Source organism: Saccopteryx bilineata, chromosome X (assembly GCF_036850765.1).
Source record: "Saccopteryx bilineata isolate mSacBil1 chromosome X, mSacBil1_pri_phased_curated, whole genome shotgun sequence".
Lineage (NCBI taxonomy): Eukaryota > Metazoa > Chordata > Mammalia > Chiroptera > Emballonuridae > Saccopteryx > Saccopteryx bilineata.
This window is the reverse complement of record NC_089502.1, coordinates 125,743,523-125,887,701: the sequence shown is the minus strand read 5'-3', so window position 1 is coordinate 125,887,701 and position 144,179 is coordinate 125,743,523.

The following is a 144,179-nucleotide window of genomic DNA, read 5'->3' as shown; positions in this document are numbered from 1 at the left end:
GGAAAGCCACTTTAAACTTTAGGACTTTTGACAACTTAGCTCTACTAGATACAAAGTAGTATCATGTGACATCTTAATTTTAATTGCCTTAATGCAATTAATGATTGCAATGTTTGAAGTCCTTGGAGGTCTAAATCTGTTCTGTGCCATTTCTGCTGATTCTCGCATTGCAGCTTGTTTCCTTGTGTTTTCAGTGATATGTGTTTATGAGGTCATACACCATTGAGAGCAATGATAGGAATCTCAAGGACCAAAATATGGATTCAGAGGCCAAAACAAAGTTGGTATGTTTTCTCTCTTTGAGGATGTTTGCTTACCGTGGAGCCTCAGGTTCTACTCATTTATCTAATGAGAGACCCAAAGGTGAAACTTTTACTCTCAGTACCGTATAGCCATGCATTTACAGTTTATTTCAGCTCACTGCCCTCTCTCTCCGTTTACACTTCCCTCCCCATTGAAAACTCCTTTCCTTTTTTTTTTCCAACTTAGCAATGCATTAAATAATATGTTGTTGTAAAATGTTGTAAACAATTGTAAAAGGGAAAAAAGTCTATGAATACATAATAAATTAATTAAAGACCATTCCTCTCTTTTTATATTAGAAGGAAATAGAGAAGGAGAAGCAGAAATACAGTAATAGAATTTACATTAAAGTGTTTCAAAATGGTTCCAGTTCTTAGGGAATAACTCATGTATCTCTTTGGCCAAAAGGTGGCAGCAGCGATTATCTGATTGTGAGGCTTTATTCCTTACAGTGAAGTTTCTTCTTTTCTGTTGATGCTAATAGGCAGCAACAATTTTGTCATTTCCCCCAGAAGTTACTGCTGTTGTTCATGCTTGCCAAAGTCAGTGTTTCAGCCGCTGGTGCCTGCTGATGCTTCCATCATGTTGGCTAATGCCTAGTTTTGAGAGTGATTATGTCTGAGATGAGAATATTACCTCCTGTCATTGCCAAAGCCACTAACACGCCAATATCATCTTTCAGAAGACTTCACTTCTTCAAGAAAATCAAAAACTGTTAAAACAATGCATCTGTTTCTTTTGTTAATTTCACTTTAGTTTTTATTTCTGTTCTGATTACTAAGACTTATGCTAGGAATTAGTCAAGAGTTCAAGGGGTTGGAAAGGAACTTGAGGAAACAATCTAAGTGGGATATTAACACCTCCTTGTAATATCTCTTATTACCTGGAGCTTATTAAGTATGCCTTTTTTTTCTCTTTTCATTGTGTTGTCTCTCCAAAAAGCTATTTGGTAAACCTACTTATCCTTTAAATATGCATCCTTTCTCATTCTTTAGGTATGAGAAAACCTAAGTAATTAACGCTTTGACTCAAGTATCATCCTGTGTACACATAAAGGCCCTTCTAGTGTGTACATATATGCCAGTACATATGCAGTATATTACAAGGTTTTTCAGGAATGTTTACCAAAGTCCATTAGTTGGCATTGTATTGCAAGTTCATTACTCTCATTTATACTGTGAAAGGCATTAATGCCCATAAATAAACAAACAACAAAACCAAAATACAGTGAATTCCAAAGATCTTTGAAATTCCATGAAATGAATAATCTATTATTTCAAACTTTCTTCTAAAATCTCAGTTTTGTTTTATAAAATTACCATGAACATATATATAGAAAGCACCATACTATGTGATAATACAGCATAATATAATTATGATGGGTACTTGTATATCCACAGTCCATAAAGTTGCAGCAAAGCTAAATTACCTATATTAAAAATTATGAATAATTAAGATATTTTACTCTTTATTAATTAAATCAATTCAATAACTTTTTCATCCTTCTTTTCCAAGTGCGAGGAGGGGAGACAGAGAGAAAGACTCCCTCATGTACCCCGACCAGGATCCACCTGGCAATCCCCATATGGGATTGATGCTCTGCCCATCTGGGGCCATGCTCGTAACTGAGCTATTTTTAACGTTGAGGCAGAGGCTCCATGGAACCATCCTCAGCATCCAGGGCAGATGCAATCAAACCAATTGAGCCATGGCTATGGGAGGGGAAGAGGGAGAGAGAGAAAGAGAAGAGAGGGAGGGGGAGAGAAGTAGATGTGTGCCCTGACCAGGAATCAAACATCCACATGCCAGGCTGATGCTCTACTGCTAAGCCAACCAGCCAGGGCCAAAACAAATAAATAACTTTAAATTTTTCATTTTTTGAGATAATAAAATTAGCTCTTCTATTTTAATGAAAATAAGCATCATATATGTATAGAATAACTAACATTTCGCATCCTGAAATACACAAATGTTATTATCTTTCAATATATTGAGTTAATGTAGATTTGACAAATAAATGGTTTTTACTGCTTCAGTAAACAGCAGAATCATGGAAGAAGTATTATCTTTTAAGGAAGCAAGTTAGTAGTAATTAAAACTGTACATTAAATAATACAGTTCCTTTTAAGAGAAGGTCTCCATTTGTAATGCTCTTAAGACACTAATGTATAATTTTACTTCCTTTGGGATTTTTAAATAAGGAAGGATAAATAGTATACACATATATTGAATACAATAGCAGCTACTCAACAAGAAGACAGGGGCATTAAGACAGTCATTATTTTTGTGACATCACCTTTACAAATGAAAATCTCATTTTGTTAACCTTGTGGTTTTAAAATGTCCATTCTCCCTTTGGCTTACTTTTCTTTCTATCACCACCAAGATCTGCACCTGTGGTGGGGCTCCACTGCCTTAGGCTCCAAGGCTCACCCAACGGCCCTCTATTGGCCTGCCTAGGCCATGTCATAGACCACCACAAAGGCCAAGCACAGGCCCGACCCTCCTGCACTACTCACTTCCAGGGCTGGTTGATTCAGCAGATGAGTTGTTACATACTCCTTAGCAGATCCTGACTTCTGTGGCCACTGTCTTGCTTCACTTTTTTTTTTTTTTAATTTAGTGAGAGCAGAGGAGACAGAGACAGACTCGCACTTGTGCCCCGATCGGGATCCATCTGGCAAGCCCTCTAGGGGCGATGCTCTGCTCATCTGGGCCCTTGCTCTGTTGCAACTGGAGCCATTATTTAGCACTTGAGGTAGAGGCCATGGAGCCATCTTCAGCACCCAAGGCCAACTTGTTCTAATTGAGCCATGGCTGCAGGAGGGTAGGAGAAGAAAGAGAGAGAGAGAGAGAGAGAGAGAGAGAAGCAAGAGGGGGAGGATGGAGAAGCAGATGGTCACTTCTCCTATGTGCCCTGACCAGGAATCAAACCCAGGACATCCACACGCTGAGTTGATGCTCTACCAGTGAGCCAGCAAGCCAGAGCCCTGCTTCACATTCTTTTAATATGGCTTATTTTTTATCTTAATGTAGTAGATGGATAATAAATAATAATCTACATGTATATTTATGTTTTATTTTAAATTAATAGTGTTAATTTAAGGAGCATATTCTAATATAAAAACTTATTAAAATCAGGAGATTAATTTTTTTAAATGACCTTTGTAACTTTCTTCTGTATTATATGGCACCAGTCTATGGGCTGTTACTTGGGATAGAGGGTAGACAAACATCCAGTAAGCTATGTATATCTTTGGCATTTCCACTATGTCTACTAAGGCATTTATATCCTCATCCATTTTTTCCCCAAATTGGTTTTATGCTCCATTGAATTACATATTAATAATCATGTTGTTAGGACTTCTCATGTGTAGACTATTTTCTCTCTCCCTTTAAAGGTTAATAATTGAGTCAAGTAGGTTTTGAATATTCAGGTATCTGGCTAAGAGTTATTATTTCTTCCTATCATTCCCAGCTAATTGAATTAACCTCCTTGTATTAAGTTCTGAGGAGATCTTCGAACTCTCTACACCCTTACTTGTAAATACAATAAAAATTGGAGGGTCTGTGGAATGCATTTTTGGTTGTTAAAGCTCTGTCTGGGATAGCAGTTAATAACATTATAACCTACAAAGAATTGTGAAGAGTGAGACAAATGCACTGGAATCGTTAATATCACAAACCTCTCTGGGCAAAAGATAAATGGTTGCAACAGTGATATAATTTTTTCCTGTCTCTTCAGACAAAATACTTTATAAGCCAAACCACACCTTCTGCAACTCAGAACACTGTGGTGGAAGGGAAAATGAATTGGTGGAAGGGAAAAGGTCAGGTCCAGTTTCAAAAATCATTTCGAAAGCTTTTTCTTTGAGATTTACTTGATCTGAGAACTAGCTTGTTCTATGCAGAATAGAAGCTACTTGCCAATAAGATATCCTAATATCCTGGTTACCAAATGGTCTCCATTTTTGATATACCTGATTTCTGGAGTCTGGAATTTATAACTGAGGGTGGGGCACAATGGGGACAGTAGGAGGGTACCAGGTTCTAATTACAGAGTTTCTCCTTGGCCATTTTCAACATGATTTCTACTGAGACTAATAGACAGTGAGAGGAAGCTGCTCTTGTTATTATTATAACTCTGTGGGCTTATTCTGTGTGCCTAACAGAAATTCTAGGAATGAGAGAATATGTCAATCTGCAAAATATTCCTTGAAAATGATCCCCTCGGTTTTCTTAAAGTGTCACATTAGGATGCACATTTGTCCTCTGTATCCATAGGTTTCCCTCCATGCACTTGACTTTTTTTTAATCGTGGATTAAATATACATAAAATTTGCCATTTCAACCATTCTTAAGTGTATAAGTCAATGGCATTAAATTCACTCACAATGTTGTGCACCCATCACCTCTATCCATTTCCAAAATATTTCAGCATCCCGAATGAAACTCCATAATTATTAAACAATAATTACTATTCCCTCCTCCTGCCAGCCCCTGGTAACCATCATTCAGTTTCAGCCCATATGAATTTGCCTATCCTAGAGACCTCATACAAGTAAAATCATACTATCATTGTCTTTTTGTATCTAGTTTATTTCACTTAGCATATTAATTTCATCCATCATATCAGAACTTAATTCCCTTTTAAGGCTGAATAATATTACATTGCACACACATAGATAGATAGATAGATAGATAGATAGATAGATAGATAGATAGATGGATGATAGACAGACATACATGCCTATGTATATATAACAATATATACACATACATATAGTATGTGTGTGTGTGTGTGTGTGTATATATATATATATATATATATATATATATATATACACATACATACATACATACCCCATATTTTGTTTATCCATTCATCTGTTGATGGACACTGATTGTTTCCCTTTTGGCTATTGTGTATAATGCTGCCATTAACATTGTGTACACACATCTGTTTGACTTCCTCCTTTCAGGTCTTCTGGGTATAGACCTAGAAGTGTAATTTCTGGACAATATGGCAATTTCATGTTTAACTTTTCGAGCAGCTACCATACTGCTTTCTCTAGTGGCTGCACCATTTTACATTTCCATCAGCAACTCATCAGGGTTTCAATTTCTTCACATCCTCAACAACACTTGTTAATTTTAATTATGTTTAAAATAGTCATCTTAATGTAGTTGAAGTGATATACACACAGTTTTTTACCTCTCTCACAGCTTATAGGGGCCATGGAGTTCTAATGCTAAGGCATACACTTCTCTTTTCTTCCTCAATCTGCCTCAAGAAACATCTACTATTTCTTGAATACGCACTTTATTAATACTTGATAATTGAACATTACTTAAATTTGGTCACATTTCCTTCATATTACCTTGAGGATAGTGAGGTAACTCAGGATAATTATCAAACATGGATTTGAGTAGGAAAATGTGTGCTATTCCAACAGGCAGCTAAGAGAGAATTTAAGAACTATGAGGAAAATTATGGAGAGAAAGCTAAAAAAGAAACCTAGAAAAAGTATCCAACTAACACTATGCCTCTATAACTAATATTTTAAAGTCACAACTACTAAAAGAATAAATGTGATATTAACTTTATGCTTAGTACTATATAATAAAATTAGTTTAGATCTTTCTTTTTCCATAGATTAACACAACAATCTTCATTTTACTTGTATTAGGATCCCTGTTCATTGGAATAAGGCCTCAGCTGAAGCCAAAATAGATGTTTTAGAACCTGGCTAGAGAGGAAGCTGAGAGATTAGGAGGTGTGCAGTCCACATTGCCCCATGGTGGCATGACATGCAAAGGTTAACATCGAAGGAAGCTGTCAGATCTAGCAACTTGCTGTTTCTAAATAGATTATATCAATGGAAGTTACTTTTCCTTGATGTTTCCCAGTGGCCCTCCCTAAGATGGATATAGATAGGATAAAGGAAACCTGGAAGGATATGGGGCATTTATCAAAACACAAAAATCAGATAATAGAATACAACTAGGGGATGTAACCAGTGAAGTGAATTCTCCCCAAATCTCCTCAAACCTGAGTTTTCTGACCAGTATTAGCAACTGTGATTAAAAGCATTCTTATGTATAAAAATAAAGGTGATATATTTAAAAGTGTGCTGTAAATGTTCAAGTTCTGTAAAAATATAAGGTATTTTAGTATATTTTAGAAGATGATTTTTATATGTAAAGTATTCTTAAAAAACATATCAAGCTTTTTAAATGTCACAAAGGTGTAAGTTATTATAACAAAAAGGAATGATCACCTTTGTAAGGAAATTGAGCAATTTACTTTACGATAAGTCTTCCATTTTTAAAATATATAAGGGGACATATAACTGAAAAAATTAGTTAGATAGCATTAACTGATTTGATGAGATTTTCTATCTTTAGAAATTAACTTATATGGATCTACATTAACTATGATCATGCATTCTAATGATAAGATATTGATTCCTTCTATTAAAATAATGTTTAACCTAATATTTAAATTATTTATTTATATATAAAACAGTATCTATTCTGCTCAAAGTGAAACAAAGCCTACCAAATTGATTAGGCATCCTCTCCCAAACTGACCTCACTTTAATTTTCCAGGTAATTTAAAGTAAAGTCAGTTTGGATATAGTATGTTGCCATAAAATGCTAATTGCATTCGGATACTGGTGATTGTTTCTCAAAGTGTCTTTCCCTGTGGGATAGGAAAAGGAAGCAATTGATTTTCTTTTGGCTTTGCTACTCAATAACAATTGGAAAACAGGTGAGGAGCTAATGAAGTTACAGATGCTTTAACCTTGTCGTTCTGGGTATTCACTGAGGAGACTGAGCAGCTCAGAGCAGTGAATCTTGCATTTCTAATAGCTAGTCTCTTCAAAAGAATATACATAAACACTTTATCAGTTAAAAGCCACCAACTGACCTTTCTTTGCACTACCTGAACTATCGGAACATTAATTACAAAACTTCCGGAAAGACTGTATTTTGTATATTTCATCTTCCCATCGCATTCTAAGGAACTGAGAATTCAGTCTGATAAAATATCTAGAAAAATAAAAGCCCAATATAAACATGAGAATAGAAGATAGATAAGTTGGAGATTCTAGAGCATGAAAGTGAGTAGATGTGGTCGTGGCAACTTGTGCTTTCTTCAGATTGCTTTATTTTTTTCAGTGAAATGGAATAGTTTCATCAGCTGAGGATGATAATGGAAAAGGAGGTACTGGGAATGTGAAGAGAAGGAAAGAATTATACACTAGTTCTCTAAGAGAGCAGGGACTAGGGAAATAGAATGTGATTGCTGGAGAGCCTGAGGATCACATAAAGTGAGTGACAATGAATATAAGTGGACCTGAGTGCCATGGTATGTGGTTTGCTACAGCTGTATTTAATTATGTGGGTGCCATCAAGGACTTGGCAGAAAAGTGGATTTAATCAGCTATAGTGTGTCCACGAAAGGCTGACTTCCTGTGAGAAGGGCAAGAGATTTGAGGATTTATGTTAAGGAAGAACAAATAATGATGGAGCATGGAATTGAAGTTGGGCTTCAGAAGAAAGTAAGGGCGAGAGGGACATGAGAAACAGAACAAAATCACACAGAATTAATAAACTGAAGGAACAGTGGTAGTTCAGTTGAGAGAGAAACTTGAAACACAGCAGGTGGTAATTGGAGGGTGGGAGGCTTGAACTAGGATACCGAGGTTATATTTACCAGTAGTAACAAATTCTGCGGTCATTAGCTTATGATTAAGATATGATGGAAGACAAAATCATTGGATAAAAAAAGGGAAGGGACTGAGAGTTGAATATCTGAACAGTCATCGAAATGGATGTTCAAATCAGATATCATTTATAACAAAAGTAGTATACCTGAAAGTGCCAATGAACCAGGAGCTAACGTAGTAAAATAACAGGCGGGAGCCAAAGGAGCTATGGATGGCACAAAAAGGAGTGGTAAGTACTATATATATCCTCATGACATGAGATTCAACAGGAAGAGAGAAGGAGAATGGTCAAGAAGCGGCACTGAAGAGAAACTTCAGTTGCAGACAAAATGATAAGGGGAGTGTAGGAAGAAAACAGCCACCACTTACGAGGGCAGCAGGGAAACGGTATTCAAGGGAAAAATTCTTAGTTTCAGTTTGAGCAAGAAGGAGGAAATGCTTTTCTTTTTATTGTGGCATAATTGAAATATAACATTATATTAGTTTTAAGTGTATAACATAATAATTTGATATTTGTATACACCGAGGCAAATCACCACAGCAAATCTAGTTACTAACCATCAGCATACATAGTTACAATTTTTTTTTTTTTCGTTTCCTGTGATGGGGACTTCAGTAACTTTCAAATATGCAATTCAGTATTAGTAACTGCAATTACCAGGTACTACATTCCATCCCCATGACTTATTCATTTTATAACTGGAAGGTTGTACCTTTTGACCCTGTTCTCCCACTTTAACCCCCTTCCCCCTTCTGTCTGGTAACCACTAACCTGTTCTCTTTATCTATGACCTTGGTGTGTGTGTGTTTATTTTGGTTTTTTATATTCCACTATAAGTGAGATCATACAGTATTTATCTTTCTCTAACTTATTTCACTTACCATAGTGCCCTGAAGGCCTAGCCCTCTTGTCACAAATGGCAAGATTTGCTTTTTTTAAATAGATGGATTGTAGTTCATTACATACAGTGGTATTTGGGTTAGAGATCAGGGAGCACAGACATACAGTTACCAATTCAAAGTAGAGAAAATCAAGGGTAGGGTCCAGACTTGGCTGACCACTCACCTGCTCATTCTTTTGTAACTCTAGCCTGTCTGTTTCAACCCATGGGCTCAGGGTAATTTATTCTTTGTGACCAGTTCTGAGTCTGGGAAGGAATTTAATGTAATAAGACTAATTTCCACTTGAATTTTACAAAAAATAATATTTTTCTACAAAGTCGTGTATTTTTTACAGCTCGCATGTAAAGATAGTTACTCAGATCTAGTCTCTAAATTCCAAGCATTTATCTATTTTTATCTTTGCTACAAGACAATGTGTCTGAGTTCCAGCTTATGGTCCTATTCTCTTAGCCTCATGTCTCTAGGTTCTGCTATTCCATTTCTTAAATCCTGAGTTTAATGACCCTAGGCTGCTTTTTCATGACTCTAGTAACATTTTTTTATTCATTCTCTGATCCTCATATTTTTCAGTACTTCTGAGACACTTTATCTCATTCCTCTTTCCCCCCCCCCAATGTTTAACCCTACTCATAGCCTCTAGCTCTCCTGGTGAGTGGTGAGCTCTGTTGTCTAACTAGTTCAGTCTGCAAATAATAAAAAGCAATAAAGGTTTTCTAGTTTTCAAAGATATATTGATATCTCCCCATTGTGCACATACAGGAATTTATTTTCCTAAATGAAGTTGTTTAATCTAATATATTTAAATTGCTTATGGATATATTGACCACCATAAAGAACAAGGCAGAGTTTCATGTGGGTAATTGCTGGAGTGGAATCAGCTACTGGTGTAATGTACCTGATATTGACATAGATTGCTTTTATAATTGAATAAAATCTTATTCCATCTTCCCTATATGCTTCTAAGAATATAATATGTGTTTTAGAGCTGACGTATATACCAGAAGTTCATTTCTAAAGTTATTTCATATTGTGCTTCAAGTTATGCCTACTAGTCTCATATAATTTTGATTGGACATCATATTCAGTTCCCTTGAAGTGGGTAAACAGTGAGCATAAGGGGAAAATTTAATACTACATAAAAAATAGGTAAAGCTGATATAAGAAAAATCAGAACTTTTGGAAGAGAAAATCACTTTCCCTAAATTGAATGTGGCAAAAAAAATAACTCCTGTATTTTATTTCCCCCATACATGATGATCTGAATTGAATTGAATCTATTTCTACCATGTGACTTCAATTTGTTCTTCCTTTCACTCACCTTTTCCTGCCTCTTTTCAAACATCTCCCACCTATCTGAGGATTTTTTCAAAATTAATCAAAAACAATAATTCTGGAAAATAAACTCAATTCTAAACAAAGAAGGGGTGTATATATATGGGTGGGCCAAAGTTTATTCTTATATTACTATCTATTAATTCTCGTATTATTTATTATTATTATTAACCTACTTTTGTCCACCTGTGTACAAATGTCCACATGCGTATTGCTTATAAATTTTCTTTGGCAGCTTTTCTGCTCACTCTCAGAAGGTCAATGTGTATCAGTAAACATATCTACTGTTACTAACTAGCACAGATCTACTACTGACTCTAAAGAGATTTTCATTCACCATGTTCACTGTACTAAAATAGCTGTTCTTATTTGGAGCAGCATATGGCTTCTTTAGTTTTCATCACTGTACTGATTTAATTATTTTCTTGAGCACTCATAAGTTCTAATTACTAGGGGATCCATAATATTGCCTCTCTCTCCACTATATTTTAGTATCTATCCATTTTTGTTTGATTTAAGATAACACATGTTTTACCTCTGGTAGGATGGCTATCCCATTAAAGCCAATGGACAAAGAGTAAGAGAGTATTTTGCTTCACATATAGCTCTAGAATGTGTTTAGTTGTAGAAATGTACCAGATAAACAGTAGATGAGTTAAAAAATGAAATTTGAAAACTATCAGTCAGGATTTATCTGCAGAAGGTAGAAGTCACTGAAGATAAAATGAGAACACACACACACGTGTGTGTGTATTTTTTTTTAATAGGAGATTCAATGGCTCATAGCATCCTTGGGAGGCTTTAGTAACAGAACAGGACCTGAGTGTGGTAGACTGAATTATTGTTGCCAATTCTCTGCTTCCTCCACGTTATAAGGTTGTCTATCCACGCTCTCTGTCATGTGACATTGAAGTGCCTCCCAGTAAAACAAGGAGACTATATGTCACTACCACATTTACTTTGATTAAGTGAATGTGACATTATGCCATTTCTGAGTAGATGTTTTAAGAAGATTCTTGCTTCCCCACCCACTCTCTTGTGCTTTTGCTGTCCATTGTGAGAAAAGCAAGCCCTAGGGAGATGCTGCTACTTCATCCTGGATCTCAGAACATCTATGAAGCATAGCTGAACCTGATCTGCAGCCTGAAATAGAGCCACCAGAGCCAGCTCACAGATCCACGGAAGACAATGTTGTAGACAACTGAAATTTTGAGCAAGAGTTGACTATTAAATTGTAGTTTTGAGAATGGATCTAAAAGTCACACCACAGAAATGAGTCACCAAGGGAAAGCTCTCAGAATCTACTACATAATATTTCACTCTGGCCTGACCTGTGGTGGCGCAGTGGATAAAGCATCGACCTGGAAATGCTGAGGTCGCCGGTTCGAAACCCTGGGCTTGCCTGGTCAAGGCACATATGGGAGTTGATGCTTCCAGCTCCTCCCCCCTTCTCTCTCTCTGTCTCTCTCCCCTCTCTCTCCCTCTCTGTCTCTCTCTCTCCCCTTCTCTCTCCTCTCTATAATGAATTAAAAAAATAAAAAAAAGAAAGTGTTTATTAAAAAAAAAAATGCCTGATCTGTGGTGGCACAGTGGATAAAGCGTCGACCTGGAAATGCTGAGGTCGCCGGTTCGAAACCTTGGGCTTGCCTGGTCAAGGCACATATGGGAGTTGATGCTTCCAGCTCCTCCCCCACTTCTCTCTCTCTGTCTCTATTCTCTCTCTTGCTCTCTCTCTCTCTGTCTCTTCCTCTCCTCTCTAAAATGAATAAATAAAAAAATTAAAAAAAAATAATAATATTTCACTCTGCCCAGCTGATAAGAAGTCATTTACATGTACACAATCAGCTACAGGGGACTGGGAGGGTATTTGCCCCGCTAATTTCATAAAACTGTAAAATAAAGAAAGATCCTAAACATCAATTCATTATAATTCAATAAAAGACTTTATTTTAAAAATCTATTAAGAAAAGTTTGATTTATTATGTTTTATTAAAAAGGCAAAACACATGAATGAGAAATTGAAAAGAAGAACTATAATCAACAAATTTTAATAGTGATGAAAGAAATATAAAATGTAAATAAAAGCATATCATTTTTTTTCAAATGCTGGGGAAATATATATCTATATCTAATTATATCACACCAGAATTTCAATAATGAAATTATGAATGATCATGTGTATAAACATAAAGCAGCTTACAAAGATTAAAGAATATTTGCAAAGGAATCTTTAAAATGAAACATTGCCAATGGAATGGTATTTAATTGAATAAAGAACACTTCCTTTAGTGCAGTATGGCAATACTATATATCAATGCAATATACAAACAATGCAATACTATATATCACCAGTTCTAACACTACTCAGAGCCTTAACCTAATAGTTACATTTTTAGGAATTTTTCTTAAAGGCAAAAGCAGAATTGTGAGTGTGAGTGCTTATGGAACAATGGTCACTATAAGGCAAATTGTAACACTGAATATTTTGAAATCCAACAAGAGAGGACTGGTAAAATAAATTATTCTTCATCTATTGAATTGAATATTATCAGAAAGCAGCAAAATAAAATAATGAATAATGCATGCTTTGTAAACCATAATACCAATATTTGAATCTGTGCTCAACTATATATTATTGGTAAGCCCAGGAGCAAGTTATTTATTCCTTTAAGATTTAGTTTTCTTATCTCTAAATGGAAGATACTGTTACCCACCTCAAATTGTTACTGAGCAGATTATTGAAAGGTGCCTGCAATCTACTTAGATTAGAACCTGGCACTCAGTATATTGTGGTTATTATTATCACGATAAAATGCTTACCATAATAATTTCAGAAAAATATTTTGTGTAATATTAAAAAAATACATAATGTGTGCAAAATCTACGCATTCATCAGGACATGTAGTATAATTCTAATTTTTTTGGAAAAATATACAGAAAAAAAGTGCATAGAAGAGAAGAGATGAGATGGAAATGAAATAATTTTTATTTTTATACTTTATCATTTATATAATTTCATTAGTTTTCCAAAATGACTATTTTTTCTTTCATTTATAGAAAAAGAGTTATAATTTATTAGTGTCAGCAAACTGGTTATACAGGCAGTTACCAGGCAATAATCTTTCTATTTTATTGAAAGAAATATTATTTCTCATGAAACAGATCAAAACAATGTATGTTCAAGAATCTTTAAAACAATAGACTAAATATCTTGTTCATTAAGAGAAGATTCAAGGAGCAAGTTTTTTTATGTCTGCTTTTACTCTTCACTTACAATGCAACATACCATGTTAATATATTGAAAAAAGAATAGACAACGCAAAAACTAATATTCCAAAGAGACTTGAGAAAGACAAGGTAAAATTTGCAGAAGGGAAATTAAAATCAGAAAAGCATAGAAGAAAGTGTGCCTCAGTATATGTGATGCCAAATTTATTTGGAGAGAGACAGATGATCATTGGGGTAAATCTACTGACACTAAGCAAGGCAAAAAGTGCCACAATCATGTTGAGATATTTCTGAGAAATGAGGCAAACTCTGCTCAAAATTTACAGAAACAATCAGCTCATGAAATCAGTTGCAACCCTGCCCCTGACCCCCACCACATGCACAGACATATTTAAGTTCTTATTCTTTGACTCATGGCTCTAAACCAGGCCTGTATAAACCTATCAGATATAAACTTTATATTTTTATCCTCTTCAAGGGCAGAATGGACATTCTTTCCCCAATGTGGACAACACATTCTTAGTGCTTCTGTTATTTCCTGGAACTACTGGTTCCAGAGAAAGATCAGAACAATTACCCACTCTATTCTTTCAGGGATCACCAAATTTTGAAATGGGCAATAGATTTAATGATTATTATATAATTCTATCATGTTTCTTCCTGTAAAGATTGCCACCCTGAACTTGCTTTCCAACATTTAAAGTTATAATCACTTTTTTTCCCCTAAATATCACGTTTTCTCTTTTTTTTTTCTCCTAGAACCCACTTAACTGGCAGCATTGATTCCTTTTTATTTTCTGGATTTCAGTTCACATTTTGTGAGTGAATAAAACACATATAATCACTAGGCTAACATTATGAATGCAGTGAAATATGTCTTCTAGAAGGCAGATTTTAATTATGATCGTATTTCAAGGATATTAGTAACATGGTAACATTTACATTCACTCTTCAATAAAATAATAGTGACTTCACGATTTTTTGCTGATGTCTGTTTTATTGTTCTCCTTGAAAGATGTGCTAAAAATATTCAAATGCTACTGATAACTCCTATCAAAAATAATTATATTACTTTCTTGAAAATTACTATTAATATTTAATCCATAGTAGATGAGTTACTATGATTATGATCATTTTTTAAAATTCATAACCACTTACCAGGCACACATGAAAAAGCAGTCCCATATGCATTCTCCAAGGCAGGCTCATCAAGCATTGAATCAAAGCTTTTCCTCCTCCTTCTAAATTAACTGAATTTAATATCACCAGAGATCTGAAAAAACAGGTTTCAACTAAAGCTAAAATGTCAGTTTCTCTGCAAATGATCATTTGCATGTTATACTGTTGAAAATAGTACCCATAGTACTGAAAGCACTACCATCTTCAAATTTGCCCACTCTTTATCACTATGGAGACTTTTGATCACAACTTAATGACAATTTTGATAACAGTCAACTGATAAAGAAGCAAGAGTTCTTCTAAGTACTCCTGACTCACTTAATTCCCTGCTCAACCTTCTGAGTAGGTAATATTGATGTTTCCACCATATAGTCAAGGAAAAGGAGACTCTGAGCTTAACTAAATGGCCCAAGATCACCCAGGTGATGATGGGGGAGGGTATATCAAATGCTTCCTTCTATATAAAATCTATACTCATGTTTCTACATACTTTACATGCAATAGACAAGATTAAAGTTTTACAGAAACAGAGAGAGAGCTAAATAGAGTGACCGACCCACTGTCTTGGGTTGCCCAGGACTGAAGAGCTTTACTGGGATGTTTACCTTCCAGTGCTAAAACCTGACAGGTCCTGAACACATTGGGATAAAGAGGTCACCCTAAAATAAGTTAATAAATGTAAAGTCATCAAAATAATGTTTGACTCATAGTAAGTACATACTATTTTTGTGGATTAATAATCAACCCAAGAAACAGATCTCAAAACTTTAAAGCAACATTTTTTAGCATCCAGTTTTGTGGATCAGCAATTTAGGTTGGTGAGCTGGGCAGTTCTGAGGTCTTATTAGGGCTCATTCATGTGACTGAAGTTAGCTTGTCTCACTCACAGGTATGATGCTGACTGCTGGCTCTATAGTTTGTGCTGGCTATTGCCTGGGATGGTAGGGATGACGGAATATTGCAACAGTCATAGGAGTCTACAAAGCAGTAACAGAGTGTTCTCAATAGTCTCACAGTTCTCTCATAACCCTTAGTCAATTCACTTTCACAACTTCTTATCTCAGTAAATATCACTCTTTGTTCTATCTCTCAGATGATGGCCTTATTACTAATTTAGCTAATAAAAACATAGACAATCAGAACAAAATCTCATTCTTCTTCTATGAAACTGCTCACTATAAATGGACTTAGTATTGGTAGAATGCAATATGCCTACGCATCTAATGCCAACCCCTTTTCCTGTTGTATTGAATGTACTAACACTCCCTTACTAAAATGTTGGCTCTAGCCATAGATTGGAAAACATAATATTATTACAGTGGTGAGTCTCCCCAAATTTATCTATAGGTTTAACATAATCTTTATTAAATTCTTAGCAGGATTTTTTGGGGAGTACAAATTGACAAACTGATCCTAAAACTTATATGGAAATGCAAAGATCCAGAATAAGTAAAATAGTTTTAAAAAGAAAAACAAAGTTAGAAGACATACTTCTCTATTTCAAACTTATGATAAAGCCACAGTAATTGAGTCATGTGGTACTGGCATAAGGACAAGCATATAGATTCATGGCCAGATTAATGGCTAACATTTTATTGACAAAAGGGCCAACATAATATAATTCAGAAAAGATGGTCTTTTCAACAATCTTAATATAAGACAATGGGATCTCCACATTATAAGGCAATTATAATAATAATTGAATATTCACATGTGAAAGATGAATTTAGACTCTTACTTTATAACATACATAAAAATTAACTGAAAATGGATAATTTATCAAAATATAAGAGCCCAAACTATAAAACTTCTAGAAAACAATATAAGAAAACAAATTAAGCAAAGAGTTCTTAAATATGACACCAAAAGCAAGATCCACACACACAAAAATAAATAAATAAATAAATAAATAAATAAATAAATAAATAAAATTTAAAAAATGATTGATAAATTGGGCCTTTTCTGGTGGCTCAGTGGATAGAGTGCTGGCCCGGCATATGGACTTCCTGGGTTCAATTCCCAGTCAGGGTACACAAGAGAAGAGACCATCTCCTTCTCTATCCTTCCTCTTCCCCTTCTCTCCATGTTCCTCTCCTGCAACCAGTGGCTTGATTGGTTTTGAGCATGGCCCCGGGTGCTGAGGATAGCTCAACAGCACATCAGCCTCAGGTGCTAAAAATAGCTTGGTACTGGAGCATCAGCCCCAGATAGAGTTACCAGGTGGATATGGTCAGGGCACATGTGGGAGTTTGCCTCACTATCTCCCCTCCTCTCACCTAAAAAAAGTAAATATATAAATAAAATAAAAGTACTTATTAACTCTGGGGAAAAATTAATAAATTGGACCATTGTGTTTCAAACCATACCATTAAGAAAACTCAAAATTTTGGCAAGAATGTGGAGACACTAGAACCCTACTACGTAGTTGTTGAGAATGTAAAATAATATAGCCATTTTGAAAACAGTTTGGTATTTCTTTAAAATTTTATCAGAAATTTACCATATAACCTAGTAATTCTAGCCATAGGTATTTATCAAAGATAAATGAAAACACATTATTCTCACTGAGACTTGCACATAAATGATCATGTAACATTATTCAAAATGACCCCAAACTAGACACAATCCAAATACCCATCAATTGGTGAGTGAATAAACAAAATGTGGTATCTCATATAATGGAACACTACCAGTCAGAAGAAACACATTGTTGAAGCATGTTACAACATGTAAGAATCTTAAAACCATGATTAGTTAAAAAGCCAGATTCAAAATGCTGTATTTCACATAAATCCATTATAAGGAATATCTAGAAAACTCAAATGTGTACAAACAGAAAACAGATTATCGGTTGTTTGGGACTGAAGGTTACAATGAAGATTGTTGACTGAAAATAGAAATGAAGGCTCTTTCCAGAGTGATGAAAAGTCTAAAACTGTATTATGGTAATGGCTGCATAAGTCCATAAATTTTCTAAAAATCATTGAATTGTACACTTAACTACAGGTGAGTATTATATCATGTAAATTACATCTCAGTAAAACTGAGATTAAGCAAAAGAAGGAGGAAGATAATTTTTTACCCTGATCAGTCAGCCATAGAGAACTCAAGCGTAGCCAAGGGGAAAAATGAGGAGCTGGAAAGACAAGAAAGAGGGAAGGACCCTAGGATGATAGCTGGATTCTGAGGCCAGAGGCTAAAATCTGGCCAGTGGAAAAAATCTCAGTGGCAAGTATGGCCAAGAAATTTTAAGAATGTTTAAATAATGTTGGATTTCCACATTTGCTACTGTGATATGAAAATATAAATAATGCAGCACAAATTTTCCTTTTTCTCACATTATTACATCCTTTAATTCTGTAACTAGCCACATCTTTCCCCTTTCTCATGGGTGATGAATATCTCATTCACTCTGTTTCTAACTGAGTACTGAAAATAATGCCACAATGGTGTTCTCTGTCCAAGAAGAAAAAAAACCCATAATTTTAATGAAATATCTCTATCCTAGAGGTAAGAACTTTGTACTCTGATTCTGTGAAGTTCAGATGATGGTTCCAATTTACAAACTGGAGTTTAGAAAAACCTCCATTTATGGATTGTTACTTTCTATGGGGAATTAGTTTCTGATTTTTCTGTCATGTTCCTGAAACACATGGCAACTAAGACAAAGGTGACTAACCTTCTGGTCATAAGAGGTGAGGAAGTACTCTGGTAGGAGAGCCCATGGATTTGCTCTTGAATCCATCAGTGCTAATCCAGTTTCTATCTTTGTTTGCTCAACTTCTTGTTATTACTGATCATACTTACAGAACAGACTAGAAGTGCACTGTGCTTTGCCTAACATAACAGTAGTAGAACAATTCGCGATGAATTTCCCAAAAGAGATGAGTTTCTTGTCTCAGAAAATGATGTCGACACAATGGTTTAGTACAACGTACTTAAGGTTCATATAGACTGGTGTTGAAGTCTATGCTCCATTATTGATTTATTGCATATCTTTGGAAAAGGCCCTTAAATCTTGTTGAAGCTCATTTCACTCATATGCAAAAATGGGGATAATTATGATTTATTGCATAAGAAGCTACCAGGAGGCTCAAATTAAAAGATATATATTATAGTGCATTGCATACAGTGGACAAATGAATTTACAGAGATATTTTTTAATTGAAGAAAATTTTCAAAATTTATTAGGGAGGTACTAGTGTGGATGCCATAGAATATGAGACTCAAGGAGGCAGTGGGCAGTCGAGGCTTATATGCCATTCTGGACAAAGAAGAGTGGGGCAGGGGTCTGGGATTTTAAAGAGAAAGCAAGTAATTTACAGGTGGATGAGACTGGGAAAGCATGTAGTAAGCAAATTTTGCTGGGCCACCAGAAACAGTTGGACACAAACGGGAGTTCAACAAACTAGCTTGGCTAGATTCCTTCCTGTCTGCCTCACTTAGTTTATATCATGATGCTAAGGCAATGTTCCCTTCTTTAAGCAGATTTTTGAACCTGAATTCCTTCAGGCAGGTAAAGGAAGAGAGTCAAGAGTTTTTTCTTAATCTTTTGTTTCTTATTAAGAGCTTAAGATCAATATCCCAAAAGGCATATTTTGGGGTGGCAAAACCTAGTTTCCCCTCAAAGGTAGTGCTACTTCTGTTTTAAAATTAAATGTCTTTGGGTAAATATTCAGTCAAATCCAAGGCCCTTTTCTTCCCCTTTTTTTCCTGTCTTCCCATTAGTTCTGGTTACCACAGATAATTTTATTATCTATTATTTCATTCACCAATTTTTCTTATTGGTAAATCAACATATGTAATTCACAACTTAACTCACCTCCTTACAGATTTTCTTTTCAGTAGTCCTTTACTATCTATCTATCTATCTATCTATCCATCCATATATCCCTATCTATTAATAGACTATCTTGCTAAAATAATTTAACAGTTATTTTAATATATTTAAAATATAAATATTTCCACCTAATGGTACAATGTTTACAGAGATTCCTCATATGAGGTATTACTATCAAGTAATAAGGTAGATTTCAAATAAGAAAACAGATTTCAGCATGTATTTGGGGAATTGATCTTATCATTTTAGGGACATAGTTTGCATAACATGAAAAGATAATCCTGCTACTCGAAGTCCTACTGGGGAACTATAAAGCAATTTTAATGTATTTTTTATAGTCTAAACGTATAAAATTCTACATTTATAGATGCCTCAATTTTAAATTCTCTAATTTATACAAGGGATTTGTGTGATAAAATTATATCAGGCTATATTTCATAAACCAAAGTGTTATACGTTTGGAATTTATTTTCACAATTATGTAATCCATACTGAGAAATCTTTGGGGAGTGAATCTGTTTCAAATTTATGCAAGTGTGGAAGTAAGCTAGCAAATTTGTTTGCTGCTTTTGGAATAATTGATAGTCTCTATTTGGCAACTAGTAAACTATTCACATGCTTTCTCTCCAGGTCTCTCTAACCCAAAGTCCTCTCTCTGTTCTGGGATTTCCAGAAAAGTTTGGTTACCGAACAGACCACTCTTTTATATTAGGCTGAGAATTCCAGAAGCAGACCCTGAGGCAAAGACTCAGGTAAAAGTGATTTGCTAGAAAGTATTTCTAGGAAAAGTGTTAGAGTGAGGGAGAAGGGCTGGAATGGGGAGGGGTGTAAGTAAGGGAACCATATCAAGCAAAGCCCCATGGAGGGTAACGTTAACTCCCACAGAGGACTTTTAGAGACCATGTTGATCACACTGGAGCATTGTGTCCATCATGGAACAAGAGATTTGGAGCATTTCTATTCCCATACTTGTCCATTATTGGCTAAACATTCCCTGGCAATGAAAATGAAAGGATAGTAAATTCCCAGGCACTTCTGGCTCTCCATGTACCCAAGCAAAGCAGGCTTGGAAGCTGGAGGACAGTCCTTAGAACAAAGAGATACAGGGGCTGGTTGTTGTTGGGACTAAAAGCACATAAGCACTGGGTGTATTAAAAAGCGGTGACAAGCACAAAACAAAAATGATACTATAATTCTAGGGGATATGTGCAAAGCACTGGCAACATCTGCTACTGTACTTCAATTCTTTGCTAAAAATAGTTCAGGTGTTTTGGAGAGTACCAATGTACATAGCCCCAGGTAATCAGGGGCTAGAATACAATTGGTCACAGACAAATACTCTATGGCAATTCTCTTTCCTTTGCCTTTGACTGATCTAAATGTGAGCATGTACCTCTTATCTGGTAAATGGAAAAATCTGTAGCCCGCTGGGGATGGTGTTTCTCTCTGAAACAAAGTGTAATCTTTCCTCCCTTGTTTTCTCCTTTAATGTTTCCACTTAAGACTATGCTGCTTGGAGCTCCTTGGAACCATAAAATTTCTATCCATTAAGAAATGAAAGAGTATGGGTCCCATAAGACACTGACGAACCAGAGTCAACCCAGAGACTGCCAAGAGCTGAACTTCTGGTCAAATGAACAAAAAATGCCATTTTGACGTCAGTCAGACGTCAACGGTGATCAATGAGCAATTGTATCTCTGGCTCAGGCAGAGACTTCCCTACAAAAGAAAGCTTGAATTGTACAAAGATGTGAATATTCAGGCCCTTCCATAGTCTTTTCTAAAACGATCTAAGAAGGGCACATGTGTGATGGAGATGCTGGTTCTTCTTTCCCGCCTCCCCTTTCACAACCTTCTTTGGTCCTTGTAAAAGAAAGAAAACCTCTACTCCATCCTTGAACATTGCCACTGGTGATAAAAACCTCTAGGAGAGCAAACACAGAGACAACTGGCCTATAATTTAATCATCGTGATTTTGGGAAAGTGAATGACTCTAATTACTAGATAACAAATAATTTTGTGAGGCAAATGGTTTCCACTTCATTGGTTTCCAAGGATTTAAGGGGAATCAAGTTGTCAGCTAAGAGATCATTAAAATACTATTGCTGGTGGATCATTTGGTTATTTTTGCATGTAACTTAGGAGTTCAACCAGTTCAGTTGCTAAAACAAAATATCTGTTTCTTTTCTTCTTGTGAAGAGGGTTTGTTAACACTATTATAAAATATTAAAATGAGGATAAAAATCAACCCTGGCTCAGTCTAGCAGTAAGTAATATCTATTCAGGATTACATGAATTATAAACAAGAAAAGAAAATTCCTAATCATCTCAGTAAGGAAAAAATTTTTCAATAAATTAATTTTTGTTTAGTAATAATTTCTCATAATTCTGTCATGTTTATATACTTTTTGTCAATTGTGTATTAATTAAAACTATGATGATGTCTCTATCCAAAAAATTAATATTAGAGCTTTATAACAAATTTTAAAACATAATACTTCAAAATATAAACATATTAGTCAATGAAATATGATAGGGTAATAAATAAAAGAATTATAAGCAGAAAACACATCACAGAGCAGATAGCTTGGTTGGTTAGAGCATTATACTGAAGTACAAAGGTTGCTGGTTCAATTCCTGGTCAGGGCACCAGGAACGGATCAATGTTCATGTCTATCTCTCTCTCTCTCTTCCTCTTTCATTAAAATCAATAAGTAAAAATTTTAAAAATATACCACAGGATAATCTGATGGGAGAAATGAGGTAGAAATATTAATTCCAACTTAAAAACTAATAAGGTAGTATTTCCAACGATTAAGAAAGGACTATTTATGTCTAAGCAGATGATAATAGCTATCAAGATAATACATTATTTATAATTCATAGGAAATACCTAAAATGTGATATATCAATGTCACTACTCATAATTCACTATAAATAGTCTCCTTTGATATTATTTTAATATTGCAATCTGAAAATGATTACTTAAAAAGAAATGTACGTGGGAGTACATAATTTTACAAAATAGTTTTTGTAATTTGAGAGCTAAGGTTTAAGACAAAAACAACTCTATTATGTTCTCGATTATAAGGAGAATCTTTAAAAAGCCTAAATTATGGAAAACTAGGGTAGGATGGTAGTTGTCAGGGGCTGGGGGTGGATGAATGGGGTGATGTCAGTTAAAGGTATGAACTCTCAACTACTAGATAAATAATACCTGGAATCAAATGCACAGAATGGTGACTATAATGATCAATACTGTATTATATACTTGAAAGTTGTTAAGAAAGTAGATCTTAAATGTTAACACACATACACACAATTTGCAGTTATATGAGGTGTGGGAGTGTTAACTAACTTTATTGTGGTAATTACTTTGCAATAAATACATGTGTGTATTGATCACATTGTACATCTTAAACTTACATATGTTGTATTTCAACAATATCTCAATAAACTGTAGGAAAAAAAAAAGACAACTAACCAGAACTTTTCATGCTTGCTGAAGGAAGAATCTGTCACTAATTCAAAAAGCTTTACTCTTCAGTGCCTCCTAAGTGATCCTCAAGCATTTAATATAGAAAATATTTGACTGGAAACAGCCCAAGGGTTCGTTAGTGGACGACTGGAATAAAAAGTTGCAATACATATAAACAATGGAATACTACACAGCCATAAAAAAGAAGAAAATTTTATCTCTTGCGACAGCATGGATGGACCTGGAGATTATTATGCTAAGTGAAATAAACCAGGCAGAGAAATAAAATAATCATATGGTCTCATTTATATGTGGAATCTAATGAACACAGTGAACCGAGGAACAGAATAGAGACAGAGGCGGGACCTCAGGGAGCAGAGGGAAAGCTGTCAGAGGGAAGTGGGTGATGGGATGTGATCAGAGAAGGCAAAGCGGTTAGTGAAACTATATATATAAATACATAACACAGAGATATAGATAACAAGATAGCAAATCCTAGAAGGAAGGGGGGGAGTTTCAAGGAGGGGGACAAAGGGGGTATAAAAAGGGATACAGGAATGGGGGTGAGGGAGTTACATTGAGTGGGACACTTGAATCCATGTAAACACAATAAATTAAAATTAATAAAAATATATAAATAAACATAAAAAAGAAAATATTTGATTATTTTATAGTCAGATTGTAAATGATGTTACTGTTCCATTTGGTAAGACTGTGAAGTAATCTATACTATCAAAAATACTGGTTAAATTTTAAATTGGTACCAACATGTTTTACTTCATTGTTTTAGTAAATTTAAAATCTACGCAAAAACAAATGTTTTCTTTTACCTTTTCAGTATGTGTATTTTTTTATTGTAGTTCTCTGATTATTTTATTATAACCATTAATTATATAATATTATTTTTTATTTAAACTGTGTTTTCTTTCTTCATGCTTTTAAAACTAGAAAATATGTATTTTTGATTCCTGATCCTTTCATTAAAAATCTAGATTATGCAAGTAACTTGAGACATAAATCAATATATAAAAAAATAGAAAAAAACTTTAAAAGGAAGTCGGCCTGTCATAAAAGACCTTATAAATAGAATTAAGTTTATATTGCTAAATATAATAAAAATTCTATAACTTCTCAATAGAAAACATATATACTGTACAGAAATAAAATTCGGCACTAACAAACTGAATTAAGCCATCAGATAATTTGAATAAAAATAGGCTGAGAGAAGTAACCAAATAATTCTTTGTAGTGTTCACTCGTTATTTGTATATGTTACAAGTATTTTCTTCTAGTCATTTTCTTGTATTTTAATTTCATTAATTTTATTTTTTGTGCATTGTTATTTATACATTTTTTAAAATCTGTTTAACTTCATGAAATCCATATTCCTTTCCCCTTCCTTCCTTCCTTCCTTCCTTCCTTCCTTCCTTCCTTCCTTCCTTCCTTCCTTCCTCTTTCCTTCCTTTCCTTTCCCTTCTTTCTTTCTTTCTTTCTTTCTTTCTTTCTTTCTTTCTTTCTTTCTTTCTTTCTTCTTTCTTTCTTTCTTTCTTTCTTTCACCTTCCTTCCTTCCTTCTCTCTTCTTTCTCTCTCTCTCTTTCTTTCTTTCTTTCTTTCTCTTTCTTTCCTTCCTTCTTTCTCTCTTCTTTCTTTCTCTCTTCTTTTCTTTCTTTCTTTCTTTCTTTCTTTCTTTCTTTCTTTCTTTCTTTCTTTCTTTCTTCCCTTCCCTTCCTTTCCTTTCCCTTCCTCTCCTTTCTCTTCCCTTCCTTTCTTTCACTCCCTTCCTTCCTTTCTTCTGCCCTTCTTTCCTTCTCTCTCTCTCTCTCTCTCTCTCTCTCTCTCTCTTTCTCTGTCATCACTACCAGTGTCTCTCTCTCATTTCTTTATATCTGGGTTGTGATTTCCTGAAGGAGGAAAACTTTTTATACAATATTATAAAAATACAGCTTTTCTATAACATCTACATTACTTGTTGATACGTTTTTAAATTTAGTTAAATGATCTTTTTTTCTTCAAACATTATTTTTTAATATTTTTCATGAGAAAGAGAGAGAAGGAGAGCAAGTATGAGTGAGGAACCGGCAGGAAGGGAGAGAGATGAGAAGCATCAATTCTTCATTGTGGTTTCTTAGTTGTTCATTGATTGCTTTCACATATGTGCCTTGATTGGGGAGCTCCAGCTGAGTGAGTGACCCCTTGCTCAAGCCAGTGACCTTGGACTCAAGCCAATGACCATGAAGTCATGTCTATGATCCCACACTCAAGCCAATGGTCCCATGTTCAAGCTGACAATCTCAGGGTTTTGAACTTGGGTCTTCTGCATCCCAGGATGATGCTCTATATACTGTTTCACCACCTGGTCAGGCTTCTTCAAACATTATTCAATGTGTTTTTAATATAGCATTTCCTATTTATTTGAAAAGTGTCTTTATCATAAATTGAGTACTTATCTATACATAAGTGTTCTTTTCTGAATTCTCTCTTCTGCTTCATCAATCTTTGCTTCTTCCTTCACCGATTCTACCTTGTTTCAATCACTTGTTTCACTTCATATTTCAGTTTAAAATAATGTTATTACCCTTTATTGTTCTTTTGAAAGTATTTCTTGATACTTCTCATGTTTTTTCCCTACTGTCGTATGAACTTCAGGTTAAGCTTGTTGAATTCTTTCTATCATAGAATCATCTGGATACTTTGTATTGGGATGACACTAAATCATGGCTGAACATAGAGAGAATAAATATCTCTATAAAGTCTCTAACTTTAATCAGAACAATTAAAATTTCAATAGCAGAAACAAGATGGAACAAATACAAAATCAATGGATTAATCATTCACATTATCTCCAATTATGAGCATTGTTAATTTCTACCTCCTGTTATGGCCATTGCAGGATGAAGCAATATGGATATTTTAGAGTAAAATTACATGGAGACTGACTTTATTTCAGTGTAACTAAGAAGAAACAAAAACAAACACAATAAATCCATGGAAATATACCAAAAATTATAAGGACATAAGCTATTGACTTGAGCCAGGGTAACTTCATGCCAGAGTAAAATAAAATTAAGAAGAATCTTTTAAACTGTCTTCTTTGAGTGCCTACAGCATTCTTGGCTCTTGAATGAAGCCTCAATATGTCCATGTTTTTAACTTTTTCTATTTAAATTCTTGTCGACTGCCATTTCCAAAAGTATCCATTCTCTCCCTCTATCTCTCTCAAATACAAGGTCAATATTTTCTTGTATATTTTAAGTAAACATTTTGTTTTTCAGATCATAGTAGAGTCACATGCAGTTGTAAGAAAAAATACAGAAAGAGTCTGTGTATCTTCCACCCAGTTTCCCTCAATGGTAGCATCTTGCAGAAAGATAGCAAAATATTAAAATCAGGAAATTGACAGTGATACATACACTGATCTTGTTCAAATTTCCCCAGTTTTATTTGTACTCATGTGTGTGTATGTGTGCATCTCTTGTCTTTGTTTTCGATTCCAGATTTAATTAGCTAGTGTACATCAGTCATATGAGTATTTTATCTTAATTGCAAAATGGCAATTTGTTTACCAGTTTTGCTGTAGAGGTGATAGACTGCATGGCCCAGGATAATTTGTAAGAATTTAAATGCATTTAATATATATTAATAATATTAATGTATTATGGAAATTAGACCACAGACTATGAGTTCGTGTCATGTGAACGCAAATGTATCAGGAAAGGTATTTCTGTTTGTGAGAAAGGGGTTGGTGTCTCATCTGTTTATTGTAATTTATTAGTATGCACTCTAGGTGGTTGGCTTTTTAAATGAGTTTTTGCTTTCACATTATTCCAGTGAGACATTTATAATTAATGTTACAGAAAAATTACACTGGAGCAATATTTAGTCAATCTTTGTCAATAGGACACAAAAGCATAAATCTAACACTAGATGGGGGGAAAACAATACAAGATTGCTTTAGAATAAACAGGGCAAATGTTGATTCATTTATTTACAACTACATTTTTTCTTTTACTAATTTCTTTTGGGTGGTATGCCTATCTTTGTATAAATTCACTGTTTCATCTTACCATAACTATTATTCATCTATATACTGCCATTTATACTTCAAAATAAAGTCATTGCTTAAGAGGACAAGCTCTCATATTTATTCCTTACTTTAAATCATTCTGTGGGTTTTATCTTTCTTAATTATGCTTAGCTTATCATGGTAAGAAATGATGTTTTGTCTCAAAAATATTCAAATGGAATTCAAAGAGGTCCTCTTCAAGACCAAATAGAACTGGAAAACATGAAAGCTTCATAACTAAGAAAGACATGTTCTTTCTTTTCTTTCTTATACTATATTTTTAACCCAAGAGTTCTGGGCTTTATGAAATATTTGGAATCCCTTAAATCGTAGCATATTTCTGAGAAATAATTTATTCTGATTTTTAGCTTCAAATTGATAAAATAAGACAAAGATCACAAAAAATATAGATAGATAGTTCTGTTGGTATGGTTGCTATGCTCAGAGTTAAGCAGAGAAGTCCATGCTACCTGCGGCTCAAAGTATCTTCTCTAGCTTGACCTTTGCCAAGCTTGAAGAACTGATTATTTTTTGCTGCTATGAAATTTGGAAGATACCAGTAGAGAAACAGTCATCCTCATCCTCATCAGCATCCTCATCATGTTGATTATATACACCATAAAGTCTGATGTGGAGCAAAGGTAAGTGAAGGAGGCAGCCATCAATAAATGATGGTTCATATTTTTTTGAATATAGCTATTCCATCCAGAAATGTGTCCATAAAGTCACACATTTTATGTTATGCTATTGTACACTTCTTGCTAATTGCTATTAAATTGGTATGAAAAGACACACTTTATGAACATCTATAAAGAAGAGGATAATAATAATATTACTTCATATTGCTTAAAATATGAAGATGGTTTTGCTAGACTGAGAAAGGAGAAAGAGAAAAGAATTACAGGTAGTAGAAACAGCACAAATAAGTGTAATTGTGCATATTAAACATGATTCAAAGCATACCCAGAGCAGAGTACTGTGCTATGAAATTATTATGAAAAATAATTTGATGTTAAATAATGATGGGCTTTGGTGCTCAGAAACATGATTTGAAATATTAAGATCTTTAAGGACATTTTGAAAGTTCCCATTTCCTACTTAGTACTCTTGTTTATGCTTTTGAATTCTTCCTCTTCTTAGCTTTTTGAACACAATCTTGGACTTATTTTCCCCTGAATGTTCCCTTCTGTCATTGCCACCAATACTCTATGCAATGATAAGTTCAGATCAGTTTCTTTAAAAATCTTATATTAGGAAATTGTATTCACAAAGGAGACTATGGTTATGGTAAAACTCAGGTTGAGCAAATGCCTGGCTAGGTGTAACATAGAGGATTTGGAGTTCCCATACCCTACCTTTGAGTACTGAACTTCTGAAGGGGGGTTTCCCTCTTGTTGTAATGAAATATCTCCCTCTGTAGCTCATAACCAGGGACCATACCTACTATTACTGACTAAGATGACTGGAAAAATTGACTGGCTAGTGAGTAATAATGGGACTATAACAAACACCTGATAATGAACAATAGAAATCCATTTAATTCCAGATGCATTCTCAGCAGGAGAGAGAGAGAAGAATAAAAGTGCCATCCTCAACTCCTCAACTGGCTGACAAAAATGACTGGCATTTCTCAAGGAGTAATTCATCTGTTGATCTGAGTAAATTATGAGTGCTAGAAAGTAAAAATCCATTGTTCCCTTGTCCCCATACATATACAGAAAAGCAAAAATAATAATGGAGAAGAGAAAACTGGTATATTCCAGTTTTCATACAATATTAAAAACTTTGAGGTTGAGAGAATAGAGTGAGAGGTAAGACTCTCAGGGTGAAGATACAGAGTTCAGTTACCAAAGCAATGATCTCAACTTATCCCCAGTGTCTGTCTCTTAACATCGGTGCCTCCAATAAAGCTTCATTTCTTTTCTGCACGAGGAAAGTACTGTACTTTACTTCAGATGAATGGGTAGAATAAAGAATAGGACAGATTCTATATACTCCTAAGCCCACATAATCATCTAAGTATGAGTATGCCATTCAACAAATGTTTATCAACCACCTATTCTGAGCAAGTTACTTTTCTGGAGTTGATGCCACAGTTGCAAACATGACAAAGTTTTTGTCTTCATAAAACTTATATTTGAATAGAATATGAGAAGGATAATGAAATAAACAGAATATACAGTGTTTAAATGTAATTACTCATGTCAAGTAGTAGTGACTAGTACCAGGAAGTAATTTCAGGAAGCAAGATGCAATAGCTATAAATAGGTGTTATACTGCCCCAAAATTCAAGTGAACCCTATTCAGGAAACTACTTGTAGGACTTGTCAGGAAAAAGAAATACACTTGATATGAGTTACAAATTTCTTTAACAGAAACAAGGCATCTACCTAGATTGAGAATAGGAAATATTTCTATGTGGCATAGCTTTCTCCTCTCATTCCATAAAGAGGCAACTGGGACACTTTCTGAGCAAGCAGGGTCTTATTAGAGTTGAGGAGCTTACCTTTCTTAAGGAGTATTGTTAATAAATTTTATGTAAGGGATTTATTCATTATTTGGAAAGAACTCACATTAATAATCCAAGAGCTTCTGTTCACAAGCTTATGTATTTTAGGCTTTTTGAATTCCTAGCCTGAACTTGGAGTTAGCAGGGATACAATTTCAGTCAAAGGGAGAACACTGAATCAGTGCAAAAGTGCTCCCCCCAAAATATCTGTGGGCTAAGAGCTTTAATATTTTGTAAAGGTAAATTTCCCACAGGCAACTCTTAACCTATTTAGTTGTGATACTCTTAGTTAGGATCTCCCAATGATGAGTTGTTTCTTGACTTAGCAGGTACATGACTCTTTTCCTTTTTGCCTTGGGGGAGGTTCTTGTTTAACTTTTCCATATCTCCCAACCCATTTGCTGAAATTCCTATTTTAGCTTTCCTAGGGCCAGAGTCTGCAACAAAGGGACTAGGGATTGAGACCTGGCTACAGGACAAAAAGATTGGCACAAACAAAAGGTGCATCTTTATTAGACACTATCATACTCTGTTGTACATTTCTCTCTTTCTTTAATTCTTCATCTATTTTTTAAGGAAAACATGTACATAATGTCTAACAGAGTCACATATGGTATTAGAACTGTGAAGGTCATTTATATCCTTTTGAAAGTCATGCTTAGATGGTAAAATAATTTCATGTAGGTAAGCCCAAAGGGTAAACAATCATTATAAATAATTATACAAAGTGTCAGGAAACAATAAACACTAAAAAATAATGAGCATTTATTTTCTGTACAGAAACAATGGAATAACAAACTTCAGTGGTCACAGAAAACCAAAGATGAGATATGTATTACAAGTATGCATTAACAATTTTAAAACAAGCTTTCCTCCTGATAGATAGGGTGAACTGTTTCTCAGATATAGATGAAAAGGCCAATTTAAAAATAATATACTTTAAAGCCCTGGGTGGTTAGCTCAGTTGGTTATAGTATTGTCCCAAAACACTAAGGTTGTGCGTTCAATCCTTTACAGGGTACACACTGAAAGTAACTAATGAGTGCTTCCCTATCTTTCTCTTATTTTTTCTATCTCTCTAAAATAAAAAACAAACTGTTTTTTACAAAAAATTACATACTTCATATTAATGATAAATTTCCAGTACTTTGCCAACCTGCCAGAACCAAGGCTTGCAGCCTGACGCATAAGCCAGCTCCTCCCATGGGGATGGAGCGAAAGCCGGGAATTAGGCAGAGACCCACAGCTGAACAAAGGTGCTCACCCTGCCCTCAGGGCCAAGGCTCTCTGCCTGGCACAGTGCATAACTCCACCTGCAGGGATGGGGCAAAGGCCGAGGCCACCGAGGCTTGTACACCCGAGCACCTGATCACAACCCCTCCCATGAGGAGAGGCGGAAATCACAGTAACAACCCCAGTGGGCAGGCACCAGCAACCCCTGTACCAAAATGATCTAGGCAGCTTCAGCAGAGGGGGTGGCAGGCCTGCAGACAGACCACACCTAGGGAATACAAGGGCTACACCCAGTGGACTCCAGTGGCCAAAACCTTCTTTTACACAGACAAAATGGGAAGGCAGAGAAATGCAACACAAATGAATCAAGAGAAATTCCCAGAAAAGGACCTGAATGAGTCAAATATAACCAAATTACCAGATGCAGTTTAAAATAACAATTTTTAGGGTGCTCAAAGATCTTATAACAACAATAGATAGTCATTATGAACACCTAAATAAAGAGATAGCAAATATAAAAAAGGACATTGAAATAATAAAAAAGAATCAGTCAGAAATGTCAAATACAATATCAGAAATAAAGAACACAATGGAAGGAATTAAGAGCAGAATGGATGAAGCTGAGAATTGAATCAGCGAGTTAGAGGACAAGATAAATGAAGGCACGAAAGCAGAGCAAAAAAAGACTCAAAAAATCTGAAGAAACTCTAAGAGAGTTCTGTGACAACATGAAGAGAAATAACATCCACATCAAAGGGGTTCCTGAAGAAGAAGAGAAAGAACAAGGGATAGAGACTTTGTTCAAATATATCATAGCTGAAAACTTCCCTAATTTAAGGCAGGAAAACATCTCACAAGTTCAAGAAGCACAGAGAACTCTATTAAAGAGAAATCTAAGGAAATCTACAACAAGACACATCATAATTAAAATACCAAAGCTAAGTGATAAAGAGAAAATATTAAAAACTGCTAGAGAAAAAAAGGATCCCCCATAAGGATAAATTCTGACTTCTCAACAGAAACACTTGAGGCCAGAAGGGAATGGCAAAAAATATTCAAAGTAATGCAGAACAAGAGCCTACAACCAAGACAACTTTATCCATCAAGGCTATCATTTAAAATTGAAGGAGAAATAAAAAGCTTTCCAGACAAAAAAAAAAAACAAAAAAAAAACCTTGGGAAATTCACTACAACCAAACCAAGGCTGCAAGAAATGCTAAGGGGCCTGTTGTAAACAGATCAAAGGAGAAAAAGAATATAGCAAAAGAGGAATACAATTTTAAAGAATAAAATGGCAATAAACAATTACATACCAATAATAACCTTAAATGTAAATGGATTAAATGATCCAATCAAAAGACATAAGGTAGCTGTGTGGATAAGAAAACAGGACCCATACATATGCTGTCTACAAGAGACACACCTTAAAATAAAAGATGCACATAGACTACAGATAAAAGAATGAAAAAAAAAAGTACACATTACATTTTATAGAATACTTCTAAAACAATACAGGCAGTCCTGGGATACAAGCAAGATAGGTTCTGTAGGTTTGAAAATGTTTAAGCATGTATATGCACAGAAAGGTAAAAATAAATACTATGTTAAAACAAACATCTGGCTGAGTTGCATTTAATAGGTAAATGTACCGGTTCCAACTTACATGGAAATTCAACTTAAGAATAGACATATAGAACCTATCTCATTTGTCACAGGGACTGCCTGCTTTTAACGTTCACCTAATCATAAGGAAACAAAAAAGAGTGCTAAGGATTTTCTAGATTAAAAGAAGTTAGAGACGTGACAACCAAATGCAGTAGGTGATACTTGATTAAATCCTGGATTAGCCTGTAACAAAAATTTGTGAGATGACATTTAGAAAAATGTGGGGAAATGCTTTTAAATAATCACTCTTTTTCCCCCATTACTTTCCCCCCATTGATTTGAGAGAGAAAGAGAGGGTGGAGGGAAGGGAGAGGGGGTTCAGAGAGAGAGAGAGAGAGAGAAAAGAATGGATATGTTGCTCCACTTAGTTGTACACTCATTAACTCTTCTCACATGTGCCCTTATGGGGGATCGAACCTATGACCTTGATCTGTTGGACAATACTCTATTTACTGAGCTGCCTGGCCAGGGCCTAAATAGTCATCTTCAGATAAAATATTTTATTATAATATTTTGGCTTTTTCAGATATTCTTAGCTTTATTGCTACAAAATGCAGACTTAAAATAAATCTACCATTTTCCATACAATAACTAGATTATAAAGTGGAAAAAAGTTTTATTTTATCTTTAAATGTTAATGAAAAAATTGACCATGCACAGCATTCCATACTAATAAAAAATAGAAAGGGTTTGAGAAAGAAAAGGAGATCTAATATAGCAGGTTTTCAGAAGCAAAAGCAACACTGTGTGGACAAAGTGAAAGGTAAGATATTTGCAATGATTGAGCTCATTATTTTATGCTCCGTGAAGACAGGCATCTTTTTGTGTTTCATTCACCCCTTTTTCCTACCTTTCTATAATAGTGCTGCCACAAATTAGGTGTTAAGTAATAAATATTTGAAAGAACACAAGGTGTACTAATTGCCCTTATATACACTACTTAATTTAAAGTTATGTAACAAATCAGAGCTAAAGAGCAATCTCTACAGAGGGCATGTGAAGAGAGAATGTGCATGAGCAGATAACTTGTCCAATATATACTGGAGCAATGGCATGAGTCTAGCTCCACTCAACTCACAGCCATACATCAGGTCCCCAGTCCCTCTAAACATCATCTAGTCCTTTCCTTCCAAATAATAAGAAAGGGTTACAGAAGTAAGAATATGTCTTTATTATGGGAGTATAGCTCATTAATTGCAGACCCAAAACAGTGCCCTATACTCTACCCTAGTCTATGTAAGAAATACAATTCTATATTAGTCTTTGCTAATGAGGGAAATTACATGTCATAGAGAAAACTGCTTGCTGGCATTAGAGTTAAACGTTCTTGAGTTCAAATCTCAATTCTGTTCTTACTTACACATTGTTGTCAGTAAGTATATATTTGTTAGGTGAAAATTTCATGTTATTAGTCCAGCCTACAGTTTTATCACCCTAAACGTGCTGGATCTCCTCATGTTATTACTCCAGGACCCAAGGTAAAGGATGATCCTTGTGAACTGTATTCATTATCACCAAGGCAGAGGTTGAGATGAGCTGAAGTGTCTCACTTTATAATATACCACCTAGCCCACTCTCATTAAGTGCAACTAGTCATATGGTTATTCATCTTCAAGCTGATGGAGAAGGATAGTTTTCAAATGGCTTTGGGAAAAGAGGGAAGCAGATTCCAGCAATCATTTGCAATATTGCAACACAAGGGTTATCTGATATGAAATTAAAGAAGATATAGTCGAAAATAGATTGGAGAAAATACAGAGAAATAGTACTTTACAGTAAGAATATTTTATACTTAGTAACTTTCTAAAGTGCCTTTCTTTATTCAGATATTTTTTAACAATAAGAGTAAACAAGCATTGATTAGTTTTTGCTTTACCTCAGGAGTTTACTCCAACGCTAATAGACTTTATTTTGAAATAAATAATCATTTACAGAAGAAGAGGTAATATGACAGCCATGATTCTTTCAATCCTCACAACAAAACTATTAAGTCAGTATGCCCAGCTAAATATAATGAGAGCTAGATTAATGCAATGACCTCCTCTCTTATCTGCTTCTACTCTGTCATACCTACAGTCTACCATTCACACAACAGAGAGAGATCTTCTAAAAATATCAGTAAGATCAGGTCACTCCTATGCTCAATACATTCCACAGGTTGTCCAATTCAGAATAAAAAACCAAGGTCACAGTGTGGTCCACAAGCCACAGCAGAGTCTGCTTCCTGAACCCCACAGTAATCTCTACTTTCATCTCCGATTTTTATGTTATTGCTCTCTCACCCTCACTTACTCTGCTTCTGCCACCTTCGGTCTCCTTGCTGTTCCTCAAACAGCATGCTCTTCTCAGTGCCTTTGTACTGCTATTATTTCCACATGAAATGAACTTTGCCTACACCAGTGGTTCGCAAATGTTAGCTGCATTAGAAGTGCAGGGAGGTCTTGTTAAAATAAATATTCCAGGGGTCCAATCCAGACTTTCTGATTTATTAGGTCTAAGGTGGGATGCAATGATTTGCATTCCCACCAAGTTGCCAAGTCACACTGATGTTGCTGGTTCAGGGATTTGGGTAATTATAGTACTGCTCTATACATACACATGTTTCACTACCTTATTGTTGTCAAATATATTCCCTGTATTATTACCCTTACCAAGAGACATTCTCTGACATCCTATGTTAACAAAAAAGAATACATACTCCTCATCACTCCTCATCAGCCTTTATTATCTTGTTTTCTTTTTGTTTTTCTTCATAGAATTTACCATCTGCTGTCCTATAATTTATTAATTTTCTTGTATTTTCTTTTGTTCTCATTCACACCCATCAGAATACAAACTCCATGAAAGGAGATTTTTTGTCTATTTTGTACACTACTGTATCCCAAAGCCTACATTAACATCTGGCAAATAGGTGCTAAATAAATATCAGTTGAATTAATGACTTAGCAGAAATTTGAGAGAGAGACAGTTCCCAATGAACACTAGAAGTAACTTTGGCTCCTCACCCCCAAGAACTAATAAAGACAGGGTAATGCTCACAATGATGAGAGGGGAAAATGGAAGATTACTATCATTTGTAAATTTTATTAAAAGCCTTTGAGTAGAATCAATTATTTGGAGGGACCAGAGAAAAGAAACTGTGATCTCCATTGTTTACAGATTTTGGCAAAGGTTTTACAGGGAGCCCATTTAATTTTGATGATTAGAAAAGTGGCCATAATTGTTAAAGAGATTGAATAAAAGAAGCTCCTATTTTCTAAATAACCTAAAAGTGTCAAAATCATTCCCTGAGTTTGGGGAGGAATTATAGCAGGGAAGGGGAAAAATAATTTTCTACCTTCCGCATCCATGACTGAGTTGTTAAAATTTATATTTTGTTCACAAAACTATTAATATAATTCCATCCCTGTCATACTTGCAAAATAAGCACTGGAGCTATGATCACCACCTTGATAGGTATAACAAAATTTCCAAATATAACCCATTCCAAACAAGGCAAAGATAATCACACAATTCTCAATATAGGCCATCATTTTACATTATAGTTTTCAATAAAAATGTTTAGTTTAGAATAATTTTAAGTTTATATAAAATTTTCAAAAACAGTATGGAGAGTCCAAATTTTCATGGTTTTTGCTGTATTGATTAAGTATTTTGTAGAATATGCTTCAATTTTGTTTTCTTGTATGTATTTCTCATGGTTATACTGGAGTTATCAGTTTGGGAAGTAAGACCACAAAGCTAAAGTATCTTTCTTTTATTTTTTAAAAGATTTTATTTATTGATTCTTTAGAGGGAGAGAGAAAAGGAGGGGAGGATTGGGGAGCATCAACTCATAGTAGTTATTTCTCGTATATGCCTTGCCTGGGTAAGCCCGGAGTTTGGAACCGACAACCTCAGTATTCCAGGTTGACACTTTATCCACTGCACCACCACAGGTCAGGTGCAAAATAACATTCTAATCACATTGTATTAAGGGTTCATGTGCTCCTTATTCCTTACCATTGTTGATGCTACCTTTGATCACCTGGCTGAGGTAGTGTTTTTTCTCTTCGGGAAAAGAAATCACTATGCACAGCCCATACTTAAGGGGTTGGAAGTTATGTGCCACATCCTTGAGAGGGAAAAATTGATAAAGATTATTTGGAATTTTTCTGCATGGAATATTTATCTATTCACTTTCATTAAGTTATTCATTCTATCATTTATTTTAGCATGGTCATATGGATTTTTAAAATACGTTTGAGTTATAATCCAATATAACATGGTTTATTTTTTTATTCAAATTATTCCTGCTTTGACCACTGGAAGCTCTTCCAGTTGGCTCCTGTACTACTTTGACATAACTCCATTGTTGTGAATATTGTTTTAGCATTTTTTTATTTTTAATGGCACTACTAGGTGCTCCAGGTTCATCTTTAATTTCCCCTGCCCCATCCTAGAATTGGCCACTTTTCCAAGGAGCTTTAGCTCCTTTTTTGAAGGATGATATTAGAAATTAAGAGCTGGGCATTGAGTATGGTCATTGCTTCCAGGTTGTCTTTATTTCTAGGCCCTCTCAGCTGACAGAGCAAGAAAACACATGTGTACTAAAGTGTTTGTATAATATATATACATTTCTATAAATGTTTCTGTAGGTAACCATTTGTATCTAGAGTAAACTTGAGTTCATACTAATGTCTCCAACTTTAATCCAGTATCAAATGAATTATTTAAGCCTTTCCATCTGTAACCCCTCTCTCCAACAGTGAAAGATCAGGCTACCCCATTCACCATCCATTTACATAATTGTTCAATTCAACTATACATGTACAGTGGTTTCATATTTTTTACTGCAGGAAAAAACAACTCTAGCAACTAAAGTGCTTATGCTCAGTTCCTTTTGCCTTTATAGTCATCATCATTTTCAAAGCTACTTAGGTCAGCAACTTCCACTCCCTACTTCTTCAATGAGGTGATACCATATATTTGTAGTACAGATTCTTTCATCACAGTACATATTGACCTCTTAAATTATTTCTTTTAAAAATTCCATACATTAGGTTCATTTTTGCGCTAGAATATTCTATAGGATTTGTCAAAAGCACATATCCATGTATAGACCACTACAGTATCATACAAAATAGCTTCACCACCCTAAAACATCCCCTGTGCTTTTCACCTATTCAACTGTTCCCTTCTCAAACTCCTGGTGGAAAGTACTGTACTGTTAACCATCTTTATGGAGTTGACAGCTTTGCCTTTCCAAAATATAATATAAATGGAATCATTCATGTGGGGAAAACAGCTGTATTAGGCTAGCTCACTTGCACTTTGCATGAGTCACGTGTATGTAGCCTATGTAAGGCTATGGGTGCTTTCCCTCAGGGCAGTGTTTGGCGGATTGCCTGCCCACCACTGCAAGGGACCATTCTACTGTTCATTCACCTGCTGCCATGAGAAGCGGTTTTCCCCTGCCTGTTTGCTCATCTGTCATTGCGAGACTATTAAACGGGAATGGCCCAACACTTCACAGCTCTGCAGTTCCTCTACATTCCGCCCAAATCTAATGTGAACCAACCTGGCCTTAGTTACCAGCATTACAATACTGTATATAAGTTTTTCAACTTTCTTTTTCTACTTAGTAATATGTCTTTAAGATTCATCCATATCTTTGCTTGCATTGCTAACTCACACCGTTTTATTAAGTATTGTTCTACTATGTGGATGTACTACATTTCATTTATCCATTCTAATTTTGAAGGGCATTTTGCATGTTTCAAGTTTTTGTTGCTTATGTATAAAGCTACTATACACATTCATGTGCAGGTGTTACGGTGGCTATAAGTTTTCAAATCAGTTAGGTAAATATCTAGGAATCTGATTGCTGGATTATATGGAAAGACTATTTTTTGCTTTGTAAGAAACTGCCAAACTGTCTTCCACAGTGGCCGTATCCACATTACAGTGGATTAAAAAGAGAAAAAAAAATCTGGATGTTTAGCATTTGCAGGTAGTATCATAATCATGGAAATGGGTTCATTAATAACAGTGGATTGAATAAAGCATATTTCAGGCACATTCTGTGGGATATTTCTAGAGCATTACCAACACACTCAATCCTAATGTGTCCACTCATGAATCAGTTTTTGATGTTGAGACAACTCGGCCTGTAGCCAGATGGTGTGAAATGACTTTGCATATAAGCACAGCAAAAGTTCTAGAGCCCAGTGTTCATTATTTGCCAGCTTCTAAGGAAGTGGTGAGTTTGAAGGGAGGGCCTTGAAACTCCCCATTCTGCATTGCAGTGATGACAGCAGAAGATATCAGTCTTTTTCACACAGAATTAGCTCCGCCAGCATTCAGCTCACTCAGGAGAGAAATGAAAATTGGTGTTTCTCAGATGTGAGTGAAATAAATATAAGGGATGTTAAGCCTTTACCTGAATTATAAAACCTTAGGTAATTCAGAAATACAAACTAGAGCCATGTCTTCATTTGTCCATTTTTCCATCCTTTGTACCTCACTTGGATTTTTATGGATTAAAGCCACAGTACTGAAACATTAGTGTGCATAAAAAGCACCTGTAAGGTCAATTAAAACACAAATTGCTGGGATCCAATCCCAGAATTTATACTTCAGTAGGTTTTGGTTAGAGCCTGAGAATTTTCTATAATTTCACAGGTGATGCTGACATGGTGATCCAGGGTCAAGTTTTCAGTCTTCTAATATTTTAATAAAAAGTTTGCTTTTATATAGCTTAAAATCTCACATTTTGAAATTTGTAAATGATCCCCGTTTAAAACCATGGGCTTGCCTGGTCAAGGCACATACAAGAAGCAACTATGAGTTGATGATTCCCACTCTTTCTCCCCTTTCTCTATCTCTCTGTAACTTCTTGTCTCTCTCTTAAAAAACTCAATAAAAATTAAAAAAGAAATTTGTCAATAAAATGATATTTTGCCTAAACAAGTTAGTGACCATTATTGTTTTTTGCTAAGTAAAAAAACAAGTATATGAATTCACTGGATTGCAATTAATAAAGGTAGGCAAAGAAATTATCTTGTCATTCATTTTTTTTATACAACCAACACTACCAAATAATTCCATCATCTGCCATGGAATGTGCTTATTAGAGTAAATTAGTAAATAATACTTGTGTTAACTACAATACTGATTATCTCTGACAGTTCTCCAATTTATGAGAACAAAGCCACAGCCCAGGTGCTACGTGAAACATAGAGGAAAAAGTTGATGATATATTTTGACCCCTCCTTTTTTAATTAAGTGAGAGACAGGGAGAGAGACAGACAGACTCCCACATAGGCCCAAATGAGATCCACCCATCAAGACCCCTACATGTCAATGCTCTGCCTATCTGTGGCCACCATTCCATTGCTCTGCAACTGAGCTATTTTTAGTGCCTGAGGAAAAGCTATGGAGCCATCTTCAGCACCTGGGGCCAACTTGCTTGAATCTTTCAAGCCATGGCTATAGGAGGAGAAGAGAGAAAGGGGGGTGGAGAGAGAAGGGGGAGGGATGGAGAAGCAGATGTTAACTCCTCTTTTTCTATGTTCCTATTTACTGACATTGCCAGGTATGTCTAGCCTGCACCTTTCCTCAAGAGCTTAGACATCATAGTCTTTTCTTTGTATGTACTCAGACTTTCTTTCATATCGTCTTTTGTATATTTAGTAATGATATCTTTTCTTTCTGTGAAAGCATTATGTGTGTCTTTTCTTCACCTCTAAAATTTCCATTTTGCTCTGCTGTGAAAAGCTAAATAATCTTCTGTCATTGAAATTTTATCTTATCTCTTTTCCTTTTCAAAGCTGAACACATATTGTACAAAACTGAGGTCATACTATTTAAATTATTCTTTGACTAGAGTTTTTAAAAAATCAACATTTCTTAGAAATCTTTACACTTACTTTAAATTAGATTTTTTTTCATTTTGATAAATGCATATAATTTCATTTTCTTTACAGAAAAGTTAAACTTGCTCAAAGTAATTTAATTAGTTCAGAATGATACAAAATAAAAAATTAAAGTTTCCCTAACCTCTGCTATAAATTTTCTCAAAGGCAATTTTTGTTCTTTTTCTTGCATTTGTTTTATTATATTTTCTACCTGTAAAGTGTATGATTAAAAATTAAAGCTTCTGAATTAAAATTGAATTACACTATATATATTATTTTACCGTGTCTATATTTTACTTAAGATATGTTGCAGGCCTTTACATTTTAGTCCATGAAATTGTTCTTAATTTTTCTTAAGTTGTAGCTAATATTCTATTAAATACATATGATGTGATTTATTAAGTAATAGATGTTTGTTTTCTGTGATTTTTAAATAAATAAATAAATTTCTCTTAGATCTTGTGTAAACTTTTCCATAGTCTAAATTCCTTCCAATAGGAATATTAGATTGATATTGTTAAAATAATCAGCATTATTAATAAATAACTTAAGAAGTTATTACATTGAACCTGTCACTAGGGAAACTCTAGGTATAAGAAGACATTTTTTTTCTTCTGGAATCTAAATTAAACAGATTTAAACATATTAAATACAGAAAGAAATAATAAAAACAAAAGAGAGAGGTCAAGTTCTCTATAAGAAAAATGAAGCCATTGGGTTTGGATTCCTAAAAATTCATGTGTAAATAAATTCATGATTTAAAAATTCAAGATATTTTGTGGAAATGAAGGAGTATAGAGAATTAGGATGGGTGATAGAGCATGAACAGCAGTCTGTAGTTCATAATTAATATATTAATATTCACTAAAGTGAAAAACTAAAGAAAATATAGTAAGTAGAACATCAATGACATTTTACGCTTAGAACTAGAGGCAGTTAGTGTACAATTAATTTTATATTAATTGCTAGAAACTTGTTAGTATATTCAAGGGAAAAATGCTTGAAAATATATTTCTTCTTCTTGTAGGTCTCTGCTTAAGTGATATCCTACCACACACTCTTCCAATACCTCATCTCAATTTCTATAACCCTATTAATTTTATTACTCAGATTTCTTGATCTTCAACTCCTGGGTCTGTCATTTCTCCCAGAGATAAAAAGAGTGACTCAAATGTGTGAGATGGATAAATCTTTGGATGACCTTTACTCAACCTTCTCCAAAAGTCCTTCTCAAAACTCATAGGATTATACTGAAATTGGTGCAGCTGTTCTTTACAATCTCATAGGATAAGAAAACTAGAAACCACATGATGTAGTGTTGGTTAAGCTCAGTTTATGACTTTGGAAATACAGTCTCTGGTCATCTTTTGGACTATCGTATTTGACAGGTTGGTTCTCCACCTAAGCCTTTTCTTAGGCTCACAAGATTTCCTGTGGCTTCCACATTTTGGGGTATCTGTCCCAAAGAGCAGTTCCTCTTCACAAATCACTTTTTAACAGGGAATTTTTTGCCTTTCCCTCAAGTGCCCTTGGTCAAGATTGCTAGGCATGCCCATTTATAGTTGCAACAACAACTGACAAAAGAAGTATCCAACATGGTTAGCCTCTATTTTTGGGTGTGAATTCTATCTTTAGAAAAACGTCGTGGCCTTGGCTGATTGGCTCAGTAGTAGAGCATTGACCTGGCATGTGGAAGTCCTGAGTTTGATTCCTGATCAGGGTACTCAAGAGAGGTGACCACCTGCTTTTCCACCTCTTCCCCTCCCCCTTCTCTCTTCCGCTCTCACAGCAGCCATAGCTTGATTGATTCAAGCACATAAGCCCTGGGCACTGGGGATAGCTTGATGGAGCCTCTACCTCAGGTGCTAAAAATAGCTCCATTGTGAGCATGGCCCTAGATGGACAGAGTGTTGGCTCCAGATGGGAGTTGCCAGGTGGATCCCAGTCTGGGCGCATGCAAGGATGTTTCTGTGTCTCTCCTACTCTTGCTTAGAAAATAAAAACAAACAAACAAAAAAAAGGTTGTAACACACACATACACACAAAGAAACAAACAAACAAAACAAAACAAATAAAGGTTGTGGTCGGGAATGAGAATGTATGACTAAGAGACAATGTCTGACATGGTAGTGAAATGAAAGTACAATAGTTTATTCAGTGATAATTTATCACAACTTCCTGTGACATTTTGCATGTTCTTATCTTTTCTGAATGTTTTCTTGGCTCTCACTATGAACTTAAGACCATCAATTACTTTCTGTAACCTATTGTTTTCACTATTTTTTATTGGTCTAAAGTCCATGATCAGCCATTATGATATTTTTCTCTTCTTCACCCAAAAGTCTTGCTCATTTTTGAACTATCAGAGCTGCCTGAATGAAGGCAATTGAGTTAGATTAACTCCAAGAACATGTATAATTTTACATATTTAAGAATATAGGTATTACAAATGAAAATTAAAATGTTTCATTTTGGGGTGGGGCGGTAAAGTCATTTATTCTCTTGTTAATATTTCAGAGCTGTTCTATAATAGTTGTTTTATATAATCAAAGGTAATATTTGTAATTATTATATAAAAACAAGATATATAGAGGGTATCCTATTGGAATAAATTATACATACCCAAGACCAAAATTAAAAAATAAGATGAGTTAATGATAATTTATTTAATATACAGTTTACTCTTGTTAAAAAGGTAAAATAGCCTTTGCCAGGTAGCTCAGTTGGTTAGAGCATCTTCCCAAAATGCCAATGCTGTGGGTTCGATCCTTGGTCAAGGCACATTCAAAAATCAACCAATGAATGCATAAATAAGTGGAAGAAAAATTGATGATTCCCTTTCTCTCTCTCTCTCTCTCTCTCTCTCTCTCTCTAAAATCAATCAATAAAAATCTATATTAAAAATATTAAAATATTAAGCATAAAGAGTAAAACTGATTAGGAAATGGAAACAGTTTTCTTAATACACAAATTTTAGTTGAGAGGGTGTCAGTTAAGGTCCTAATATTAACCTGACCAGGCAGTGGTGCAGTGGATAGAGTATTGGACTTGGATGCGGAGGACCCAGGTTCGAGACCCTGAGGTCACCACTTTGAGCGCAGGCTCATTTGGTTTGAGCAAAGCTCACCAGCTTGGACCCAAGGTCACTGGCTTGAGCAAGGGGTTACTCAGTCTGCTGAAGGCCCACAGTCAAGGCACATATGAGAAAGCAATCAATGAACAACTAAGGTGTCACAATAAAAAAAACTGATGATTGATGCTTCTCATCTCTCTCTGTTCCTGTATGTCTGTCTCTATCTATCCCTCTCTCTGACTCTCTTTCTGTCTCTGAAAAAAAAAAAAAGATCCTAATATTATATTCACATTTTATTTCCCTAATAATATTTCAGAAATAGTTATCTGTTACCTTTACCTGTTGTTTATTTGTGATTAGAATTTGGAGAATACTCTCTAATATTAAGTTTCTCTGATAGGCAAGTAAAAATCATTTAATATACACATTAGAATTAGAATTCATTTAGAATTAGTAGGATTTAAAGAATGCATGTTCTCTATATTTCTGAAATTATCACCTTGCTCTCTCCATTGAAATAGTATACACAAAATACGCTCATGTTTACACAAAGACTATTTCAGTTGTTTGTATATAAGTAGGCATGTTTACTTTAAACTTAAATTTAATTATGCTTAAATTTAGACATTTGAAATTGTGGTTCACATGGCATAAAGGATCCAGAATTTTAACTATGAAGTCTAGATTACAATCCTGACCTCTCAGTGTGGTAGTATGTGGGAGACTAAAGTAGCAAAGCTCTTACAGTTGAGGCTTAGAAAAAGGCTAAGTTCTCCCCCCTACTCTTCCATATTGGCTATAAAGCTGAGTATTTGCACTCATCCCAACCCCCTATCTCACTTGCTTGGTTAAGTTGCTAAAGGCTAGGTTTTTCTCCACACATCCGTGTTAGCTGTGATGCAGGAATGTTTGTACTCATCCTATCCTCCATGTCCCTTGGAAAGACTTGCGGCCATTTTCTTTTTATTCTTTGCTTTGTGAAGTTAAGATGTTATGCAGAGTAGAGGGCTTTCTAAACTTGGGAGAATTCTTGGGTTGCCTTGGAAATGTGATTTTGTTTTAATAATCTCTGATTTGCTAATGACTTTACTTTGCCTTATAAATAACACAGGTGTGGGGGTGGAGATGCCCTTTTTGCAACCTATCTTCTGTGTTGCAAAGAGTCCTCCCGAGCCCATCCTTTTTTGTCTTTAAGCCTATTTTCTTCATTTCGTGCCATTCTCACTCAGGAACTGGAATTACTAGCTGTGCTGGTTCGCGGCAGTAGTACTAGATTGTGTTGGATACTTTTAATTACATGGAGCTCTCTGACCTGCTGCTTTTTCTTCTGATACAATCATTTCCTTAATTTGGAGATTTGAAATAATTGAATTATGATCAAGTAATAATTCTTCCCATTCTCAAACAGAAGGCCAGAAGGCCTTAATTATTTAATTCTACTTTAAAATTTATACAAATATATTAAATGTAACACTCTAATTTAATAAACAGATTACATTTATATGGTTTTGTTTACCCTCAAATATACTTATAATGATTTCAATTTTGTATAGAAAAATGCATATTCTTAAAGTGTTCTTTCGGTAATTGCTCTATATTCTAATGCACTATCAAACTATCACAATCAAATGTGGGGTGGTAATTAGAGAGTTTAAAACTATATTTCTAATTTATATTGTGTCCAATAAGCATTACTGAGCAATTATTATATTCAGAGTGTTACAGATCATCTATTGAGGGATTGTATTTTTAAGTAGTAGCTCTATGAAAATAAAAAATAAAGAAAACGGGACCTGGCCGGTTGGCTCAGCGGTAGAGTGTTGGCCTAGCGTGCGGAGGACCCGGGTTCGATTCCCGGCCAGGGCACACAGGAGAAGCACCCATTTGCTTCTCCACCCCTCCACCACGCCTTCCTCTCTGTCTCTCTCTTCCCCTCCCGCAGCCGAGGCTCCATTGGAGCAAAGATGGCCCGGGCGCTGGGGATGGCTTTGTGGCCTCTGCCTCAGGCGCTAGAGTGGCTCTGGTCGCAACATGGCAACGCCCAGGATGGGCAGAGCATCGCCCCCTGGTGGGCAGAGCATCGCCCCATGGTGGGCGTGCCGGGTGGATCCCGGTCGGGCGCATGCGGGAGTCTGTCTGACTGTCTCTCCCTGTTTCCAGCTTCAGAAAAATGAAAAAAAAAAAAAAGAAAGAAAATGGTATTCCAGAAACCTCAGTGAAAAATAACAAAAACACTGATTTAGTTGTCTGAGTGCTTGTAGATCCATTGTTTTGGTATACCATGTAGGATAACCATTTCACCTTACGTTTCTCATGGTCCTCATGTATAAAACATTGGTAGTGGATTAGATGGCACTTAATGTTTTCAGCTCTAAAATAGTATAGTATAGTTCAATAGAAAAGCATTGAAGGTTTTGATTGGGGAGAGTAATACAAAAAAGAAATGGCCAACATACAGTCTGGATGCAGGAGGAAGTTGAATCTGGAGGCAAAGAGAGCAATTAGTACAACAGCATACTATGTCATGCTTAAAGAACTGTTCTTTCAGCTTATTATATATGAATATATGTACATATGTTATATACATATATATGTACATAACATTATATTGAATACACTGTATTGAATACACAGTGTATTCAATATAATGTTACAGTATGTTTTCTCTTTGAGGCTCTTTGTAATATGAGAAACAACGTTCATATATAAGTTTGTCTCTTCAGTTTCACAATTTTTTTCTTTTTTTATTTATTCATTTTAGAGAGGAGAGGGAGAGACAGAGAGAGAGAAAGAGAGAGAGAGAGAGAGAGGAGAGACAGAGAAAGAGAAGGGGGGAGGAGCTGGAAGCATCAACTCCCATATGTGCCTTGACCAGGCAAGCCCAGGGTTTCGAACTGGCGACCTCAGCATTTCCAGGTCGATGCTTTATCCACTGCGCCACCACAGGTCAGGCTCAGTTTCACAATTTTAAACAAGTGGACCTTATCTTTAATTGTGAAATACCTTTGTTTTATTTTTTAATAGCCTAGCCTACTTTCTATTCAACTGGTACTTCCATTTGAATTTTAGATTATTGTTATTTTGCCTACCAAACTTCCTCGAAATCACCATATATTTCCAAATACAGTCCCATTTTTTCTACTTCTTAATTTCTCTAATTAATTCTATTTCTTTGAACTAGTTTCTTTGTTTTGTTACCTTTATTCATTTTAGATAATCAAATACCTTCTGTCTCTTATCATTTTTGTTAAAGATGTGTTATATTTAAACTCAATCAACCCTTCACTGTTTATCATGATTCTTTACAGAAAAAGAAAATATTCCAGTTATTCCCTAGAAGAAGGTTGAACATTTTGTGAATGCAAAACACAGAGAACACAGAAATAGCAGTACCTCATAAGTTTCCAATGTGTCGTGTAAACTGTTCTGTTACATTGGTGAATAATGTATCCACTATTGCTACAGCAGCAATGAGGAAAATTTTTTTTTTCTGTAAAGGACTAAATATGAAGTATTTTAGGTTTTGTGGGCTATACAGCTGCTGTTGCAATTAATCAACTCTGCCATTGTGCCATTGACCTTTGGACAACACAAAGGTTAGGGGTGCTAATGCCCCTGCACCCTGTGCTGTCAAAATCTGTTGAAACTTTTGACTCTTCAAATACTTAACTACCAGTAGCCCACTGTTGATAGGAAGCCTTACTAATAATATAAACATTCAATTAACACATATTTTGTATGTGATAGGTTTTATATACTGTACTCTTAAAATAAAGTAAGCTAGAGAAACAAAAATTATTAAGAACATAAGAAGAAAAAGAAAGTACATTTATTGCCCTGGCCGGTTGGCTCAGTGGTAGAGCGTCGGCCTGGCGTGCAGAAGTCCCAGGTTCGATTCCCGGCCAGGGCACACAGGAGAAGCGCCCATTTGCTTCTCCTTCCTCTCTGTCTCTCTCTTCCCCTTCCGCAGCCGAGGCTCCATTGGAGCAAAGATGGCCCGGGCGCTGGGGATGGCTCCTTGGTCTCTGCCCCAGGTGCCAGAGTGGCTCTGGTCGCAACAGAGCGACCCCCCGGAGGGGCAGAGCATCGCCCCCTGGTGGGCAGAGCGTCACCCCCTGGTGGGCGTGCTGGGTGGATCCCGGTTGGGCGCATGCGGGAGTCTGACTGTCTTTCCCGGTTTCCAGCTTCAGAGAAATACAAAAAAAAAGAAAAGAAAAAGAAAGTACATTTATTGTATTTATTTTAAAAATCTGCATGAAAGTAGACTTGTATAGTTCAAACCCATGTTGTTCAAGGGTCAACTGTAGCATGAAAGCAGGCTGAATTTGGTCCACAGGTTATAGTTTGCTGATTCCTGTTCTACAATGTCAAATATTTATTAAATGTTTCTGTAAATGTTATTTCCTGCTTTAAAATAAAATAAAACAATGTTTACCCATTAGATAATTTTTACATTGTGAACCCGAAAATTGTATCGTTGGCACCTACAATTTAGCACTCTCATATATCAGACATTCTTGCAAGACATGAAGTCATAACATGACTTACAGAACATTTATTATAAATTTTCACAAGATGACAGTTTTACTTTCTTAATGATTGAAATGATAAATGTCACTGCATAGTTTTAGGATCAAGAAAATAAATTTGTTTGGAGTTGTAAGGCTGAAAGTCCACAACTGATTGTTACTGCTTTCCCCTCTGGCATAAATGGAAATGAGGAAGCCTTTAGATCACTTACATGTGTGTTTCAACAAAAGCCTGGGCACAATGACAAAAACAGAGGTAGAATCTGTGTTAGAGATATAGGAGAATCTCACTGAAAATAAAATTGCAGAAAATATAACGGAGCCTCATGAGGAATAGATAATCATCAAACACATATTTTCCCAATTTCTCTCTTCGCTCTTTCTTAGAACTTTCCATCCATGCCTCTTTATTACGTCTGTTCCATCATCCTTTCTGAAGGCTGCTCATATATGAAAAGTTTTTAATGTTTGTTCCTTCATAACTTTGACATGTACACATATTTTGGCTTGCCTTATTCCGAATCTTACTTTACCAGATCTCTCAGTTCATATGTTCAATGTCTTCCTACTACAATGACTGTCCTTTAATCAGAGATTCTGATTGCCTGCTGCCTGACAAGAGAATGCTTGCCTTTGAGTTAGCTTCTCTGCATTCAAGAGCTATAGTCAGAAAGGTTAGGGTCAAGTGACTTGATGTCAAAATTGAAGCCATTCAAAGCTGAAATAAAGTTTCTGAGTAAGAGCTGAGGGCAAAGGAGGAAAAGAAACTGCTATGTTGGCTATAGCATGAGAAATAAGAACCCCATGGATGAGGGAGTTATTATTCTTGAAATTATAGATGAGAATTCTTTTCATGGTAAGGTTCATAAGAAAGAAAGATTCTTGATATTAGTCAATAGCAGAGAGGTCAGTGTGCTGGGTGGATAAGCACACAATCTTTAAATTTTCCCAGAATGATCACAGATTGAGAGCATAAGAGGGAAGTTATGACCCAGGGTCAAAATCTTGATGTGAGGGGACCATGAGGTGGTTAGTAGGTGTTCAGAAGGAATGGGATTTGTTCTGAAACGACAGAATAATAATGGTGGGGAAGAGACACTGAGAAGAGAGCACTGTGAACTGTGAAAAAATAAGTAGCCTAGGCTTCAGAGTTTTAGCACAGAGAGTACCATGAAGGAGACCTAATTACATCTTCCAGCCATAATAAAGTAGTTTCAGTCCTCTATAACCCTTTTCTTTTCTTTGCCTTTGTACATTTAGGCGAACCATCTCATTTCCTGCAATTTTTTTTCCAATTTACTCATCTTAAGCTCTGGTAAAATCACTAATCTCTTATAAAATATTTTGTGCCTATGAAAAAAGGATTAAGTTCTCAAACAAAACAGAACCAGACTCATAGATACAAAGAAGTGACTGATGGTTTTCAGAAGGGAGGGGCGTTGGGGGACTGGGTGAAAAAAGCAAAAGGATTGAAAAGTATAGATTGAAAGTTACAGACTTGTCACGGGGATGTAAAATATAGTATAAGGAATAATATTGTAATAACTATGTGTGATGTCTAATGGGTACAGAAATATTGGGGGAACACTTTGTAAAGTATATTATTGTCTAAACACTATGCTGTACATCCAAAATTAATACAAAATAATATTGAATGTAAAAAAGAATAAATTAAATAATAAAAAATAGGATTAAGTTCTCACTCTTCCACATGCCACTGTATGTACTATATGTGTGTGTGTGTGCAGTTATTACATTATTCTTTAATTGAATATCACACTTATCTATTTTACAGTATACTACAAGCTTGTGGAGACGGTTTTACTCATCTTCATATAGGAATAACCTTGCAGGCACATAGTGGGTACTCAAGAATAATTATAAAACCTCACAAATTTAATTGGAATGAAGTAATTATCACCAAGCTAAAGAAGAGTATAACATTAGTGTCAATGGCTCTAATGAGGTAGAGACAACCTCTACGTCTCAGTGGAATTCAGGAGGTAGACTCCATTTGGCCAGTAGATAATTACATTCTTAAAGGACACCCAAGGAATACTTTGAAAGGTGGTAGAAGAGTGGTGGCTAAGGTTCCAGAGAGAAATCAGAGCCATAAAAACAGCAGGTGACAAAAAAAGGCTCAGGCTGAATCTCTGGTTGGTACTTTGGAATTCAAAGTAATGAAAGAGGGGTGCTGGGTGACATCATCAGGGCAGCATTGATATAACTGTTCTTAGGAGTATTTAGCATGGGATCTGAACTGGGTACTAGAGTGCAATCCCTCGTGAAAGGATAATGTTGGTGTTTGGTTTAGAACTGTGACCCCATTAGTCCACTGTTGTGTCATCCACTTCTGTGTGCTTTTACTTCCCCAGCCAAAGTCCTCCGTGACATAAGACTGAGGGAGCCCTCTATAAGACTTGACCAAAATTGCACCCTTGTTTTTGCTTCCTCTTATTGCCTGTCCTGCTTTCACTTCTGCTTTACCTTTTCCCCCTGCGCACTCTTTCGTAATAAATTACTTGGACAATAATCCTTATCTCAAGGTCTGTTTCTGAGTTAACACAATCTAAGACATCTTCCCCTCCCCCTATTAAAGTTATTGGGGTATCTAGAGAGGATAGTTTGCCAGGGAAAAGAGACAGCCAGCAACAATTCAAATTGGACCAAAAATGAACTCAGAGGTAACAGGCAATTTATGTAAATTAAATAAGTACTCAAACTTTCTGTTCAGTCACAGAACAATATGATGTTGAATTCTTGTATGCTGTACCCTCAAATCAGGTAATTAAACTACGTTTTTATCAGAACTTGTGTTTTCAAATTCTAGTTACAATTATAGCAATTGAGAAGCAGACAAATTGAAGTTGACAAGAACGTCAAAGACATTACTAATGATAAATTAATACAACATTTTGAAAGCTGACAAAAATCCTCATAATTAAAATAAAGGCAACAATGGAGTGCTAATTTTCAAATCCAAAGACAATGTATTACTTTTTCATGACTTTTACCATAAAACAATATTCAGTTTTCCTTACACTTGATGTAGTCCCCACAAATATCAGAAACCACAATCTTTTAAGTCCTCTTTTCCTTTTCTCTGACTTAGTTTTCTACTGGATTTCTTTACCTTTCCTTTTTTTAAAATAGCGTGTCTCCCAGATTCCAGTTTGAATCTCTTTCTCTCCAACCTTCTTTTCTGAGGCAATATCATAGATGATAATGATTTCCTTTCTCATCTATAAGCTAATCACCCATAAGTCTTTATTTCTAGACACAATGTTTGTTCTAGATGCCAGAAATATATACATTGCTATTTCTTCACTACCTTTACCTGTTAGAATTGAATACAGAAGTCTGTATTTAACATGTTAAATACTAAACTCATTGTTTAGCTCTTATTCTTCTTGGATTCTATAAGCTGTTTATTGAACTCACCACTGTCCTTGTCAATCAATTCAGAACTCTCAGAGCAATTCTAGACCTGTACAGCTTTCTCAGTGCAACACAGATCCTTGTCAGAGCCCCCTCCCCCTCCTTTAACAGCTATCAAATTCTTTTCCTGTCTGTATGCAATAGTCACAGCCTAGGTAATCAATCATATATCACCAGTAGCAGAGATATCCAATAGAAGTATAATGGGAGACACATTCATAGCTTTCAAATTTTTAGCAGCCCATTAATAAATTAAGAAGAAACAGGTAAAATTACTTTTAGTAGTATATTTTAGTTAACGTAATATATTCAAAATATTATTTTCAAAATATTGTCCATATCAAACATTAGTAGGGTATTTTATATTCTTGAAAAAATTTGTTCCATTGACACCAATATATATTTTACACTGGTCAGCACATACATCTCAGTTCTGACTAACATATTTCAACTTCTTAGTATTCAAATATGTCTGGTAATAGCTATCATATGGGAAGTATATATCCGAACTATTGGTATAGCTTGTTTCCCTCCACACACATCCTCCACGATACTGTTAGTTAGAGTGATATTTCCAATATGTAAATCTGATTTTTATACCTCTCTGTTTCATGTCTAGCCATCACTTGTATGATAAAGCCAAACCTCTTTTTCACATCTCCCAAAATCTTCTATGTTCCTACAGCTTCCTACCCTTCATTCCTCGTGGTGCCTGGAATTTATTAATCTTCAAACTAATAAGATCATATTTGTACTCAGTTCTTCAAATTCTTTTGTTGTTTCCCTTTGCTGAGAGCTTTTATCTTTTTTTGCCTTCCTTAAAACCTTCTATTTGACCTACTCATTTTTAAAATGTATATTCTGTGAAACCTTCTATGAATTCCACCTGTACTCCTATGCCAAACATGATTATGCACTCTGCTTCTCCATAGTACCTTGATCATTGTTGGAAAAGACCACTTACAAAACTATACAAAAATATTTTTTGTATTTATCTATTAATTAGGCTTTAAAACTTTTGGGGGCTGAGAGGGTGCCTTATTTATCTTTATAACTCCAGGGTCCACAATAGAAGATCAACAAATCTGTGCAGAATAAAGAAAATAAAAAAATCAAGCACTTTCCCCTGAGGAATACCTTACCAATTATGAAATTATTACATTCACAAGCCTGCTATATACCATCTCTCAATTTGTATATTGCATAGGGCTTCCACATTAAGAGGGCACAATTCACATCACAGCTTTATTATGAATTAAATGAGAATGAGGATTCAGAGAGTCATAGTGTCCCACCAGAATTCTGGAGTAGCAGAGAGAATGAGTCCACTCCTACATATACTGTCATCTGTACAGGGTATTTCACACATTCAGAAAGCACACACAGTACCAACTAACATACACACATGTACACACAGCTATATTCTACCCAAACACTGCTCTGGGCATCCCCTGATGTACCTATTCTTGTCTGCCAGGAGCTGTTGAGGACATAAAGCCTACCACCACCTGTTTCAGAGTTGAAATAGTATCTTAGTTGGGGTTAGAGAGGGCAGTATAGGTGAGTGTAAAGTATGAATGCCATCTGTTGTACATGCAGTTCATCTTTCCAAGGATGTGTGAACAGGAAAGAGTCAAGGATCCAGTGAGATATTCACCCAGCAATGTCCACACATTTTTAAAATTCATACCAAACCCTATAATACTCAGTCATCTTGATGACATATTTAGTGATCTCAGAATGCAAAAGTGTATCCATTGCTACAGTTATATCATATAATAATCAGCCACAAGACTTCAGTGTCAAACAAAAATAAACATGAGTTTAGCTCATGATCTGCTTGATCTGGACTGGGATCAACATATCTGGACTGAACTTGTCCATCTGTCTGTGGCAAGCTGTAAGTTGGCAGGTAGCTCTGCAGATCTTTGTTGGGATCATCCACATTTCCAGAGATTGGTTGGCTGTTGAGTTATCATAATGTAGCCTTGGTTCAAACAATTGAGCCCATTCAGTTTCCTGACATGTGTCTCTTCCTGCAGCAAGCTAGCCTAGGCAAGGCTTTCTCATGCTGATGACAGAGGACAAAAACAGCAAGCAGAGAAACACAAAAGCCTTTCAAAGTTCTTGCATCAGTTTTGCAAATATGCTATTAATCAAAGCAAAACACACTGCCAAGACAGAGCTGGAGAGCACTCCAGAGCATGGCTAGAAGGAGGAATGAATAAATGCAGCCATTAATGCAATAATTCCAATGCAGAGGAGAGGATATATAACCAGATCAATGTGATGGTTAGAAAACAATTTACCAAAAAGATACCTTAGTGGTTCATTTATATTTTGTGGAATACGTATTTTATTTTGAATGTTGAAACTTATATCATATTAGTCCTTCAAGGTGTAAATATGATTCTGTTTGTTTGTTTGTTTGTTTGTTTGTTTTAATTATAGCAGCAATGCCCAGCCAGAGTGATTGGTCTTATGAACCTTGGAACAGAGGAAGTAAGGGTCGGGCACCAAAGTTGAGAAGCCATGGAGAGGTAAGTTGATGCAGCCTTACTTGTGAGTCTATGTGAACAGGGGTTCAGAGATTAATGATGGGATATCTCACTCAACCCTTTACTATCTACTCTTACATGCCTCTCAGCTCTTCTTTAGTAAACTCTGCAATTTTCCTTTTTACTGCTCTGACAACACTTAGCCATTCCTAAGATGAAGAAATATTCATATTTCCTGAATTCTGGTGTGTCAATGGAATATAAACCCACAGAACAAAAACATAACCCAAAAAAATTTCTATAATTTTCAGAGTAATATATTGGGAGAAAATATATCCAGGCTCTATAGGAATTCATCTTGAACTTAACTTCACATTTTTGCTTTGTAACAGTGTACATTCTGTGACTGAACATTGAGCTAAATTTCACTGATAGCATTCTAACTGGGAATGGGAAAACAAATGACTTTGTGGTTTTTTTCTCCTTGTGGTTATCAGCAGGCAAACACTCTCCTGGTCCCATTGACTGCTATATTGGTGGAGATGTTAATGATCTAAATCCAACAGATGCTTGGAAGCAGAGTGCAAGTTAAAATATGCAACAAACAGAAATAAGAAAAAGTGGGCTGTTTCACACACAGAGAAAACTCTTCCTGTAATTAGAGATAATTACCAATGTTAGAAGATGAAAAGCATCTTTTTTTTTTTGGTTCTTGAAAAGCTAAATATAAACTGCAAACAGACACCAGCAGGTACACTAAATTTACAAGAAGCATAATTCCTTGCGAGAAGTAGTAAAGCTTTCACCTTCTTAGTATTTCATATACACTTTTCAAAATATACCTTAAAAATCATTTGCTACTTATAGTTTCTAGCAGCATGATTTATTTTTCAGGGGGAAACACTGATTCTATGTAGTCAAAAAGAAAATAAAAATAAAAAAGAATCATGGTATACTTCTACAAAATGAAAACAACTTTTCTCTATAAATGTGTTCTTAATAGATTGCTTTACATGAGAGTTTAAGTCCTAAAACAAAATTTACATTTCAGTATTATAGTAGAAACATTAAAATATCAAAAAGGGGTACTTTCATTTCTTATTCTTGTTTAAGCCCTGTCTTAGTTTACATTATTTAATTTTCACAGAAATTTTAACTGTTTTGACTCAACATTCTAATTTGATGTCTAGTATATACAACTCTTACTGTCCTAATAACTGACATTTCAATAAGTTAGGTTTTAGGTGTTATAGAAACTAGTAATGGAAAACATTGTCTACTAAATATGTATCTTCAGTTTCCTTACTGCTGGAATGCAGTTTTTTTTTGTTTTTTCATTTGTTTTGTACCCATAGCAAGGCTTATGAGATTATTTTTAGAAAAGAGTCAGGACTTCCCCTGGACCTATTCTTCTCAAAGTGCATGGTCTCTATGGGGAGGCATTCAAACCTAAAAGAAAATTAGAGTATTCAATGAAAAGGACAAATCAGTACTATAAGGTCATTAATATCCTACAAGTAATTGTTTTAACAAGACTATAGGGAACTCTATAAACACATTCATATTCTCCTCAAGTATAATTTATGCTCTCCCCACTTTCTTAAGAAAACTTCTTAGTGAAATATTCAAAGTCAACTTTCCCAATATGGTCGTGGCCTACAGTTTTGCACTCATGCTTAGTTATTATTTCCACTCATCCTCTAGTGACATTGTATTATTCACTTCCCATTAAGAATATTATTCAGTTTCCTACCTCCAAAAAGTTTCTATGAATGTGTCTTTTCCTCTTCTCCCTATGTGTTTCTCTCTGTCTTTCTTTCTTTGCACCCCAATTCCTTTCATCTGTTTTAGATTTCCTTAAGAATCAACTCACAGACAACTCTTTGGGGCAGCCCCACAGGCGCATTTAAGGATAGCCTTATCTTTCTTCCCAGAGCACTTTGAATAAACCATAATCATATAAAATTTCACCTTGATTTGTGTGTGCATTCAATTATCTATATATCCATTTCTCCATCTATATGTTAGGATGTTTATGCTATTTCCCACTTGGCTAGGCTCCGACAAATGGTCTTATACACACCTTGTTCACAAGTGTTCAGAAAATGTCCCACAATTTATGATCATATTGAGAATTTAAATACTAGTTTAGAGCAGAGATCAGTAAACTGTAGCTGAAGGGCAGACCACCTGTTTCTGTAAAGGAAATTTTGTTGGAACACAGCCATGTCCATTCATTTATGTGCTTTTCTTGCTGCAGAAGCCATATGGTCTGTAAGCCTAAAATATTTATTCTCTGGCCCTTTACTAGAAAATTTTGCTGGCTCCTGGTTTGGAGCTGTCTTGACTAGTACAATCACAGGAATAAATAATATATAATTGGGGATACAATGCGTCAACTTAGTCTAAGCACTATTTATTGTACCAAGTGGCAATTTACACATTATGATGGTCAGTTTTATGTATCAGCTTGGCAAATATATGATACTGTGTTATTCAATCAACCAAACATTGATGTAGGTGCTGTGAAATTATTTTGTAGCAGCAATGAAAGTCCATAATTGGTTGATGTTAAGTAATGGAGATTATCTTAGATAATCTAGGTGGGCCTGATTCAATCTATTAAAAGGCCTTATGAGCGAAGTTGAGGTTTATAGGAAAAAAATTCCAACTGTTAGAGTAGGTAGCTAATCAGACATGAGCCAGAAGAGGAGGACAGAAAGGGGTAGAGAACATCAATGTTAAACATAACCATCAACAAATAACCAGAAGGCTGACCACAGTTCGCAAGCCTCTGATATGGGCCAGGCAATTACACACACAGCACACAGGGGAGCATGCACAATGGGACACACAAACAAGGCAGTGACCAAAATAAGACCGTCCCCTGGGGATGCTAGATGTAAAAGGGCAAAATGATAGAAAAGAGCACGTGTATAGTCTCAAAATGCATACAGTGCAGGTGTAAGACCAGGATCCTGCTAGGGGCAGAGATGTGCACATGCAATGGGCAGGAAGAGCAGGTCGGGGAGGAGGAGGCAGGAAACAGAGGAAGTGCCCAGTTAAAATCATTAAAACCTAACTATGTGATCAAGCAGGGCATTCAGATCCATCTCCTTCAAGTGTAGTTTCTCTTTGTTAAATAAACCACTACCTGCTTTGCTATTCCCGTCTTTCACTTGAATTCATACTCTTGAGAAGACAAGAGCCGAGAAACCACAACAATACTGAAGAATCCCTGGACACAACCTGCCTTTCCCGATGGCCTGTTCTACAAAGTTCAGACTTAACTAGTCAGCCTCCATAGTTGTATACGCCAATTGCTTGCAATAAATCTCTTAAAATATATCTTTTATTGGTTATGTTTATTTGGTTGTATCCTGACTGATATGTGTATCTTTGTGACCTGGAGAAGTTAAAGCTCGCTCTAATTAAGGAATCTGCTTTTTATCACAAGAAAGGTGTATTAAAGCATGTTTCAAACTTTTTATAGAAATTTGGAGTAGTATTATCGTAATATTGCCTTGACCTGATAGAAGTAGAAAGACATTAAAAATTTTTAACTAGGTCACCTATTTAAATCTAATGTACAAATCTCACTTACTTCATTTGAATATGGGCAAAGTTAATTTATTATTAACCAAAAATTATTTATGTCATAACTCCCATATATTTCCCTAACTCTGTAACTTCTAAAAGATAGCACTTTTCATCACTGAGCAAAGGTTACTTCCTAATTTGTTATACTACCAGAAAGTTCAGTTGGGGGGAAAGTCAACCCAAATCAAAAAAGGGAAAAATATGCAAAAAACAAAATATCATTTTTGTTTGTGTAGACTTCTGTTTGGGTGCATCAGTATTGTATTTATTTTTATGTAAAAGATGGCTCCTTTGGCCTGGCTGGTTGGCTCAGCATTAGAGAGTTGGCTGGGCATGTGGAAGTCCCAGGTTTGATTCTCGGCCAGGGCACACAAGAGAAGTGCCCATCTGCTTCTCTACTCTTTCCCCTCTCCTCTCTTTCTGTCTCTCTCTTCCCCTCCCGCAGCCGAGGCACCATTGAAGCAAAGTTGGCCTGGGTGCTGAGGATAACTCCATGGTGTGGACAAGTCCTGCCAGGGGTGAGGATGACAAAGACACAAAGACCTGACTCCGGGAACCAGGTTCAGTGATGCAGATCCACTTTATTCAGGAAGTAAGCTAGCTTATATACATGGGTTCAGCCAATAGGATGTTACAGCGTGTTCCTCAAAGCCAATGGCTGAAAAGATCAGGGAGCTGCATGGTTGGCACTGAGTCACTTCCTTATAGTGGGTGAGCTCCCTTCCTGGGTGTGCCCAGGAGGATTCTGGGAGCTGGAGTATTCTCACAGCATTGCATCAGCCACAGCTGCTAGGAATGCACTCTGTGCTCCACCCACACCATGGCCTCTGCCTTAGGCACTAGAATGGCTCTGGTGGCAACAGAGTAATGCCCCAGATGGGTAGAGCATCGCCCTCTGGTAGGCATGCCGGGTGGATCCCAGTTGGGTACATGCGGGAGTCTGTCTGACTGCTGCCCCACTTCTAACATCAGAAAAATACAAAAAGAAAAATACTGCTCCTTTGACTTGACTTATCAAATAACCATTGAGGGGAAAGACCTGAAATATTGTCCTTTGAGGACTTCTGCTTTTCAAAAAAACTTCCCCTCATCCTCTGATCCTTCACATAATTCAATATTCACAATATTTATAAGACCTTTTTCCCTCCTGCCAGAATCCAAAATATAACATTGCAAGAATATTGGGCCATGATATTAGACCAAAGGTCTATTTGACAACTGAACTGACAGTTCCCAAACAGAATATTTTAGTTTATCTTTTTAGTGGGCAAAATAAATTTGAATCTACGATTGTATTTTAAAAGTATATCCAGTGTATTTAAATTAATTAAATCATTCTTGTGCAACATCATTGAATCTGATATCAGATTTCCTGGGATGTCTGCTTGAATTTATAAAGTTATTACCTGTATGACTGGGCCACTTACTTAACATTCATGAGACTCACTCTCTTATGTGTGAATAAAGAATGATAATAACTTCTGCTTTCTGCTGACCAGGCAGTGGCACAGTGGATAGCGTGTTGAACTGGAACACAGAGGACCCAGGATGAAAACCTCGAGGTTGACAGCTTGAGCACAGGCTCATCTGGCTTGAGCATAGGCTCATCAGCTTGAGCGCGGAGTTGCTGGCATGAGTATGGGATCGTAGACATGATCACTAGCCCAAAGGTCACTGGCTTGAAGCCCAAGGTTACTGGCTTCAGCCCAAGGTCACTGGCTTGAGCAAGGGGTCACTTGCTCTGCTGCAGCCCCCCAGTGAAGGAACATATGAGAAAACAATCAATGAATACTAAGGAGACTAAGGGAGCCACAATGAAGAATTGATGCTTCTTATCTCTCTCCCTTCCTGCCTATCTGTCCCTATCTATCCCTCTCTCTTTCTCTCTCTCTGTCTCCATCACACACACACACACACACACACACATACACACACACACAGAATAACAATAACTTTTCATTTCTCTCACAGTGTTATTTTCAGAATAAAAAAAATAATCAGAGTCAAGTTGCTTTAAGAACTCTAATGCAAAGGTGATATTATTTTGAGGGGCAGTGTCAAAGAACCTTTTCAAAATATGATGAAAACTATGCGTGTTTTCCTTAGAGAAATGCACATATTACAACAAACCTGAAATTTTGCTCATAAATACAGTATATTCACAATCTACTGGAACCCTACCTTTGAGCCAATCTATAAAATTTTATTTAGAACCCTTCATCTAAAGTGCTGTGTTGATTTAATTTTAATATTATTTTATACTGATGTACGGTGTTATAAGCAATCTGAAATAAATGTTGCATGTTTATGAATCTCCCATTATTTTTAATTATATTCCTGAGAAATATGTTTACCACATTATTCTACTCCTAACTGTCAATTTCTTTCCCACCACATAGCCTTTGGGTTAGTACTAAGTGTAGTGCTCTCTAAAGTGCAATAAGCAATTAGAGAGTTTAAGAAAAATTGAAGACAAAGGTCCTATGTGAGAGCTTTCCTTTAAACTTTAAAAACTAAAGGGGAGAGAAGCAACACAACACATGAGACACAGATTTACAGCAGCTTTCCACAGCTTTTTGTTTTGGGGATAAAAATCATTCTTATTTGGAAGTTGCCAAACTCCCTTTGGTTGTTTCAAGTCAAGGTCCTCTTTTAGTCTAAATGCATACCATTAAGCTTAAACTTAACAAAGCCTCCCATAATTATTAGCATGAGCAAAATGCTTCCCTTGGTGATATTTGTCTATCTGTACTTATATCACTGAAACAGGATTTCTATTTAGACATTCAATGCTACAGTCAACATTCACACTTATGCAGAATATTCTGTGTCAAACATTCAAAAGAAAAAAAAAATGTGATCAGATATATCCAATCTCTTTTAGGTCTTTGCTATGATTAGTATCCACTGGCTAAGTTTTGTACTTATAATAACAGTGATGGTCTTTTCCAGATCACCTGTTTTGCTGATCAGGAATAGCTTAAATTAATGTTTTTCAACCACTGGTCTGTGGACTGGTCCACCAGAAATTTCGTGCCAGTCCGTGAAAAAGTTAATCACCCTCATGTTGCATGAAAATTATGGACCCAATGATCTTAGTTGAATTGGCTTATGCTCAGGGTGATTGCTACTAACCAAACTGTATCATCAATGAAAATACTACTGAGGTTGCCTTAGCTATCTTTGGAACTTGTAGGCTCATTGGAACAACTCTTTGAACCATGCAGAGCATTTACAAGTCATGTGCAACAGACAAAAAGCATTTGGACAAATTTATGTACTATTTAATGCCTCAGATATGTGGCGCTTGGAAATCAAGCACCAGCTAGTACCATGTTGCACTGCTATGTGCAATAAAATAAAACTTTTTTTCATTGTGTTTCCATTTCTGGCCGACTAGGTCACCAGTCCCCAAGTGTAAAAGGGTTGAAAACCACTGGCTTAAATCCCTCCTATTTCTACAAACAAATCAATTAAAAATTTTTCAATTCTCTAAAATGTAAGATTTTAACTATAGAAGAATTTTAAAACATATCATTTTACCTTATTTTTTCTCCTCACTTTTATTACTTAGAATTGCTGGGGCTCAGGTCTGACTGCCCCAAAATATCCCACAGTGACATACTGATTACTCTGAATGATAAGCAGCCAGTGCAAGAAGGGCATGCTGACCCTTTCTTGTCTCCCTGAGCAGGAATTAAATATACCTGTGAAAGATGCCTCCTTTCTCCATGGGGGCTGAGGGAGAACTCTTAACCATTCCAGTTAAAAAATCTAGGACCAAAAAGCCTATGTAAACAAACCTTGTTATTTCTTTGCTAATTTACTACCCAGCCCAAACATTGCTTAGTTTTCTCACTAATAAGCATACAGTTCTAAATTTCTTTGTCTTGTCAACTATTCACAAACTTATTGTTTCTTTATCTAAAACATAAAAATCAAGCTGGCCCATAATTTCTCTGAGCATCATTTATGACCTCCCATGTACATATATTAAATTGGTTTTTCTCCTGTTCATAAGGTCTTGCGTCAATTTTATCATCAGTCCAGCCATAAGACATCAAGATGGGTGGTGGGAAGGAATTCTTGTCCTTCTCAACAGAAGGAAAAAATAACAAAATAGGAAGAAAAAAGTATCACAAAATATTTTTTAAATCATAAATCATGGTTTAGAAAAGACAGAATAATAGTTTAGTGTTATTATTTTCTTACAATTCATCTGAATCAGCCTATATTCTTTTGTTAAATTATACAGTCTGAATATTTTGACATGGTGGTAGGTTTATGTTACCAAGAAATAGACCTGGTACTCTAATAGATGCTGATGAAGCTTAAGGAAGTGCAATTCAGATTCTGGTATTAAAATATTCATGCAGGCCTGACCTGTGGTGGCGCAGTGGATAAAGCGTCGACCTGGAAATGCTGAGGTCGCCGGTTCGAAACCCTGGGCTTGCCTGGTCAAGGCACATATGGGAGTTGATGCTTCCAGCTCCTCCCCCCTGTCTCTCTCTCTCCTCTCTCTCTTCTCTATAAAAATGAATAATCTAAAAACAATTAAATTAAAAAAAATGAAATAAAATATTCATGCAGGTTCTTAGATATTACTAACTAAAACCACTTATTTCCTTCACCCACCTAATCTAGGAAAATTTCAGCAAAGTACAGATACTTTTTCAAGCAATGAAGTTTCCATTTATAAGGTATGTATCAGGACATAATTTCTTCATTTTTTTGTGACAGAGACAGAGAGAGAAACAGAGAGAGGGACAGATAGAGACAGACAGCCAGACAGACAGGAAGGGAGAGAGATGAGAAGCATCAATTCTTCGTTATGACACCTTAGTTGTTCACTGATTGCTTTCACATATGTGCCTTGACTGGGGGGTTACAGAAGACCCAGTGACCCCTTGCTCAAGCCAGTGACCTTGGGCTCAAGCCAGCGACCTTGGGTTCAAACTGGTGAGCTGTGCTCAAACAAGATGAGCCCGCACTTAAGCCGGTGACCTCGGGGTTTCAAATCTGGGTCCTCCGCATCCCAGTCTGATGCTCTATCCACTGCGCCACCACTAGGTCAAGTGAGATATAATTTTTTATTCTTCCCTTCTAGATCTATAAGAAACAAAAATACAAGGTATAATGTTGAGAAACAAAATTTGTTTTCATCAGATTAATCAGTTTTTTTCCCTTAAACTCCTCTTTTTTTAAATGACTACTAATCACTTCTGAAAGGTGCTTGGGAAACATTCAGTATGTGGCATAGCAGCAGCATGCATGGTTTGCAATCTCAAGAAGGCTGGTTGAAATAGCTCAGTTGGTTAGAGCACTGTCTTGATATGCAAAGGTTTTCTTTTGATCCCGGGTCAGATAACATGCAAGAATTAACCAATGAATGTGCAGATAGATGGAACACAAATTAATGTTGTTCTCTTTCTCTCTCTCTCTCCCTCTATCAAAAAAATCAATTAGAAAAAACAACAACAACAACAACAAAAAACCAGAAATCCCACATCATATGTGTAGGGGTCTTGTTTAAATTGTGATTTTATTGTATTAACATGGATGGAGAAAGCAATTTCTATGTTCCAAAATGAAGTAGAAATTAAACAACTTCAGTGAGTACTACGCAAATTTCAAGAAGAATGCATTTCAGGCAACATCAAAGTTGAAGTCATTTTAAATTCTTTTAAGTATATGACCTGAATATGAGAAGTAGTAACAAAAGAAAACTTTTCCAGAGTTAAGCTTACACAAAGCCTTATTATGATGTAAATTACCCTAATTTTGTTTCTTAAAATAAACACATTTAATTATCATTTACCCACAATTTCCTCAAATTATAGTTAAACTTTCATAGCTATTCTCTGTAGATCATATATTCCTTAATTAATTCAATTTTTCTCTTTCTTAGCTTCCAAGCTTCTTAAGCAATTCAACAATTGTGCAATTATTAGTATAATCTACAAATATAAAGGCCATATGTAATAAAGAATTGATTGATCCAATTTCATGCAATTTGAACAAGACGACTGAATTTTTTCACTTGACTGCTTTTGCAGTCTAATATATGTAAATCTCCTTTATCATGATTCTGTAGATGTTACTGTTAGAGATGAGATGAAAATCACACTTAAAGCAAACATGTAAAGATAACGACTTCACCGTCTACAACTTTGCTAATTTTTCCCATTTAAATTATATTCCTTCCATAGAATGGGTAAGGAACTGTCCACATAGGCTTGAAGTAGCTCTTCTATCCTTCAAAAGAGCTCACTGACCATTCCTCTAATCCTAAAATTTCTTTACTAGAGTGAGATTAAAGCATGCTGAATGCACAAATATGACCTTATGTATAGAATGATTTTGGTATACAGATATTCTGTTATAGTGGATATAGTTAGAAGTGGATATGGTTATAAGTGGATATGGTTAAAATAGAACATTTTAACTACAAAGATCAGAGAAATCAAGAAAAATAAAAAGGGAAGATAAGTCACTGGTTTACAAGGTTTACAAATTTGCCAGCAATTAGTTTTTATAAGTTTAAAAATACATAATGACTATAAGTTGTCATTATATATTTTTATAAAGCCAGGAAGTTGAAGACCACTTGTCAAACAACAACAAAACTAAAGGTTGGTCAGATGTTTTTGCAGCTATTGCAGAAAAGATATTTCCCATTAAATATGTATGACAAAGAGGAAGAATTAGGGCATCAGTAAAGATACAGCATTTTTGATGGGCCATATCTGGCCACACTTGACCTTTCTGTAGGAATTAATTGCAGTAGCCAAGGGTTCACATATATTCCATTGTGATAAAATGTAGTTAATTTGCTAATTCAACTGGACACACATGTCTGAAAAATGAAGGTTATCCTCGATATAGCTGATTGTCAGCACTATCCATAAATAGGCTGCAATTTTTCATAACTATAACTGAATTAAATGAGTAAAAAATAAATGGTAAGGAGTTCAGAGCAGAAATACTGACCTTGACGCTTTCAAAATGCCATTTAGCCTGACCTGTGGTGGCGCAGTGGATAAAGCTTTGACCTGGAACTCTGAGGTCGCTGGTTCAAAACCCTGGGCTTGCTTGGTCAAGGCACATATGGGAGTTGATGCTTTCTGCTCCTCCCTTCTCTCTCTCTCTCTCTCTTTCTCTCTCTCTCCTCTCTAAAATGAATAAATAAAGTTTAAAAAAAGATCTTTGTTTAAAAAAAATGCCATTTATATATAAATTTTAACAAATGCAACTTAAGATTTATTAATTATATGCTTGAGCTTTTTTTTTCAAGTTTTCTTGTCTTGTTTGTCTCTAATTTACAAATACTTTTAATTAAATGCATTTATTTTCTTCTTGAATGAAGTCAAGCAATTTAATAAAGATATCATTACCTCTGCATCCTCTCCAACTCCCACAGAGATTGGAAGTGTAAAATGCAAAATGAATTCTATGGTCATGAAACAAGTAGTTTAATTGAAGTACATTTATTTTGGTCTGCCTTCACAACTAAAAGTTATTTTAGTTAACAGATGGGGGAAAGTCTGGAGGTCTTAAACCTAATACTACTTTAATAAACTCAACATAAGGTTCCTATTACTCTAACATAAAGCAACTTACAGCAAATGAGGATACAAAGTAAATATTACTTAGGGCTCATTATGAAGTGTTAAATCCATCACCACAGCATGTGGTTCAGGACCTACAAGTTTAATCTACTGAGGACCATAATATGGATGTGTAAATATGTGCTCCCTTAGAATCTAAAGTGTATTTCACTTGTTAAAACCTGAACATTATAAGTACTTCTAACTGGCATCCTGTAAAGGAATGATTAAGATTAATCACAATTCTTTGTTTTTCAATAAGAATATTTGTTGTGACTTCATCCAGGACTGAAAGACTGGACTAAATTAATGTCCACCATTAGCGAGGACAATAAAAGCTTTCGTGAAATATGTTTATGTTTTTAATTTTATTTATCTTCAGTCTTCATAACTATCAACCTATAAAACCCTGTATATTTTTTCCAACTAGGAAAATGTAAACTTATTAGTTCCTAACAGATTCATTAATTATTGAAGTCAATAAATATGATATATGCACTAATATTTTGAAAAACTTTCATATAATAAATGTTATTAAAATTTCATTTCAAATAATCACATTCAAATAATAAAAGTTATTTATTAATTTGTAATTATCATATCCCTGGCGTGTGTTTCTGTGAGTGGGTGTGTTGATAGACAGACATATAATCAGAACAAATCTCTTTTAGATATTCTGATGACTATAAATTAAGAGAGCCAAACATATAGCATGTCTTTTTCCTCTCACTAACTGTTCATTGAAATAGAAAATATTTCAAATTAATATTTATATATCAATTTCAGAATGACTTCTAGTTTGGTCTAAATTACCTGCAGAGAAAATGTTTCAGTTCTCCTTTGCTTCTATCATGGAAATCAACCATGCTTTTACAATAGGTCTGAAAAGAAAAATAAGTATTTTGTACCTGTAGACATAAAAGAAAGGAAATCTGCAACACTAAAAGATTGAAGTCCCCTTTCTGTTATCCCCGGATTCAGTTTAGAATATATTCATGATGTAGACATTCCTTGGGGTTGACGCACTTTGGCCTAAGGACTTGGCTGCTGCTATGGTTCCATTTTTGATTAATGATGTATTCTTATGAGGAGTGTCAGTAGGTGAAGAGTGTTGCAGCCACTCATAACAAATCAGGCTAATCTCGGATAAATTTTCAAAGCCTACAAGGAGAAATCAACCCTCTCATACTTCCCCACCCATCCTTACCATGACCTTGGAACAAAGTTGTTCTTTCTCCCCCATAGCTGTTACATTGAAGATGGTGGCTCATATCTCATTAGTTTAATTACCTTCCCTCCTCACCAAAATCATAATCATATTCTGTAGGACATTTCTGAAATAGAGTTTTCTTCCTGCTTTTCCATAATTCACTTCAAATAAGGTTAGATGATCAGAAATATACCCTTACAACATTCCTATAGCTAATATCATTAGAATGAAATTGGAATTACATAATTTTAAAGTATATTTGTCCCTAAGAGTTTGTGTAATCTTACATCACTGTTTTCCACATAAACAAAACAAAGCTCTGAGAGTCTAAATGACTTGCTAGACTGTTGCTCATTCTAAGCACCCAGTTACGTCTCACTGATATTGTACCATATTAATAATTTAGTCACTGTTGGTCCAGCATTCTGTTACATGTATCGTAAAGCATGCTAATTGATACAACCATTACTTTAGTACAAAGTATATAGGGCTTGCCAGAGCTACACTATGAGATAAACTAACCCGTCAAGACTCAACCAAACTATCTAACTATTAAAGATTATTTTAATTTTAGTTTGCATTTTATCATTAGAGTTTTATGTGTTTGTGCAAAAGCTGTCTAATCAAACTGATTTCTACTTATCTAATAGCTAACATGGGATGCATAAGGTCCTAGAAACTGCTATGCTTTCCAATATAAAGCATGTTTTATCACCACTATTACCTTCATTTGCATGAGTATTCTTAAGTTCTAAGAGACAGGAAAGTGTGACAGAATGCAAATATATCTAATAATGTATATTTCATTTATTGGCACTATGAAATAAAAAAGGGCAGCATGGAAAGTAAAACTTAAAACATCAGTGATGCAATTAATAGTAATGCAATTAATAATAATATAAAAATGTTTAAAATAAATCTTAAACATAGAACCAAATATTCTCACAGAAGGAGACTTAGCAACTTTTCTAAATTTTTAGGAAGTTAAATTATCTGGGTCCTACAGTAGTTCTAAATTTTTTTTTTATCATATAATGTTGGTCAAAAGGTTTAAACTTTTAGTTATGAGATGAAAGAGGAAATAAAAGGTATTCGAATTAGAAAAAAAGAAGTAAACTTGTCATTATTTGCAGATGACATGATACTGTATACAGAAAACCATAAAGATTCCACCAAAAAAAAACAAAAAACTACCACAATTGATAAATGAATTCAATAGAGTAGCAGGATACAAAATAAATATCCAGAAATCAGTTGCATTTTTTTTTTTTCGATTACACACCAAAGCTTCATTTTTTAGCTTGGCCAACCGGCGGCAACTCCAACAGAAATCTGAGGGAGAGGCACTGGCCCTTTGTTTTACCTAGTTTTTATAGTTTTGTAAGTGGGAAGTACAGAAGCAAAAATTGTAATTAGGAGCCCTTTAGCACTATTGGTTATAGTCATATGTCCTTTTTTTGTCATATTTTTTTAATTAAATTTAATGCAGTGACATTGATAAATCAGGGTACATATGTTGAGAGAAAATATCTCTAGATTATTTTGACATTTGATTGTGCTGTATACCCCTCCCCCAAAGTTAAATTGTCTTCTGTCACCTTCTATCTGGTTTTCTTTGTGCCCCTCCCCTCCCCTAACCCCTCTCTCCTTCTTCACCCCCTCCCCCCTCCCCCAACCTTCCGCCCCTGTTGCCATCACATTCTTGTTCATGTCTCTGAGTCTCATTTTTATGTCCCTTCTATGTATGGATTCATCTTAGTTTTTTTTTCTGATTTACTTATTTCACTCCGTATAATGTTGTCAAGGTCCATCCATGTTATTGTAAATGATCCGATGTCATCATTTCTTATGGCTGAGTAGTATTCCATAGTATATATGTACCAAAGCTTTTTAATCCACTCATCCTCTGACGGACACTTGGGCTGTTTCCAGATCTTCGCTATTGTGAACAATGCTGCCACAAACATGCGGGTGCATTTCTCCTTTTTGAACCCTTCTATGGTGTCCTTGGGGTATATTCCTAAAAGTGGGATAGCTGGGTCAAAAGGCAGTTCGATTTTCAGTTTTTTGAGGAATCTCCATACTGTTTTCCACAGTGGCTGCACCAGTCTGCATTCCCACCAGCAGTGCAGGAGGGTTCCCTTTTCTCCACATCCTCGCCAGCACTTATTCTGTGTTGTTTTGTTGATAAGCGCCATTCTGACTGGTGTGAGGTGATATCTCATTGTGGTTTTAATTTGCATTTCTCTAATGATTAGTGATGTTGAGCATTTTTTCATATGCCTATTGGCCATCTGTATGTCCTCTTTGGAGAAGTGTCTATTCATCTCTTTTGCCCATTTTTGGATTGGGTTGTTTGTCTTCCTGGTGTTGAGTTTTACAAGTTCTTTATAAATTTTGGTTATTAACCCCTTATCAGACGTATTGTCAAATATGTTCTCCCATTGTGTAGTTTGTCTTTTTATTCTGTTCTTGTTGTCTTTAGCTGTGCAAAAGCTTTTTAGTTTGATATAGTCCCATTTGTTTATCCTGTCTTTTATTTCACTTCCCCGTGGAGATAAATCAGCAAATATATTGCTCCGAGGGATGTCCGAGAGCTTATTGCCTATGTTTTCTTCTAAGATGCTTATGGTTTCACGGCCTACATTTAAGTCTTTTATCCATTTTGAGTTTATTTTTGTGAGTGGTGTAAGCTGGTGATCTAGTTTCATTTTTTTGCAGGTAGCTGTCCAATTTTCCCAACACCATTTGTTAAAGAGGCTGTCTTTACTCCATTGTATTTCCTTACCTCCTTTGTCAAATATCAGTTGTCCATAGAACTGTGGGTTTATTTCTGGGTTCTCTGTTCTGTTCCATTGATCTATATGCCTGTTCTTATGCCAGTACCAGGCCGTTTTGAGTACAACGGCCTTGTAGTATAACTTGATATCAGGAAGTGTGATACCTCCCACTTTATTCTTCTTTTTTAAGATTGCTGAGGCTATTCGTGTCCTCTTTTGGTTCCATATAAATTTTTGGAATATGTGTTCTATATCTTTGAAGTATGTCATTGGTATTTTAATTGGTACTGCATTGAATTCATAGATTGCTTTGGGTAATATAGACATATTAATGATGTTTATTCTTCCTAACCATGAGCACGGTATATGCTTCCACTTGTTTGTATCTTCCTTGATTTCTTTTATCAACGCTTTGTAATTTTCCGAGTACAAGTCTTTAGTCTCCTTGGTTAAGTTTACTCCTAGGTACTTTATTTTTTTGGTTGTAATTGTGAAGGGGATTGTTTCCTTAATTTCTCTTTCTGACTGTTCATTGTTGGTGTATAAAAATGCCTCTGATTTCTGAGTATTGATTTTATATCCTGCCACTTTGCTGAATTTATTTATCAGGTCCAGTAGTTTTTTGACTGAGACTTTAGGGTTTTCTATATACAATATCATATCATCTGCAAATAATGATAGTTTTACTTCTTCTTTTCCAACTTGAATGCCTTTTATTTCTTCTTCTTGTCTGATTGCTGTGGCTAGGACTTCCAGGACTATGTTAAATAAGAGTGGTGATAGGGAACACCCCTGCCTTGTTCCTGATCTTAAGGGTATTGCTTTTAATTTTTTCCCATTGAGTATGATGTTGGCTGTGGGTTTCTCATAGATGGCTTTTATTATGTTGAGGTATGTTCCCTGTATTCCCACTTTGCTGAGAGTTTTGATCATGAATGGGTGCTGGATTTTATCAAATGCTTTTTCTGCATCTATTGAAATCATCATATGGTTTTTCTCCTTCTTTTTGTTTATGTGATGAATCACATTGATTGATTTACGAATATTGTACCAGGCTTGCCTCCCCAGTATAAATCCCACTTGATCATGGTGTATGATTTTTTCCATATATTGTTGGATCCGGTTTGCTAATATTTTGTTGAGGATTTTAGCATCTATATTCATCAGAGATATTGGCCTATAATTTTCTTTCTTTGTGTTGTCTTTGCCTGGTTTTGGAATCAGAATTATGCTCGCCTCATAAAAAGAGCTTGGAAGTCTTCCTTCCTCTTGAATTTTTTGAAATAGTTTGAGAAGGATAGGAGTTAGTTCTTCTTTGAATATTTGGTAGAATTCCGTTGTGAAGCCATCAGGCCCTGGACTTTTCTTTGTTGGGAGTTTTTTGATAACTGTTTCAATCTCATTTGGTGTAATTGGTCTGTTTAGGTTTTCTGATTCTTCCAGATTGATTTTTGGAAGATTGTATGTTTCAAGAAATTTGTCCATTTCATCTAGGTTGTCTAGTTTTTTGGCATACAGTTCTTCATAGTATTTTCTTACAATATTTTGTATTTTTGTTGTGTCAGTTGTTATTTCTCCTCTCTCATTTCTAATTTTATTTATTTGAGTCCTCTCTCTCTTTTTCTTGGTGAGTCTACTTAAAGGTTCATCAATCTTGTTTACCTTTTCAAAGAACCAGCTCCTAGTTTCATTGATCCTTTGTATTGTTTCTTTAGCCTCTATGTCATTTATTTCAGCTCTGACCTTTATTATTTCCTTCCTTCTACTACATTTGGGCTTTACTTGTTCTTTTTCTAATTGTTTTAGATGCAGGGTTAAGTTGTTTATTTGAGCTTTTTCTAGCTTCTGAAAGTGTGCCTGTAGTGCTATGAACTTCCCTCTCAGCACTGCTTTTGCTGTGTCCCATAAATTTTGAGTTGTTGTATGCTCATTGTCGTTCATTTCTAGGAATTTTTTTATTTCTTCTTTGATCTCATTCTTAATCCATTCATTATTTAACAACCTGCTATTTAGTTTCCATGTGTTTGAGAATTTTTGAGCTTTTCTGCTGTGATTCATTTCTAGTTTCATGCCATTGTGATCGGAGAAAGTGCTTGATATGATTTCAGTCTTCTTAAATTTGTTGAGAGCACTTTTGTGCCCTAACATGTGGTCTATCCTAGAGAATGTACCATGAGCACTTGAAAAGAATGTATATTCTGCTGCTTTAGGGTGAAAGGATCTGAAGATATCTATTAAATCGAGTTGATCTAGTGTTTCCAATAAGTCTGCTGTTTCTTTGTTAATTTTCTTTCTTGAGGATCTATCTAGTGATATTAGTGGGGTATTGAAATCCCCTACTATTATAGTATTGCTGTTGATCTCGCCCTTTAAATCCATCAAAGTCTGCTTTATATATTTGGGTGCTCCTATATTAGGTGCATAGATATTTATAATAGTTATATCTTCCTGTTGGATTACTCCCTTTATCATTATGTAGTGGCCTTCTTTATCTCTTACTATATCCTTTGTTTTAAAGTCCAATTTGTCTGATATAAGTATTGCTACCCCAGCTTTTTTTTTCATTTCCGTTTGCATGAAATGTTTTTTTCCATCCTTTTACCTTCAATCCTTCAATCTATGTGTGTCTTTTGTTCTAAGGTGTGTCTCTTGTAGACAACATATGTATGGGTCCTGTTTTCTTATCCACACAGCTACCCTATGTCTTTTGATTGGATCATTTAATCCATTTACATTTAAGGTTATTATTGATATGTAGTTGTTTATTGCCATTTTCTTCTTTAAAGGTGTATTCCTTTTTTTGCTATATTTTTTTCCAACTTTGATCTGTTTACAACAGGCCCCTTAACATTTCTTGCAGCGTTGGTTTGGTTGTAATGAATTCCTTGAGTTGTTTTTTGTCTGGGAAGCTTTTTATTTCTCCTTCGATTTTAAACGATAGCCTTGCTGGATAAAGTAGTCTTGGTTATATGTTCTTGTTCTGCATTATTTTGAATATTTCTTGCCATTCCCTTCTGGCCTCAAGTGTTTCTGTTGAGAAGTTGGATGTCATCCTTATGGGGGCTCCTTTGTAGGTGATAACTTTTTTTTCTCTTGCAGCTTTTAATATTTTCTCTTTATCGCTTAGCTTTGGTATTTTAATTATGATGTGTCTTGGTGTAGGTTTCTTTGGGTTTCTCTTTAATGGAGTTCTCTGTGCTTCTTGGACTTGTGAGAGTTTCTCTTGCATTAATTTAGGGAAGTTTTCAGTTATGATATGATTGAACAAAGTCTCTATCCCTTGTTCTTTTTCTTCTTCTTCAGGAACCCCTATGATGCGGATGTTATTTCTCTTCATGTTGTCACAGAGCTCTCTAAGTGTTTCCTCTGGCTTTTTGAGTCTCTTTTCTCTTTTCTTCTCTGCTTTCATGCTTTCATTCTAGTTGTCCTCCATCTCGCTGATTCGATCCTCAGCTGTATCCATCCTGTTTTTAATTCCTTCCATTGTGGTCTTCATTTCTGATATTGTATTTGTCATCTCTAACTGATTCTTTTTTAATATTTCAATATCCTTTTTTATACTTGCTATTTCTTTATTTAGGTTTTCAAACTGCCCCTCCATTGTTGTTCTAAGATCCCTGAGCATCCTTACAATCATTATTTTGAACTCTGCATCTGGAAGTTTGATTATTTCCATATCACTCAGCTCATCTCTCAAAGGTTTCTCTTGTGGTTTCATTTGGGTTGCACTCCTTTGTCTTCTCATAATGGTGTTTTATTTGTAGAGTTGTTTGAGTCTAGGCTTGGTGTTGTCTGCCTCAAGTTTTCAGTTGTGTTATTTCTAGGTCTTCTTGGGTTGGTATCAGCTATTATTTGTAATCCACTTTCGGATTTGGGCAGCTTTGAAGTCTTGATTTGTTTGTTTTCTTAACAGGTGATAGTCTTGTTAACTGATCTCAGCAGGGGGCTTCCTTGAAACTGTAACCAGGAATGCTGTGGGTGTAACCTGAGATGCTGAAGGTCTCTTCCACCAACTAATCTCACTGGGGGCAGGGTTTTTTCTCAGCTTCAGTAGGGGGAGGTGTATCTCAGATCTCCATGGAGACCTGAGTTACTGCCCCTCCTCCCCACTTCTTGTTTTCAGCTGTGTCTTGTTGCGCTGATTGGAGCTGGATAGATGTCCAGAGATCTCTGATCCGGAAGCACTTCAGCTCTGTTTTGTGAAAGGTTCAGTCCCTCCCCCAGCTATGGCCGCCTCCAGCATGAATGAGTCAGCTTTTTTATTTCGTTTCTTGCATACCTTATCCCCTCACAGTCTGTCCCTCTCCACGACCTTTCCACTTGGGAGATAAGCTGGTCTTTTCAACCCACCTTGCTCCCTGGTCGCCAGGTAAGTGGCTGTGAGCAGTAGTTTCTGCTCTTTTTCCTCTGTGAAGTCCTCTCTGGGCTCTCAGCCTCACGCCCCCCCCCTTCCATTCCTGTAAGCAGAGGAGATTCAGGCACTCCTTACCAGGATTATTGTGGCTTCCTCTTTGTTCCTTGGTTTTTGAGAGCTGTTCTTGCAGTTCAGTGTTGGTTTTTCACGCTGATTTTTCCTAAATTGATTTGTATTCCAGTTTGGTGTTGAGAGCTGGGGGTCTGTGTGTCCACCTACTCCGCTGCCATCTTCAAAAGCCAGTTGCATTTTTATAAACCAATAATGAACTACCAGAAAGGGAAACTAAAAAAACAATCCCATTTGCAATTGCTTAAAAAGAATAAAATACCTAGGAATAAATTTATTAAATTTAACCAAAAATGTAAAAAACCTGTACTCAGAAAATTATAAGACACTGCAGAAAGAAATTGAAGAAGATACAAATAAGTGGAATATTTACTGTGTTCATGGGTAGGAAGAATTACCATCATTAAAATGTCTGTACTATCTAGAGCAATCTATAGATTCAACACAATTCCTATCAAGATACCGATGTTGTATTTCATAGAACTAGAACTGATATTTGAAAAATTTATATGGAATCACAAAAGACCTTGAATAGCCACAATGATCTTGAGAAAGAAGTATAATAGAAAAATTTAGCTAGATGATATCAAACTATATTTCAAGGCCATAGTAAACAAAACAACATGGTACTGGCATAAAAAGAAATATATAGTTCAATAGAACACAATAGAGAGCCCAGAAATAAACTCATGCCTTTATGGCCAATTAATATCTGACAGAGGAGGCAAAAACACACAATGAGGTAAAGTTAGTCTATTCTCTAAATGGTATTAGGAAACTTGGACAGATACATGCCAAACAATGAAACTAGACCACCTTCTTACACCATATACAAGAATAAACTCAAAATGAATTAAAGACTTAAATGTTAAACTTGAAACCATATAACTTCTAGAAGAATAATACATAGGCAGTAATAAAATTTCTGACATTTCTCTTACTAAATATTTTTTTCTTTTTTAAAAAATTAAGTAAGAAGCAAGGAGAAAGAGACACACTTCCGCATGCACCCCGACCAGGATCCACTGGGCAAGCCCCCTAACAGCCAATGCTCTGTCCATCTGGAGCTGCTGCCTCCATTGCTCAGCAACCAAGCTATTTTAGCACCTGATACAAGCACGTGGAGCCATCCTCAGTGCCTGGGGTCAAATTGCTCAAACCATTCTAGCCATGACTGTGAGAGGGGAAGCGAGGAAGGAGTGGAGAAGCATACGGTCGCTTCTCTTGTGTGCCCTGGCTGGGAATTGAACCCAGGCACACTGTACTGACACTCTACCACTGAGCCAACCGTCCAGGGCCCAAATATTTTCTGATACATCTCTTCAGGCAACAGAAACAAATGAAAGAAACAAACTAATGGCACTACATCGAACTAAAAGGGTTTTGCACAGCAAAGGAAACTAATGACAAAATGAAAAGAGGAGTATGTGCTGACTTCCAAATTTCTGGCTCAGTGGACTAAGTTGATGGTGAAGCTCTAAACTCGGAGGCAGGGTGTACTCTTGCTACTTTTCCAAGCAAGATAGATGATGAGGCACAGGATAAAGGTCTTGTGAAGACTGTTTAATTACTAATGTGGAAGCATACCATTCAGGAGACCAAGTAAAAGCTCTCATAAGGTAAATCATAAGGCCTACCATTTTTGTCCAGAAAAGGAGTAAATAAATAGTGGTCACACATTAATAAAACAAAGAGGACATAGAGGGCAAAGTGGAGGGAAGAATAAAAGAGAGATCCTAAAAATGCTAAAGAAAATTGTCAAGAGGATGATGACTTACAGAACCGCACATACCTGTCACTGGAATTCTTTTAGTTATTGATAACAAAAACCTTCAAAAGGAGAGACATTTTCTAGGGAGGTAATTGTGGATCTTGGGAAGGAATATCCAACACCTTAAAGCTACACTCAAATATAAAGAGAGAAAATAAAACTCAAAATAGGCTGAGAGTGAAAAATGCAAACTGAGACCAACAAAGAGATGACAGGGTACAAAATCATGTTGAAACAAGAAAATAATGAGTAATTAAGCAACACACATAGTATTTTAATGTTGTGCAGAGAGAAGTGAGCTACATGTAGAATTCTGCAGGTAAAATACCCAGAACCTGAATCTAGCTTTTTTAAAAACTCAAATCTGAGATCAAGAAATTGATTGTACTGTGTCCTTGAAATACAATCTACTCGCCTGACCAGGTGGTGGCGCAGCAGATAGAGCATTGGACTGGGATGCAGAGGACCTAGGTTTGAAACCCCAAGGTCCCTGGCTAGTGTGCGGGCTCATCTGGCTTGAGCAAAGCAAAGCTCAGCAACTTGAGCCCAAGGTCACTGGTTTGAGCAAAGGGTCACTTGGTCTGCTGTAGCCCCTCCCCACCCCCAGTTGGCACATATGAGAAAGCAATCAATTAACAACTAAGGTGCTACAATGAAGAATTGATGCTTCTCATCTTTCTCCTTTCCTGTTTATCCCTATCTGTCCCTCTCTATCTGTCACAAAAAAGGAACTACTCAAACACTAACATGTATGAATAAATTTTTTTGTGTTTGTATCAAAAAATAAATAAAAAGAGAAAGAGAGAAAGAAAGAAAAAGAGAGAGAGAGAAAGAAAGAATGAAAAGAAAGGCCAATCCACTGAATGGGAGAACATATTTGCTGAGATATCTGATAAGGAGTTATTACCCAAAATTTATAAAGAACTCATACAACTAAAGACCAAACGATCCAATTAAAAAATGGGCAAAGGACCCAAATAGACACTTTTCTAGAGAATACATACAGATAGTCAATAGACATATGAAAAGATGCTCAATGTCACTAATCAGAGAAATGTAAGTTAAAAACAATGTGTGATATTACCTCACCCTTTCAGAATAACTAACATCAATAAAACAACAAACAAGTGCTGGTGAGGATGTGGAGAAAAGGGATCCCTTGTGCACTGCTGGTGGGAATGCAGACTGGTGCAGCCACTGTAGGAAGCAGTATGGCAGTTCCTCAAAAGATTAAAAATGGAACTGCCTTACGATCCTATGATTATTACACTTCTGGGTATTTATCCAAAGAAACCCAAAACACTTATTAGAATGAATATATGCACCCTTATGTTCATTGCAGAGGTATTTACAATAGCCAAGCTATGGGAGCAGCTCAAGTGCCCATCAATAGACAAGTGGATAAAAAAGTGATGGTAGATATAACATTAAATATTACTTAGCCACAAAAAATGAAATCTTACCATTTGCAACAACATGGATAGATGTAAATGGTATTAAGCTAAGTGAAATAATTCAGAGAAAGACATATTATTTTACTTATATATGGAATCTAAGAACAATATAAATGAACAAACAAAACAGAAATAGACTCATAGATACAGAGAACAGACTGATGGTTGCCAGATGGAGGGGGTTGGGGGGCCAGGTGATAAGGGTGAAGGGAGTGAGAAGTACTAATTGGAGGCAGATGCAAAACAGTCATGGGACTGTAAAATACAGCAAAGTGAATATAGTCAATAACATTGTAATAACTACGCATGGGGCCAGGTGGCTACTGGAAATATCAGGGGAACCACTTTGTAAAGTATATGATTGTCTATTATGCTATACCCTTAGCACTAATACAAAATAATATTAAATGTAAACTATAATGGAAAAAAATAGTTTAAAATTTTTCAATATGAGACTCAAAGAAATGACCAAAACAGGTAGCTTTTATTCTTTTTAAACAAAGAAATAGCACTTTTTTTTTCTCTAAAGTGAAAAGCAGGGAGGCAGACAGACAGAATCCCACATGCACCTGACCGGGATTCACCTGGCAAGTCCGCTAGGGCGCGATGCTCTGCCCATCTGGGGCATTGCTCCCTTGAAACTGGAGCCATTCTAGCACCTGAGGCAGAAGCCATGGAGCCATCCTCAGTACCCCGGCCAACTTTGCTCCAGTGGAGCCTTGGTTGCAGGAAGGGAAGAGAAAGATAGAGTGAAAGGAGAGGGAGAAGGGTGGAGAAGCAGATGGGTGCTTCTCCTGTGTGCCCTGGCCAGGAATTGAACCTAGAACTTCCACAAGCCAGGCCAATGCTCTAACAATAAGCCAACTGGCCAGGAAAAAACAAGACTTTTATGAAGAATTGATAAGACAAATAGTTTTAGGTTTCTGGGAATAAACTGGTGAAGAAGTAAAGAGGTTTGCTTCTGCAGCCTTTTAAGGTATAAACTCCCACCTGACCTGTGGTGGCGCAATGGGTAAAATCGTTGACCTGGAATGCTGAGGTCACTGGTTCAAAATCCCCGGCTTGCCTAGTCAAGGCACACACCGGAGTTGATGCTTTCTGCTCCTCCCCCTTTCTCTCTCTCTCTCTCTCTCTCTCTTTCTCTCTCTCTTTCTCTCTCTCTCTCTCCTCTCTCTAAAATGAATAAATAAAATCTAAAAAAAAGGTATAAACTCCCTAGCCAAGAGGAAAGTAGAATGATGTCCCAGGAGAAGTACTCCTTGGGAAACAGCAAGAGTCATGGTCAAGAAGAAGGTCCAGAGAGAGAAACCAGGGGATATCCCCGCTGGGGGGAAGCAGGAATACTGTTGTGAGAAAAATGCTCAAAGAAACAGCAGCCTCAGAGGCCAAAGATCAAACCACCAAAAGGAATGCTAGCCTTAGAATCCCAGCAGCAGGAGGTGTCTGCCTCACACTACAATCCACAGAACTGGGACTGCCCATGGTGTAAAGCAAGTATTTTTCCATGGTGCAAGTCTTGCTATAAATGCAAGAGAATCTGTATGACAGTTGGAGGCCTGGACCCAGGACAAACTAATTTCAGGAAGGTTAAGTAAGAATGTAAACACTCCAAAGAAAAAGCAACTTCCTAGAGCCTCTTCTGATCAAAAAGTAACTCATTGACTTCACATAAAATTTGAAAACCAAAATTATTATAGAGAAAATAAAATCAAGTAAAATAATCTATTATCCCATTACCCAAATTATCCAGTTTATTATTCTGAGTACACAAAAATATATAGGTATTTATATTCTTATTCTATGCATTTATTCTAACAAAGACTGCTATAGAGTATCATGGTTTCTCGCCCCCCCCACACACACACACTCTATTGAAATAGAGGACTTCTCCTAATTGCATTTTAGTTCACAGGTGGTTGAGTCTCATTGGCTGATGCTGCCTAAAGTCATGAAACCTTTTTTCTCCTTTTCCACTTTTTTCTGCTTTCTTATTACCCTTCTTTTCTCGAAAATGTCATGACTTTGGCTGGGAACAGCTATGTGTTTTTTAGAGTTATACACTATATTGAATTTTAGGAGCACTGCTTTTCTTTGAAAATGCTATTTTTCTTTTGTGAACTATTGCAATGTTCACATTTGCTTCTTGCTTTTTTTTTTTAAGTTTTACATGTGAAGGGCTGTTTTTGTGTTTCTGAGCCTCTTGGAATTCACTTGTTGCTGAAGAAGCTGAAGATGTCCCAAAAGTTTAAAGAAATCACACCTTTATTCTGACTGAGTCACAGCTCAGTGAGACACCCCACTGGCTGGGACAGAGAACAGTGAGAAGAGATGCTGTGTGTGTGTGTGTGTGTGTGTGTGTGTGTGAACTTTTCAAATTTTAATTAGTTTTTTCAATGATAGTTTACTTTCAGTATTATTTTATATTGCTTTCAGGTATACAGCTTAGTGGTTACATAATCACATATTTTACAAGGTGTGATTTTATAAGAAAATCATTAGGAAACAAACACCATCAATGCAATATGTTGAAAAAAGAGCCTTGATAGTGATTCTCTAATGTTCCTTTGTGGCTTCTCTGGTCCAAATAGCACAGGATCTGTGTCAATTTGAAGGAACTGAAACACCGAACTGCCCACACATTCTCTCTGAACTTTCATTAGTCACTTAATGTCTCTAGACTTTGTTTTTTTACTCATCACATTTGTAGTTGGATTATAGAATATTAGATTCTTTTAGGTTCTAATCAGTACCTTACTAGACATTATTTAAGCTACTCGAAATTGTTTAGAATAGTGAGAAAACAGAAAACTTATCTAATGGTGTTTGAAGCACAAAAGGCATGGGAATTGCCTTTGTGCTCCAAACATTGGCATCAATGGCCTTCACCACAGAAGTATGCAAAACATAACCCTCTTAGCTCTCAGGGATCAAACCTGTAAACTATGCGCTTAACTGTATTAACCTTTTTGAAAATGTTAAATGGTAACACATATAGAATTAATCTTAGGACAAAGTCTGCTAACAACTGGTCAGTTTTTAAAACAATTATTTCTGAGAACAATACAGGCAATCTGCTGCTGCTAAAATGATGCATTAAATAAGGTAAATTTAAGCTCAAATCCCAACGCTGTCCCTAAAAATTCCTTGACTTTTGATATAGTATTATGAAATCTCTGTTTATTCTGTCACATATGAAGTGTGGACTGAAATTCTTTTGTGTAAGTAAAAGAAAATGTCATGTAGTTATTTGTTGTTAAACAACATACCATCAATTATTGGAAAGTTGGGACTGTGACCTACTTTTCATCCTTTGATCTGAGAACAATGTCTACTAAAGTATGTACTCAGTGTTCTTGGAAAAATAAGTAAATTAATGAATCTCAATGAATCTATTTCATGTCTTTATAAATGTACATATTTAAATACAACGAATCTTACTGTATTGAGGAGAATTGTTTAGTAGCTAGGCATTCAAAGAAGATTATTTCCACTTCCTCACAACATACAGAGCCGAGTCATAAACAATGATGAAACTGTTAAGTATTCTGCATCACTAAAAAGGAGTGTGAATAAAGAATGCCATAACTTGTCCATTCACATGGACCTTTATTATAAGAAGGCTTTGCATCAGATACAGTGCCAGTCAACAATCTGGTGTTTTGTTTGGACACTGGGAAATTTCTGTCTGTCTGTGTTTATGCAGATAAACCATCTTGGTGGCTAATTAATACTTCTCCTTGGACATTTTAAAAACTTAGAGAAAAGATCTATGGTTTTGACCCCAAATAAAATGCATTATAGATTAATAAACAAATCAACTTGACCTGTAGAACTGGTAGAGTTAATTCTTAATTCAATTTATTTTATCAAGTAACACACATATTTAACCAATTTAATGAGATTTTTTAAGTTCAAATTAAAATTACAATGATACTGCCCCCCCCTCCCCACAAATCTCTCAATTCCTCCAACCTGGAGGCATACACTTTTGAATCCTTCAGCTCTTTATTCTGGAAAATTTATATCTCCCTATTTCAGGTTGATACATTATTATTTATAAATCTTTGCTATTATCAAACTTCAAGTTCCAGCAAAACATAGTTGCCACTTACTTCTAAATCTTCCCACTTCTGACCCTGGCCAGTTGGCTCAGTGGTAGAGCATCAGCCCATAGTGTGGATGTCCTGGGTTCAATTCCCGGCCAGGGCACACAAAGAGAAGTGCGCATCTGCTTCTACACCCTTCCCCCTTTCCTTTTTCTCTATCTCTCTCTTCCCTTCCCGCAGCCAGAGTTCCATTGGAACAGAGTTGGCCCAGGCACTGAGGATGGTTCCATGCCCTTTGCCTCAGGTGCTAGAATGGCTCAGGCGGCAACAGAGCAATGCCCCAGATGGGCCAAGCATTGTCCCTGGTGGGCATGCCAGGTGGATCCCGGTCAGGCACATGCGGGAGTCAGTCTCTCTGCCTCCCTGCTTCTCACTTCAGAAAAAAAAAAAGAAAAGAAATCTTCCCATTTCCTCTAAAAACCAGAGATAAATAAGGAAAAAATATACTCACTTGTGAGCACATGCACATAAAGCACATAGGAGATGATTGCATTGATTACATTTATTTCTTTTTTTATCTTTGGGTAATATAATAGGTCAGCTCTTCAGGTTGTCATTGCTGTTTTCCTTCTTTCAAGCTTCCATTATTGTTATAATACAAATTTTAGTTAAATTGGTGTTCAGAGTGAATATCATCGTGCTTTAAATCCAGATGGGTGCTCTTTATGCTGATGGCGAACTTGTTAACTGGTAATCTCACTTCCTGGGCAATGTGGGCATTTCCTGTAAGCCCTACTTGTGTCAGGGCTTCATTTTATGAATGCCATTTCTTCCACTTTACTCATTTACAGGCTTGTGTAGCTGGAGGGTATCCTTTGGTAAATTATCCTTTGATAATTTTTTTTTTAATTCACTGAGAAGAAGGGAGGCAAAGACAGACTTCTGCATGTGCTTCAACCAGGATCCACCTAGCAAGCCCACTAGGGGGCGATGCTATCTGGGATGTTGCTCTGTTGCTCCCACTGAGCTTTTCTTAGGGCCTGAGGTGAAGGCCATGGAGCCATTCTCAGTGCCCGGGGCCAAAGTGCTTCAATTGAGTCATGGCTTCAGGAGGTGTAGAGAGAGAAAGAGAGAGAAATGAGAGTGGGAGTGATAGAGGAGATGAGCGCTTCCCTTGTGTACCCTGACTGGGAATCAAACCCAAGACATTCACATGCTGGACCGACTCTCTCACATGCTCGATTGATTAGTTATGTTACATTTTGAAAGCACTGCTCTGATATTCTATTGTTCCTGTGTCACTGCTGAGGTGTCTAAAGCGATTCTGATTAGAGACCCTTTCTATGTGATATTTATTTTTTCTCTTATGAATCTATGGCAACTGCTTTTTTGTTTTCAGTGTTCTCAAATTTCATAATGACGTGATTTGGAGGGGGCTCTGTTCTCAATTATTGTGCTGTGCACTCAGTGGATTCTTTCAATCTGGAAATTCATGTACTTGAGTTCTGAAGACATTTCTAGAGCTATTTGCTTATTTCTCCCCATGTATTTTCTCTGTTTTCTCCTTCTAGAATGCTTATTAGTCAGCCAATAGGCTTCCTGGAACAATCTATTAACTTACATTTGTTTCCTTTGTCTTTTGTTCATTCTACTCTTAAAGATTTGCCTAATTTTATATTTTCAGTGTTTATATTACATAGTGTCAGGCAGAGTCCTTTGAGAAGACAGAAATTACACCCTTTTTCTGAAGAGAAAGAATTTATTAAAAAAATAATTAGCTGTAAGTTTGTTGACTAGGTAACTGAAAAGGTAGAAATAAAACTTCCCAAGTTAGTTACTGCAGGAAGTGGCTACCACTGTAGGGCTAATGGTACAAAGTTAAGAGGTTCAAACAACTAAAACCTAGAAATATAATGTGAGGGGGTCTGGTGGAGCTGGTACTCTGATCTTTGAGACAAAGACACTAATCCAACTGGTGCTTGTGTCTCTGAGTTGAGAGGAGGGGCCCCTGAGCCTGTGTCCTCTACTTTGGACTTGCTCTAGTATCTTAGTCCTGACATCTCTGGTGGGGAGGCCATGATGAAGCTTGTTTTGCCAGTATTGGAAAAAAAACCCTGCAAACTCTATTTAGCTGTTGCTATTAGGAGTGCTTCTGGGATGAGGAAGCATTGTTGGGAATCAAATGGGAATAATAAGTCTTTTGTCCTTGTTCCAGCTTCATAGTTCCCCTCTCATCCCCCTAGTGACAGCGCCTAATAGGGAGCAGCTGGCAAAGCGGAAAGGGTTTACAGAGTCCCTGTTTCAGCATCACAAAGCAGAATATAGAAGGATGGGTGTGAAGCTGAGGAACAATAAAACAATAACTTAGAAACCCTTTTATTATTTTCTGAAGCGTTCTTCTTTTATAACATTCTGATCTACTGTCAGCGATGTGATCTTTTCTCATATTCCTTGGTAAATATTCAAATTTTCTCCTTCCTGTGTAGCATCTGTTATATTTTTTGTTGCTCCTTTGTTGTTGTTTTTTTTTTTTTTTTTTTGTCTCCCCTCTTTCTTTTTTCTTTTTCTTCTCAGTTACCATTGTCTGTGCCTGAAACTTTTCAGAAACATTTGGGCATCTGCCTAACATTATAATTGGAGAACTACAATTCTGAGCTTGTGGGATGAGCTTAACAATTTTAAGCTTCATCTTAGGTCCATATGAATAGGGATTTCTTAGGGAAACACTGATGGTAGTGTTATTAGGTGTTCCCTTTTGAGCTGGTCCATTTCACAAAGAACTCCCCTTGTCCTACCTAAATGAGAACGCTCTGCCATTGTACTCAGAAAAGAATTTTGTGACCTAATAATTGTAATAAATCTATCACTACCCGTCTACATGCTTTGCTGATTTTTTTCCTGTTTTCTTCTCCTTTTTTAAATTGATTTCCATGAGTATATATATCATAAAAATATCTTCAATGAAATAAGACTAATAATCCTAATAATCCAGTGAATGTCTCCATTTTAACATAGATTTGTAAAATTATATTTGAGCTGATTATTATCAAAGATGATTTTTAAATAAAATCCTAATTATTTAGGGCTACAAAATTTAGACTAATAAGATCGTCATCTAAAGGTTTTTCTTACTACCCTTCCTCTGACACCTTGCACTCTTCAGTGGCCCTCAAAAACGTATACAGAGTTTCTTGTGTAAACTTTTAGGATAACAAAGTATATAATCCCATTTAATTCTCTCCAACTTTAAACACAGCTTGCCTAAAATAGATATTTCTTATGAATGAGAATCTTGTAAAACACTCATCACGGAATCCTGGAATGTGTAATGTTAAAGGATTGACTGTATTGAAAATTTTATTTTAAAAGAAAGAATGACTAACACTGTCTAGAGTCACTACACTCTCCAATTCTAAACTGCTGTGGTAAGTTTTACCTAAGTTTCTATGTATATTGCAGAAATGTGCACATCACATATGTTAGGAATACAAATGGTCGGATTTTATCTCAAGGAAATTATCATTAACTAAGACTGATACCCTCATACAGCTATAGATGTAATTAAATTTTAATTTGAAATTGCCTTTCAATTAGTCCTTCTGTAAAGGATGACCTACTATTATCAAGCAATATTAGAACCACGATAATCTTATTTGTATTTGGTTTTAAATCAATAAAGTGTGGTTTCAGTTTATCAACACTTTAATATTAGATATTTTTGGAGATTGGCTAAATACAAATTAATTTGAAAGTAACAATGGCTATTCAAATGAGCATACTTTCAAGTCTGATCCTACAATGGTTTGGATTAATGTAGATTCAGTGTGTCAACATTATGAACTTCAAAATTTTGGCTTGTATTATCTACCTATGCAGCCATGTGGATAATTTGAACTTCTCCTGCCAGAAAGAATATTCACTATAATAGCAAAGACCTAATTATTAAAAGTAGACATAATATATAATCTATAACTATATAAAAAACAGATGTTTTAGTATAATAAATACAAAAGGTACTATGTATGTGTCAATATAAAGCAGATAATTGATAAAAACCTTTATATATGCCATTACATTTAATCCTTACAAAAGACACTGATACTGATTATACCACTGTCTTCAATTATACAGGTGTATTTAGAAAGCTTTGATGCCTTGCCCAAAATGTATGCATTTTTGAAAATGAATAAGGCAATACTAGGAAGTCTACTGTAAATTATGTGATGTGAATTGGTGTACTAAACTGTGTGTGAGTATGTGCATATATAAAGCAATACCTTATTTTAATATCACTGTATGTATAATCTACTTGTATATGTTATAAACAGAATAATGAACCCTCAAAGATGGCCACATCCTGATATCCATTACCTGTGGGTATATTAGGTTACAATGTAAAGGAGAATTAAGTTTGAGAATGGAATTAAGATTGCTGATCAGTGATCTTGAGATGGGAAATTATCTTGAATTATTTTAGCAGATTAATTATATTTACATAGATCCTTACAAATGGAAGGAGGAGCTAGAATAAGGGCAGAACCAGACAGATGGTAGAGGGAGGTAGACTTGGTCCAGTATGACTGGCTTTCAAAACGCAGAGTGCCATGAGCTAAAGAATGTGTGAGTGACCTCCAGAAGCTGAAAAAGCCAATGAACCTAGACCCTCTAGAAAGGAATGCAGACCTGCTGACTCCAGATGTTAGCCTAGTGAAACCAATTTAAGACTTCCAAACTGCCTTATGATAAGTTAATACGCTTGTGTTACTTTAAGCCAGCGAATGTGTGGGGATTTGTTCCCACAGTAATGAGAACCTAATGCACCATCTCAGAAGGAAAAAAAATAAAAGCTTTCAAATTTAGTTCCAGTGCAGTCTTTTCAAAATGTAGGGCACTTTATCCCAGGAAAAATGTGTCTTGCTTTTTTACATAGTTGGCACAATATTTACACATATCTAAAAGACTGTGCCAAAGCTGTAATTGAGAAATAAAATGTACAAACTCATGTGCTGCATTTTCCCTTATCATCTAACAATTATGTGACACTGTGTAAACTGGCTAAACTGTTCTTTTAAAAATCTTCAAAGTTTATGAATATTTAATTTTTTTACTCAATGCAGAGTAGAATTTCATTAAACCATTCTGAATTATAAGGAACAACTATAAAATGTTTTTGTTTTCCCTGTTGTTTTAGCCAGCAGTTTCTATTAATGATCCAGAACAAAATAGCCACAAACTCAATGCTTTGCCACAATATTTTCTTCCTAATTTTTCTAGCTAAGTAGTGATGGATGCAGTTCTGCTCCCAGCTGCTGGTCTGCAGTTCATCTAGTGGGCTACCTCTGCCTGAGACTCCAAGTGGAGTTCAGGTTTTCCCTATGGGTCTCATCTTGAGCCCAGAAAGAAAGGGCAGCGACTCCCTGTGGCATATTTCTCCTATGCCTGTAGTCACAAAGTCCCAGATGAGGCTCTTTAGTTCTTTATTTGAATTCACACACTGTTTGTTCAAAGCAAGTTGTTTTGCCACACCCCAAATCAATGGGCAGGGAAGTATGTATACTCCTTTTATGGAAATAGGGGAGGAATAAATAATGAATATTAGCTAAGTGATGATACGAAGTACAACACTCAACATTAATAAAAATGAATCTTGGCTACAGTATAAATTATTATTATGCTTCTCCAAGTATTGACATTAATTAGATCACTGCTTCATTATTCAGTGGCAAATGTCTAGTCAACTATAAATTTGAAAATTAAGGTGAAGTAATGCAAATTTTTATTTCCTGCATATCTTATTCAAAATGAAATTTGAACAAAATATACTTAGGACATTCAAAAAAAGCACCCAGATATTTTATTAGTTTGGGGAAAAACTATTATAAATTTAACTGAAATAGACATTTATATTTGTGTCTTAGAGTAGTCATGGACAAAGAAAAAACACAACCACAATTACAATTAGAAATGTAAAAATGAGAAACTAGTCTTGGAAATGAAATGTATTTTTCAAAAAAATATTTTTTAAAACAAAGTCCCGAATATTTTCTATAATAGCCAGTTATAGTCTTTGTTAGAAGAGGAAGGTCTTACATGTATCTTTGAATTATAGGGAGTTTTGTTGGAATGCAACAAATAGTTTCTATCTAGGTCCCAAATAGATCTACAGTGATACCTTGACACACGAACACTTTAAATCACGAGCAATTTGAGAGGTAGCAGTCACTCGCAGGGTTTTTTGCTTTAAGTCACGAGCGGATATTTGAATCACAAGTGTTGGGCAAATGAGTTTGAAAATTTTGTGTTTTTTGAGCTTGCTCACTTTTATTGTTAAAAATGGCACTGGGCAACCACGTGTGTGCTTGCCCTCAGAGCAGGGCAGTTGATTTCAAATTGCAGATTGCATTCCTGCTTGAGAAGGGCCATTGTTATGCTAACATTGGCTGGATGAGAGGTTTTGACACCAGAAAAGTTTTTAAAAGGAGAGAAGAAGAAGGGGGAAGAGAAGATGCCATGATGGCAGAGTGAGAGCAGAGAGGACACAGAGTGCTGAAGGTGGACCCAAGATGACAGGGATGTTAAGCCTAATTCAGAGGGACCCAAAACATGGAAGACACGAACAAGGTCCGTAAATTACACATCAAAGCTTTATTGTCTAGCTTGGCCAAGCGGCGGGAACTCCTACAGAAATCTGACGGAGAGCGCGCCGGCCCTTTGTTCTACTTAGCTTTGATAGTTTTGTAAGTGGGAAGTACAGAAGCAAAAATTGCAATTAGGAGCCCCTTACCGCTATTGGTTATAATCATATGTCCTTTAACATGATAGGACCATGTTCAATTTGCAAGCCATACATCCTTTTAGGGAAAACAAAGTTTACAAGCCAACACAATGGTAGAAAGATGTCTCTTTACATATTAAAAGGCATTCCTATATTATCTAGTGTTCATCTGCTATCTCTCTGTCCAGAGTCACACGTGTTAACCACATGCATTTACATAGGAGAGGTAGTTTCTGGGGACAAATGCCCGCAGATGGCTCATTGCTATGAGAAAAGGTTTATTTTGCTTTTTCTCTCCCTGTACCTGGCTAGCCATTCACCCTTTTCCCCACAGGCGTGGTGGAATGTCTGGGGACCCATGTTTCCCTCCCCTTTGCATTTACAATACAATGCCAAGGGCCATTCTGACTATGCCAATCACACAGTACAGAGACTATTCTCACAATTTCTCTGCACACCTTAACCCAAATCAACAAAAAGTTTCTCAAGCCTCCCAAAATATTAATATTAATTCTGTAGCTTTTGGTACTTTACAACACCTGCGGGTGAAGTGGTTCAGTGGCTCCTCAGGGAAAAAGAAGCCAAGATGGCAGGGTGCTGAGGGAGAAGCCAGTTTGTGCAGAGAGGAGAAGGGAGAAGGGAGAAGGGATGGGGAACCAGAGGTGATTAAGACTGGTGGGGGCCTTTGATTCTAGGAAAAACTGGAGAAGATTCTCCTGGTTGTGGAACTGGAGAATGTGTCAGGGGCTTTGGGAGCCCTCTGTTTTTGCTCGTTGGCCAGTATGAGTCTTAAATAAAGGAATGGCCCACCATTTTTGGGCTCCACTGTTTCTTTACCATCTGCCTGAATCTATTCTAATGGGAACCTGCATGTGTATGGCCATGACGGCCGCAACTACTGGCCATACATTTGGCATAGTTTGCAGCAGGATTCAGATCAGATTGGTATGGAGCCACCACCATTGAGCGGTGGGGTAAAGGACTGGTTGCTGTTATGGTTCCCTATTGCTATCCTTTTGGGGACCATGGGCTTGCTGATTTTTACAGCTCTGGGTGAGGAAACTGAGAACGTGTGCAAGAGGCTGCCCAAGGCCTGCAAACTGAGGAGCAGAAGGAGTTGGAATGGCCATGGGAGAAAGAGATGCAGATCCTGGAACCGAAGCAAGTGCTGAAAAAAGAGGCCAACCAAGTTCACAAGTTGCGCCTGGAAATGGAGTAGTCTCTGGAGAAGGAATTATGGGTTCATGATTTGCAGTTTGCCCTGGAAGTTGTGGAGAGCCAGCAGCCACAGAAGCCTAAGCTGGAGCCATGCCAGTGGAGTGGCTCTGAGTCATTGGGAGCAGGTGTTTCCAACTCCTCTTCTGAGGATGAGAAGACTGGGGCTGAAACTGCTGTCTGAAGACTCCAGAAGGTAAAAGCCCAGCAACAAAGAGTACCAACTAAGCCCCTGGTAGGTTTGCTATGATTCTGGGACATAGGGGTCGATGGCAGCATGCTCTCTGGAGCAGAGGTGGTAATGTTGGCTGCCACTGCCACACGCTCCCCCTTGGGGCAGCGTCTTAGGAGCTACCAGGACGGCAGGGATAATAGAGGCCTGAGGTCCCATGTGTGTGGACTGACTTTTGGACTGCGACCAGAGGGGGCACCAGCTCCCTTGTTGGATGGATATGCAGCTTTTGGACAATATGAGAGAGCCTGATGGAGGAGGGACCAGATCTGGTAGAAATTGTATGATTTATGCTGTTGCTGTAATTTGTGTGATGTGCCTAATTCCTTGCACAGGAATGCCTGCGATGTGAATTGCAAAGTGAGCAAAAGGGGTGGAATGTTGGACAAATGAGTTTTTAAAATTTGTGTTTTTTGAGTTTGCTCACTTCTATTGTTAAAACTGGTGCTGAGCCTGACCAGGTGGTTGCGCAGTGGATAGATAGTTGGACTGGGATGCGGAGAACCCAGGTTCGAGACCCCGAGGTTGCCAGTTTGAATGCTGGCTCATCTGGTTTGAGCAAAGCTCACCAGCTTGGACCCAAGGTTGCTGGCTCAAACAAGGGGTTACTCGGTCTGCTGTAGCCCCATGGTCAAGGCACATATGAGAAAGCAATCAGTGAACAACTAATGTGTCACAACAAGAAACTAATGATTGATGTTTCTCATCTCTTTCCGTTCCTGTCTGTCTGTCCCTATCTATCCCTCTCTGTGACTCTCTCTCTGTGTCTGTAAAAAAAAAAATGGTGCTGGGAAGCTGTCTGTGAAATTGCTAATTACCGTCCTGCTTGGGAAGGGTTATTGTTATGCTAATGTGTCCTCCTCCTCTGCTAGAATCTTTGCCTGACCTTGAAGGTAAATACACTTCATAAACCAGTTTATTTCTTTACATTCTCTTATCGTGTGTGTGTGTGTGTGTGTGTGTGTGTATATATATATATATATATACATATATATGTATATATATATTATTTGTTATTTATAAAGTACATTTTCTTATTTAAAAGCATATAAAACAAAAAATTTGTGTGGTTTTTGGGGGCTAAAATGGATTATTGGCATTTTCATTAATTTAAATGGGGAAATTCAATTTGACACACGAGCAAATCGAGTCACAATCTCAGCCATGAAATGAATTAAATTTGTTTGTCAAGGTACCACTGTATTTTAAAAAACTATATTTAGTGCCTTTCAATATATTAAATATTAGATTGGTCACAAATGTTCTTTTTAGTCTAAAATTAGTCTCTCTGTGAACTGTTTCATAAAGCTGTCCAGCTTATTGGAAAAATAATAATATTATTCATCTGTAATAATAAGTATTCATTATCACTCTTTGTGATCTAGTCCAATAGCACACTTAATAGACAATAATATTTGTTTGCATTTTTATCATATTCCAAGTATAGAGACCCTAACAATAGCATTTTATTATTCTTCTCTTATCAAATAAGTTTAAAATGAATTTCTCTAGATAGTATACCTATCCTAAGTTCACCTTTTTAATATCATTTTTAAACATGGCACTTCCATTGAATCAGTAAAATATTAAATCCTGTATAATAAGATAAATGTTTTTATGAGTTAGTAGGGGAATTATAGTTTTAATATCTAGCTCATCTGCCCCATTCCCTTCTTCATCTTTTAAGAAGGAAAATTAACTCAAGAGAATATAAAATGTTCACTATAGAAATGTTTAAGGCTTTTACCTGATTATCTCCACATTACAAAGTTTTCTTCTTTATTGAATTTTATGTGGATGCACTGATCTTGCAACTCCTGACCACAGCCTATCCCTGGATGTTTCGTTTTGATACCTCTCCTTATTTGTCTCAGGAGTAAGTCCCCTTGTCAGTCTGCTGTGGTTGGCCCCTGTATGTTGGTCTAAACTTTCCACTGCAGTCTTAGGGTAGCAGGATCAAAAAGCATGTAAACCGCCTGAACAGGCAGTGGTGCAGTGGATAGAGCGTCAGACTGGGATGCCGAAGACCCAGATTCGAGACCCCGAGGTGGCCAGCTTGAGCGTGAGCTCATCTGGTTTGAGCACAAGCTCACCAGCTTGGACCCAAGGTCACTGGCTCGAGCAAGGTGTTACTCGGTCTGCTGAAGGCCCGCGGTCAAGGCACATATGAGAAAGCAATCAATAAACAACTAAGGTGTTGCAATGGCAAAGAAAAACTGATGATTGATGCTTCTCATTTCTCCGTTCCTTTCTGTCTGTCCCTGTCTATCCCTCTCTCTGACTCTCTCTCTGTCTCTGTAAAAAAAAAAAAGCATCCCTCACCCAATAAATTCAATTAAAAAAATGTAATGAGTTAGGGGGTAAAAAGAGCATGCAAGTTCCAAGTGTTTGTAGTAGATGTATATGTGTTATCTTAACTAACTCTATTTACTCTATATATTTCTATATTTTTCTAAAATTAGAAGAAAAGCCAACCATTATTTAATAATTCTCCCATCCTTTGCAATATTAGTTTATCTTGTTTATTTATTTAAAACTACCTAGTTGAACAATGATTTTTAGTGAATCTTCTTTAATTTGCCTCCTATGAATCAGTGGAGTCTAGTTTTCTGACCTTAGTTCTCAATACAGGATATTTATTTATATCTATATGTTTGTTACGGTAACTGCAATAAAATCCCAAATCTCAACTAACAAAATTTTAAGCTGATGACTTCCAAATTTAATCCTTAATTCAAAACTATCTCCAAAATTTCCTATCCATCCATCCATCCATCCATCCATCCACTTATCCATCCATCCATCCACTAGGCTATATAGAGATACTACAACTAAACACTCTTCATATTGAATTTTCGTCTCTCCTTCCATTTGTCCTTATTTCACTCAATGCCATCACTATTTACCCAATAACACAAACCAAAGGCTTGGATTCACCCTAGATTCTTTCTTTTCCTCATCCCTACCCATTCCTGCACTTTTCTCCTTTATCAGTTTTCCTGTTTGCTCCATTCTCACAATCTGTACTTCACTGAACAATATATTGAATTGTGCTTTCTATTATGAGCTCAATTCAAAACCTCAATTCAAGACAGTGCTGAATATCACCTATTTCTCAATTCCCTCCATGACCACCCCCATGTCTCTATTTTACCCTGTGCCCTGTGAGATGGACCATCTGACTTCTGGTTGGGTTCCTCTGGTGGGAAGTCAAGAAAAAGACTTGTGCTGTGTAGAGAGACAACCCTGGGTTATTTATTAGCTCATTACTCTCCTTACTGAGTCTCCCTAGATTGGTTTCATGTGTTTCCAAGGCCACAACTCCTGTCAGGTAATGTTTTACATATAGTTACTTCTTTGTGTAATGTTTGCCTTGCCACTTCAGGCTGGCAGTGTAACAGCTGGTGGCTGGTGCTATTCCTACATTTATACATTGTCCCTTTTGTTTTCCCTAAACTGTACCAAAGTCTCTGTACAAAGTTCCTGTATTAGTGTTTCCTCACATTATTCTTTCTAAATGTACCACCTGCATCTTGTTCGAACTTGATTGGTTCACCCTCTTACTGGCCATGTGTCTCTGAGCAAATTACTCTCAATAAGCCTCAGGTTTTTGTTTGTTTGGGTTTTTTTTTGTATTTTTCTGAAGTTGGAAACAGGGAGGCAGTCAGACAGACTCCCGCATGCACCCGACCGGGATCCACATGGCATGCCCACCAGGGGGTGATGCTTTGCCCATTTGTGGCATCGCTCTGTTGCAACCATAGCCATTCTAGTGCCTGTGGCAGAGGCCACAGAGCCATCCTCAGCGCCCAGGCCAACTTTGCTCCAATGGAGCCTTGGCTGCGGGAGGGAAAGAGAGAGACAGAGAGGAAGGAGAGGGGGAAGGGTGGAGAAGCAAATGGGCGCTTCTCCTGTGTGCCCTGGCCGGGAATCAAACCCAGGACTCCTGCATGCCAGGCCGATGCTCTACCACTGAGCCAACTGGCCAGGGCCAAGACTCAGTTTTCTCACTGAAAAAATATGAACAATAATATTATCACATGGTTTTAATAAATATTAAATGAGATGGTATATTCAAGTACTTAGTGTAATATCTAATACACAGGCTGAACCACACAAAAGTGCCATTTGGGTAAGTTAGAGAACTGCATATTAGCAAATGTATGTGGTTCAAACTGAATATGTGCTCAAGAAATGTTAGCATTTATTATCAATATTTTCATTATTCTATCTTACCTGAATAACTATAAAAACCTCCTGACTTTTTCCTAACTTTGTTACTAACTTCTTTATGTTCCTTAACTTTATTAAATTATCTTTACTATAAGTTCATAAACTTCTGTCATGCAGTCACCCAAACATTGGTTTCCTCTCTTCTTTCATGTGTCAATTTTGCACAATAAATATGTTTATTTTTTAATTGTTTCTCTTTATTCATTTACTTATAAAATCAGAGAGAATGGAGACTTTGTCTCATTCACTTACACTTTTAAAACCAACCTTTATGACAGTGCTTGGCTCTGCATAAATATCTGTTGAAAGTATAAATAAATAGTTGAATAGAAAATAATAAAATAAATGGAAATATAGGTATACTACATCCTTTAAGATCTTAAAAGTTTTCAATGGTTACCTTAGGTTCAAAACTAAAAATAAAAATTTTAGATCCAGGACCTACCTTTCATGGATTTCTTCTTCTAACCCATTCTCCCAAATTCTTTGTGTTCTCATCATAACATACTACTTATACCATAATTCACTTTTTTTTCACATATTGTTTCCATTCTCTTCTTAGGCAAGTCCTTATTATCTTTCAAGGCTCAGTTTCAAATAACTTCCCTTCCAGGTGGTGTTATGAATTCCTCGGTCTGATTTGGGTATCTTTCATGTTATCTTAATAACTTGGCATAAAACTTTATCACTTGTCTTTGTGAGATATATTGTTTCTTTATATATTGTTTCCCCTGGACTGTGAATTCTGAAAAGGGGCCATCCTTTAGTTGTCAGTCAGCCTCTATTTCTGTCACAATGCATACTAAAGTGTTGGTACTTCTTATTTAATACTGTTAGCAATCCCAAAATATCTTCTAGACTTTATGTTAGTGGCCTAGGCATATAGAATTTAAACACAAACCTGTAATCCATTTCCTTCATGCCTGGATAAAAGGAAATGAGTGAAGAATGTCCTCTAACAGCTCATCTTACAAACGGGCTTATGACCTATATTGTTGTTGTAAGTATACAGTAAGCATGGTTGGCTACTGAATACTGGATAGTCAAGTGAGCATTTTAGTATTTGTGGAATTAACAGTGCATAAAATATAGGGGTCCCTAAACCCTAAAAATTTTATCTGTTAATCTAAAAGCAAAATTTGTCATAATTCACAAGAAATTAGATACCTATCATAATTAAGCTGCTCAAAAGGAAAAAAAGAATATTCCATCTTTTCTCAATGCTTACCTGTATCCTATGGTTCATTAAGATCCTTTGGTGCTGGGTAAGATCTATTATTAATATGAGCTTGATTTGATAATTAAAACCTTTGTAGTAATACAAATGCTACATCTGAGAAGGGAAAGTATGGAAGGGAGTATTACTATGTCATATTAAACAAAGTGTCTACTTCAAGGGCCTAATTATATAATAAGATAATGTACAGTGGGATTGGAGGGTTTTCTGAGCATATAAGTGCAGATAAGAGAAATAAAAGATAATAGTACTTGAAAAGGAAAAAGAATGAGAAAACCTAGGTCTTCACAACTAGGATATTAAAGTGAGACATTCAGGATGTTACTTCGTATGAGTTTGGGCAAAGATGTATAGTGGCAGGTGGCAGGGAGTGATTCAGTATGACATGAAAACACACAGTGTATAGATATATGTCTCTCCCTCTCTCCATACATACATATATATACATAGAGAGACAGAGGAGAGAGAGTTTTGTTGATTGTGACCCTTGAATTTGTAAATGACAATGATCCAATTAAAATGATTTCAAGCAATGAAGAAAATCATTGGTTTATGTAACTGGGAAATCTGATTACATTAGCTTAAGTTTTTGTTTTTTTTTTATTGCTTTCAGCTCTTCATCCTACAATTGCAGCTTAATTTCTAAGCCTTCCCCAAATGGAAGCATAAGAACCATCAGCTGCTCTGGGCTTCCCTCATTCTTGACATCTGCAAAACAAGTCTCATCAAAAGTCTTACTGTGGCTCTGACTGGCTAGCGGTGATCCCGAGTCTATTTCTAAATCAATCACTCTGTTTAGGGATTGGGATGTTCTGATTGCATAGGACCAGATTATATGATCTACCCTGGATCTTGGGGTTCAGTGAGCAGCTATAAAATTATCTGGACTGAGAATAAGGCATTCATGGCCCCCCCCAATTTTTGAACAAACATCTCTTTCAGCCAATCTGCCTATTCCAGAAATCTTTATGCTTTTTAAAATTTGTCTTATAAAGGATATATTTTAGAAACAGAGAAGCCTAATACATACATGTATAACTTGACTACAGAGCAATAGTTTCTTTTTCTTTTCCCCTTTTACTTGTATCCTTTAAAAGCTATACTATTGAGAGAACTGTGTACTTTTCTTTTCTCTTTACTTCCCTTCTCTTCTCCCCTTTCCTCAAGTAATATCTTGTTTGAGAAAATATAATGTAAATTTCAAAGACTCTCAGGCTATACCTACATGAAATAAAACAAAATAAATGAGAAAAATATGGTCAAGCAGTTAAGATGTGGAAATAAAATAAGGGCAAATAGTAAGATTAGTTTTTACAAAAATGACTTAATATCTTAAATATTTGCTAATGGAAGATAAAATATTCTGCATTCTAAGCATTCCATTAGACCAGTCAAAGAAGCAAACTAACAATTACATGGTTCAGAATGTACATTAAAAAGGCAGGTCAAACAGTTCCTCTGAAGAAACAGCTATTTCTAACTTTGAGACCCGAGAAATATTTTTCAAGATTCCTCAAAATTCCTCTGGTAAATACAGCTGTTAGACTTATAGATATATTTGAGTTAAACATTCCTACAGTAAATCAAGCGACTAGGTTTAACGAAATATTTTTTAGAAGTCTGTCAATAAAACTTAGTGTAATTGAATGAAACTTTAAGTCTATAAAAGCTGTCTAAAAAAGGGTTTAGTTAATAGAACATGGGTCTTAAAATCATAACAAGACTTATAAAGACTGCATTTTCTCCCATTCCTCCTGAGAGCTATTGCAAATTTGTAACCATGGTGGTGATCTGATTAGATTTGCTTCTGAAAAATTATTCCATTAGCTTTTGGAAGAATGGATTGGGGTTTGAAATTAGTTGAAAGCCATAATTGTATTAATCCAATAAGTAATGCAAAGGGGACCTCTTGTCAAAGATACCTTTGTACTTCGAATTTTATTTCCTCTAGAATATTTCTAACTCCCTCTGGTTCCTCATCCCTTGGTCCATATCATCTCATTTAGGATTCATATACTAATTTTTCTACTTTCTCTCAAACATTAGATTCTGCTACTCTGTGACCCCTCCTCATCTGTACACAAATTTACCATATATAGACAGGTTTAGGTTTATGTATTTTTTCTAGGTTTATGTATCTTTTCTCCCACAGAAATTTATCTGTGATCTATGTACATATTAGTCCAAAAATATAATACACAATTATGAATGAATGAATGAACATACAAATGTATAAGGATAGAATATGTTAGCTATGTGGAGACCTACCAAGCCTTCCAGCTTTATATATGAATAAATAAAAATCAGTAGCAACTCCTTTAAATTTTTATATGGGTATTCCATTCAAATAAATATGAAAACATGGGAATAGTTTTAATAAACTATACCTTCAAGGCCCTGGCCAGTTGGCTAGGTGGTAGAGCATCATCCCTGCATGTGGATGTTCCAGGTTCAATTCTTGGTCAGTACACACAGAAGAAGTGACCATCTGCTTCTCCGCCTTTCCCCCTCCTTTTCTCTCTCTCTCATTCTCTCTTTCTTGTCTCATGCAGCCATGGCTCAATTGGTTTGAGTGCATTGGCCCAGGATGCTAGGATGCTAAAGAAGACTTCATGGAGCCTCCACTTTAGGCACTAAAAATAGCTTGGTTGTGAGCATGGCCCCAGATAGGGTTTTCTGGGTGGATCCCAGTTGGGGTACATGTAGGAGTCTGCCTCTCTATCTCCCCACCTCTTACTTAGAAAAATAAATAAATAAATAAACTAAATCTTCTAATCTTGTTTTCTTTTAATATATCTTCTTGAAAAAAATTATAGATTCATAAATTTGCCAGGACAAAAATAACTTCATCACACTTTCAGAAACCAGGTCATTTTTTAAAAAGAGACTATCTACTGAACAATATCAGAGAAAGCAAAATGTTTCCTAACAATGAAAAAAAAAACTTATAGTGCATTTATTCCCAGATCCTCAAATCAAGCTCGTAGGCTTTTTCCCCTATGACCTCAACTAATAGCCCCTCCAAATCTAGAGGCCTTACTCCTATTATTCTGTGTATCTGAAAGCATAAAGCTTCATCTGGCAGGATCATTTTTACAATTCAGTGAAGCAAAGTATAATAAAAGAAAAGAAGCAGAATTTATTACATTTTTTTAGTGTTTTCTCATGTCTCACACTTCGTCTTTCTAGGTTTTGGTGGGGATGATGGTAGCATTTACAGACATTTGGAAATGAGCATATAATATTCCACATAAATGACAGAACTGAATAGGCTCATTTATACCTGCTCAAGTGCATCACTTACAAGGACTATTTATTATACCAGTGAATGGAAGTGTCTTACACTCCAGAACTTAAAAAAAAATGACTTTGAGCAAGACAACCGTCTACTTCTTAGAGGCCACATTGATTAATCCCTGTCAACATCTATAGATTTCACCTTAAACCTTACCGGTTTTCCAAGGCTATTAGGCTCGAGGTCTTAAGCAGACAGATCAAAGAGTGGGGAGATCTTTATAATGTCTTAAATTATGGAGACAGAGTGTGGATCTAAATGATTGTGCAGAAACAGAAAAAAATAGATAAAACTAAATGTCAGGAGACATGGAGAATATATTTTATTAAAATATAACTGTAGTACATATCTCAACATATTCTAATATTTGAGAATTATATGAAAGGGTATATAAAATAGTGCTATTGATATTCTTAATCAATTAGAAGGTGAAGGATAAGAACTGGCAAAATATATATTAGTCATCTCTGTAGAAATAGATTTTATTTTACATATTACATAAGAACTCTACTTTTTGTAATACAAAATGTTTTAGCTTTTTGCTTGCACATATAATTATTGCTATCTTTTTAATTTGAGAAATTGGATATTAGGTTCCCGTTATTTAATTTTTTTCTCATCAGTAAATGAAACCAACTGCTGAAAAACTTTGCTGAAGCATTTGCTTACTTGACATTATTAGAGCCACAAACATTGCTAGGAAAAGTATTGTCCTTCTATGCGGGGTAAATCCTCTCTAGATTAAATTCTGGATGCAGATAAAATTACTTTCCCTCCAGGGGCATGCTTTCGTTAGGTGCTTGAATTCTCACCAGACAATGTCAGGCTTATACCCAGCCATGTGGATTCTCAAAGGGCATGGTTCTGTACCTCAGCAACAAAACAGCATAGCTATGCTCCCAGAGCTAGTCTGCGAGTCACTTCAAATTCACTGTTAGTTTTTTTAATAACTATATAAAGTCAGGCTGTGGCACAAAACTTTAAGTTTGTGTAAAGCAGCTTCTCCTAAAAGATATTTGATCATGGAGACTTTTCTTTTGTGAGAAACATAGATAGGGACACTTTATGTACATTAGTGAACAGAGGAAAGGTGAGCCAATGGAGGAGGATGGCAAAAAGACAGGGAACTGGTAAGAATTCCTGAAGAGAGTGAAGGGATGTAAAAATAGGGAGAAAAAAATATTTCTTTTTTTTTATTAGGTGAGAGGCAGGAAGCAGGGAGGCAGACTTGAAGGTCCCACATGCACCTGGATTGGGATCCACCCAGCAAGCCCCTATGGGGCAATACTCTGCCCATCTGGGGTCACAGCTCTGTTGCTCAGCAACCAAGCTATTTCTGCACCTGAGGCAAGGCCACAGAGCCATCTTCAGTGCCCGGGGCTAAATTGCTCAAACTAATTGTGTCATGGCTGCAGAGGGAGGAGGAGGAGAGAGAGAGAGAGAGAAGAGGAGGGAAGGGGAGGGGTGGAGAAGCAAATGGTCACTTCTACTGTGTGCCTTGACCAGGAATTAAACCTGGGACTTCCACATGCCAGGCCAACGTTCTACCATTAAGCCAACCAGCCAGGGCCGAGAAGAAATTTCAAAGGAGGACTTTTTTGTGGCCAAAGTTGTGTCCTTACTCCTTCTTGACATCTGAAATGACAGTTTCTTCCTGCCACATGGAAGGATATGAACAAGGATCTTCTCCACCAGTGCTGTGTTCTTCAATTTTACTTAAAAACTCCAATTAGAAAAATGTAGCTTAATTCTCTCAGAGACAAGAAGTTGTTAGAATTTAACTCTGGCTCATTCTTGGAGAGAGAAACTGAGGAAAAGGGCAGTGAAAGAAATTGAATTACCTTCAGAAGACAACAATAAAAATAACTTCATGGTTATGTTCTTTATTATGTATTGCTAATACTGATTCCAGATATTTTACTATTTTATACATGTTATTTCATCTAATTCTCAAAACAACTACATGAGGAGGTATATAATGTAGAAAGCTACTTACTTAGAGTAATAAAATAATAAAGGGGAAGAATCACCACTCAAACACAAACTATATCTTATCTCCATAATGTGTGGTCATCTAGTTATCTTCTTTCTACCCTATTACATCTGGCTGTACAAAGGACTTTCAGAAAGTTTTTATTTGTATGCTAATTAGAATTGATAAGAAAAATCTCCTCACAGGTGTGCCTCTGTGTGTATGTACACTTACCCAACCAAAAAGTTTTGTTTGAAAAAAGAGCCACAGGTCACAGTTCACTGATTCCATTAATCACAAGCTTTCTCACCCTTCCAGTTCTGCAAGTCAGGGATGTGCCACCCCATTATCTCCCTGCCTTTGAGCGTCATTTGAACTAGCTTGGGTAATTTACCAAAAATCTTTTTTGAAATTATTCATATGCACTCACTCCATGGTTACACTGAATTAAATATTCAACAGGCACTTTAAAAAAATACTCTTTTAACTCAGTATGCTGGGAATGCAGACAAAACCAAAACCATAAAGAGAGGTGGTAACATTTGCCCATTTTCTGATTCTTGCTGCAATCACCTTTGAATATAGTGCCAATAACAACAGCAATGGTAACAACAACAAGAAAAATAAAGAAACAGACTTAAGTGTTTCCTATTTTCCAGGCCCCAGTCTATATTCAATGTCTGAAGGAAGGACATTCTTCTTTCCTTTTTTTTTTTTTTTTGTGACAGAGCCAGAGAGAGGGACAGTTAGGGACAGACAAATAGGAAGGAAGAGAGACGAGAAGCATCACCTTGTAGCACCTTATTTGTTTATTGATTGCTTTCTCATATGTGCCCTAACCGGGGGGCTACAGCAGACTGAGTGACCCCTTGCTTAAGCCAGTGACCTTGGGTCCAACCTGGTGAGCATTGCTCACACCAGATGAGCCCATGCTCAACCCATTGACCTCGGGGTTTTGAACCTGGGTCCTCTGTGTCCAAGTCCAATGCTCTATCCACTGCACCATTGCCTGGTCAGGCTCTTCCTAATATCCTTTCTTAGGCTGACAGTAACTGGTAGTGGGTATGATGTAACAATTATCCTTTGGCCAGTTCAGGTTTCACTTTTTCTACATCCCCCAACCCATTTTGTTTGTTTTACTTTTGCTTTTATTTCTTCTCATAGGCTACATCTAAAAATAGTTGCATCAGAAATTATTCATTTGGGCCCTCGCCGTTTGGCTCAGTGGATAGAGTGTCAGCACGGTGTGGATGTCCTAGGTTCAATCCTAGCCAGGGCACAGAACAGAAACGACCATCTGCTTCTCTCCTCCTCCCTCTCCCCTTTCTCTCTCTTTTTCCTTCTCACAGATGGGGTTGCCGGGTGGTTCCCAGTTGGTGCACATTAGGGAGTCTGTCTCACTATTTCCCCTCCTCTCACTTAAAAAAGAAAGAAAATAAATTATTCATATGATTGTACTATGTACGGGCCAGTTGGATACTGAAAATATCGGGGGGTAATACTTTGTAAAATACAGCATATGATTCTCCAATCACTATATTGTACTCCTGAAACCAATATATAATAATATTAAATGTAAAGTGTAATTGAAAATAAAAAAAAGAAATTCTTTATCTGAATAAAAATATACCCTCAGTCCTCTCATAGTAAAATGTTTTGTTTGTAGAAGCAATCAATGATTTTTCTTCCTCATTTATACATACAGGGTGGGGCAAAAGTAAATTTACAGTTGGTCATATGAAAAATAAAACAATGATTAATATATAATAATACAAGAAAACACTCTGTGTTTCATGTACTCACAACTCTAAATCTACTTTTGCCCCACCCTGTAGTATGTCATTATACCAATACTAATTGTATTGAGTCAGATGGGTCTGAGTTTGAATCTTGGTTCTGTCATCTTAGAATTACTGGAAAGCTTAAGAAGATAATTATAATGTGGCAGTCACTAAATGAACAACAAAAATTTATATAAAAATTTGTATAAACCACTCCTTTATTTTCATCTATGAAATTCACAAATACATGAATTGGTAAGATAAAGAATATATCAGAGATTTAACTGATCTTATCAAAATTTTTAAATAGTTCATATAATGACTTTAACAATAAAGTTATAACCTAAGTACTAATTTATGTTATATTTCTAAACCAAACATCAAATAAATTGCATCATTTTTGTTATTTTACATTTCTCTCAATATTGTAAAATGTTTGTAATGAAGTCGAGTGCCCAAAATAAAATATATGTGTAATACTTATCCATAAAACTATTTTTTATTTCCACACTGATAGTAATGCAAAATGGGCTTTCTTTTCTGACATTTTTGCTCTTGTGGTTTTATTTCTACTTTATTTTTTAATATATATTGTCATTTTGTATTGTTTTAGTTTGTTAGGATAGTCAGAACTTCCCATCTTATGGGGAAAAACTCATAAATAGTGGATAAGTTTATTCTTAAAATTTTCCCTAAGAAGAATCATGGGATCCAGTTTTTCTCAGCCAGATCACATGTGCTCTCCTTTGTCCCCCTCCCCTTAACACTTTAGGTCGGACTGTGAATGGTAGCAGAGCCTTTTCTTCCAATTAACCAGTTCTCTGGGCAAAGGGGGAACTGGCAGGAGACATAAGCTTGGCTTTAGGCCCAAAGAACTTGGTAACTTTCTATGTTATTAGTGCAAATGGCAGGTAGCCTGAGTCAATTTCCAGTTAACATTGCCAACAGGGAAACAATAGTTCTGTTGGATGACTAAAGCTCTAGACAGAAGAAGCCTTCTGCCATATTTTGCTGTCATTTATTCAGTTTTGGACTGAGTCCTTGAGGCTTTCCCTATTTATAAAAATCCAACACCATGACTTACAGTCTGTCATATTCTCAAAGTGATAATTGCTGATAAACTTTGAGTAAAAGCAGACTGTGCATGTCTAAATAGGGAGAACTAAGGGTTTCGTGGGATAGAAATAATTAGGGAATATCCCCAGAGACATTATAGCCATACTGTGTGCACAGCTACCTGCTCACACCTGGGACAACACTGAAGTTTGTAGCTCTCCACCCAACAGATTAGTGACTTTGGAGAAATATCATAGCTTACATATAATAAGAGCAAGAAGTCAGATTCATTACTCAACAGTCAAGCTTCATGCCAAATACCTGTGAGTCCTTGTTAAAGCTATTTAACCTCTTTGTGTTCAATTTCCTGATCTGCAAAATTGAGAGGATAATAAGAACTATTTTGCAGGGTTATTTTGAAAATTAAAAATGATTATATATATATATATATATATATATATATATATATATATATAATGATATATATATATATATCACTTGAAAAAGCACCAGGCCCAGGCTAAGGATGCAATAAATGTTTGGGATAGCACATGCATCCATCAGGAGGCAGGAGGCAGGAGGCCTGAGGACTAGTGCCTGTCTGTGGGAGACTGCAAGCCGGCAAAGCTCTCTCAGTTTAAGGCTTAAGCTAAAGGCTAAGCTCTTCCCTACAACTCCATATTGACTATGAAGCTGAGTATTTCTACTGGTCTCATCCCCCCACCTCACTTGCTTGATTAAGTTGCTAAATGCTGAGTTCTTCCCCACAACCTTTGTTTGTTTCAGTTGGTAAAGGCAATGTACATGCCCTTCTCCTCACCTTCCTGTTAGCTATGTTTGTCCTTTGTTTTGTGAAGTTAAGATGTTATGCAAGGTGGAGGGTTTTCTGCAAAAAACAAACAAACAAAAAAAAAACAAGCAAAAAACAAAGAAACAACCCCCCCCCCACACACACACACACACACACACACACACACAAAAAAAAAAAAAAAAAAAAAACCAAACAATGTTTGTGATGGGCCTGGCCTGTGGTGGCACAGTGGATTAAGCATTGACCTAGAATGAGGAGGTCGCCAGTATAGAACTCTGGGCTTGCCCGGTCAAGGCACATATGGCAAGCAAAGCAAAGAACAACTAAGGTTAAGCAACCATGAGTTGGTACTTTTCGCTCTCTCTGCCCTCCTCTTTCTGTAAAATCAATAAATCTTTTTTAAAAAAATGTTTGGCCAGAGCTAATTGTAAGTTTATATCATTAAATTTTTTTTTTAGATTTTTTTTATTGATTGATTTTACAGAGGGGAGGGATGAAAATTTTCAATTCACAGTTGTTCACTTTCATTGTTTGTTTTTATTTATTGATTTTAATTTTTTGTGTTTACATAGATTCTAGTGTTGCCCCAAATGCATCCCTCCTCCCCCGTATTCCCTTCAACATCTCCCTTATCCTCCTCCCCATAGCACCTTCCCCCTTCCCTTCAGGTTTATCCCATCCTATCATCCCCTTTCCCTCTGTTCTCTTTTCCTCTGGTCCCTTTGATCTCTCCTTTGTCTCAATTCCGTTCCTCAGTTCACATTGTTCATTGGTTCCTCAAATGAGTGAGGTCATATGATACTTTTCTTTTTCTGCCTGGCTTATTTCACTTAACATAATAGTTTCCAGGTCCATCCATGTTGTCGCAAAAGGTAAGATTTCCTTCTTTTTCATGGCCTCATAGTATTTCATTGTGTATATGTACCACAGCTTTTTAATCCACTCATCCACTGATGGACATTTGGGCTGTTTCCAGATTTTCGCTATTGTGAACAATGCTGCCATAAACATGGGGGTGCATTTCTCCTTTTAAAACAGTGCTATGATGTTCTTAGGGTATATTCCTAAAAGTGGGATGGCTGGGTCAAAAGGCAGTTCAATTTTTAATTTTTTGAGGAATCTCCATACTGTTTTCCACAGTGGCTGCACCAGTCTGCATTCCCACCAGCAGTGCAGGAGGGTTCCCTTTTCTCCACATCCTTGCCAGCTCATGTTATTGATGACCAAATAAATTTCCAACATATGTAATGTTGAATCTGAAAGAGGGTTCGAATTTAATGAATATAATTTGTATGTGAGTAGCAGTCTAACAATATATCACATACATAGTTTCATGATAATAAATATATTGGGAAAAGAATTAGTGGACTGGGATGCAATTCCACTTGTCAAATCATAGTTGTGCTGTCTCTGTGAGTTGGCTTCCAGTATAAGACTACAGCAGGAGTGACGTCACGGAAATGGCTCCGTGAGAAGCGCGTCCGACAGCTCTCCCCTAAATCACAACAAATTTATCAACTAGAAACAGAAAAATTTATCCTCGGAGCATTCCGGAGTTCCACACAAACTGAAAGCAAAAGGACTGTTATCACTTGAATCTGAGAGACAAGGGTGTGGAGGAAGCTACCGCAGCAGCGACGCTCATTCAAGCTGCGAGGGAGTGCGCCTGCGGTGAGTCAGCCCATATACTTGGGAACCGCGAGCCGCTGCGAGCGGCCGCCGCGAGCCCCCGCGAGCCTCCGCAGCGAACCGCCACCGCGAGCGGCCGCCACGAGCCGCCGCGGGCGCGCCCGGTCCGGTTGAGCACCGCTGACGTTCCCAGCGGCCCGCACACTGCGAGTGGGGGTCGCCGGCCACCGGTGCCCGGAGCGCCCCATTCGCGCGCGTGCCTTGGGCATTCCACGCGCCCAGGGCGCCCTGCTGGCCCGCACACCCAGGGGGCTCCATTATCCTGCGCCTGGTGCGGTCCAGCCGCCAGCGGCGGGGCGAGCGGGAGAGGCTTGGGAGATTCTCTCCGTGGGCGGGGCACCTCACCCAGCCATTCAAGCTAACAATCAAGCGTTGGGGGAGGGGCGCACGCAGGCAGCCTAAAATACCTTCGGAAGCACAGCTGCGACCCAATCACTGAAATTAGCTTAACCCATAAAATCTGCGCACCCTCGGTTCTAATTGATAAGATCTCTCTCAGTTCAGCGATCCAAGACAAGAGGCGTGATATTTTTTAGTGCCTCTCGCTAAAGGGGCGGGGGAAACTTCTGATTGATAGAGCCTCCATATTCAGGGATAAACGCTAACAAGAAGGACTTGGCAGATAATAAGGTCTATACTACACTAGTCGTAAGCAGAGACTAGTGCCTCTTCTTCCCTGCAAAAACAGGCTACAAAGTGTGGAAAGCCTGGGTTGAGAGGTCCAACTAAATGATAGGCGCTGAACAGTCACCTTGACAACAATTGACTCCCACCCCCGCCTGATTACACTGGAGGCCCTGACTCTCAGAGCCTTTCCCAAAGCCTTGCACTGAGTGGGGATAGAGTGGGGATTTCCCAGCTCTTTGAGCCTCTTACTCCCCAGGCAGAAGCAGTTGCAGCCTTATAGCTGGATCACCAGGCTGCTAATTCAGAAAGGGGGGGCTAGGAGAGAGAATCCAGGAAAGCAAACTCTCTCATCGTTGGACCCTGCAAACGCCAACAAGCCTTTACTTCCAGCAAGACTAAAGCCAATTATATGACATTGCCATAGAATCCCATCAACTGCAAATCCCTACCTAAGAGTGACACAGGGGCAGAGCCTGGGGTACAGAGTCACCGACTAGGAAGAGGGAGAGAAAAGAAAAAGGAAGAAGTTAACCTCTCAAAATCAAGAAAAACCCACAGACTTTACAACTTGATCCACTAATTTTTTTTGTTGTTGTTGTTGTTGTTTGTTTCTTCTATCTTTTTGCCTTTATTTCCTCCACCTCGGTCCTTCTATTCTCTGCCCATCTTATGCTTCCCCTTTCTTGAACTACACTACCCATGAGTGTTGCATTTTATTTTTCTTCTTCATCCTCACCCTCTAAGGTTATACTCCAAAACACTTAACTCTCACTCTCTCCTCTTTTGTTTTTTTTTTTTGTTTTTTTTTTGTCTTGCTTTATTTTGTTTTTTTCTCCTCCTATTTTATTTCTTCCTTCATTTTTCTCTTTTTCTTATTTTTTCCTTTCTATTCGTTTTTTCTTTTCTCATTTTACTTTCCTCCCATATAATCCTCAATCACGAACAAATTAGTTAATTTGGGACTCAAGGCTTTTTTTTGGCTTTATTTCTCTTTTTTGCTTTTGTTTTTATTTTTTTTTCTCTTGTTTGTTTATTTTTGTGGCATTTTGGGTCCTCCCAACCCAAGGTCTCCATTGTATTTAGTCTTCGCTCCACTTAATACAACAGATTTTTACTTATTATTTTTATTTTTTCTTCTTTATTATTCTTTTTTGGTCCTTTTTTCTGGTTCCCTCTTATCCCTCTCATTATATCTCTTAGTTGACCATCACTTACAAGCAAATCATCTTATGCTTGTCTAAGATTTTCTTCCTTTTTTTTTTTTTTTTTGCATTTAGTAGGTCCCTACTCCCTTTTTTTTGCCCCTTGAACTCTTCACCCCAAATCAGGCCCTCCATTATAGGCACGATATTTCCCTGAGGAGGGGAGAGGAGGGAAAGAGAAGAGAGAAGAAAAGGGGGAAATAATAAATTATTACTGTTTTTTTTTGTGGGGTGTTTTACCTTTTTTTTTTTTTTACTTTTTACTCTTTATTAATTCGAATTAGTGCTATCAATAAGACCACCCTCAGATGCCTATAAGAAAGAGGAAATCGAATATTATGGATACAAAAGAAAGAGAGGTAACACAAATAGATGTGGAAAAATCTATGGAGAAAAGACTTAACATATTGGAAGCCTTGGAGCTAAATGACAGAGAATTTAAAATAGAAATCTTAAAAAATACTCAGAGATATACAAGAAAACACAGAAAGGCAATATAGGGAGATCAGAAAACAACTCAATGAACACAAAGAATATATTACCAAGGAAATTGAAACTATAAAAACAAATCAAACAGAAATGAAAAACTCAATTCACGAGCTGAAAAACGAGGTAACAAGCTTAGCTAACAGAACAGCCCAGATTGAAGATAGGATTAGTGAAATAGAAGACAAACAACTTGAGGCACAACAGAGAGAAGAAGAAAGAGACTCAAAAATAATAAAAAATGAGAAAGCCCTACAGGAATTGTCTGACTCCATCAGAAAGAATAACATAAGAATAATAGGTATATCAGAGGGAGAAGAGAAAGAAAATGGAATGGAGAATATACTCAAACAAATAATAGACGAGAACTTCCCAAGCCTGTGGAAGGAACTAAAGCCTCAAATTCAAGAAGCAAACAGAACACCAAGTTTTCTTAACCCCAACAAACCCACTCCAAGGCACATCATAATAAAGATGACACAAACCAATGACAAAGAAAAAATTCTCAAGGCAGCCAGGGAAAAGAAGAGTACAACATATAAAGGAAGGCCTATTAGATTATCATCAGATTTCTCAGCAGAAACTCTACAAGCTAGAAGAGAGTGGACCCCAATATTTAAAGCCCTGAAAGAGAGGAACTTTCAGCCAAGAATACTATACCCATCAAAGCTATCCTTCAAGTATGAAGGAGATATAAAAACATTCACAAATACAGAAAAGATGAGAGAATTTATCAACAGAAAGCCCCCACTCCAGGAAATACTAAGGGGGGTTTTCCAACCAGATTCAAAGAACAAAAGAAAACAACACCACAAGTAACAGCTCCACCAAGAACACAATAAAACCAAACTTAAACTGTGACAACAAAGGAAAAAAAGGGGGGAGAGGATGGAGATTAACAGTAGCAAAGGAGGATGAAGTGCAGAAATACTTATAAGATAGGGTACTACAATGAATATGGTAGGTACCCTTTTCATTACTTAATGGTAACCACCCTTAAAAAAACCACCACAAAAACACTTGACTTAAAAAAGGTAGCAACAGAGGAAAGAAGTATGGAACACAAACAAACAAAAACAAATGATAGAAAAACAAAAGAGAAGACTCAAACTAGATACAAAACTAACAGAAAGCAATTTATAAAATGGCAGTAGGGAACCCACAAGTGTCAATAATTACACTAAATGTAAATGAATTAAACTTACCAATAAAAAGACACAGAGTAGCAGAATGGATTAAAAAAGAAAATCCAACTATATGCTGCCTACAAGAAACACATCTAAGCAACAAGGATAAAAACAAATTCAAAGTGAAAGGCTGGAAAACAATACTCCAAGCAAACAACACCCAAAAAAAAGCAGGTGTAGCAATACTCATATCTAATAATGCTGACTATAAGACAGAAAAAGTACTCAGAGACAAAAATGGTCATTTCATAATGATTAAGGGGAAGTTGAATCAAGAAGACATAACAATCCTTAATATATATGCACCAAACCAAGGAGCACCAAAATATATAAGACAGCTACTTATTGACCTTAAAACAAAAACTAACAAAAATACAATCATACTTGGAGACCTCAATACACCGCTGACGGCTCTAGATCGGTCATCCAAACAGAGAATCAATAAAGATATAGTGGCCTTAAACGAAATACTAGAACACCTGGATATGATAGACATCTACAGGACACTTCATCCCAAAGCGACAGAGTATACATTTTTCTCTAGTGTACATGGAACATTCTCAAGAATTGACCATATGTTGGGCCACAAAGACAATATCAGCAAATTTAGAAAAATTGAAATTGTACCAAGCATATTTTCTGATCATAAAGCCTTGAAACTAGAATTCAACTGCAAAAAAGAGGGGGAAAAACCCACAAAAATGTGGAAACTAAACAACATACTTCTAAAAAATGAATGGGTCAAAGAAGAAATAAGCGCAGAAATCAAAAGATATATACAGACAAATGAAAATGAAAATACGACATATCAGAATCTCTGGGATGCAGCAAAAGCAGTAATAAGAGGAAAGTTCATATCACTTCAGGCCTATATGAACAAACAAGAGAGAGCCGAAGTAAACCACTTAACTTCACACCTTAAGGAACTAGTAAAAGAAGAACAAAGACAACCCAAAACCAGCCGAAGAAAGGAGATAATAAAAATCAGAGCAGAAATAAATGAAATAGAGAACAGAAAAACTATAGAAAAAATCAATAAAACAAGGAGCTGGTTCTTTGAAAAGATCAACAAAATTGACAAACCCTTGGCAAGACTCACCAAGGAAAAAAGGCACAGGACTCAAATAAATAAAATCCAAAATGAAAGAGGAGAGATCACCACAGACATCATAGAAATACAAAGAATTATTGTAGAATACTATGAAAAATTATATGCCACCAAATACAACAATCTAGAAGAAATGGATAAATTCCTAGAACAATACAACCTTCCTAGACTGAGTCATGAAGAAGCAGAAAGCCTAAACAGACCAATCAGCAGGGAGGAAATAGAAAAAACTATTAAAAATCTCCCCAAAAATAAAAGTCCAGGCCCAGACGGTTATACTAGTGAATTCTATCCAACATTCAAAGAAGACTTGGTTCCTATTCTACTCAAAGTCTTCCAAAAAATTGAAGAAGAAGCAATACTTCCAAACACATTTTATGAGGCCAACATAACCCTCATACCAAAACCTGGCAAGGATGGCACAAAGAAAGAAAACTACAGACCAATATCTCTAATGAATACAGATGCTAAAATACTAAACAAAATACTGGCAAACCGAATACAACAACATAGTAAAAAAATAATACATCATGATCAAGTGGGATTCATCCCAGAATCTCAAGGATGGTTCAACATACGCAAAACGGTTAACGTAATACACCATATCAACAAAACAAAGAACAAAAACCACATGATCTTATCAATAGATGCAGAAAAGGCTTTTGATAAAATACAACACAATTTTATGTTTAAGACTCTCAACAAAATGGGTATAGAAGGAAAATATCTCAACATGATAAAGGCCATATATGATAAACCATCAGCCAACATCCTATTAAACGGCATAAAACTGAGGACTTTCTACCTTAAATCAGGAACAAGACAGGGTTGTCCACTCTCTCCACTCTTATTCAACGTGGTGCTAGAAGTTCTGGCCAGAGCAATCAGACAAGACAAAGAAATAAAAGGCATCCATATCGGAAAAGAAGAAGTAAAGCTATCACTTTTTGCTGATGATATGATCCTATACATTGAAAACCCGAAGGACTCCACAAAAAGATTATTAGAAACAATAAACCAATACAGTAAGGTCGCAGGATACAAAATTAACATACAAAAGTCCATAGCCTTTCTATATGCCAACAATGAAATATTAGAAAACGAACTCAAAAAAATAATCCCCTTCACGATTGCAACAAAAAAAATAAAATACCTAGGAATAAACATAACAAAGAACGTAAAGGACCTATATAATGAAAATTACAAAGCATTGTTAAGGGAAATCGAAAAAGATACAATGAGATGGAAAAATATTCCTTGTTCTTGGATAGGAAGAATAAATATAATCAAAATGGCCATATTACCCAAAGCAATATACAAATTTAATGCAATTCCCATCAAAATCCCTATGAGATTTTTTAAAGAAATGGAACAAAAAATCATCAGATTTATATGGAACTATAAAAAACCCCGAATAGCCAAAACAATCCTAAGGAAAAAGAATGAAGCTGGGGGCATTACAATACCTGACTTTAAACTATATTATAGGGCCACGATAATCAAAACAGCATGGTATTGGCAAAAAAATAGACACTCAGACCAATGGAACAGAATAGAAAGCCCAGAAATAAAACCACATATATTTGGTCAAATAATCTTTGATAAAGGGGCCAACAACACACAATGGAGAAAAGAAAGCCTCTTCAACAAATGGTGTTGGGAAAACTGGAAAGCCACATGCAAAAGAATGAAACTCGACTACAGCCTGTCCCCGTGTACTAAAATTAATTCAAAATGGATCAAAGACCTAAATATAAGACCTGAAACAATAAAGTACATAGAAGAAGACATAGGTACTAAAATCATGGACCTGGGTTTTAAAGAACATTTTATGAACTTGACTCCAATGGCAAGAGAAGTGAAGGCAAAGATAAATGAATGGGACTACATCAGAATTAAAAGTTTTTGCTCAGCAAGAGAAACTGATATCAAAATAAACAGACAGCCAACTATATGGGAACTGATATTTTCAAACGACAGCTCAGATAAGGGCCTAATATCCAAAATTTACAAAGAACTCATAAAACTCAACAACAAACAAACAAACAATCCAATAAAAAAATGGGAAGAGGACATGAACAGACACTTCTCCCAAGAAGAGATACAAATGGCCAACAGATATATGAAAAGATGCTCAGCTTCATTAGTTATTAGAGAAATGCAAATCAAAACTACAATGAGATACCACCTCACTCCTGTTAGATTAGCTATTATCAACAAGACGGGTAATAGCAAATGTTGGAGAGGCTGTGGAGAAAAGGGAACCCTCATTCACTGTTGGTGGGACTGTAAAGTAGTACAACCATTATGGAGGAAAGTATGGTGGTTCCTCAAAAAACTGCAAATAGAACTACCTTATGACCCAGCAATCCCTCTACTGGGTATATACCCCAAAACCTCAGAAACATTGATACGTGAAGACACATGTAGCCCCATGTTCATTGCAGCACTGTTCACAGAGGCCAAGACATGGAAACAACCAAAAAGCCCTTCAATAGAAGACTGGATAAAGAAGATGTGGCACATATACACTATGGAATACTACTCAGCCATAAGAAATGATGACATCAGATCATTTACAGCAAAATGGTGGGATCTTGATAACATTATAAGGAGTGAAATAAGCAAATCAGAAAAAAACAAGAACTACATGATTCCATACATTGGTGGAACATAAAAATGAGACTCAGAGACATGGACAAGAGTGTGGTGGTTACCAAGTGTGGGGGGGGAGGGAGGACATGGGAGGGAGGGAGGGAGAGAGTTAGGGGGAGGGGGAGGGGCACAGAGAACTAGATAGAGCGTGACGGAGGACAATCTGACTTTGGGCGAGGGGTTTGCAACATAATTTGATGACAAAATAACCTAGACATGTTTTCTTTGAATATATGTACCCTGATTTATTAATGTCATCCCATTACCATTAATAAAAATTTATTAAAAAAAAAAAAAGACTACAGCAAAACTGAAAGGATCCTGTGAGAATCAGTTGGCTACATGGGATTTAGAAAAATACACAAAAAATTGTATACTTTATTGTTTGTAAAACATGAGTTACACATCTATTAAATCAGAACAATTTAAAATAAAAAAATGTTTGTGATGGTTGTTGCTCCTGATGGTCCCTTAAACCAATTAAATAATCCAAGACGGTATCAGATAAGACTCAGCACTTCTCACAGATATCCACATTTAATGGTTAATAACACAATTCAAACAGTATACTCCCTTTTAGTATTTTAGGTAAGTTTTGCTATGTGTAAGACTTTTTAAATTTTCTTTTTTTTTATTTTCTCAATATTGCTTAGCAGAAAACACTTGTCATTTGGAGCCCCCTTCACTTTTCTCTTCATTGTTTCTCTATTGGTTGTTGAATGACTGTTCTTTTGAGGAACTGCCTCCTTCTGACCCAACTAACCAGCCATACGAAAATATCCACATAACAACTAAGTCTCACAGGAGAGAGAGTACTAATTAGGTATTAAACAATAAAGAATTCATGGCACATGCAGGTAAAGAACACGTGACTGTTGTGTTGCCAAATATTTGGCGTTATAAGCAGTCTCCTCATATCCATAAACTGTTAAGGACTTTAACACTTTGAGTAACCTTAAACCACAAGTATTAGATATTAATATATTTTGAAAACATTTTACTATTGTGGTAAAAAAAAACTGTACCAATATGTTTTAGAAATAACATTTGCACAAAAATCCATGCATTTTCATTTATCTTCTATATCCCTGTGTTATACCTTCCCCCATTCTGTCAGAGGCATTCATTTAACTTGGGAAAGATGAGAATTGTTGGAATAGGAATACAAAGAGAAATGAATGATCAATAGTCAGGCTTTAGAATCCAAAATTGACTTTCTTTGCATTAAAAGCATGATAAGAATCTTAAAAGCCCAATTCTATCAAGAGAGAAAAGAATTTTCAGAATTTCTTTAAATTCCATTAACATATTGAGGAATGGACTTGGAAGACTAGATATGGAAAAAAGTCTTCAGTTTTAGAAAGGATGACCATTGTACCTGAGATGTGAATTTTTTATGGGACAGAAGCAAGATTCCATCTAGGGACGTCCATGATATAAAACAAGTGGTATAAAAGTCCATGACATAAAGGATGAAGTGTCCTCCATCCTCAGTGGTTTGTGAGAAGTGAAAGAGAGTGGAGCCTGACCTGTGGTGGCGCAGTGGATAAAGCGTCGACCTGGAAATGTTGAGGTCGCCGGTTCGAAACCCTGGGCTTGCCTAGTCAAGGCACATGGGAGTTGATGCTTCCAGCTCCTCCCCCCTGTCTCTCTCTCCTCTCTCTCTCTCTCTCCTCTCTAAAATGAATAAAGAAAAAAAAAAGAAAGAGAGTGGAAAGAGATGCCTTCAATCCAGTTACAACTGGACTGAAACCAGGGAAGGGGATACTTTTGACACACCAAGGTAAGTATGGAAGTTCTTCAGAACATCAGAGCATAAGAGGTATCATTCTCTGGGAAAAAAAATGTTTAGGAATCTGAAAGTCTGAGCATATGTGACAAGCCTCGCTCTAGACCATATCCAACAATCTTTTAGGGATAGCACAGTGGTGGTAAGAGGTGGACAGATGAGTCCAAAGCAGCTGGATTTCCTGCTACTATGGTTTCCCACTGTCTGGCTGTATGATAAGTGCCCTAGTGAGAAGACTCAGAGGAGCTAAGAGAGCCAATAGTCTGAAAGATGGACAAAGGGGCTGCAATGTGGAGAACAAACAGCTGGTATCATGGTCTCCGAATGTCAGATCCGGGACCACTTGTCCAACATGTTCACCAGGCCAAAACATCAAAACAGACCAGCCACTGCACATCTTCAGCCAGAGAGAATCCACAGACCGATCACTGAAACTGAATTCTTCCTGTCCCTTACTGCCCAAACAAATCATCCACACCCTCTAACACTTTGTGAATGCAAGGTTTCCTTATCGTCCCAGTCCCATGAGTGTAAGTAAAACTCAACTAACCACCCCCAAGTCTCCTTACTGCAGAGAATATAGGAAACAGGAGACACATTAGAAGAAGAAACTTTACTCAGATTAGGTTGATTTGCGTATAGTAAAGATAAAACCTAAACTGAAAAAAAAAAAACCCTACAATTTATTGCCGATTTAAATGTGTTCTTGACTCTGTGTATGGGGCACGGAGGGTTGGTGAGGTTCCTTAGTGAGAGGGTTAGCTCAGTGGATGAAATGATGATGGTTTGAGGGGAAGACAGTAGCAATTACAATATTGGAGGAAGAGACCAGCACTCAGTATCTGGAAAAAAAAGGCTGAATTTACTGCCTGTTAAGCAAGGAAGAGCTGTGTTTGTACACCACAGTTTCTTCAAAAAAAGCAAAGTGCTTAATCTTCTGTAGAGTTTAGAGAAGCAAGGAGTTCAGAGATTGGCAGACCTCAGAAACAGAGTGCTTTTAGGCACTGGTTGACAAGATTCGTAGACACTGTCCCTCTAATAAATTCTTTTTGTTCCTTAATTTAGTCCAAATTAAGTTCCCTCCCTTGCAGCCAATGAGTCTTTTGCATCATTGGACTGAAAGTAACTAGCGAATTTTGTAACAGGGGAGAGGAAAAAAAATTCAACCTGAGTATCTCTTAGATTGGTACTAGTTGAGAAGTGATATGAGCAATGATTTATTGTCTAATTTACTTTTATTTTCTGAGAAAATAGTGTAAAAACCTCAACAAAGGAGTCATAATCTTATTTCTTAACTGGATCCCCATCAGCAGCTAAAAGACTATAGCACGAGAGGGTAATAAATCAGCTTAATATAGTATTGACTAATGGTTTTGTAATTTTCAAACTGCCTGTATTGTTCTAAATCTTGTTAGGATTTTCCACTGCATTGATATGATTTCTTTTTGAAAAAAAATGCTCTGAATTTATTGGTGACCTTCTCATTTCTTTTCTTTTCTTTTTTTTGCTAAATTAAAACCATGGCAACCCATAGACAAAGCATTTTATTTTTGTATGTGTGTTAAAGGGATCTCAGTCTTTTTGAACTAATCTTTCTTCAGATAAAAATCGCTTTACTACAGCTATATTAACAGGGGCATTTTTCCTAAACCTTGAAATAGCTTTACATATATTATTTGCATACTTTAATCACATCTAAATTTAAGTGTTTTAAAATATATCTGAAAGGTTCTCCCCACCCTGGTTCATTCTTTGCAACAGTTTTCAGAATACATTTAACAAAACTAAATGACTAAATTTTCTAGCATGGGTTAAGATCCAATTTAACTACAATCTGAACTTGAGAATATTTTCTGTGGAATCCATATGAACATGCAGCAACTTCTCACTCATGCTAAAGCAGAGAAAGTATTTGATTTAGTGTAAGTGTAAAATCCCACCCATGGGAACTACTTGCAGAATATTTGCAATAAAATGATGATACTAATGGAAAAGGTGGAATTATGATACAAATAGAGCCACTGGCTAGAATCTAAATACCTAGGATCTGGATATATTTCTCTTGTCCATTCAAAAAATATTGATGAAGTTCTTGCTGTGTGCCAGGCTCTGCTCTACATATTGGAGTATAAAATGGTGAACTAAACCCAAACATACTCAGCCCTCAAGGACTATGATGTAAGACAGTGGTTTTCAACCATTTTACACTTGGGGACCAGTGAAAACAGAAGAATTATTTCGGGGCCCACTAAGGCAGAAATAGCCCTGAGCATAAGCAAATTTGACTAAGATCATTGGGTCTATTAACTTTATACAACATCAGGGTGGTCACCTCTTTCATGGACTGTCATGAAACTTCTGGTAAAACGGTGGTTGGAACGCACTGATGTAAGAGCTACAGTGATAACTGCCATGAATACGACATTGGATACAATGAGAGAATAAAAGGGGTATAGTGGTTTGGTATATGGTTTGATGCCCCCCCCCATTTGCTGGATTCTGTGACTATGTTACTTCATATGGTAAATGAACTTTGCAGATATGATTAAATTAAAAATTTTGTTGAGGAGGTGGTCCTGGATTACCCAGGAAGGCCCACTGTAATCACTCGAGTCTTTATAAGAGAGACAAAGGAGGGTCAGGGTCACAGAAAGAGATGTGAAAATGAAAGGAGAGGTCAGAGAGGAAAAAAGATGCTACACAGATGGCTTTGAAGATGGTCATGGTGCCATGAACCAAGGAATCAGAATGGCCTCTAGGAATTGGAAATGACAAGGACACAGCTCCCAGATCCCTAGACCCTTCAGATGGACACTGATCAGGTGACATGTTCATTTTAGCCCAGTAAAACCTCTGTTGAACTTCTGACGTATAGAACTGGAAGAAAATAAATCATGTTTTAAGCCACTGAGTCTGTGGTAATTTGTTCCAGCAGCAAAAGGAAACTACTGCCACTGCAGTAAAATTAATCTTAGATATGATGCTATGACTAAATCTAAATGTAAGAGAGTGGATTTTAAATCAGTGTTTTCTCTAACTGGAACATCAACAAAATCACAGAGTAAAAATATATACACATAATACTGTCCTAAATATTTGCTGCCTGCTTCATAGTGATTTACTTTGGTATGTTTTTTTTGGCTCTTCATTTCGTTTCCACATATGACCATCTTGATAATCTGTGTTCACATTTAATATAACTTTCAATAGCCATAGTTCTTGAAATCACCTATTCATGTCTGTTTTACTTTTCATCTTCTCTTTCCCCCACCTCAAGTCTCTGTAAATACATATATGCATGCATGCACACATCCCAAACACATATTGTGAGGCCTTTTCATTCAGAAAAATTATAGCATTATCTTATTAATGGGTTTCATTCAGTGAAGCCAAAAAATATGTTGCTGAGTGAAATAAGAGCCAACAGTGTAAAAAAAATGAAAATATATATAGTGCTTAAATAGTGTGTATCTGGGACACTCAATGTACTTTCAAAATTATATTTTGTAAGTATTGAATGTTAAATGCCAGACTTCAGAATTGAAATTTTTGGTAAATTTCCTTGACTCTTAGCTACTTAAAAAAAAATTATTCCACAAACTGAAGAATCTCTTAGTCTGACAAGTTTTAAATCACATGCTCGGGATCTTAATCTGAAAAAATCTCAAAAATGATTCCACCTGATGTTTCCAATTCACAGACAAATAAAAAAACCCCGTGACACTGTCTACCAGATAAGTCCATGGAGAAAGTTGCTCATGTGTGTTAAACAGAACATTAAAAACAGCCATTTCCTCCACAAAGCAACTTTATAATATATTATGTATGAAATCCACATGTCTTACAGAAATCTCCTACATGGAGATCACACTGAAGTAGCTCATCCAAACAAAGTAAAATAAATGTGTCTGGAACTGAGTAACCCAAGCTGAGTAATGTTTTTCTCTCAATTTATTAAAATTATAACAAAACCTTCAATAATCTTTTAAAAGTAGGAGAGAAAAGTTTTGTAATTTAAGAAAACAGTATTTTTGAGAGCTTTCTCAATCCTTCCAATATAACTATCTATCTATCTATCTATCTATCTATCTATCTATCTATCTATCTATCTATCATCTATCATCTATTTTCCAGGCTCCTCACCCTTTTACTATTGTCCCATTCTCTTGAGTCACTGTAAACCAGAACAAACTATTATTCAAGATTTTCAGCTCTTGGAAAGCGTGTTTGTCATTCACTATACAATCTTAACTCCTCACCTGTGGTGACATCTTCTCTTAATTTGCAACAAAGAGTGAAACCAAGAGTTTATTATGACCATATTGCAAATATCTTGATAAAAGGGAAAATAACCAGTAATTTATTTCTGGTATTTGGGATGATTAGGAATTTATTGTTACTTCAATTTCTTTGATTTATCCATATGTGATATTTTAAATAAGTGAAGGTTCATCTTTGTTCTTTCTTTAGGAAACAAATATATACATTAAAAAAACAAGGTCATTAGTAAAATCAGTGACCTGTTGAAAATAATCCTGAATACAAAGAAAAAATAAAATGACCACAGTTTTAGTGAAATGTGTCTTAAAATTAAATCAAGTGTTAAAACATATCTTTTTAAAATAATTTTTATTTAATTTCATAATAAAAATAAAAAGTAAAAGAAAATCTTTTGAAAAGGTTGCTGTGGCTAATTAATAAATTGTCAAAGATTATTTTGAAAAATATGTCATGGTCTTTTTCTTTTTTACAAGAGCATGTTAAAATATTAAATTAAAAGATACTGCCAGGCCCTGTGACTGACGCTGGTATTTTCTAGGAGTAGCTGATACATCACTGCAGGATGTTAAGGAGATGCAAGGCATCCTTAAAAGCTAATTATTTTTTCAAATGTTGATCTGTGGCTGTTTTCCATAGACTGAGTCTTAACTTAAATTCCATTTTCCTTTTTTTTTTTTTTTCTGAAGCTGGAAACGGGTAGAGACAGTCAGACAGACTCCCGCATGTGCCCGACTGGGATCCACCCGGCACGCCCACCAGGGGCGAAGCTCTGCCCACCAGGGGACGATGCTCTGCCCCTCCGGGGCGTCGCTCTGCCACGACCAGAGCCACTCTAGCACCTGGGGCAGAGGCCAAGGAGCCATCCTCAGCGCCCGGGCCATCTTTGCTCCAATGGAGCCTTGGCTGCGGGAGGGGAAGAGAGAGACAGAGAGGAAGGAGGGGGTGGGGGGTGGAGAAGCAAATGGGCGCTTCTCCTGTGTGCCCTGGCCGGGAATCAAACCCGGGTCCCCCGCACGCCAGGCCGACGCTCTACTGCTGAGCCAACCAGCCAGGGCCCATTTTACATTTTTTAATAATAAAAAATATTTTGCATTGCATCTGTCCTCTGCTGGCAATAGTGCCAGTTTGTACTGATTTTTGAAATATTTTCTCTCTTAATTATACATATTTCACAGCATTATTCCGTATTATACAGCATTATTATGCACTGATTTCTAAAAAAAATAAATGGTGACTACCCTGGCCACGTAGTTTAGTGGATTAAAGCATTGTCCTGATATGCCAGGGTTTCAGGTTCAATCCCCTGTCAGGATGCATGCAAGAATCAACACAAGTATGCATGGATAAGTGGAACAACGAATCGATGCTTCTCTATCTATCAACCTTTCTGTCTTTCTCTCTTTTTCTTTCTTTCTTCTTCACTCTCTTGTAAAATCAATCAATAAATTAAAAAGTAAATGGAGATTAAATACTTTTATCCCCTGAAGAAATGGAATTTGAAACCTTCCTAAAGTGAAAATAATCCTTACAAACTATTAAAATATTTTTAAAATTTATTATTGGGCGTTTGAAGAATGAATGTATTTCTAGCATCTGTGGTTGCAGTTTTCCTTAAATAAAACAACTTTTGATTCATTTCTAGAAATGTCTGGCTTCATGACATCAATTTTACATGACACTCATTATATTGTTCCTTCATAAATACGATTCATAAAGTGAAAGCAGTGTGGTTTGTAGACACTGCATATTTATAACCACTAATATATAAATTCTGTACTATTGCTTCAAAAACTTACAATTTTTAGAGTACCTATATGAAATTTTAACTTTCTATTGTTTATGAAAGGTAAATATATATCCTGATTATCTGAGTTCTCATAAAACTCATGTTACAGAAACTATAACAACTTATGTTCAGAAGGCAAAGAGCTTTTTTGATTTGCTTAAAGAAGAAATGGGCAGCTTCAGAAAAAATACAAAAAAAAAGAAGAAGAAAAGGGAAAAAAGAGATGATTCCCTAATCTAATCCTTATTTTATGCCATTGATTTAAAGTAACTGCCAATTCTGAAGTCAACACCTTCTATTTAAATCAATTAGGGAAGAACCATAGGGTCAGTGCAAATGTACTTAAAATTAGAAAATAGGTTCAAAGATTCATTACCAGAATCTAGGCTTGCTATTAATTCAAAGATATTATAATCAGAAAGAGAACTATATTATCTGGCAGCCCAGTGCCCTAATGGCACTGCAGAATGACAGCTTTCTGATCTTAAAACTCTATGAAGTACAAGGAAGTAACGATAAGAGTACCACTGTGGTGCATTTATCTTAATACGGATTTGGTAACATATGGACTTGTCCTGTTAAATCTACAAAGTTCATTTTTATCTTTTTCTTTTCACACTCCTAATACCACAAAATTTCCCTATTCAGTCTGGCAAACTTTAGTCTATTCCACAAGGTCAAGTTTTAGCTTGAGAAATGTTTAATATATATCTCTCTGGTTTTGGCAACTAAAGTAGTCAGTCAAACAGAGTAATTGAATAGAGATACCTTGAAATTTGTCCCTTCCAGGGACTTCAAAATCTTGTCAAATATTCTTAGAATATTTTTAAAATTACAATGTTTTTTGAATATTATGTTCTGAGTATGTATAAGTTAGGTTAGGCTAAGCTATGATGTTCGCTAGTTTAGATGTATTAAATACATTTTATTTTTTTTAAATAATTTTTTTTTAGATTTTATTTTTCATTTTTAGAGAAGAGAGGGAGAGAGAGCAAAAGAATGGAGGATGAGGGAGCATCAACTACCATATGTGCCTTGACCAAGCAAGTCTGGGGTTTTGAACTGGTGACCTCAGCATTCCAGGTTGGCACTTAGTCCACTGAGCCACTACAGGTCAGGATAAACACATTTTCTACTTACAGTGGTTTTATTAAGAAGCAACCCAACTGTAGTCAGGAGCTACATTATTAGAATGGAAGAAAGATATAACAACTTGGACATAAAACTGGTATAGAATTTAATGTTTTTATAAAAGGAGGAAAATATCTAAATAATTTTATATATGTAAACAAGAAGCATTATGATCAGGTAGAGTTTATTCTACCTGAATTATTTAATATTTAAATATGATTTTATGCCCTGGATGGGTAGATCAGTTGGTTAGAGCATCATCTCCATATGCCAAGGTTGAAGGTTCAACCTCCAGTAGGGCACATACAAGAATCAACCAATGAATGTATAAATAAGTGGAACAACAAATCAATTTCTTTTTCTCTCTCTCTCTTTCTTTCTCTTTCTCTAAAATCAATAAAAATTAATAAATACGGTTTTATTTGCAAATTATTTGACTGTCAGAAAAATCAAAGAAAAACAGTGAAAATTATATAAATAAAAATAGAATTTATAACTTTCCCTTTGAATAAACCAATATTAAATAATTTTATTTTAGTCCTGGTTAGTACACAGTGGATAGAACATCATCTTAGAACGTCAAGTTTGCCAGTTTGATTCCAGGGTCATCAGTGCAATCCCAAGGGCACTAGCTCAATCCTGAGGTCACCTATTCAAGCCCAGGTCAGGGCAGGCATGTGAAGCAATCGATAGGTGCACAACTAAGTGGGATAATGAGTTAATCCTTTTTTCTCTCTCCCTTCTCTACTCTCTCTCCCTTCTTCTTTCTCAAAAATAATAGAAAAAAATTAAAAGTAAATAACATTTTATTTAAAATCAATAACCAAATAAAAGATTTTATAAGAGGATAAAATTAATAAAAGAGGGATAAGCCAAATGAGAAACATATATAGTCAATAAAACATATATAGTCAAAATTTTTATGAAATGAATAAAAATGCAATAGTATTGAGAGACAAAACAAGATTTAGTAAAATTGAGAAATGTCATGATCTTGATTTGAAAGATTCAATATTGTTTAAAAAATCTCCAATCAATATTAAATTGCAATCATGACTAAATTACATCAATATTTAGAATTTAGAAAACTGAATCTAAATATAGCCTGAAAGAATAAAGATGACAAGAACTTACATCTGCAATTTTCAACCACTGTGCAGCAAGAAGTTAAAACATGTAATACCTTACCATTTAGTCAGGGACAATGATCTCTTTTCTCTTAAATTGTCAAATAAAAAGAAAAATGATAATAGCCAACATAACAATAGCCATCCAATGTGAGTGAATTAAAACAATACTAGCTGATGTGCTACATAATGTTAGTTGTTAGTTTATGTGTTCCATGAGATGAAAAAGATTGCAAATGACTGGTTTAAATGGTCAAATGGTTATATCATTTGGCAGATATAGGCATATGCCACTGAGATCCCCACTCATGAAAGGATTTGCTGACTGGCAGCAAGGACTGTGGTTATCGGGGAGTTTCTAGCTATTAGCTCCTTTAGGGTTCATTCCAGCTTTTGAGTTGAGCTGATACTCTTTTTATACTACTTCAGAAAACAATTAGCAAATAGCTCAGTTTCCTACGTCACTCACTACCACTGCCCACCTTGGTCTTTTTTCAGCTCACATCTGTTTCTGTATAAAGGGTCTTGAATAACTAGCTAAAAAAAGGAAACTTTGAGGTTGGTCTGCTGATGTCAGCTCAGAATTTGGGAGGATTATGAAGAGGGATATAACTGGGTATATTATGGACACTTTCAAGAGTGACCTTAAAAGAGTAGGGAAGGAAAATCTTCCGAATGTGAAGAACTGAGAAGAATCCAACTAGTCATTTACTTCATTTTTTAAACACAGTTGGAAAAATATGAAGCGAAAAGTTTATTTCACAAAAATAATTATTTTAAACATGCTTAATAAAATATATTTTTAGTGTTTAGAAAAGAAAAAAATGCCATGCTGATGTATTTATACTTTTAAAAATCATCTGCTTGCATTCTTTAATTGAACTTGCACTTGTTTCAAACATCGTAATCTCCTTGAATAGAAGCATAATATGGATGAATACACAAGTGGGAATTAAATGAGAATATCTAACTATCACATTTAATGCCCTCCAGGAAGCATCTTCCATTGAAGAGGCACTAAACAGCCCAATAGACAAAATAGCTTAGCCAGCTGATATTATCCAACCTTTAACAACGGCCACCCCAGAAATGTCATAATGGGCATGTGAATGGAGTAATCCTGGTGGCAGAGATGGAAAGTGGCATGGGCACAACAAAATGGAGACTCCTGAAAGTACTAGTGGTATATTTATCCAGATATAATCTAGTCTGGGTGAGTATGAAATTTTATTTCTTGCCCACAGTGTCTGAGCCAGCATCATTATTGATATCCATTAAAACTATTCTTTTGGTACATATTTAGTAGTATAAGAATGTTGGTGGCATTTGACAAAAGAGCACAAAATTCCATAATCATTCAAATATATTTGTATGTGTATATGTATAGAAAAAGTGTCCTAAATAGATTACAGTGATTATCTGAGTGGTTGTATATTGTATGACTTTTTCCTTGATTTTTCCTTATGCTAACTTTTCTAAAACAAGCATAAAATACTCGACAATGAATATTGTAGATTTTTTTTCAAGTCCTATTTTAAAACATCATTTGTCTTAGGATTGAACAGAGAGTCAGTAAAAGACATAATGGTTTTCTCATGTTCCATCTCTTGTAATTGAACATCCTGTTCTCCAAATAAAGTTGTGATTATTGGAGGGCACCTTGGCACTGACAGACTTGATTCTATTAGAACATGTTGGATGTAATTTTTACATTTTTATCCAAAACTATTGCAGCTAATAGGGCTGGATGGTGTGATGCTAGAAGGGTCCATTTGCAGAACTACAGTTAAATAAATTGTCAAGTGTCAAAGTTGATAGTTCCTTCTCAAATTTTCTTTGGAAAAATAGGTATACTATTAAATAAAAATTCAGTTTAATTCAAAAATATATATATTTACCTTCTCCCTGTTTCACAAAGGAAGGGGCTGGTTAAAAATATGGAAGAGTTTTATCAATTGTGTATAAAGTAAGCCAATACTCCTGGATATGCCAACAAGCATAAGTCTCTGAGGATCCATAGATTGCCTAACAGTTGTGAGTCTTGTAGCTATTGTCTAAAAGCAATATTCAAAAGGCTTTTTGGGGACAAAGAATATAGACTATGAACTGCCTGTTAATCTGTGTTCACTGTAAGGAGTATGGTAAATCAAATAAGGTTTTTTTCCTTTAGCAGTTAATCAACTAACCAAATATGTCTGCTCATCAATTGACCATTAACATTTTTATTTGTTCTTCATTCTTATATCATTGCAAAGAAAAATCAAGAGATGTCACATTTATACCTACAAGTGTGTAGCTAACTTATAGCTTAAATAGAATGCCTTCCATGAAGATTTATCATTTCAAAAATCATTTTAATGTCTTTTTGTTTTCCTTTTATCAAGTTCATTTTGGAAACATAACTAAAATAACCACATACTAATCTTGTTTTTATCTTAAATTCTTAAGAATTGCAGTATAAAATAAAAAATTGGAAAATGTTGTTTATAAGTAGAAAAACAGACAAACTCTCCATTTTCATGGATTGAGAATAATATGACAAATGCTTCATCATTAAAATGAACTTATTTAATATAATTCAGATGTCAATTATATTAAATGCTAATGCAGCAGACACTGCTACATTATTTCATTATCATGTTACAAAGTAAATATTTCTCTTTCACACAGATCTATTTTTTTCAGACTGATATCACAGTTAAGAATATATTTTTGAAGGAAAATCATGCACATGAAACTATACAATCAAGCCTTAGCCAGATGGTTAGATTGGTTAGATCATCATCTCGAAGTACAGATGTTGTCAGTTCAATCCCTGGTCAAAGCACATACAAAAAAAGATTGATGTTCCTGTCTCACTTGCTTTCTCCTTTCCTCTTTTTAAAGTCAATTAAAAAAACTCCAAAACTATCATCATTATTAAATATATATATAGTTCAAAAGGCACAAAAATATCTGAATTTGATAGCATTTGAAGTCTCAATAATCAGTTTTAGAAGCAGTATTTAATAAATTAAAGTATATTTTCTAAGTAGGTAATTTGTTTAATTATGAAGTCTTTATATTTTAACATCTCCATATATTACAAAACTTAATTAATATTTTGCTTACTCAGGAATTATAATTACCTTGTTGTTGTTTTTTCACTTTTATCAATTAATACCAAGGTGAGAACTACACAAATTAATAGTGCTGGGTGTATATAAAGCCTTGTAAAAAGAACGAACTTGAACTATAGCTGCTTTTAGCCACTACTCTTGAGACTCATTTTGTAAACTGGAAGAAAAGCTATATCAGCAAATTACAAAATGCTATCTGCTCTGTTACTCTGTTCAGACAGGATCTGTCTATTCCTGTTTCCAGAGGGGCTCAACTGAGTTATGAAGAGGTAAAAATAATAGCAGGGGCTGCTAATAGAAAGACCAAGCTTAGGCTATCATGAAATAAGACAAATAAATTTCCAGAGATTCAGCAGAGCTTCTAGAGAGAAAGTCATCCATACTGCCTCCTTCCAGCAAATTTAAAAAAGAAAAGTGCAAGTTATCCAAAAGGTTGCTCTATCAGGTAAACTTAGGCTTGGCTGTGGATAAAGAATCCAAAATAATATTGGGTTAAATAAGATAGATGTTACTTTCCTTTTAAGTAATAGCCTAGAGCAGGGGTCGAGAACATATGGCTCATGAGCCAGATGTGGCTCCTTTGATGGCTGCATCTGGCTCACAGACAAATCTTTAATAAAAAAGTAATAACATTAAAAATATAAAACATTCTCATGTATTACAATCCATTCATTTCCTACTGCTCATGTTCATGGTTGCAGGTGGCTGGAGCCAATCACAGCTGTCCTTCAGGACAACACCAAATTTTTATTGCATAATGCGTAATGTACTAGGGTCATTGTGAGGTCAGGAAGTAAACTTCCCTCCTTTTAATCAAGTAGTCAGCTAGCTAATTGCAGAAACCCTTTTGACGAAGAAGATGGCTAAAAGAAAAAAAGATGAGGAGTATTGTACTTTTCAGCAGGAATGGACAGAGGAATTCGCCTTTGTGGAGAGAGCAGGTTCTGCAGTGTGTCTAATATGCAATGATAAAATTGCATCAATGAAACGGTCAAATATAAAGTGGCACTTTGACACACGCCATACTACATTTGCATTGAAATATCCAGCGGGGGACAGCAGGAAGAAAGCATGTCAAGAGCTACTGTGCAGAGTGCAAGCTAGTCAGCAGCAACTTCGAGTTTGGACCCAACAAGGTGACTGGAATTCAGCTAGCTTTGCTGGTGCTTTAGCAATTGTGAGAAACAGAAAGCCATTCACAGATGGGGAGTATGCCAAAACATTCATGCTTGATGTTGCCAGTGAACTTTTTGACAACTTTTAAGATTAAGACAAGATAATCAAACGAATAAAAGACATGCCTCTGTCGGCAAGAACTGTTCACAATTGTACCATCATGATGGCAAATCAAATTGAAGCAACACAAGTGAAGGACATAAATGCAGCACCATTCTTTTCTCTCGCTTTGGATGAGTCAACAGACATAAGCCATTTATCCCAGTTCAGCGTGATTGCAAGGTATGTTGTCAGTGACACACTACATGAGGAAAGTCTTGCTGTTTTGCCTATGAAAGAGACAACAAGAGGGGAGGACTTATTCAAGTCTTTCATTGAGTTTGCTAAAGAAAAAAATCTACTGAGGATAAACTGATTTTGGTGTGTACTGACGGTGCTCTGTGCAGGGTGAGGAAAAAGAGAGGATTTGTAGCACTTCTTCATTAACATGAAAAGACACCCATCTTATGTTTTCACTGCATCCTACATCAGGAGGTGTTTTGTGCTCAGATGTGTGGTGAGCAGCTTGGTGAGGTGATGTCGCTGGTCATTCGGGTGGTCAACTTTATTGTTGCTCGAGCTTTAAATGATCGCCAGTTTAAAACACTGCTGTATGAAGTTGGGAATAATTATTCTGGTCTGTTTCTGCACAGCAATGTGTGTTGGTTGTCAAGAGGGAAAGTGCTCAGCCGTTTCACAGCTTATCTGAGCAAAATCTGGACTTTTCTTGAAATGAAAAACGTCAAGCATCCTGAGTTAGCTAACACTGAGTGGCCCCTGAAGTTCTACTATCTCATGGACATGACTGAACATCTGAACCAGCTCAATGTGAAAATGCAAGGCGTTGGAAATATAGTCTTAATCCTTCAACAAGCAGTGTTTACATTTGAAAACAAGCTGGAACTCTTCATCACCGACATTGAAACAGGTTATTTACTACACTTTGAAAAACTGAGAGAGTTTAAAGATACATGCACAGCAAGTGACCCTGCTCGACATCTTGATCTCCAGCAGCTGGGCACTTCACATCTAATCTCCTGCACTCATTCAAAGTGCGCTTTGGAGAATTTCGTGAGTGCGTTCATCTTTTTAAGTTCATCACCCATCCACAAGATTGTGCAGTGGACAGCGCAAACTTGAGTTACATCCCCGGTGTCTCCGTCAGAGATTTTGAGCTACAAGCTGCTGACCTGAAGGCCTCAGACATGTGGGTAAATAAGTTCAAGTCACTGAATGAAGATTTGGAAAGACTTACACAACAGCAATCAGAGTTGGTGAGCAAACACAAGTGGGGAGAAATGAAAAAACTTCAACCGCGTACCAGCTGATTGTCAAAACTTGGAATGCGCTTCCTGTCACATACTACACACTGCAGCATGTGAGTATTGCTGTACTAACAATATTTGGCTCTACCTATGCATGTGAGCAGTCTTTCTCACATCTAAAGAATGTTAAGACCAACCTACGATCACGTTTAATGGATGGAAGTCTCAATGCCTGTATGAAGCTTAACCTCACCACATATCAAACAGACTACAAAGCCATCAGTAAAACCATGCAGCACCAGAAGTCGCATTAATGGTAAGAAGTACTTTATTCATCATTGGTTAGCAACAGCATAATAATGTTATTAAAAAGAATTCAGAGACTTATTGTACTTTAAAAGTGTTGGTCTTACATAAAATACACACATTTACTTGTATTTAGTGTTAAACATTTTATATGGCTCTCACAGAATTACATTTTAAAATATGTGGCGTTCATGACTCTCTCAGCCAAAAAGACTCCCGACCCCTGGCCGAGAGATTTGTTCCAAAGATTATACTGTGTGAGGCAAAATCAGGTTTATAAGTTGTTCACATGGAAAATAATACAAAAATAAATAATAATATAAGAATAAAGTCTGTGTTTTGTGTACTGACAATTGCACACCTACTTTTGCCCCAGCCTGTATAGCAGTTGTAGACTAGTTTCTTGTGCTACCATTCTTTTTTTCTTTTCTTTTTGTTGTGGCAGAGACAGAGAGAGTCACAGAGAAGGACAGACAGACAGAAAGGGAGAGAGTCAGCGGTAGAGCGTCAGCCTAGCGTGCGGAGGACCCGGGTTTGATTCCCGGCCAGGGCACACAGGAGAAGCACCCATTTGCTTCTCCACCCCTCCACCACGCCTTCCTCTCTGTCTCTCTCTTCCCCTCCCGCAGCCGAGGCTCCATTGGAGCAAAGATGGCCCGGGCGCTGGGGATGGCTCTGTGGCTTCTGCCTCAGGCGCTAGAGTGGTTCTGGTCGCAACATGGCGACGCCCAGGATGGGCAGAGCATCGCCCCCTGGTGGGCAGAGCGTCGCCCCTCGTGGGCGTGCCGGGTGGATCCCGGTCGGGCGCATGCGGGAGTCTGTCTGACTGTCTCTCCCTGTTTCCAGCTTCAGAAAAATGAAAAAAAAAAAAAGAAAGAAAGAAAGGGAGAGAGATGAGAAACAACAATTCTTCGTTGCGATTCCTTAGTTGTTCATTGATTGCTCTCTCATATGTACCTTGACCGTGGGGCTACAGCAGAATGAGTAACTCCTCGCTTGAGCCAACAACCTTGGGCTCAACCTGTGAGCCTTGCTCAAACCAGATGAGCCCGTGCTCAAGATGGCAATCTCGGGGTCTCGAACCTGGGTCCTCCACATCTCAGTCCGATGCTCCATCCACTGCGCCACCGCCTGGTCAGGCCTTGTGCTACCATTCTTATGTGTGCCTTATTTTCGTCAGGTGGCTGTTCTAATCACCAAACGTCTTGCCTATCTTCTAGCTATTTTTTTTTACAAGGAAGAAGCATTACTCATCTAAAGAAGCATGCTTTTCTTAAGAAAACTCCCAGAATTTTTTCATACCATGCCAATGTACACTTCATTGTTCTGAGCTTAGTCACATGACCATACTTAGCTACAATGGAAGAAATGAAATATAGTTGGTTCACTGTATACCCAGCCAAAATTCAAGACTTTTAATACTGTAGATAAAGGACAATAAGCAGCACTTGATACAGCCACAAACATTTGCAAAATTGCTGTCATATGTCTTTCTGACATCGAGGCAATATTAACGCAGATGTATATGAAATTTTATAAGCAAGAATGTGAAAATATAGAATAAACATGAAATATCTCAGGGGGCATCATTTTTCTTTGATATGAAGCAATTTATAATTTTATACTAACCTAAATGGAATTAAAGTTTCTTTCAAGTAGCTTGAAATGTTCCATTCACTTTTAACTATAGAGGTAATGGAATCTTTTGCTTTATTTTTTGAATATAAATCTGATCATATTAGATGGTATGTTTTGAAAACTATGTGAAGAATTTCAAATTTAAAAAAAGGGGTAAAGATACTAAAACTCAAAGATGCTAAGGCTTTGAGGGAGTAGTAGATCTGGGGTATAAAGTCTTGTTTGTATGACAAAAAAAACAAAAACAAAACAGCTAGTATCTGTTTCTTAACTCCACATTGCTTCCCTCTTTACTGTTTCTTTCATATATGCATATACATTCTTTTGAATATATCTGTCAAGTGCTTTCCTTATTTTATTGTGTGAAAATATATACTTTATATCGTTCATTACTTTTGATTGCTGAAAAATCAAGATAATCTCAAAAAGCCTAAAATAGAAAATATCATCCATAATCTAACTCCAAAAATATGTATGTTGAATATGTTGATACTTACTCTAAGTATCTAATATTTTAATATATATTTTTGTTCCAAATTGTATTTCTTCTTTATAAATTTCTATCAAAATATTTATAATGTAATTTCACATTTTTAAATTTATTTTTTAAGTATAGTTGGTATACAATCTTATATTGGTTATATTAGTTTCAGGTGCACAATCTAGTAATTTAACATTTTTATACTTTACAATGTGATCACCTCACTAATTGTAATAATCATCTGATTAATTTTTCATTTTTAACAAAATCCTTTTTAAGAGATCCATTAAGTTTTAACCATAAGAATGCATTATAATTTATTTGATGAATGTCTATATTTTTGATATTAAAGTTAATTATTAAACATTGACTTTTGCTAATTACACTCAATGCCATCTCTTTGTAAAGAATCATTATTATTTGATATAAATTTCTATGAAGAGATTTGATTAGACAAAAACATACTGTTTTTGAAGGATTTTGATGCTTGTTGAAAACAATCAACCTTCCAGAAATTTTTAGTAATTGGTTTTCCCAAGAACGCAGAGCAGTGCTTGTTATATACTTCATCCTCACTAACTGTGTATGGAAACAATTAATGAACTAATTAATAATGTTTCAACATATTATTTGACAAAGTAATTTACCTTGCTTCCTTTAATTGATACTTATTTGATTATTAATGTTTTTCAGATGCTTGAATTTCTTCCTTTGAGAATTATCAGATAAAGCTCTTTTCCCCATTCACTTTTAAGTTTGTAATTTTTCTTCTGATTTATAAGACCGTATTATATTTCTAATGAAATATTATTATTTCTAATGTTATATTATTTCTAATATTATATTATAATATTATTTCTAATGCTATATTAACTAATGAAGCACTCAAAAGAGACAGCCCTCATGAATTTTATCTAAATCCTGTTGTCGCTGTTTTTTTCTCTTGTATAAGTGACTAAATGGTAAAATAGCTTGGGCAAAACATATGTCCATTGTATGTCTTTTGATGATGTGGAAAAATGACCCAAGTCTGCATTAATTTATAATCTCCAAAACCTTGGGATTGGCTGACTTGTCAGTAACTATTTATTTTTATACAGCTAGTCCAGGACTTTGGTCAATCAGGAATATAAGAGAAGTTCTACAACATTTCAGGATGCAACCATGGAAAAAGGCTGCATATTGTACAAGTATAAGTAATAAACTGGTCATCAGGAATGTTGACTTTGACTTGGAGCAAGCTGTTGAATATCTCTAATAATAAAATGAATGGACTGGACTGTGTATCTTCTAAGGTCCCTTTACATAACTCAAAATTCTATGTCTATACCTGCAAATAACTGAAAAACATGTTTTTATTTTCCATAAAGTCTACATAACTTATGATGAATTTGATATATGTATAAATATACCTTATTTTTTCGTAGATTGACAAAGTGCAAACAAAAAACTTACAAAAAACCCTGGCATTTTAAAGACCCTTTAAAAAATAGAATGCAACTAATCAAACACCAAGTATTTAAAGCTTGTATTATTTGCTTACTGTATTGTGCTTTGATACTGTCATGGTAGAGCTCTCTGGGCTGTGACTCACTCAGGGTCCAGAACAATGCTTCTGATACTTTAATTCACATACAAATCTCCTGCTGATTTTGTCAAAGTAGAGATTCTTATTCCTGGGTCTAGGGTGAGACCTGAGATTCTGATTTCTCACAAGATCCCAGATCGTGTCCAGCTGCTACTTCTGTTCTAGGACACTTGGAACATATGCAATTTAGTAACAAGACTTTACTTTTAGACTCACCAGATCATTCCTTAACTAAAGTCTGTAGTTCACAGATAAAAAATGAAATGAGGCAACTTGATTACAATGCAGTTTTTAAATTTAGACACCAATATTATGATTGAAATGAAAGAGTACTTTTAGTTATAGTTTTAGAAGGATTGGTAAATTACTTTGGCCTGGGGAAACCCAGTCTCTAAATATCTAGCTATCTTTTGTGAGCTGGGGTAGCCCAAACCATACCCATCAGCCAGCCTCAGTGAATCTATGAGCTTGTGTCCGGCATTCACGCCACCCTCCCCATTTCACTTTATGAAGAGGGCAGGATAGACAAGCAAATGTCCTGAGCTGGTGCTGTGACATCTGCTGGGATCCAGGAAAACAGCGCAGGCTTTGTTCTAGCCAGACTAGGAAGAAACAGTTTCTGTTCTGACAAGACATCTCAATCAAAAGTTTTCTGCTGTCAGCTTGGGTCAACTCCCACATGGCGGAGTATTTAGAAATTGTAACCCTTGGCCCCCTCTTCAGCTAGGGAACACTTTGTTTCTTTTCTACTAGATTTTAGGTGAGGAGGAGAGTCTCACTGAGTTCTGTCAGTGGTTCTTAATATAATAGCTGCTTATTACTGTAAACTTTAGAGGTTTTAAAAGCACAAATACCTGGACCTCTTCCCAGACCTGTGTGGTTCCTTGGCATTCACATTATTTTGAAGCTCTTCCTGTGGTTCAAATACAAAGCCATGGTGTTCTACCTCTGGGCTAGTGGGACAAGAACCAACTATAGCTCTGAAGCTAGAAAATAAATATTTACCAGATTACAGAGATATGAGGAGAAAGGAAAAGCTACAGTCCCTACGCACAATTGATACTGCTGCATTTAGCAAATTAAAGTATAAGACATTCAATTAAATTATTTTTTTAATTTTCCATTGATTTGAGAAAGAGAGAAAGAGATAGAAAAAGGGAGAGAGAGAGAGAGAGGAAGAGAGAGAGAGAGAGAGAAGCAAGAGAGAGAGAGAGAGAGACATCAACTCCTTGTTTCAATGAGTTGTTCCATTTAGTTGTGCACTCATTGGTTGCTTCTCATGTGTGCCCTGACCAGGGATTGAACTGTGACCTTGTGGTACCAGGATGATGCTCTATTCACTGAGCAACCTGGCCATGGCCCACTCAGTTAAATTAAAGTTTTAGATAAACAATGCATATTTTAGGTATATTTATGTCCCATGAAATATTTGAGACTTACTTATACTACCAAAGTATAGACTGCCTATCTGAGATTTCAATTTAACTGGGCCTCCTGTGTTTTACCTGGCAAGCCTACTCATATGGGTTGCTTCTTGTTGCCTGAGAAGAAACTGTAACTCAAAAATACTTAGAACAAGCCCTGGCCGGTTGGCTCAGCGGTAGAGCGTCGGCCTAGCGTGCGGAGGACCCGGGTTCGATTCCCGGCCAGGGCACACAGGAGAAGCGCCCATTTGCTTCTCCACCCCTCCGCCGCGCTTTCCTCTCTGTCTCTCTCTTCCCCTCCCGCAGCCAAGGCTCCACTGGAGCAAAGATGGCCCGGGCGCTGGGGATGGCTCCTTGGCCTCTGCCTCAGGCGCTAGAGTGGCTCTGGTCGCAACATGGCGACGCCCAGGATGGGCAGAGCATCGCCCCCTGGTGGGCAGAGCGTCGCCCCATGGTGGGCGTGCCGGGTGGATCCCGGTCGGGCGCATGTGGGAGTCTGTCTGACTGTCTCTCCCTGTTTCCAGCTTCAGAAAAAAAGAAAAAAGAAAAAAAAATACTTAGAACAAAGTATACATCATTATAGACAGTTGAAAGGCTAATTTAATTACACTGAGATTTAAAACCAATGCACTAAGGAGGAGAAAAAAGATTGATTCTTAACGTCAGGATTTTGGCAATAGTTTGTCAGTCCTAGCTTTATGTGGTGAGTTTTAATGTTTTTAAATTTGCAGTTCAGTTTTGTTTTTTCCTGGTAGTATAGTTACATCAGTGTGAAGCTAAGAGAAATTACAACCTGAGTTGTTGGCAAGAAGTCAAGGCAAAGTTGGAAGTCTGCTTTGACCTTTAAGAGTATTCTGAATCTGCCTTGTCAGAACATATATTTGTAAAATGTTCTCCCTGACTTCTCACTAATCACCTTCCCGGTCATTCTCTTCAGGCTGGAATACCCAATTTGAAGAGTGTGACTGGGATGAACTTGTGGCTCACAACCTATGCTTGTGTTGCCACCCGGGTCATAGGAACCACACAGAAATTGTTTGTGAATATGGCTGAGACCATGACTGCTGGATGGAGAGATAATGGTATTATTCAATAAGGAACACATATGTATTTGACCAAAGGAACAAAATGCCATTATTCCCTCCATAATGGGTCTAGTACATGTTGAATGTGTTCATGTGAATAAATTAATTGCCATAATAATAGGCATAATAACCTGCAAGGATTTGTGGTTTCTATTTTTCTTTAAATATTTGACTGGCATGCCTCAACCATAAAAGACAAAGAAAAAAAAATGAAATAACAAAATGCCTAACTGGGGAAGTGCTTGGGACTCCCTCCAGGCCTAAGACAACTCCTCGTATGCTTAAGTTAAAATAGATACATAGATGGCTAGAGAATTCAGAAAGAATGGGTACTTATGGTCAGGATTAACCTAGGAAGCCTTTATAGGGAAGTTGGTGTTTGCATCTGGCCTTTAAAAGTAGGAATGCTTTAGAGCCAAAAGTTTATAAGTAGAATTTCATAAGCCGAGAGACCTAAAATTCAGAAAATTTAACTGTAGACAAAGGTAGCAGTTTACTTGTATTGAAAAGCTAATGATGCAGCAGTGCCTTGCCATCCACACAAGCAAAGCCTCTGGCTGGTCTGGCTTAAGAGGGCCCCACTTGTCACAACACACATTATTTAAAAATAAAGTCATTGTATCACACCTGGCTGGCTAAGTCACCCAGGGTGTGAACTCAGAGCTAGCACGGAATAACTCATAAACCCTAAACATCTCCTCTCACTCAATCCTGTTCAGGCCCCAGAGAAAGCTTTCTCTGAGATTTTGTCCTCATTAAAAAAAAAAAAAAAAAAAAAAAAAAGATTTTAAGAGTTGAGCCACTGCCAATGTGAAAGATGAATACCACTTAAGAGTTTGGGGATGAGCTGAGTGGCACAAGTGTCTAAGGAAGAGAGGAGACAAATAATTAACTTCTTAAATTATTTCCCTCAGCATGAACGGCAAATAGGTTCTGCTGATTGAAATACAATCTCCTAAAATTAGTTCCAAGAATCCATTGTTTTTGCTTCCTTTAATGCTCTTCAAAACCAAATATGTTGATATGGTCCAAGGAATATATACAAACTAGGGTGGGATTCTTCAGAAGTACATGTAGCAGGTGAGGAATCTTTTGCAACACTGCAAAATTTATATTGCTCTACAATTTGTACATGTGTAAGCCCACCTAGGTACAACATGGTTTACATTGGCAAGCAAATAGATAGTAAACACTTGAGTTGCAAACTATTGATTTTATACAAAATATTAATAAAGTTAATATTAATTTTTTTAATTAAGTCAAAAACTGAGCATTAAAAATAGCTGATTTAGGCCCTGGCTGGTAGGCTCAGTGGTAGAGCGTCGGCCTGGCATGCGGGGGACCTGGGTTCGATTCCCGGCCAGGGCACATAGGAGAAGCGTCCATTTGCTTCTCCACCCCCCCTCCTTCCTCTCTGTTCCTCTCTGTCTCTCTCTTCCCCTCCCGCAGCCAAGGCTCCATTGGAGCAAAGATGGCCCGGTGCTGGGAATGGCTCCTTGGCCTCTGCCCCAGGCGCTAGAGTGGCTCTGGTCACAGCAGAGCGATGCCCCGGAGGGGCAGAACATCGCCCCCTGGTGGGCAGAGCGTCGCCCCTGGTGGGCGTGCTGGGTGGATCTTGGTCGGGCGCATGTGGGAGTCTGTCTGACTGTCTCTCCTCGTTTCCAACTTCACAAAAATACCAAAAAAAAAAATAGCTGATCTAAAATTTTTATATTCATCACTTATAAATTGTATTTTGTCTCTGATCTTGAATGAATCCTGTTACATTTTAGAAGAGAACCTTTTGTAAAAACAAATATGAAAGGTATTTTCAATGTTAAGTTTTTCTACTTAATTTAATTGTAATTTTGAGGTCTACGTATTCAAACTATGTAATTCTAAATACAATTATCTTTAGTTTCTTTTTTTATTTTATTTTATTTTATTTTATTTTTTTTAATTTATTCATTTTAGAGAAGAGAGAGAGAGAGAGAGAGAAAGGAGAGAGAGAGGGGGGAGGAGCTGGAAGCATCAACTCCCATATGTGCCTTGACCAGGCAAGCCCAGGGTTTCGAACCAGCGACCTCAGCATTTCCAGGTCGATGCTTTATCCACTGCGCCACCACAGGTCAGGCCATCTTTAGTTTCTTAATCTTTTAGATCAATGTATTTCAATAGAATTTTCTATCATGAAGAAAATATTTTCTACCTCTTCATCTCATATAGAACCTGCCAGCAGGTTGTGGTTATTGAGCCACCTAAATGTGACTGTTATGACTGAAACACTACATTTTAATTTAAATTAATTTTAATTAGAATAGTTATGTATGGCTGCTGTATCAGACAGGACAAATTTAAAGTACTACTTTCTATTCATTCAAATTATGAAAAATATTTTATAATGTATTCAAAATATTAGAACTTGCTGAAATAAAAGACAGGATAAGCAAGCATTGCCATATATATATATATAAACAGTTATAATTGCAGAACTCCCATCTCATTATCAGAACATTCAGAAATGTAATACTTAGTCATCCTTAATCTTCTGTTTATTGTAAGTCTTATGAAAACATAGCAGTGCATGTATTTTTCAATTTTACTGATATGAAAGCACATCAAAGTAGAAACATAAAGTATATTTTGTTTACTATATGGGTTGATTTACGTCTTTTAAATATTTAGATATGTGGCATGTGGCCTTCTTTCTGTTTTTTTTTTCTCAAGCCTAGAATAAAGGGGGTATAGAGGGTAAGGTTGAAGCCATTAGCCAGACTGTAGATGAATAATATTCTAGGCCATTCCAAGTTTGAATTTTATTCTATAAATAATGCATTGAGTAATTTAAAAATTGGAGCCATACAATACCACATTGTATAAAGAATGATCTTGTGATGAGCAAGAAGAAAAGCTCTAAAGAAGACAGGACCAGAGAAGGAGCACAAGCAAGACTGTGTAAAATGATAAAGGCTCAAAGTGCAAAGTGCTAGGGCCCTGGCCGGTTGGCTCAGCGGTAGAGCGTCGGCCTGGCGTGCGGGGAACCTGGGTTCGATTCCCGGCCAGGGTACATAGGAGAAGCGCCCATTTGCTTCTCCATCCCCGACCCCCTCCTTCCTCTCTGTCTCTCTCTTCCCCTCCCGCAGCCGAGGCTCCATTGGAGCAAAGATGGCCCGGGCGCTGGGGATGGCTCCTTGGCCTCTGCCCCAGGCGCTAGAGTGGCTCTGGTCGCGGCAGGGTGATGCCCCGGAGGGGCAGAGCATCGCCCCCTGGTGGGCAGAGCGTCGCCCCTGGTGGGCGTGACGGGTGGATCCCGGTCCGGCGCATGCGGGAGTCTGTCTGACTGTCTCTCCCCGTTCCCAGCTTCAGAAAAATACAAAAAAAAAAAAAAAGTGCTAGTAGAGTACATGTGAATTTTTAAAAAGGAAAACATGTATCAAAGGAAGAATTGACATGTTTTCCCTTGGGAATAAGTTATGGAACTTAGACTAACAATTAGGTCTGAAGATAGTGGTGTTAAATGAGAAAGAAGTAGAATTTTTCAACTCCATCGCCTTGAGACAAAGGCATGGCATTTGCAAACAAAGTCCTTGAATCGATTTCTAGTTTCACTTTTCAGCACTCTCTGAAAGTTTAAACATCATCACTTGAATTCTTTGAGAATTAGTATTGTCATCTGTAATATGAGAATAACAACACATGCCTCAGTGGATGACTGTAAGAATCAATGGAGGTAGTGTGGGCGTGAGTGCTTCGTTTAATTCTAAACATGGCACAAAGTGTAATTGGTAAGGTCTATGATACATAATGATATATTTTCATACTAATAAGGATAGTTATTACCCATGACTATATGTTTCTCTTTATGTCCAGGTTAATAATATTCATAAAAATCTTCCACTGGATGGTTTTATTTTATTTTGCTGAAAAAGCTAAGATTTTTTTGGATATGGAGTTCATGATTTCTAAGGATTCCAAATCTAGGCAACCATAGCTAGAAACATGACACATATGATAAATGGTTCTGGAAAGAAAAATAAAAAGGTTTGCAAAGTGTGTCATGCATTTATAAAGGTTATTATTTCAAAAAAGCAAGGCAATCCAATCGTTTCCATTCATACTCAATTTAGATAACTATTTGTCATGGCCTAAATGCTTACCACAAAATAAATGGACAGACCACAAGATTGAGAGAGACAAGAAGATTTCTGAAGTACATGTCGTTCAAAGCATATCATTACATACTTCAAAAGGTTTCTATATTAATAGACTATATTTAGTTTCCCACGTTTGAGAAGTTCCATTGCTTGGATCAGAATTAGCCAAATGAAAACAAAACAAAACAAAACAAAAAAACCCATCATGTTTATAATTCCCTATAGGTCAAAGAAAACCCATAAGAGTCAATATAATCAAGCAATCAGGAAAACTGTATAACCCAAATCTGGGAGTCAGAGGCTGTGCTCTTGCAAGAAATGGCTTCTAGACATCATAGGGCTTGCTTATGTTCACCTTGCTGATTCACTGAGTTAACTACAGCAGTAGCCAGAATTATAATTAAAGTTATGCCCTGTTATAGTTACATCGAAGACACATTTTTCAACTTTAAAGGTATCTTGATAAGTAGATAAGTTAATAAACCCATAAATAGACACATATTTTTAATGCTGCATACACTTTTCAGGAACTTTATATACTTGCTTTTCTAGAACATGTTATGTTAGGCATATCTGTACATTTTAGTCACCAAAAAAGCTCACTAATATCAAGTCCTTAAAATCATTTTCAACAATTACAGTAATACCTAAAAGCCACTAGTTAATGAACATCTACTATGAACAGATTTTGTGTTAAACACTTTATCTGGAAAAAACAAGCCAACAAAAAACATTATTTCATGCCAATAACAATCCTATTTTTTTTTACCAGAAAAGAAAACCTAGAATTATGCTTCAAGTCTCTTTAGAGACATATATAGGTAAAAGTAAGTAAAACATGACCCTTGCTCCCATAACACCACTCAACAGCCTTGTTCTGACCTCACCCATGTCAGGAAAGAAGTGGGTATAGGTAACTGCCACCCTCCCAGCCACCCCCAAACCACCTCCCTCATTATTTAGCTACTGGCTCCCTCTCATTCTCTCCAAAACTGTTTCTTTCATAAGTCCTGTACCTCTGTTTCTAAACAAATGCCTATGTACTTGGCCTTCTCTCTCATTAGTATGAATGAACTGGTTGTGGTCCCAGTTAAAGCTAATACTTCCTGGGGCCTAGTACATAAAATCACCTCTTCTTTTTTATTTAGGATCATTTTATTCTGCAGCTTTCATAAGTCCATGTTATTCCTTCCTCTTACTCTATGAGATCATTCCCACCACAGAAGAATATGCTCTAATACCACTTAACTAGTGGCTTATTCTTTTTTTTTTCTGTAACATATATCCTCAGAAAATTGTCTATATCCACTGTCTATACTTACTTTCCTTCCATTCTTCCTTGGTTTTGAGCTAAACAAGATTTTTGATTACTCCAACAAAAATTTATTTTTGACAAGGTCACAAATAACCTCAATACTAGCAAATTTATTGGCTAATTCTCGCTTTTCTTTTAGAAATTAAATTTAATGAGGTGACATTGGTCCATAGGATCACGCACGTTCAAGTGTCCATCTCCATGACACGTGACCTGTCCACTGTGCTGTGTGCCCATCACTCCAAGTCAAACCGCTTCCTGTCACCATATATATATATATATTTGACCCTTTTATTCCCCACCCCCATTCCCTTCTTTGGTAACTATTTTTGTCTGTGCCTATGAGTCTCAGTATATCCCACATATGAGTGAAATTATATAGTTCTTAGCTTTTTCTGACTGACTTATTTCACTTAGCATAATATTCTCAAAGTCCATTTATGTTGTCACAAATGGCAGTATTTCACCTTTTCTTATGGCTGAATAGCATTCCTTTGTGTGTGTGTGTGTGTGTGTGTGTGTGTGTGTGTGTGTGTATTATATATATATCACATCTTCTTTGTCCAGTCGTCTATCGAAGGACACTTCTGTTGTTTCCATGTCTTGGTCACTGTGAATAACACTGTAATGAACATAAAGGTGCACATGTCTTTGCGAACAGATGTTTTCAAGTCTTTTAGGTAGATAACCAGTAGAAGGATTGCTGGGTCATATGTTAATTATAATTATTAATTTTTTGAGAAACCACCATACCTTTATCATAGTGACTGTACCTGTTTATATTCCCACCAGCAGCAAATGAAGGTTCCTTTTTCTCTACAACCTCTCCGGTACTTGTTATTACCTGTCTTGTTGATAATAGCCAATGAGGTGTGAGGTGGTATCTCATTGTAATTTTGATTTGTATTTTTCTAATAGCTACTGAAGTTGAGCATCTTTTCATGTATCTGTTTGCTGTTTGCATGTCTTCACGGGAGAGGTGTTTTGTTCAGGTCCTCTCCTATTTTTTAATTGGATGGCTTGTTTGTTGTTGATTTTTATGACTTCTTTATATATTTTGAATAATTGTTCCTTGTCAGAGCTGTTCTAACAAGAGGTTAATATCCAAAATATATAAAGAACTCATTTTTTAAATTACTAAACTTACTTATTGTCTAGTGATGGCATGTCTTAGTGCTCAGTCTGTTGATAATTTCTGTCTTTATGTTAGGTGAGCTCAGACTCAGGCTGATAACTCTCAGGTTTATATATCCACTGAATGTCATACTCATTTAATTGACTGCCCACTTGACATCGGAATTTGAATATCTACTAGGCATTTCTAGCATAATAGGTTGAAATCAGAACTCCACTCTCCTCCTACTTGGTAAACCTTTTCTTTCCATTGTCTTCTTGTTTCTCTCTAAATAGAAACAAAACCCTAACTCTGACTTGTAAGGTTCTGAGTGATCTGGTCCTCTGACTCCTCAAACATTATATTCTACTCCTTTCTCTCTTCACTCACTCTACTCCAGATAACTGGCCTTCTTGTTAAATGCAAAAATATAAGAAAGAAAAAATTGACCCTGACATGCAGGCACTGGGTTGACGCTCACCACTAGGCATCATTGCTATTATAAAGTGCCCTGATGCCAAAAATTAGGCCTTAGTATTCTAATAACAGGGTTGGATGTTCACAGCTAGGCCATGTTGTTTCTCTAATGATTTCTTTTCCTTCCCTTCCCTTTCCTCTCTCCCTCCCTCCCTTCTTCCTTCCTTCCTTCCTTCCTTCCTTCCTTCCTTCCTTCCTTCCTTCCTTCCTTCCTTCCTTCCTTTTTTTCAATAGAAGGAATGATAGTGAGGCAGATTTCTGCGTGGGCCCCAACTGGGATCTAACTGGCAACCACATTTTGGGATGATGCTCAAGTATAGAGCTATTTTTAGCACCTCAGGCTGATGTGGTCAGATCAACTAAACTATCCTCAGTGCCCGGGACATACTCAAACCAGTTGAGCCATTGGCTGTGGGAAGGAAAGAGGGACAGAAATGGAGGGAGGGAGAAGCAGATGGTTGCTTCTCCTTTGTGCCCTAACCAAAAGTCAAATCTGGGACATCCATACGCTGGGCCAACATTCTATCTACAAGGCTTCTCTAACGACTTCAATGGCACAGAGTGCCCGGAATATGGTCAACACAATAGATAGTAGATGAATAAAGATTAAGTGAAAAATAGATTTAAAAGAAGTCACATAATATGGACTTTTTCATTCTATTTATAGCATAGTTGAGGTATATGGATTGTTAAAATTGGTATAAGCCAAACTAGACATAAACTTCTAACTTAATCCTTTAAAATCTGATCTTCTCTGGTTATTTTACCTTCTAGCAGTACCTAGCTAACCACTTATGTGATTTTATTTCTATGAGAGTAAGAGGACTTGATTTTGTCCTAAGAATGTTTTTTTATTTGAGTTTGGCTCCCACTTAAACTTGCCATCTGTCAAAGTGAACAAAAACCTTGTGTGGCTTGGACAAGTGAAGATAATTTTTCTCTCCATGGGGTTCCGTCATTCCTCCCAGCTTAAATTGTTGGCTGTTGTTAGTTGCCTACTTGTAGCAGTAGCTTTGGATAAAGACTGAATAGAGGGCTGCACTGTGATTTTGATAGATGGAATTTAACATTTCTTTCCCCCAGGGCTGTCACATTAGCTTTGTCTCCTGTTTATTTAATGTGACTTTTCAAACTTCGTATTTGGAGATATATGTTGGAAATTGATGAAGAATTTGACCATTATTTACCTTTCAATAAGACTCTATCTAGGTGGTTAATAAACTGTCTAAAGTTCTTATTTTTTGAGTATATGAAAATGTGCTAAAGATGCACTTTCAGTAATGAAGGCTAGTTTATCTACCTAAATATTCACAATATTGCAATAATGAATATGTCAAATAGTGAATATTAGTTAAATATAAACATTATATTACAACACAGATCTTGCTAGTCCTGAGTATGAAGAAAGCAAACTTAAATATTCATTAACTAAGCTACAATTATAATTTGTGAAAGTAATTTTAAAAATATTTAAAAAAATTGTTTGTATAAGTTATGTCAAAAGAGAAATATTTTCATTTATGTTGTTTTTATTTAATTTGTACTTTGTAAGGCTATGTTATCGTTATAAATAGAAAATACCTATAACTACTTTTTTTTTTCAACATCAAAATCAGGAAAAAATGTATATTTATTTGTCTATCTAATCGTGGCTACATTATGGACTTGCTTATAGAATATATACTGAAAAGTACAGAATGTCTTATTACTATTTTTTATTAGAGAGATATATTAAAACATATATCTTGGGTTTATAAATTAATGATACTTAAGTTTATAGAGATCCCTTTGCAACCCTCAAGGGTAGCCACAAGCTGGCGACCTTGGGGTCTCAAACCTGGATCCTCTGCATCCCAGTCCGGTGCTCTATCCACTGCACCACCACCTGGTCAGGCTTGATGAGTTGAATTTGACAAAAGTATCAAAGCAATTTAATGAGAAAAGTAAAATCTCTTCATGAAGTGGTGATACAACGACTGAATATCTACCAGGTAAAACAACCACCTCAACCTCTACTTACACACACAAATGAATTCAAGGTCAATCATATGCAAAGAGGTAAAAGCTAAAACTACAAAATTTCATATAAAAAGGAAAACTCCCAAATATCTGCAATCTTGATGAAGGCAGGTTTAGACAGAATAAATACACTAAATGTACAAGAAAAATTGACCAATAGGAGTTTATCATACGTAAAATCTTCCTCCCATCAAAAGATCATTAAGAAAACAGCAAGGCAGGCCACAAATTAGAAAATGATATATATATCACAAATACCTTGCATCCAGAATACAGTAAGAAGTCTTACAACTCAGATGTGAACACTCTTTACAAAACAAATTATATATAAAATTCCTTTTAAAGTAATAAGGCAATTTCCCTACCTGGGCCATTGAAGAAACATTCTGGAAATGAAGCACGCTAATCTCTGAAACACATTCAGAAGTACCTAAAAAAACCAACAAAGACAACAATAAAACAATAAAA